General features: G+C 35.3%; 1 pseudogene; it reads right to left on the bottom strand.

The window, feature by feature from the left end:
- Window positions 1-40,887: 40,887 nt before the first annotated feature.
- Window positions 40,888-41,631, bottom strand: LOC117022620 (40S ribosomal protein S3a-like; annotated as a pseudogene).
- Window positions 41,632-144,179: the final 102,548 nt, after the last annotated feature.

Raw genomic sequence — 144,179 nt, 5'->3', positions numbered from 1 at the left:
CAAGTAAGTACCAATTATTGTTGGAGGTGCTCTTGGAGGAGAAAAGAAAATTAAAAAATAAGTCCTCTCAGAGAGTTTATACTTCAGTTGATCACATGTTATATGCACTTATTACAGGAGGAAATTTAAGAAAATGTACAAAACATTGTAGAGTTTCTGCCATGTTGAGTTTATGGTTTTATTGAGTCTTTAATGAGATATATCAACTATTGCATTCTACTTAGAATTTAAATATCTTCTATACTATATTTAAATATCTTCTGACTTAGTTTGTGTCCTAATGACTACTTACGTTTCTGTATGTTATAAGGTCTATTTAGTAGACTATTTAGTTAGTACGTATAGAATTATTACACTGTCTATACAGCAAAATCACCTGTGCAACTAGAAAGAACTACAAAAATACAGATTCCTTGACTGTATAGCTGGATATTTAGGTGTAAAAGCTTTCATATAGTAACTCAGCCGCTTGTATTTTTGAAAATCCTCCATAGAGAATTCTGATTCAAAAGACAAATTTGCCATTTAATTCACTCTTCGTATGTGTTTGGGCCTACTATGTATCTGTGGCAATAAACTCAAGCACCTATACACCAGAATTATTGTTCTCTTCTTCCTCAACAAACGGATTGCATTTCTCGGTCTCTTTACATTAGGTGCAGTCATGAGGCTGAGTTCTCTCGGGTGGTCAAGAGAGTCAGGGAGCTATAAAGAGATGAGGTATCTTTGGAATGGGGCCTAAAGAATTAATAGGACTTTGCCAGGTAGACAAGGCACTTTAGACAGTGTTCAGATATGGAGGACTTATAAGGACATGGTTGAAATGGACAAGCCTGAAACATAACAACAGGGTCTAATGGCTTGGAATGGATCAGATTGTGATCCACATACCAAGTAATGAAGTTTGGAATTTATTCTAAAAGTAATCAGTAGACACAAGTTTTGAAAGAAGTAACAGAATTAGCTCAGTTTTTGAGATACAGCACACTCGTGAAATCAGAGAGAATGGAGACAGAGAACATGATTAAGATTTCTGTCTTAAAAAAAAATGTTTTTAAAAATATTCTGGCAATAAGTGATGGAATTATGACATTAACCATAGGATTAAGAGAAGACAATGACAAGAGATCTTTGAAAGTAGAAGAGGAAGTATTTGATAAGGAACTGAATATCTGGGAAGTGAGGAATTTGGCAGAATTCCTTCAAGGTTGCAGCTTGGGCAAATGGGCAGGTATTGATGGTTTTCACTGAGAAAGGAAGTTAACAATACAAACAATACAAATAAAAATGGCTCTCTTTTGTCAGGTGCTTAACATGTACTGTGCTAAGTAATTTATATGTATTAAGCTATTGAGACATCATACCTACTTATGAGTTAGTCCTATTTTTCCTGCACTTTGAAGATATAGAAACTGAGGCATAGCAAGTTAAAAATTACTCAAGGTGGTAATAAGGTAGTAGCTGGTAGAACAGTATGGACAGAATATGTCTGCAGAATGAATCTTTTAATCTTTCACCACATTCTAATGCCTCCCAAAAGGAAAAAAAAAAGTCAGTTTTGGATATGTTGAATTGGAGATGCCTGTGAGTCATTCAGCTGAGAATTTGTTGACAGTTTAAATATAGCTATGTGTTTTGTGAAAGAAGAGCCTCAAGCATATCTGTGATAGTTGAATATGCAAAAGTAGATTAGATTTCACAGTGAGAAAATGTATAATGAGGAAAGAAGAGGGGTTGAGGATGGTATATTAGAGAATACAAATATTTATGGACATGACAAGGAAAACAAATCAGTCTAAATGATAAATATCAGCATACTAAGGATCAAGTAATTAAAAGGTGAATCAAAAAGGGTAGAATTTGGTGTCATGGACAGCTAGGAAAGAAGAGTTCCTAAAGAAAGAGATGATAAAAACGCCAGATGTAGCAAAGACTTCATGTAACATGAGACTAGAAAACAATCAGTGGTGACTATTACCAGGTTAACTTTATTACATAAGAATTTAAATGGAAAGAGTTGAAAATTCCTTTGGGGAGAGGTTAGAAAATGGAGGCAATAAAAATCTTCTAAGACTTTTGAGGAGATGAAAGTCTCCAGGGAAGGAATTCTAAGGATGAATACAACTCAATCTCCCGATGTCCTAAATAGCTCCCGAATTTTAACTCTAGGGGATAGCATGAATTGCTTATAAAATCTATTTTGTCATGCAACTCTTAGTGATAATTCTTCCTGTTATTTTACTTAAGTCTCTTGCTCTACAGTTTTACTCTTTTATCTTATATGAGAGAAAGATTGGCCCTAGTCATTTACCGAGTCTGGGAACATAGCTGATTTCTACTAATTTAAATCAACTTTCAGAGCTAAGAAAATGTTAACTGGAAAGAGTTTAAACCCAGTGGCCCATTGAAAGTTTAAATTTAAAAACAGAGACACTAAGGGATTAAAACAACTTAGAACAATGGGAAAAACAGGTAAATAGAAATTTAGGCTTAATGGATTAAAACAAATTCTTAAAAGACAAAGGTTTAGTCCTTTGTATAAAATTTCTCAGAAACAATTCGTACATTGGCAATGAAATAATAAAAACTTCTTTCCCTTAAACCGTTAAATTTTACCTCTGTGGTTTAATATATGATTAGACCGGGTATGTACAATTATATGAACATGAAAACTCTAGCAGTTTTGTACAAAGAAAAATCAGTACAAAAGATATCCTTGGAAGTTGACTTTTGTTTTTGATTTATGTATTTTGGTATGTGGAGTAATCAAGAAAGGAAATGGTGCACACAAAATTTCCAATATTATTTTCTTCATCACCAATGTATTTATTTATATAGTTATTAATAGTTATGCCACAGAAATATAAATGTAAAGCCTTTCTTGTCTTTAAAAAAATCATACAGTAATAGTACAAACAGGTAAAAAGAAAAAAAAAGAAACAGATTTAATATACACTGTGACACATGGTATAATGGAGGAAAGGATAGTGATAAACTAGTTCTGGAATAAACAGGTTGGCCCCCCAAAAATTCTGTTGTATTCCAAAACGACTAATTTAAAAGGAAAATAATAACTTCCATAGTTAGTTATGTTAGAACCTAAAAAAAGTGAGGGGTTGCGGCACTGAGACACACACACAAGAGAGATACTGTCCAATTTTATTTTCAAGCAAGAGGAACAAAGGATCTTAAGAATGATATTTGTGTGTTTGCACTAGCGCTTAAGCTATGTCTGAACATCTGAACCTCCAGGAACAGTAAGTATTAAGTAAACAGCAATTCCTGGGAAGTAAGGGAGCAATTAAGAGACCTCAGCATGAATTTAGGTGAGACATGATGGAAGCTGGGCTAGTGGTATAAGTTTAGATGAAGAAGAGGAAAACAAGAAATAAATAAAATAAACAAACAATCAAAAACCATGTATATATCCGTAGTACTAGGTTACAGATAAAAGTTACTTGTTGAGGAAGAGGGAACTCCCAAATTCCTGTGTTGGGTAATATTGAAGCAAAGGGAGACATGAGTTTGGAGGAGATAGATCGAGTTGGAGTTATCTGTGGGACACTTGTATGCTGACTGTCTTTGTCCATTTGGGCTGCTATAACAAAAATACCATATTCTGTGGCTTAAACAACAATTTATTTCTCACAGTTCTGCAGGCCGGGAATTCCAAAATCCAGGCACTGGCAGATTCAGTGCCTGGTGAGAGCCTGCTTCCTGGTTCAGAGACAGCTGTGATCTTGCTGTAACCTCACATGATGAATGGGTAGAGATTTTTAAAAAGGCACAGTTAGTCCTCATTTGTGGATTCTGTGTAAATTTGCCTAGTCACTAAAATTTATTTGTAACCCTGAAATTAATACTCATGGTTCTTTCATAGTCATTCAGAGACATGCACACGTGCAGAGCAGCAAACAACTTTAGCTGCCCAACGTGAACATTCCCAGCTGAGGTCAAACAAGGTGACGCTGCCTTTTAGTTCAGCTCTCATAGTGTAAAAAGTGTCCCTTTCGTGTCTATTTAATGTCATGATTTTCACATGTTTGTGCTTTTTTTGTTGTTGAGATTTTGCTGTTTGAAATACTTCTCAGGTAGAGTGTTGAAGTACTGTCTATTGTTTCTAAGTGGAGGAAAGCTATGATGTATCTTAAGAGAAAATACATGTGTTAGATAAGTAAGTTTCATTCAGGTATAAGTTACAATGCTACTGCTGTTAATTCAATGTTAGTAAATCAACTATATATTAGATAAGGTGTCTTTAAACTGAAACACACAAAAAACAAGGTTATGTATTGAGTGGGTAATGAAAATGTGATCTGAAGGCTCAGAGGAACCTAACTATGTATTTCCCTTAAGGGTAATCATTCAATATTCACTAATTCTGTATTTGCTGCAACTTTATAAAACAAATATACTGTAAATAACAAGAATGGTTTGCACTTGTGGATAGAAAGGATTAGCAATTTCTCAGAAGATGTACAGGAAGTGAAACAATGCTGATGAATCTCACAAACATAATGTTAGACAAAATAAGCCAGACACAAAAGAATGTATATAGAATGAACCAATTTATATAATGTTCAGAACCAGGTATCATGACTGTAGCAGTAGACATCCAGAGAGCGGTCACCCATTGTGGGGGACATGTGAGCACAGAGGGTACAAAGAAGAGCTTCTTGGATGTGGTAATGCTTGTCACATGCATGCTGTTTCTGTTTCTTACACATTCGTTGAGATGTACAATCATGATTTGTGTCCTTTTTATTGTGTATGTTATACATACATTTAAGAAGTCAAAAAAATTGAATAAGATGCAGAAATTAAAAGGAGTGAACTAGAGTTACATATATAAATGAATGTCACAAGCAAAATATTTAAGCCACTAAAGAAAATTGATTATAATGTTTGATAGCATTTATATAATTTCAAAAATAGTCAAAATGCAATATATTTTTTAAAGATAAATATGTATAAGTTAAAATTATGACAGAATGCATGCAAATGAGAAATAAAATTCAGGAGAGTACATAATTCTGGGAGGAGAAGAGAAAATTAAGCAAAAGGGACTTTCAATTATAATGTAATGCCTTCATAAGGTAGATGGGAGGTACATAAATTATCTACCCACATCTCATAACCATTTCATATTTCATATGAAATATTTCATTATATTAAAAAGGTACACATTAAAGTATCTCTTAGAGGAAATTCCTGATTATGCCATATGTTTGAGCTGCCTATACTCGGTACTCACCGAGCTCAAATATATGGAAGTGTATTATTTAAAAGCAAGTTTATATTTCTATATGAAAAAGGGAAAGTATTAAAATGAGGGGGTTATGTACGATTCCAAAAAAAAAACCCCAAAAAACATGTTTTAAAATTCAGCCTTGTCAAAAGAGTGAATGATGCCACCTTAATAAATTTTCAATCATACAACACATACAATGCCATGTAGTGGGCATTTAGTTATCTTACGACTATTAATAGAATCCCAAAATTATGTGATATAGCACCAATGAACCTGCCAGAGTATTATTATTTACATTAAGAGATTTTTCTGAGTCTGTTTCGGTTCCATTGTCTGCCTTTATAAAACTGTTATTGAAAACGCATTTATCACAGGAACAAGTATTGAGAATGAACTAACAAAGAGCAAACATACTAAAGTTTAAAACTGCCACATAAATTCTAAAGGTTAACTTAAATTATTTCTGAACTATAGGACTATCTATTTGTTCAACATCATAAAATTATACGATTTGATATAATATTAAGACAGACTGAGTTTGTTTGCTTTTGTGTTTTTTGCTATTGTTGCTCTCAGTAACAATGCCAGATAAAAAAAGAAATAGCTCTAGCTTCATGGTAGGAACAATGAATTCATCTTTCCTTTATACGGTTTTGATAGAATCCACTTTTTTTTATGGCAATAGTATTAATAAAAAAGGGTTAAGATTCCTCTCCCCTCCCCAATCCCTGTTAGAAAATTGACCACGACCGCAGGAAGGATGCTAGACTACAGGGATCATTAATATAATTTGGAATGGCAAATCCTTTCCTTTTATTCTCAGATAAACATGCATTCTTTGAAATATGACCTTTAGCCTGGTGGTCTTGGGAACATGCAGTAATCTGTGCACAAACTTGGGATAAAGAGAACTCTTATTCATGAAGTCATCTTGCCAGTTATCTCTTCCTTTGGTGGTTCAGCTAGTTATTTATCATGCAACTCTCTGCCCCTTCCAACAACTCAATACTACATGTAAAGTTTTGTAACATTAATGGTTGCCACCCAGAGCAAAAAATAAGAATGATATTTAATAAGGAATTAGTAAAGAAACTAAAAATGTTTTTGAAAGCTTTTCTTGGCCTAACATGCGTTATGTTCCCCAATTGCCTTCTTGCTATTAAAATGTTACACAAAACAGCAGACTAAATAAGACAGATTTCTAAGGAGCTGAGCTATAAATTTTTTGACATATTATTTGATGAAGGTAAATAGTGTCATTTTCTACGTTATTAACTTCATGTGATATGCACTCTGATCTTTAAAAAATTTATTGTATTTGGAAGAGAAAAGAGATAGCTTGTTCAAAATTTCTTTTACCCATAATTTATTGAGCTTTCTGTGACTGCCATGCATCTCCAACTCTGATGTGTTCATGTTATTTAGTATTTGGCTAATGGAATATATTTTGGTTTTTCTTTATCTAAAGATGTGACAAAACAGGACCAAGAGATGTCTTCTTGAAGGGCAGTGGAATTTATGAATCATCAAAGAGGCAAATCAGTATTTGTTTAATCTCTTTTGGGCCTGCCAATAATACATTCCTATTTAAAAGATCGTCATTATTCTAGTTCTGTCATAGTTTTTCATCTTATAACATCTGTCACTTCCAGGCAACATATGTGAATTTGACCTGGATATTGTAAGTCCTGGCGGTGCTTTGCCACAACTTCACCTTAATTTTCTTCCAGGCAGCCTCAGGAAGTAGATTGGGTGCACCCAGGCAACAGAATAATTTTCAACTTACATTTTCTTGAGCCTAAGCAGTGGATTTACCTCTTGAGTCCTTGGGAATTATTCATTAAGACACCCATTAATATTAGTATGTGTAGCATTTGTCCTTAATAAGGACACTGAGTGCATATTTTCTATAACATAATGAGAAATAACTTATCTAGAAATGTGGTCCTCACCATTTATTATGTTTCTCAGGGGTTAGTTTTATAGATGCTCTCATCACCAACGTACTTCCACTGGAAGACTTTGAATTCCCCATCCAAGTTCCCTCTTTCCCACTCATTCCTGAAGGCCCAACTAAATGACAAGGAGCTCCTATTCTAGGAACAAATGCAAACAACTTTATTTAAACATTTTCTTACAAAGTAAATTATCTGGGAAAAACAATGCTTTAACTGATACCGGTAACAAGTCAGTTAACATGCCTCTCTCTCACCACGTGGCACACCGGTATCTTGCTCATGGTTAAGAATTGCAGCGCTAGATGATATCTAAGACTGTAGACCTAAACTCAACACTGAAAACTCAGGGAATGGTAAAATGGCTCTCTTTCCATACCTCTTTTATAGACTATGCTCTTATGAAATTGGTGATGGAAGATGGGGAAAAGTCTAGTTCCGAGACTTCTTGGTGACACCAGTAAATTAATGAAAGCACACAATTTATTATGCTCTTTTTTTGTTTATCCCAAGACTTTCAACTCTCAAAATGAAAGAACTGAGGATTTTGTCAATCTGGAGGAGTCTAAGGATGGAAAGGGCTTGATTACTAAAAACCAACAAACACAAGCAGCAAAAAAGTAAGTTTCACCATTAAGATGAAATCCTGGTTACTGGAGGAATTATCTGCCTGAAATGATTTCGCAGGCACAGTATACTTTTAAGTATTTGCTGAATTACTAGGTTTTGTGTTGCATAAAAGTTCTTTGACATTCTCAACTATACCATTTAACAAGTTGGAAGGGAAAGCCATTTAAAGCAAATCTTTGCATTCTATTAGATACACAAAGCAAATGTGAGCCAGAGAGACAGCAAATCTAAAAAGGAGAGAAGGGATTCTTAATAACAGGCTTCAGTGATTTTATGAGCCCTGAAAATCAGTGTGCAAAATCATGGGTATATGTAAATTTTGGGTAAGAAAAGAGTCCATAACTTTTATTGGTTTCATAAACGGGTTCATAATCTATTTAAAAGCTAAGGACCAAACATCACTTTAGTATAAATGTTTCATAAGAAATAGAGAATAACAATTTTGGTAGATGGGAGAATGGAAAGGATATAGATTGCCAAGTGAGATAATTTTCTGGCCATTCTTTCTAAATTCTCTACAATAGTATTTCCTCTTTAGTTGAAGGAAGTTAGATTCATTATGCATAATTATAAAACTTTTCCCAAATCAAATACAAATAATTCTAGGGCTAATCATCTTGTATTTATTGTTCTGTTTCAGTTCTCCATTAAATTGAACCAAGGACTGGCGAACTATGGCCCATGGACCAAGTCTGGCTTATAGTCTGTTTTTATAATGTCTGCCAGCTAAGAAAGCTTTTACAGTTTTAAATAATTTGCAACAGAAACCACATGTGGCCAGTAAAGCTCATACGCTATATATAATAAATATATAGAGAGACAGTATATATATATATATATGATAGTATATATAAAAATATATACTATCTGACATTTCATAGAAAAAGTTTACCAAATTGCCAATCCGTGAATCAGACAATTCATTAAGTCTTTTGGACAGTACCTAATATTTATAGAGGGCTACTAACTGGCTTCTTATATCCTGGAACTGGTAATACAATAGTGAGCAAAAAAAAATCCAAATTACTTACTTTCATGAACCTCGTGCCTATTTAGAAGACTTAAAAATAAAAGTAGGAAAGGAACAAATTGAATAAGTTATATAGTATTTGGGGAAGTAATAAATACCGTGGAGAAAAATAAGCAGGGTATGGAAATTTGAGAGTGCCGAGGGGTGGGTGAGAAGTGCTCTCAAATAGGGTAGTTAGAGCTGACCTCACTGAGAATGAGGTATTGGTACAGACTTGAAGCAGGTGGAGTGAGGCCTGTGGCTCTTTGGAGAAAGGGTGAAACAAATAGCCAGTGCAAAGGCCCCGAGGCAGGATCCTATGTTCAAGGAAGATTGAGAAGAACAATTAACAACTGACTTTATATAGCCATAAGATATATTTTAATTCTCTCAGGAATACTTCACCTTAAACATGTTTACTTTAGGTTTGTTACATGTAAATCTAATTTTATGGATGAGAATTTTAAACTGCCATTAATTCTTGTGTTTAAGGTCGTACAATATGAAATGAAGAAATAAATGTAACTACTGTAGCATACCTATTTGCATATATATGGTTAAACACAAAAATATTTTGATAGTTGTTTTTGTTTTTTTGTTTTTTAAGAATCCTATCTGAATGAGTTGCTGAGAATTTGTATAGATGTCCTTTAACTCTGCGCTGTCTAATACAATACTAGCCACAGGTGGCCTTTTGCATTTAGATCAAAGTTAACTAAAATTCAGTCAAGCTAAACATTCAGTTCCTTAGTTGCACTAGCCATATTTCAAGTGCCCAATAGCCATGTGTTAACTAGTGGTTACTGCACTGGACAGTACAGATTATAGATCATTTCCATTGTCATGGAAAATTCTATTAGAGAGTACTGCTCTAGCAGAAATACTGAATATGAATACCCTTAATAAAACTTTACTGAAGAATTGGGATGGTGAACGGATAAGAATGAAGATGTCTCCAATGATAAATATTTCACCTAGGGGAGTAGTATATGGGAAGGGGGAAATCAGTCAACCATTTAGTATTAGATAATACTTTATATACTAAAAGCCTTCTATCAATTAATGAATGATGTCTAAATGAAGGACATGATTTTGTATCACAAAATTATTCTGATACCTTTCTTGATAGCTAGTCTAGCATTATCCTCTTTTCCCAGAAAAACAGCATATTCAGCTCAATAATTTCAAGTAAATTAAGTTTTGCTATTAGAACTGATTTGTGGACTCTGTCTTCCTTTGAACTCTACCCTCTGTCTTTCCAATTAGACAATTTCTAGATATTTACATCACTACTTACATATGAAGTATGTGGATATGACCTTTATTAGAAAATCTGGCCAGAACAGATATAAAAACAAAATATGTTATATTTTCCTGAAGATGGTTGCCCACCCCTTGAAATTTCATGTTCAGTCCTCCAACATAGCATTGTGATTCCCTTAATTAAGAGAAGATAATTTTCTAGCACCATACTCAAGGCCAGCACCAGAGCAGGAAGTCATTTTGGCTCTGGATTAAAGAAATATTAAATATTTGCCCCCTGGTAATTCAAAGGATAAGTGGTGGGGGGGGGGGGAGATTAACTTCAAAGCACTATCCCATAGATTGTGATTCTTTGAAGAACCTAGACACAGAATCGTGGCTTCATCCTAGACATTCCAAAGTTCTTCAGCTACTGCAAAATACAAGGTGAATCCGAAAAGGATGATGAGATTTTTTTTTTTTTTTAATGTAGCAATTAAATTTCAAAGCCCTAAGATTCGTATATTAGATAGGTTGTTACTGGTAGGAAGTTGTCATAGAGACCACAAAACTCAAGATGGAGAAAACATGTTAAAAAAAAAAAAAAGGAACATAACAAAGATAGACTGAAGAGCTCACACTTATAATTTTTCCTGATTTTCTTTTCTAGATTCATGAGAAAATAAAAATATATGAACAAATTTATGTATGAAAGGCTAGGGAATGAAATAATGCTTCTAAGGTACCTTAATACATGCCTGTAATAGCATTTATAAAGTAGGACCTAGCACACTACAGTTCACATTCAGACCTTTTATCAGTATACTGAGAAACATGACCATATACTGATTGACAGATGATTTGATGTGGGAAAAATATTATGTTTTCATATTAAAATGTGCATTTGGTAAATAGAAATGTTAACAGTAGGTTTGTAGGTAACCTGTCATATGTTTCACACAATGAGCATTTATTGATTTTATAAACAGAGAAGAATACAGACTGAAAATATTACAACTGAAAGCTGCAACTCATTTTCTATTTGTTTTTTTTCTTTTTAGCTCAATATGTGGAAAAATAACAAAGGGCATAGAACTTGAACATTCCTGTTAGGGTATACCGTAGTAGGAAATGGATGCTGTTATATCATTAGACATACATTTCAAGGTATATCTGAAATGTTTATATGTAGATATTATTCATATGTCCAAATGTTCCCAGATGAGGAGTAGTCTTTAAAACATAAACTACTAAATTGTTAGCAAAAGTTTAAAATATAGCAGTACATAAAATTGAAACAAAATATTTTAGGTAATAAATATTTTCTTCCCAAACTTTGCACCTCACCCTTTAGTTTGTTGGTAAAATGCTGCTAGCATAAAAGAAATTCCTGGTACTTTCACTGAAATGTGCTACATTTATGCCCTGGATCTAAAATGGCAGAGCAGGAGGACAAATAGACAGTCAGAAACAATTATGGGAAAACACAAAAGAAAAAAACAACTAATACCTAGGTAGCCTTGCTAGCCTTGCTATAGATTTAAGATGAAATTGTTACAAAATGCTTTTGTTGCATTACAGAAGATGGTGGGAGAAGACACAGTCAGTCTCAATTCAGATCGCATAATCATTTTCCATTAAATGTTTAGAAGTCCCGCTTTCTTCCACAGCACAATTACACAGCAGAGCATAATTATTTTACAGTCAATTGAATATGCCAAATGGGCATATTTATGAAACCTGATTTATACTTCACAGTCACAACACTACATGAAGCGTGGTTTTACCTCCCACCAAAACTGCAGCCAGTTAAACTGTCAGAAGGACTCTACTTCAGCCCCAAAGCAAAGTAATTTCAGCGTGGGCAATCCTTTTGAAATGTTGGTACTGCACTTAGCTTTTTCTTATCAAGGGTACTGCAAAAAAATAAGGCAAAGAAAGCTACACCGGTATCTGTGGAGAAACTCCATAAAAGTTTTATGTCTTAGTTCATGCCCTGATTCTTGCTGTGGTATGCAAGTACATTTTTTCATTAGCCCACCCAACAAAGCAATGAGATACTCTACACTTAAGTAATGGCATTATCCATATAAATTCACTCTTGTTTCCTTTGTACTTCCATAACCAATAATTATTTATGAAGGTTGCATAATTGTCCAAGATAGTACAGAAGTTTGGTCATATTATGACCTTCATAAGAACTCTGAACATGTTATTTCTGAGGTTTGGAAGAGATAGTCCACCTCTGTGTGTTTTTCTCACACTTTTGTACAGTTAGAAGGCTTCATCTATTCACAGTGAAGGCTTCGTAGTACCATCAGTGAATTTGACATGGCCTCTGTAAGACATGTAAATCAGGCATGTCTCTTTTTAGATGCAAAAAAATTCCAGGCTGATATTCTGAGCCTATTTCAGAAGAAGTCATATAATTAAATAATAGGTGATTTTGTTGAATTTGCTAAGTAACTACATGCAGTATGTGTGTTTTTCTCATTAATTGATTAATTTTAGCCAATTGAATAAGAATATAAAGGACTGACGAAGGGAACTGCTTACTTAGAATTAGTAAGAGTACTGTGTGGTCTCTGGTTTGTCTCTAATTCTTTATTTTCAGGGTCTGAGCAGAGCCTAATATGGGGACTATAAACAAGATTATTTTATCTACTGTTGACTTCCAAATGAAAAAAAGATTATTCACTCCTTTCCTAATGCCTGAGCCCAGAAGCTCATGTTGATGGCCTCCAAACACAGTAAAGCAACATATTAGGGTAAACACATGTTTTCTATATTAATACTATCAACTATCTGGCTGCTGGCCAAATCAAGTGTGGGGAGTAATTTCAACTGGCCTATCTCTTCTGTTAAATGTGAAAACTGACTGAATAGTCTCTCCTGCTAATCTTCCCAATCTACAGCTGATATTTCCTCCAGTGTATGATTCATGCAAGAACAGGAAGGAGAGAGATCATTTCAAAGATTTAATTAATTCTTAGTTGCAATTTTATTCAATTACCTGTTTAAAATATAAAATGTACAGCATTCAAGATGCTAAGATCTAAATGGAATATGATGAGGAGAATTTGGGAAAACCTAGAAATAAATTTTCTTAAACACTGGAATTGGCTCTGCTATATAATTTAATCTTTATTTAAAGAACCCTTTCCCTGGGAGACCATAATAGGTTATAGACTGCCTACTAATAAATAAAGGAACAAAAGTAACTTTTGCTAAAAATAGGTCAAATCATTTCCATATCACATTTTATTTTTTTAGTCATTAAATATTATTTTTCTCAGATGTAATTGCTTGAGTTCATTCTATTCTTTCCTTTAGTAGTGATTCTTGAATTATATGTATACGACATTAATATTGACTTTGTGCTCTTAATCTAGCCTAAATCATATTTTAAACAGTTATAATTCTGGACGTTATTATTTTCACAGATGTAAAATTCTCTAACAAGATTCAGTAAAAATTAGTTTCTTTAGTTTATTCTTGGGCATTTGTGATAAATACTCACCTTTGTCGAATTGCCTTTTGTTCTTATTTTTTAATCAATTCTTTGACTCCAAGTTATTCTATTTCTATTAGTATATTAGCTGTACCTAGTGGGAAATTGTAACCTACAATATATATCCTTATAAATAGTTGAATGATTCTTCTGGGATAGAAATTATTTAACTGATACTGACCTACAAAAATGACATCATCATGTGGCTAAACCTAATACAAATATTGCTTGTGTTTGAGAAATCACAAACTTGGGGACTGACTAAAAACTGTGTTTTAAGACTTCTATCTTCATAATAGTTTTCTGACAATCCCATAGGATTTCTTTTTTTAAAATTATTTTTTTCAGTTACAGTTCACATTCAATATTATTTTATATTAGTTTCAGGTATACAGCATAGTGGTTAGACGTTTATATAATTTATGCAATGATCCTCCCAATTACTCTAGTACCCACCTGGCACTATACATATGTAGTTGTTACAACATTACTGACTACATTCTCTGTGCTGCCCTTTACATCATAGTCCATAAGATTTCTTAAATGAATCAACTAACACAAAGATGCAGAGTAATGAGTACACCAACAAAGCATGTTTCACAGTGTGGCAAGAACCTGACATGAGTAGATATAGATGGAAATCCTGACCTAGGCACTTGCAAGTTATCCATTCATTGAACACATTCATAATCAAACGCCTTGAAAAAATTCATTAAAGTGCTTATTATGTGCCAGGTCCTGGGTTCAATCCTTGGTACACCATAATGAGAAAGACTGACATGACTCTTGACCTTACTGAGCATCTAGCCTAGTAGAGGAAACAGACATAAGCTGGCAAGTAATCAAATCAATATAACTAAACATCGAGATCCATGCTATGAAGAAGAATAAGGTGACGTGATAGAAATAGGGGTTGGTGTTAGTAGTTCAGTTGGTATTGGTGGATCACAGTGCTCTGAAGAAGGGTCATTTAAATTGAGACTGTGAAAGGTATTGGGGCAGCCATCTGGAAACTGGGAGGAACACTGATGGAGGCGATGGGAGTAGAACCTGTAAGCCCAGTGACAAGAAAGCACTGAGCAGCTTGGAAAATTGAATGAAGGAAAATATGTCGCCATTTAATAAGATTTTAAGCCTCCCAGAAACCACAGATGAGAATCTGTAAAAGTAGGTTTCGTATGATCTACCTCATATACTTGTTTGGGAATAATGATACCTAAGGTACCTTGAGAAGTCCTCTTTACCAAGGGCTATTTGAAGCACTTGCCCCGAAATTTACTCATTTAGATCTTATAATAAGATATGCTTCTCCTCCAAACCCCCCTTCTTATTTATTATTGTATTTGGATGAGGAAACTGAGATTTTTGGTAATTTGCATAGTAAGTGAATAACCTAGCTAAGTTTGAATCCAGCAATCTGAGCAAGAGATCATCTTAGCAAAAACACAGCATTCCTGGAATGGCATAATGTGGAAAAAATATCTAAGCACATCGTGTTTGCTCTTGTAAGTATAGAAATTGTTATTATCATTATCAGTACTCTACATGATATAGAAATATATCAGCTTGACCCAGCATTGAACCCTCCTACATGTTTAAGTTTATTTTTCCAGTTTATCTTTAAAACCAGAATAATTTTGAGAATGAAAGTGTTTAATTGAATGAGGATAACAGATATAAACTAACACTGTCCTGTTCAAACTGGGACAGAGGCCTGTCATACATAAAATGTTGTGAATCGGTCATAATTGTCCTGAGGTCATTCTTTTAGTGGGTATAGCAGCATTACTACTGCTTAATGAATTCCTTAAACTGGAAAGAAATTCAGAGGCCATCAATTTCAATTTCTTGTTTATAGATAATTTGTTGTTAAGGCCCAGAGAAATTAAACTACTCGCCCAAGAAAAGAACTGGTTAGTACCAGAGCTGGACTAAACACCCAGTTACTATTATTATTATTATTATTATTATTATTATTATTATTATTATCATTATTTTAATATTCACGACTGCTTTAAGGCAAATATGTATTTCTTTAGCTGTAACTAAATGGAATGGATAGAACCTTATTTATCCCATCATGCATTGGCAGGGAGTTTTTTCTTTTTTCTTTTTTAAACTAGTGATCTGTGTTATAAAACTGACTGGGACACACAGACAGTCCTAGAAACACTTTAGAGAGTAACCATGGGCTATGCGATCAGCATGTCCTAGACAAAGGTTGTCAGCTTTCCTTGTCATTGTTTAATAACCTTTGGTCAGTCAATTACTCTTCATAAGCCTTGATTTCCTCACATTGAGATAGAGAATGTGAAAAGAAAAAAAAAAAGAAAAAAAACCCCAAAAACCTCTAAAGCCATGTTTGGTTTAGATTTGATGAGAACACCTACTGAGTTTGGGGAAGGATAGTTGCTGAAGAGAGAAGCAAAGATACCACAGATTGATTTCAATTTTGCCAAGGGCTAGACCTGAGTCCCATGCCTGTGAAATCACGTAGTTCTGGAACTGGATTAGTGAGTAGGTAGATAGAGATATTGATTAGGACTCGAGTGATTATGCACTAAATTATGCATGACTGCGTTTAAGTAGACCAACAGGATACCTTTGGACTGTTTCCCACAAAAGGAACTAACACTGAGGAGGACTCATTTTCTGAGATCACGTGGGACTACTTAGGGCTTTACAGATGGGCATAACGGGTATTTTAGATCTTAAAGTAAAGGGTAACTAGGAGACTGGAAAATGAGTTCTCATATTATGGGGATTTTTTAAAAGTTATTAAAGTCTCAAGACATCAATTTATCTCTATATTTTATACTACATATTAGTGTGTATAATATTATTTTATAATATGTAATATGTATAATAACATTTAATATATATTATAGTATGGAAGCAATTGCTAAATGTGCTGTTGAATATTTGGTAATAATAGTATTATTAAATAAGTATTAATTATTAAATAGTATTAATAAATAACACATACAGATACATTTTTAGATACTCAGTTCTGAAGTCAAATAGATGGGTTTAAATAGTTTATTACTTGATTTAGAGAAGTGTGGTGAGAATTGAGTGGGATGTATATGGAGTGCACACCTATTCTCATTGTCTTCAGCTGCATTGGCTTTCTTTCCATTCTTTAATTGCCTTATCATCTCTTTAATCACAGAGATTGTGGAAAATATTGTAGATTATATTATTCAAACCCAGTTATCTCTCTTATAGAATACCTTCCTTTATACAAGAGGCTAAGAAGCAAAAGACTATATATCTTACATTTCGGTGCATCAGGATTCCAATGAGACTTTCTTCCACCAAATAGACACACATAAATAAGATTAGGAAGGCAAAAATAAACATTGGGAGACAAAGGCTAGTTGTTTCTTTTCATGAGCATAGGATGGGAGACCTTTTATTCCTATAACATCTGTTAAGAGGATCTGATGTTTGAATGTATGAACCTTTGATTTCCATGACTGTCCAACAGCAGGTGGTAGCATCAGCGCCATTTGGTAGCATTGATAAATCTTCTGGTTGGGTCATTTTGGCTGTTTAGCATCAGGTTTCGGTCCCTGGACTTCCCCCAAATTCTGAGTTACCAATAAGCTTTAATAAGGGCTCTTCTGCTTAAACCACCTAGAGTGGACTCTGTTATCTGTAACTAAGAATCCTTAAATAATACAGCAATTTTGAACATTGAAGGGAACCTCATTAAAGTTCCTTAAAGGAAGATAATCTTTATTCATATATACAAGGTCTGATACCATGTTTCCCTGAAAATAAGACCTAACTGGAAAATAAGCCCAAGCATGATTTTTCAGGATGCTCGTAATATAAAATAAGCCTTAATGCATCTTTTGGAGCAAAAATTAATATAAGACCCCGTATTATTTTGAGGGAAATATGGTAGAGATTATTTTATATTATGAGCATCATGAAAAATCATGCTAGGGCTTATTTTCTGGTTAGATCTTACTTTCGGGAAAACATGGTAATTATGTTTGCGAACTTGTTCCAATAATGTTGCTAACTTTTTTGATATCAGAAGGATTATTCTTTATGAATTCGTGCCAATTGAAAAAACAGTTAACCAAGTTTACTATTTGGAAGTACTGAAAAGGCTGTATGAAAAAATTAAATGAAAATGGCCTGAAATTTTCGCCAACAATTCATGGCTCTTGCATCACGACAATGCACCAGCTCATATGGCACTGTCTGTGAGGGAGATTTTAGCCAGTGCACAAATCACTGTATTGGAACACTCTCCCTACTCACCTAATCTGACCCCAATGACTCCTTTCTTTACCAAAAGATAAAGGAAATAATGAAAGGAACTCAGTTTGATGACATTCAGGACGTCAAGCGTAATATGACAACAGCTCTGACGGCCATTCCAGAAAAAGAGTTCAAAATTGGTATGAATGGTGGACTAGGCATTGGAATTGGTGCATAGCTTCCCAAAGGGAGTACTTCGAAGGTGACCATAGTGATATTCAGCAATGAGGTATGTAGCACTTTTTCTAGGATGAGTTCATGAACTTAATTGCCATATATCCATTCAAAATAATTATTGAACATAAGACACTGAATTAGATGCATCTCATAAACCGGTGTATTAAAATAAACATTAACCCTAGATATGGAAGTTAAAATATATCGGGGGAGACATAATTAAAAAGTGAATAAATAAATAAATATATGCTCAAATAATAATTACTGTGTTTCCCCGAAAATAAGACCTAGCTGGACCATCAGCTCTAATGCGTCTTTTGGAGCAAAAATTAGCATAAGACCCGGTCTTATTTTACTATAATGAAGGCCAGGTCTTATCTAACATAATATAATATAACACCGGGTCTTATATTAATTTTTGCTCCAAAAGATGCATTAGAGCTGATGGTCCATCTAGGTCTTATTTTAGGGGAAACACGGTAGTGCTATGAAGAAAATCACTGAGATGAAGTGATATAATAAAGAAGACTTGTTAGATCAGAAATGGTTCTCTGAAGGATGAAAAGAAGCTAGCTAGTAAAAGTATAGGAAGGGCATATTTGTAGATCAGAAGGTGAAAAATGTTTTTGGTGCATTAAGAAATTCTGGTGCATTTTAAAGTCACTTCTAAAATAACAGATACATAAAAGACTGGTTAAATAAGAAAAACCTATAGTTTGGCAGAAATTGCTGTTTAGTCAGTTAATGAAATGCAATTCTGTTGATATAAGAAAACCAGCAATAATGAGTTATTTGTGATAGCTGGATCCCTATGTAATTCTTATATCCAAATATCATGAAAAAACTGTTTTTTTGTGTGTGTGTGTTTTGTGTGTTTTCTTTAAAGAAAAAGAAGGGGATGGAGTATTTCTCAGACAACTAGTCTCCAATAAAACATTACTCAAGTGAATGTTTTACTTTTATTAGAAATTGCATGACATATCTATGCTGTGGAATTCCTATGATCTCATGTGATAGAAAAATAAGGTGAGGAACTAATATAATTATAAAGAGCAAAATGAGCAAGCTGAAGAGTGTAGAATGGTCAAGTGTTTGTACACTATCATTCAGCTGCTATCAAGAAGACTGTGATTACTGAGTTTTCTGTTCTTCTACAGCACTTTGAATTTTACATATTAACTTTTCTTTTATCATAAGTTTTTTTTACAAGTATTTACTGCTCTTAAAGTCTAAAGTGATGTGCTGAAGAGTCATCAGTTAGTTCCTGCAGTTTTAATGAAAGAGACCTGTAATTAACACATTGGGGAACAAAGTGGATGTCAAGCCTTTTGAAGGCTATTGCTTATACTGATCAAATGGTATGAAATGCTTTTAGTGTTCACTGTTCAGATGTGGTGTCTTTAAGGATCAGGCACTTTCTCTTACCCTAGTATGTCCATTTGCCTGTTAAACAAAATCTCTTTTTAACCTCTCTTTCTACCTTTGTCCAGCTAAACCTGGCAGATCATCTTGTGAATGGGCATGCTGCCATCATGGCAGATGGACCTGGGCAAGCCAGATCAAGTGCCATAATGTATGTCATATTTGACTAAGAAGGGCACATTGACACCAGTGTGTGTGGAAATAGCATGTGGTGTACAATTTTGCTCCCTGTGGCTGGGGGATATGACCTACCACTCTAGCCGAGCAATGAATTAACTTAAATATAAAACATTTAAGTCTAATCACTACAGAGTTATTCCTCAGGAAATTAAGGCTAGAATTCGGGGCTTGTGGGAGGAGAGAGAAATGTAAAACTTTGTCCCCAAGATGTTTTTAGAAGAAAATATCAGATATAGGTATTTCTTCCAACAATGTATCATTATCAAACACGAACATCATTAGATAATCTACTCTATTCATGCTTCTTTTAAGGTAGTACATCTAATAAACTCTCTTTCAGGGAAAGGATTTATGGTTTTTCCTCTTCACATAAGCACAAATGCATTATCTAAGCAATTTTATATTTTATATCTTTCATTTTTGTATAACCATTTCTTCAATTTCACTTTTTTTCCTCTAATTGCGTTCTAGTAATTTATATTCCAGGAATGAATCGGGAATGAATATTTTGAGAAACATGTCTTAAATCATTGTCCACCTCACCTCTGTCCTCTTAATCCTTCTACTCTTGTCATCTCTGCCAATAATGCTACAAATACTCTGGTTAAAAACAGGGTCATCTTTCACATTAATGTATCTTTTATTTTCATATCTAATTCTTCTTCAAAATGCCAATGATATCACCAATTTACCTTTTTAATCAATCCTCTCCTTTCCATGCATATTTCTGTTACTTTAATCCTTAGGCTCGTCATATCTTACCTGGACCATGAAACCACTCTTTCAAGTATTTTTACATAATGGCTTTGAAATCTAACACACCAGGCCATAAATCCTGGCACACCCATTTAACAGCTGTTGGATCCTGAAGAGTTTACTAAATGATACTTATCTCTAAGGAAGCTGAGAAGAAATAAAATGGCATTACATATATGAATATAAGTATATAGATATTACCTTAATAAAAAGTTACTATATGAAGTATAATACAACATAATTATCAGCTGTATTATAATTATGATTAATGTATTTTCTGACTGCCCAACACACTATGCTATATTTCATTATTCAGATGCCACATCTAGCCATATAATGACCAAACACTACCCCCACCCCACTTCAAATTTATCGAAGATATGCCTGTATTTTTACAAAATAAAACCTAAATATCTTAGCATGTACTACAAGAGATAATGGAATTTTGGTATCTAAAAGACTGGATATAAATCTAAACATGACTATTTATTCAAAAAATATGTATCGGTAACCTATTACATACCTGGCACTTTGTTGAAAGCTAAGTATAGACGAATCAACAAAACAGACACAACCACTCCCTATTATGGCTATTTGATCTTGATTTACTTAATTACCCTGAGCTCTAATTTCTTCATGTATAAGATAGGGATAATAGTAAGTATATTTGGGGCTTGTTTGAAAGGTATAATATGATAAATGATGTGATTATTATTATTTTGGAAAGGTATTCCCAGTGATAATTAAGAGTACTCAGATTGAAATCAGGAGCAAAATTTAAGATTCATAATGTTAAGAGACTATTCCAAATGAAAGAAAATATTCTGTTTATGCCAAAAGGTGTAAAAGAGGTCTTATTATTTCAATACATATACTATTATAATTTTCTGTTGGTTTGTTTACTTAAGGCAATTAAGCCGGCTTTCCTGTTAAGAAGGTGGAATAGGTACATGCTGAGCTCACCTCTTCCCACAACCACCTTAAAATTACAACTAAACTATAGAACTATCATCATGGAGAATTGCCTGAAGTCTAGCTAAATAGAAGTCCTATAACTAAGGACATACAGAAGAAGCTACCTTGAGACTAGTAGGCGGGGTGGAATGTGAAACAGACTGGTCCCACACACAAGTGTTGTGGTTAAAGATTGGGAGGGATATCTGGGATAGAGAGGTCCCCCCTGAGGAGCAAGAGGTCCCAAACCCACACCAGCATCCCAGCCTAGGATTCCAGTGCAAGGAAGACAAGTCCCCACAACTTTTGGCTGTTAGAACCAGCAGAGATTGTGGTTGAGTGAGACAGAGGGCAGCTAGAGTCCCAGGTGTTTCTCTTAAAGGGACCACACATGGACTCTGAGCTCCAGTGCTGGGGCAACAGTTCGAAAGGTATTAGGGACATATGGGGAGGAAATTAATTATCTGCCTTCAGAGCAAGGGCTGGAGGGGCAGCTTTCTCCCAGACAGAAGTGCTGGTAAAGACACTGTTTCTTTGTTGAGCCCTCCCTACAACCAGTGTTCAGATTCAGGTGGGCACCATTACTGTGTCTCCACCAAACTGGTTAACACCTTTTGCCCTGCCTTGGTGGTTCCCTGAGACCCCTCCTCACCCAACTTTCAGACCCACCCAAGACCCTTCCAGTGGCATTTCATACAAATGGCATGTCTTGGCTAATGCTGCAGACTTTCCTAAAATCTCTCAAAGGTTCATAATCCCCAAATAAGCAGCATCTGGTCTCAATATGCCCAGTACCTCTTGCTAAGCAGCCCCAGGCATAGCAGTAGCAGCAGCCAGCCTCAGTTCCCAATTTAGGTTTCCTAGGCACCTCCAAGCCCAACACAAATAGTTGCCATCCATAGATCACTTTGTAGTTCATACAAAGTGGCCCAGGCAGCACCTGAACTTGGTCTGCAACAGAGCCACTTACAAGAGGCACCAGAATCAACACATTCAGTGGCCAGCTTTAGACCAGACCAGAGCACCACCCAATCACCTTCACAAATGAAAACCTACAGAACAGACTGGACAGGCAACAGAGCCCTGCTAAAGTGGATCCAGCTTCTTAAGGTCAGTTTCTGCACAACAATTCCTCCACTGTAGTCACAGCCAGTCATCACAACAAATCAGCCTAAGGGTCCATTGATGTGCCAACAACAACCAAGTCTCAGCTACAACAGGAGGCACACACAAGAGACACAGGGACACACTTGGAGCACTCATCTCAGGTGACCAGGGAGACTGTGCCACTGGGCCCCACAGGACAACTACTACATAAGAAGACATAGTGTGGGGACAGAGCCCCAAAAAGCAGTTTCCAGGCTCTCGGCCTCACATAGAAAGGTGCTGGCTCAGGTAGTAAATGGCCATCGACTGTGATCAAATGGCCATCAGCTGTGGCTAGTTGGCCGTCAGCTGTAACCAGTGAGCCATTAGCCATGAATGTAACTGCCGTGGCTAGGCTAGCAAAAAAGGGGGGGAGCTAGCAAGAAGATGGTGGCTGAGTCTGCAAGCAGCACAGTGAGGGTTGAGAATTGTGTTGCTCCTGGTCCCTGTGTCTCCAACCCAGCCGCCAGTGAGAGTATAGTGGTATGACTCCCCTACCTATGGCTCCGTGGGTGTTCCATTTTGGCCTCACCATGTCCTGCGTTCTTATGTGGGGAGCGGGACCAGAGACCCTGCCTGACACCCTGCAGGCCGCCCCACGTGACAAATGGTGCAGCGAGCAGGGTACGGTGTCGGCCAAAGCTCCCCGGAGGGTGGTGGAGCAGTTTGTGCGTATGAACACTCAGTTGCAGGAAGACCAGGATGAGCAGCTGCCTGAGAGCTGGACCCCCGTGGAGGAGTGGGAAGACGTGGACGGTTCCCCAACCAGCAAAGGCCAGAGAAAGCGAAGGTCGTTGGGCCCCATGGGCTGGGAAGTGCTTGCTAAGGCAGCCCGGATGCAGGACTTATAGTCCCAGGAGGAAACACTTGCTGAGTCTTCCATGGGAGATGAGGGTGAGGTCAAGGTCATCCCTCACCCCCAGGACAGCCCGGGCAAATGACTACGGACTATGGGGAATTGCCTTCCATCCCTAATTTAATGGACAGCTTGACTATTTGTTTGGGAACATACCACCATGTAGTGGAACTGGCGGATGTTTGCTTTTGTGTCTTGACCGGCCACCATTGAGAATCTGTAAGCACCTTGACTGTGAGCCGCTGTTGTTCCAGCACAGTGCCATGAGAGGCCCAGAGAGAGTGGCAGTGCCCTGAGAGGCCCTGGCTGTGTCCAGGAAGTCTGGGTGTGTCCAGAGAGAGTAGCACTGCCCTGAGAAACCCTGGCTGTGTCCAGGAAGTCTGGCTGAGCCCAGAGAGAGTGGCAGTGCCCTGAGAGCCCTGGCTGAGTCCAGGAAGTCTGGCTGTGTCCAGAGAGAGTGGCAGTGCCCTGAGAGGCCCTCGTGTGCCCGGGGAGACTAGTGGTACCCTAAGAAGTCCAGGAAGTCTGGCTGTGCCCAGAAGTACTGGTGGTGCCCTGAGAAACCCTGGCTGTGCCCGGGGAGACTAGTGGTACCCTAAGAAGTCCAGGAAGTCTGGCTGTGCCCAGAAGTACTGGTGGTGCCCTGAGAAACCCTGGCTGTGACCAGAGAGCTTGGCTGTGGCCAGGAAATAGCATTCACCTCCAGGCTCCTCGCACACGGCCCCTCGCGGAAGACACTTGTTGCGTAGATTGTGAGGCGAGACCCTGTAGGGGTGGAGTGTGGGGACAGAGCCCCAAAAAGCAGTTTCCAGGCTCTCGGCCTCACATAGAAAGGTGCTGGCTCAGGTAGTAAATGGCCATCGACTGTGATCAAATGGCCATCAGTTGTGGCTAGTTGGCCGTCAGCTGTAACCAGTGAGCCATTAGCCATGAATGTAACTGCCGTGGCTAGGCTAGCAAAAAAGGGGGGGGAGCTAGCAAGAAGATGGTGGCTGAGTCTGCAAGCGGCACAATGAGGGTTGAGAATTGTGTTGCTCCTGGTTCCTGTGTCTCCAACCCAGCCGCCAGTGAGAGTATAGTGGTATGACTCCCCTACCTATGGCTCCGTGGGTGTTCCTTTTTGGCCTCACCATGTCCTGCGTTCTTATGTGGGGAGCGGGACGAGAGACCCTGCCTGACACCCCGCCGGACGCCCTGCACGACACATGGCGAAGTCAGCAGGATCCCTGCACTACACATAGCAATTCCACCTAATACACAGAAACAAAAACAGGAATACAGCCAAAATGGGGAGATAAAGAAACATATCCCAAATTAAAGAACAGAACAAAGCTCCAGGAAAAGAATTAAACAAAATGGAGGCAAGCAATCTACCAGATGTAGAGTTCAAAACTCTATATGGTTTGGTTATAAGGATGGTCAGTAATCTCAGAGAGACTTCAATGAAGAGATGGGAAATATAAAAATGAAAATAGAATACGTAAAAAGAAAACAAGTTAGAAATGAAGAATACAAAAAAATTAAAATGAAGAATACATTAGAGGAAACCCACAGTAGATTAGGTGAAGCAGAGGATCAAATTAGTGATTTAGAAGATAAGATAGCAGAACACACCCAATCTGAACAGAAAAAAGAAAAAAAAAAAGAATTCAAAAAATGAGGCTAGTTTAAGGGGACTTTGGGACAACATCAAACATACCAACACTTACATCAGAGAGGTACCAGAAGGAGAAGAGAGAAAGTAAGGGATTGAAAACCTATTTGAGGAAATCATGACTGAAAACTTCTCTAACCTGGTGAAGAAAATAGACATACAAGCCCAGGATGTATAGAGAATCCCAAACAAGAAGAGCCTAAAGAGGCCCACACCAAGACGCATTATAATTAATGCAAAAGTATAAAGACAAAGAATCTTAAAAACAGCAAAAGAGAAGCAGTTACCTAGAAGGGAGCTCCCATAAGACTGTCAGCTGATTTCTCAACAGAAACTTTTCAGGCCTGAAGAGATTGGCACAACATATTCAAAGTGATAAAAAGCAAGGACCCATAACCAAGTTTATTCTACCCAACAAAGGTATCATTTAGAATTGTATGACAGATAAAGACCTTCCCAGACAGAAAAATCTGAAGGAGGTTATCACCACCAATCCAGTATTACAAAAAATATTGAAGGGACTTCTTTAAGAAGAAAAAAGGAAGATGACAAATGAGTAATAAAATGGCAATTAGTGCGTATTTATAAACATTATTTTAAATGTTAATGGATTAAATGCTCCAATCAAAAGACATAGCGTGGCTGAATGGATAAGAAAATAAGACCCTTACATAAGACCCCTACAATAGACTCACTTCAGATTCAGACACAGGAAAAAGAGAGAGAGAGAGAGAGAGAGAGAAAAGATAGTTCATGAATATGAAAACAAACAAACAAAAAAGTTGGGATAGCAATACTTATACCAGATAAATTAGACTTTAAAACAAAGACTATAACATAACAAGAGACAACGAAGGACTCAGTTATCCCATTTCTGGGTATTTATCCGAAGAAACCCAAAACACTGCTTCAAAGGGTCATGTGCATCCATATGTTATTTGCAGCATTATTTGCAATAGCCAGGATATTTGGGCACCCTGGGTGTCCATCAATGGATGAAAAGAAGAGGTGGTACATACATATGATGGGATATTACTCAGCCATAAAAAGGAGTAAAATCTTACCATGTGCAACATCATTAATGGAGCTGGAGAGTGTTGTGCTGAATGGAGTAAGTTAGACAGAGAAAGACAACTGCCATATGATTTCACTTATATGTGGAATCTAAAGAACAAAATAAATTAACAAACAACATAGAAACAAAGTCATAGATACAGAGAACATTTTGATGGTTGCCAGATGGGAGGAGATTTGGAGGGAAGGGATTAAGCGGTATAAACTGATAGTTACAAAACACTCATGGGTATGTAATTTATAACAAAAGGAATATAGTCAATAGTATTGTAATAACTACGTATGGTGTCCAATGGGAATTAGATTTATTGGAGTGACCACGTCATAAGTTATACAAATATTTAATCATTGTGTTGTTCACTTTAAACTAATATAATATTGTACGAGTTCTGACAATTCGCAAACTTGTTGCAATGATGTTGCTAACCTTTTTTGTTATCAGAGGAATTATTCATTATGAATTTGTACCGAATGGACAAACAATTAACCAAGTTTACTATTTGGAAGTGCTGAAAAGGCTGTGTGAAAAAGTTAGACGACCTGAACTTTTCACCAACAATTCATGGATCTTGCATCACGCCAATACACCAGCTCACGTGGCACGGGCTGTGAGGGAGTTTTTAGCCAGTAAGAAATCACTGTATTGGAACACCCTCCCTACTCACCTGATCTGGTCCCCAATGACTTCTTTCTTTACCCAACGATAAAGGAAATATTGAAAGAAAGACATTTTGATGACATTCGGAACATCAAGGGTAATAGGGTGACAGCTCTGATGGCCATTGCAGAAAATTGCTTTAAAGGATGGACTAGGCTATGACGTCAATGCACAGCTTCCTAAGGGGAGTACTTTGAAGGCGAGCATAGTGATATTCCTCAATGAGGTATGTAGCACATGTTCTAGGATTAGTTTGCGAACTTAATTTTCTGACCTCGTATGTCAACAGTAATTGAAAAAAAAAATATTTTAAAAAGACAGTCATCCCTGATATATGTGTATTCATTTTGCACTTGTGCACTGTAATGTTTCATTCAATATTTTAGTATTAGTAAACTTACATATTTTTCTTATATATTTATATAAAACTAGAATATAAATATAATTACAATTTTTCTTTGTATAAATCAATGAACCATTCTTTCTGAGGGAGGACAATAGCCTAGAGCATACTGTCCTTTAAAGTAGAGAAAGCATTGGTTCCAGGAGATATCTGGATTATAAGATGCAATGAGGATAAAAGAGAAGAATTAAAGGGAGGAATGGGGTCATCAGGAAAGAGAGAGGGAGAGAGAGAGAGAGAGAGAGAGACAGAGAGAGAGAGAGAGAGGAAAGAGGAGTTCATGTAAGTAAAAAAGAGCAAAACACACACACACACACACACACACATATATTGCATAGTCTGAAAATAACTGTTTATTTAGGTTTTTCTTTTAAATTTCTAGGTATAACTTCAATATTTTATTTCATATTTTCTCATTGTGAAAATATTATCCTGCAATTTCTAGGAAAAAACAGGGAAAACAAAAGGTTAATTAATTCTCTCAAAGTCAAGGGGTCAATTAATTAGAAGACCTAGAGTAGAACTTTATATCTCTACCACTTGAACAAGTTTATTAGTTGTAGTAATCATCAGAGAAAAATGGGTTATACTATGCGGAAATTATAGCTACAATTCACTTGTATTCATGTGATTTGTTCATTAGCATGTGTCCTTTACTAGACTGTTAATGGGTAAAGCTGAGACATTTTGGAAACTATTAATATTCCTATTGTCGACGTAAGAAAAGTCCAAACATGTAGAGGCTTTTTGTAAGAGTTTATTTGAGCCAAACTGCCATGTATGCTGGGGAGCAAGATCTCAAATGTTCCAGAGAATAACAGTGTTGCAGCTTCTTTTACACATTTGAAATTAAAAGAGGGACAAAGGAGGATTATATGCAGGTGGGAGAAAGCAAGGTGAGGATTGGATTACAGGATAGTTAAGAAGATTACATGGTCTCTTGAGGGTGAATAAGGGTTTATTTCAAAGATATGTAAACCTATGCCCAGAAACAATTAGCAAGGCTTGCTTAAAACAAAGACAAACCTTTTACTAAATAAGTTATATGCCTGGGGCATGACTACCCACCATAATCTGCCCAGTTAGGAATTTATGATCAGATAACCCTATGGGGTTACTTTCCATAGAACCCCTTTTTCTCCATAGCTCCTGAAATGAAGTAGTTCATAGAATTAAAATGCAAATTCCTTGTCATGGCCTAGAAGACTAATATAATCTTACCTGGCAAAAACTTCAACCAAGTCTCGGGCTACTTCCTTCTCTCTATGAAACTGTAATCATACTCTCCTCCTTGCTATTCCTAGAGAGCACCAAGCACAGAGATGCCTTGTTGCTTTTGCATTTCTATTCTCTCTCCCTGGGATTCTCATCCTATACATATCTGAATGGCTTAACCCATTATTTGATTCAAGTCTCTGCACATATATCACCTATCTGGAGAGGCCTTCCCTGACCCTCCTATCTAAGATATCACTATCACTCTATCCATTTAACTGCTTTATATTTCTTCGTAGATTTTTATAATTATTCAATATATGTTTATTGAACACCTACTATGTATCAGATACTTACCTAAACACAGGATTATAGCATACAAAAACATGCAAAAATCCATGTCATTATAGAACATAAATGCTACCACAGAAACAGACAATATAAAAGGTTTAAATACAGTACATGCTATTTTTGTTAATGAGAAATGCCATGGAAAAGTAAATGAATAAGGGGGATAGGAAATTTGGGTGACCAGGGAAGACCTCTTTTAAAATGTGATATTTGAGTTCAGACTCAAAGAATGTGATGGAGCAAGCTGTGCAGTAATCTGCTAGAGGAGCTCTTGAGGAGGAGCTAATAGCAGATAAAAAGGTTCTCAGCTGGGAGTCGAACAAGCTTGACCCAAGATCACAGAGGAAGCCACAATAGCTAGTGCAGTGATTGAAGGAACAATATTAAGAAACCAAGTAGGAAGAGAAACGAGTTCAGGTCATGTAGGGCTTTGGAGATCATTGTAAGCCTGAATTATGTTACTCTGAGATGGTAGTTTTAAAGGGAAAGTTAATATGATTGAACTTGGGCTTTGATTAGATCTCTTAAATCACTTTGTCAAGAACAGAATGAAATGGGGCATGGCAATAGCATAAAGATCAGTTAGGAAGCTCTTGCAGTAATCCCGCAGGAAGTGACAGTGGTAACAGTGGAAGTAGTAAGAAATAGTGATATTCTGGATATACTTTGAAGGTAAAACCAATAGATTTGATGATAAATAGGAAGTGGAGTTTGAGAAAAATATGAGAAGGATAATTCCAAGTAACCAAAAGAAAGGAACTGTCATTTACTGAGATGGGTTTGACTGCTAAAAACAGATTGTGGAGGATGAGGTCGATACATAATAGGTGTTCCACATAATGGCAATATGATGATAAACAAAGTCAGTATGTAACATCATTCAATTTATGATTTACTGGGGAAAATAGAAAACAAAGAAATACCGTGTTTCCCCCAAAATAAGACCTAGCCGGACCATCAGCTCTAATGCGTCTTTTGGAGCAAAAATTAATATAAGACCCGGTCTTATTTTACTATAAGACCGGGTATTATCTAACATAATATAATATAATATCGGGTCGGTCTTATACTAATTTTTGCTCCAAAAGACCCAATAGAACTGATGGTCCAGCTAGATCTTGTTTTCAGGGAAACTCGGTATGTAGTATATTAGATGGAGATTAGGGGCTTTCTATTGTATATAAGATGGTATATCATTTGTAGTACACAATAAGTCTTGTAACAGATAAACACTGAAATCTCAGCGGTTTATCCATACAGAGGTTTCTTCCTCATATATAAGTGCAAATTACAATATTGATGGCGACAGTGAGGTGTTTTGCTCTTTGAAGTCATTCAGAGACCCAGGCTAATGGGGGCTCTATTATCTTCAAAGTGTGGTTCCTAATGTCACCTTGAGCATCAACACCTAGATGGCTGATAAGGAAAGAAAATGTAGAGATCTCACAGGAGATTTTATGGGGTAGACATAAACAGTGGTGGACCTCACTTTCCCCTTCCCTCATTCCACTGAGTATTCTGTAATTACATGATCCCTTTAGGTGCAAGGGGTGTTGGGAAATGTAGTCCATGTCTAGTCAGCTCTTGCCAGCAACAATTACATCACAGCATAGGAAAACAAGCTTTGGTAGAGAGCTAGCTATGAGTACATGGAAGCAAGATATTTTGGACTGAGAGGTTACATTTGAGGAGAGACTTGACAGAAATGATAGAGTAAACCATGAAGCTCTCTAAATGAAGAAATGGTATGCAGAGAGATAGGAAATGTAACAATCCTGAGGAGGCATCTTGGGGTGAGGAAGTTCATCTGGAACAATAGCAATGTCAGTGCAGTGGGGGTGCAGCCACCAAAGGGAGAGTTGGAGAAGTGAAAATCAGAGGTGACCTGGGCAGATCCTAGTGCCTTTTTAGCTATGGTCCGAATTTTGGGTTTTTGTTTGAATGAGTTAAGAAGCTATTGGAAGATTTTTAAGCATAGGAGCAAAGGGACATCATTTTGAAGAGAATTCCTCTGGCTGCAACTGAGACTAAATTATACAGGGACATGAGCAGAAGCAGGGAGAAGAATTACAAGGTCACTTCAGTAGCCCAAGCAAAAGGAAAAAGTTACTAAAATCAAGCAGCTGAGTTGGCTGGAAGTAATAAGTGGTTGGATTCTGGAAAATATGTTTTTAGAATCAGAATTATCCCCATACTTTGTATTCTAATATTTTTAACCTGCAGAACATTGAGATAATGGTAAAATAAATAACCATATATGAGGTGTGATCAAAAAATACAGTGAATGTTTAAATTAAAAAAATATTACAGTAGAAGACACATTGCCAGTAATTCCCCTCAAAATAACCCCCCTCACTTCAAACACACTTAGCCCATCATTCTTGCCACTTTCTGAAGCAGTTCTGGAAGTCTTTTGTGAGTGTCTTTAGTTTTGCTGTCATGGCTGCCTCAATGTCCTGAATCGGTTCAAAATTTTTACCTTTCGTGATCATTTTGACTTTGGGGAAGAGCCAGAAGTCGCATGGTGCCAGATCAAGTGAATAAGGTGGATAAAGACACACCCTGGGCCTGCCCGGTGGCTCAGGAGGTTAGAGCTCCATGCTCCTAACTCCGAAGGCTGCTGGTTCGATTCCCTCATGGGCCAGTGGGCTCTCAACCACAAGGTTGCCAGTTCAACTCCTTGAGTCCTGCAAGAGATGGTGGGCTCCGCCCCCTGCAACTAAGATTGAACACGGCACCTTGAGCTGAACTGCCACTGAGCTCCCAAATTGCTCAGTTGTTTGGAGTGCATCCTCTCAACCACAAGGTTGCCGGTTCAATTCCTTGAGTCCTGCAAGGGATGGTGGGCTGCTCCCCCTGCAACTAGCAATGGCAACGGGACCTGGAGCTGAGCTGCGCCCTCCTAAGACAACTAAGACTGAAAGGAAAACAACTTGAAGCTGAATGGCACCCTCCACAACTAAGATTGAAAGGACAGCAATTTGACTTGGAAAAAAAAGTCCTGGAAGTACACACTGTTCTCCAATAAAGTCCTGTTCCCCTTCCCCAATAAAATCTTAAAATAAAAAAAAAGACACACTGTAATATTTTTGTTTGACAGAAATTGTCTTATACCAGAAGCGATGTGTGACATGGAGCATTGTCATGATGGAAGATGAAACTGTTTGCCCATTTCATGATCCATGATTTATGGCACACTTTAAAACTCACCCTCTCTCAACCATAGCTCATTCTCAAACAAGTTCAAACTTGTCACACACTGTTACTAAGATTCGAGGCACTACTTCTGGTATTGAAGATCCCTGCCTTTCTGTTCGATGCCTTTCTGTTCGATGGCAGCAGCATTCATCCTATTTTGTGATCACACCTTGTGTCTTTCACTTAGGTTCAACATTGTTATTATTTTGCTATACTTTCTTTATATCCTTCTAACTATTTATGTATATTTGTAATATGTATGTATGTATATACATTCAGCTTGGGTTTTTTAGCTCAACTCATAGAAAAATTATAACATATTCCTAAATACTTCAGCATGCAGCTCTTAAGGGTAGCATACATAACAATAATATGGAAATATTTGAAGGCAGAACTGAAAGGATTTTCTGATGAATTGTTTGTGGGATGTAAGAGAAAGAATCAAAGATTTTGTTTCCAAAAATTTGGAAGGATCAACTGAAAATATGGAGATACCATTTACACTGATAAGGAAAATTGTAAGAGAATTTGGTTTGGATTCATTGAGATTAAATTTCTTGTCATTCTTGTCTAGAGATTGGTTGGGTCAGGACATATTCTAAAAGTTCGGTTGTGGAAATTTTCTTGAAGTCAAAGAAATCTTGTATAGGGCAGAATAAAATAGCAAAACTCAGATGCCAGACTATTTTAGTGCAATAATTTAACAGGAATCCCTAATGGAATCATTTCGTTTAGTATGTTTTGGCAGTCTGCAGCAGAATATCTCACTCAGATTGTTGTAAAGTTAAGAAAATGTGTAAGTTCCAATGTGAAGTAGTACAAAGTAGGGTAGTCTCGAGATTTGGTTGAGTTAATGACTAGGACTGTGTCAAAAAACCCGTTTTTCCTAGTTCTCTGTTCTGTTCTATCATTCTAGTTGTAGACTTCATTTTGATACTGTTCCCCATCAAATTCTTAAAATGACTGTTAGAAATACTTAAGATAAAGTTAATTTGTTTATGTCCAATGGAAGAGCAAGAGAGAAGGCTCTACATTAAGCATGGATCATAATTTCCTCTTTTAAGCATGTTTGGTCCATTTGAATTGCCATTTCAACAATTACAGTTACCAGGATCCGTACAATATGTAATCATTCAGGTATGGCTTCTTTGGTTCTGAAAAATGTCTGTTAGATTTATTTTTGTTATTGTTTGATCTGTGTCTTGATCCTTTTTATTGTTGAATAATACCAGGATGTAAGAATATACCATAGGGACATTGGGTTGTTTATGGTTTTTGGTGACTTTGGATAAAGCTACTATAATCATCATGAACAAGTGTTTAAGTACTACCATATTTTCATCTCTCTTGGGAAAGTACCTAGAAGTAGAATTACTGGGTAATAGGGTAAGTGCATGTTTTATTTTATAAAAAAAGTACCAAACCTTTCTTCAAAGTGGTTCTACATAACCAGTCTGGATATAACAGAGGCAGAAACAAGGTCTGCAGCTTTAGCATTTGTTGTTATGGATTTGTAATAAGATTTAAATTATTATAAACTAATTCTTTTTCTCTAAGTTATCATGTGTCGAGAGAGGGGAGAAACATAGGTCTTATATATTGAGAAGATACACAAATCCCTTTAAGGGTTGATGCATACAAAACTTCTGAAGCCCTGAAAAGAAAGTGTGCACGTATCTTTCTGATGGGATAAGTGCTTAATACTCTTAGAAATTCAGGAGCTGAAGTCTGCAGTAACAGTCACTAGAGCAAAGGGAAGGCCAGGACAAACGACTAGAGACAGTCATTATTAAATAACATGAATTGCCAAGAAAAGTTATGTGTTTTCCCTGAGTTAGGAAGGGCCTGGTCCCTGTGAAATTATAGACAATAATCAGTTTTATCTCCATGCTATGGGCAGTTACACTATCCTGGGTAGGTCAGCCTTTGACTCACTTGCATTTTCCTTCTGTAGAAAGTGACTGATAACATCCTATCTATCTATGTGTTACCATTTGTTATGGACTGAGTGTTTGTGTACTCCCAAAATTTATGTGTTGAAATCCTGACCCCCACGTGACTATGTTAGGAGGCAGGGCCTTTCGGAGGTGATTAATCAGGTCATGAGTTTGGGACCCTCATGAATGGGTTCAGAGCCCTTATAATAGAGACCCCAGGGGGCTCTCTTTCTCCTTCTGCCAAGTGAGGACACAGCAACAGACAACCTATGAAACAGGAAGCGGTCCCTTACTAGACACAAAATCTACTGGGGCCTTGATCTTGGACATCCCAGTCTCCAGAACTGTGAGACATAAATTTTTGTTGTTTAAGCCACCCAGTCTATGGTGTTTTTGTTATTGCAGCCCGAACAGACGAACGCACCATCAAGCTGGGGTGTGGGTGAAGTCTAAGCCATGATATTCAAAATACAAATACAGAGTTCAGGAAGTCTATTTGTTATGGTCTAGTAGTTTTCTTATTATCTTGGCTAAACCAATATGTAAAGCTAGGTTTTAATCTATACTAGTTTTCATGACCTTGGTAATATAGTACTGTGTACTTCTGCCTTCCTTTTATCTCCTAGATAAAAACTGTATGACACTATTTTTCTAATATACTAATATTTCCCATCATTAGCTCAAAAATACATTCTTTTTTCCCCAGTTTTACTGAGAAATAATTGACATACATCACAATGTAAGTTTAAGGTATACATAATGATGGTTTGATATACGTGTATTGTGCAATGATTACCACAATAGGTTCAGCTAACATCCATCTTCTCACATAGATACGACAAAAATGTATTCTTATTCCATTTGTGCATGTGCTCATGAGCGTTCTGATCTCTAAACGAAAGCGGATGCCCAGCCAGACTTTAAAAGTGTCAACTCTGTTTAAAATGTGTTTCTTTTCCTTCATTACATGATACTACTATTTGTCATTGGCAGACAAAACTAAACAATTACAGGTCTAATGCAATATTGTTTCCACTCTGTTTTGAATAAAATCATTGGATCGAGGTCATTGATTTTATTAGAAAAAAGATGACAATGTGAAAATCATATTTCTAGTTTGGGACCTGGGTCTCCGTTTTAGTGCAGGGACTACTGTGGGAATCCTCTGCTCTGCTAGTTGTAAGCATTCATTTGGGCTCTTTTTAGAGCTATTCATGGGGGGTGGAGAAAGGTGAGGGGTGGGCATCATCCTTTGTGGCCCTTCTGCTAAAGTAATTAAAATTCTCTGAAGAAATAAACTTTTTCCCTCTCTCTCTCTCCTTCTGTCTTTTTTTGGGGGTGCAGTAGGGGAATCTCTGGATGGATAGATAGATCAATCTAACTTTCTGGAGTCACATCTATATCACCAGCACTTTCAGGGGGCTTGCAATCCTCTTCTGAAAAGGACAGTGCAGCCAGCTTCACCATTTTAAGCTCATTGTCATCTGCACTCTAAATTCCTGCAACTACCATCATGCCCGACCCAGCCAGCTTGATCCTTCTCTTCATTTTCCTAAATCACCACTCACATAAGGTTATTGCATATTATGGACATTTAATGAAGGGTAGCAAAGGGTAATTAGAGCCCAAGGAAGAAAAAAATTCAAATTTAAATAGGAACCACTGTCCTAAAAATCTATCATTTCTTGCATGCCAAGGGGAATTTCTTGCTGACTGGATTGCTTCACTAGACCTCAGCTTATCATCATCTCTTTGGTCCTCTTTCCCTACCTGATACCCTTCGCTACTTGTGCTGGGCTCCTGAACTCCAATCCAATCTCCACAGTGCTATTACTTTCTCATGTAGGGCAATTTCATCTCCCGTGTCTGGCATCTCAGTCATGCTCGGAGAGACCTTGGGACTCTCAGCTTTCCTCAGCAAGTTTTTACAAAATGTTTAATATACTACAAACAATGACAACCATTTTCTTAAAAGCAATACTTGATCCTGCTACATCTCCAGTGATGCACCTACCATTTATTTCCCTATCTGTTGAGCTTCTGTAGGCATTTCCTCATTCCAATTATAATTTAAATCGGAGTTCTAAACTCAATGATTTAAATCACTTTTGAATAATCTCAGCGTAAAAAGCAGTGGACATGAACCACATTGCATTCAGATTAAATTTTCCTTCAGATAGCCCGAACTAGTTGCCTCTTCATATTTAAATATTAAACTGGGTATACAAGAAGGGATTGCCAAGTAGTATAAAACAATAACAAAATAGTAAATCATAGGGAATGCATATACCCATATTGTACTATTTTTCTTAGCTTTGTAAAAGGCATGGTTAACTGAGGGTAATGAGAATGTGAACCAAAGACACCGTTTCATACACCTACCCCATATTTTTGACTCTTCATTCCTAAAGTCCATCATGGAAAAATGGACTGACAACTACACTAGGTTCCACCCCTTTAACATGATTTGAATATCCAGGAAGGTTTTTTCCCTCGTCTGCTAAGACTTTGAAAACAGATGACTCCTCATGACCCCATTTATACAAAGCACTTAGAAAAGACCTAGAAAGTGTTTAAATAACATTAGCCATCGTTATTAATGGGAAGTAGCATAGTATAGTATAGTAGTTAAGAGACTAGTTTCTGGAGTGAGACTGCCTGGATTTGAATCCTGACACACTACTGCTTGCTGTGATTTTAGGCAGTTAATCTTTTTGGGACTCAATTTCCTCATTTAAGAAAAAAATGTCGTAAAAATGACAACTATACTAGGGGATTGTTCAGAGGATTAATTACTTAATATACATTAAATACTTAGAATGATACTGGAACATTGTTAAGTGCTTAACTAGAGGTCCCTTCATTTGTTTTTGCTTTTTCCAGAGGTGGCCTGGACTCATTGTCTCTATACTTCATGGCTTTGATCTTTCAAAGGTTGGTGAAAAATAGGGAATGGTGGTGAGAACTGTGTCTAAACAGTAGTAGTGGGAAACAGCTGGTGTTAAAAGCATTGCTGCTACTACAGATTAGGTGTAGATCTGTTCAGAAAACTTTAGAAAAGGGTCCCTCTGGGGAATCTGAAGTATATGCATGATGACACTAGTGGAGGTTTTGCAGTGTATATTCAAGATCCAAATTGAGAAGAGAAAAAAACATTCCCGGCCTGAATGAAATCAAATGTCTTTCATCTGGGGGTCTAAGGGTACTCATAGCTTTAAACAACTCATTATAGGAAGAAAAAAATGTAAATCTTGCCATGTAAACCGTTTCTCCTACTTTTTGCTTAGTCTCACATTTGGAAACTTTTTTAGTCTAAATGTGTATACTCCATCACACATTTAGGGTTTTCTGGTGTGGGAGACCTTTTTATTCTTCTACCAGTGGTTCCCCCAGACGCTGGCACTTGGTAGTGATGTCTATACCTGGAATAAGTCAGGTGAAACTTGGTAAGGTTTAGAACATCTTACTAGTTTTGGTTTTATTTAATTCTGGTTTTATTTCATTCTATGAGTCTCTCATTCTTTAATCTCTGGAATTTGGATCTGGAATTTGTGGGCTCTGTTTGGGAGTATGCAGGTTCTGATGTGTAATGAAGGGCTGGGAAAATACTCATACATCTGCTGGGAGGTAGGACCTGAGCCAGAGCAACTGCTTGAAAGCATTCGACTTTTGACAACATGAACCAGTCATCTTTGCTTCCACATATGGAACTCTGTGAACAGAGGCAGAAATGGAAGTAGTGAGTGGTATGTGGTCTCTCACTTACCAGAAGGGGACTCTGCAATTTACTGGCATCTCCAAAAATCTAGCTATGTGACTCTGTGGATGTATGCGTGGATGTGGGTAGAAAGCTGAACAAATGGGCAACAAAGAGCAAAAAATCAGCATCTTCCATATCTTGGCTGGAGTAAATGAAGAAGCCTCTATGTGAAGCAAAATAAAAAAATAAAAAAATAAATAAATGTATTTAGAAGAGGAGAAAAGCCAATGTCGTACAAATTCACAAAACTAAAACTGAATGTAAGATTTTTAAATTTTTTTAAATCACGCTGCTCTAACATTTAAAAGCAATAAGCATTATAGAAGTGCTGTTGGCAGGGTTTTATCTGGAGCAAATTTTCCCTTTACATTATCTTGTAATCAAGTGCATGTTTTCATTGAAGTCAGACTTTAGTGCTTAATGTATACAGATTTACATTCTTAAATGAAAATTTCAGGATCATTTTTTGATTGTGTCAGGCAAGGTACTACGTGAGTTATGAGTACTTGTTCATTTCGCTGATGATAAGGAATAGATTTACTGCAATCTAAAAAAAATAATGTAAATGTTGGAAATTTAAATGTTTAATGTTGGGAAGAGAAATGGCTTTAGAATCTATTCTTTTGTTTGTATTCAAGAAAGTGGGAACTGGTATACGTGGTTCAATTAATTTCACTATTCATTCAAAAACATCTATTCCGTGCCTTCTGAGTGCCAGGCATTTCACTAGCTCTAAAGTTACTGCTGCGTAAGGTTTGTTTCTTGGTTTGGAGAACATCATAAACTAACAAAAAACCAGCACAAAACAAGCAGTCATGATAAAACAGAATTATGTAGTCTCTGACAGAGGCAGCAAATATGTATGTAGACACTGTCAGATGGTTGGGGTTCAACTCCCACTTCCAATGCTTACAGATGCTTTGATCTTTGGTTAGTTATTCACCTTTCTGAGCCACAATTTCCTACCTCTCAAGAAAAGATAAAAATAGTACCTATCACATAGGGTTGTTGTGAATATCAAATACAGTCTTTGTGATATGTGTAACAATACTCAGCATATAGTAAGTCCTGAATGTATATTTTATTAGTATTAGCTTTGATAGTAACCACAGAAATTGGAAACATATTACAAACATCCTGATTTCTCATCATATCCTATACATAATAATCTTACCCATGTATTTATGTCATTGGTTTATTTAAGAAATGTGATAATAATGTCTGTGTGCATTCCAAATATTCATCCATCTCTTGCCTTTGAATATCTGTGTGTTATTCACATCTCCAGGCTATACCTATAACTTATATGTCCAATGTAAATGACCTCCACTCCTCTTATATCTAATTTAAATACTCAACATTTCACTTGAATGTTTTTTACTTACAATGACTTGGGCCACGTGCTGTTATAAAAACAAAACAAAAACAAAAACAAAAAGACCACAAAACCCACAAATAATAGTGCAAAAAAATATAGAATTTGTATTTCCTCAAGTAAAAGAAGTCTGGAGGTAGGATATCTAGGACTGGTTATGATCAGGGATTCAAGCCTTTTCTAACTTTCTTTTTTGCCTTTAAAGAGTAGGTCTCTTCTACCAGTCCAAGATGTCTGCTCAAACACCTGCCATCATGTCTGCATCTCAAGAATCAGGAAAGATAAAAAGATGGGAAAAAAGAGTCAAAGACATCTGGTGAGGAAGTTTCTCCTTTAGAGTCCTCTTCTTAAATTCTTCTTAAATTCTTCTTAAATCTCTTTAGCCATAACTTAGGCACATGGCCACAACTAGCCCCAAGAGAGGCTGGACAGTATTTTTCTTTTCTTATGAAGCATCTATGTGTCTAACTAAGGATGGGAGTCTGATATGAAGAAAGCAAAAGAAAAAGGATTTTGGAGGAACATACATTAATCAATTGGGCAGTTTGGATAGAGCTGAAGCAGAGGGAAAGATCATGAACTCCAAATTGTTCCCTACTGGTTAGGTGACTTTGGATCAGATGCTTCATTTCTCTCTGTTTTAATTCATTTATCAGGAACATGGGTATTGTTTCAGGAACACATGCGTTAGTGCATGTCAGCATCTAGAACAATGTTGTACACATGGGAAGTGCTTATTTCACTGTGTGAGAAGACACTGGAGAAGACTGAGTAGGAGAACTCTGTCATCTGACCAAAGCGTTAACACAATCACTCCAGTTGATACTGAGAAAACATATAGAACAAAAACAGTGTAGGTGTAGGGAAAAGAGTTAGAAGACCACTGTTACAGAAGCAGTGATAAGGGAACAGGAGGGTATCAATGGTATTGTGGAACCCAGTTACATTTAGGATACAGTCTGATGGTGAACAAATATAATTTACTGATATGGGCTGGGGGATGAGAGTTGAAATGGCCATTTATCTTTTTTTTATCACTATGCTGTAATAACGACCACTTCCCTCATTCACAGCAGATACTATCACAATGTCTTGTGCATGGTAAGGACTACACAAATGCTATAGTCAATTCAATTGGAAAGTTAGCAACCTCTAGTAATTTTGGGGCTCTCACATTCATTCTCAGACTTACTCATTTATGCAATCATCATAAAGTTATAATCACATAAATATAGTGAAAGGTGTTATTATTCATATGTAAAGAAATTGTCATTTAACTGAATTGAATTTTAAATAATTATATATAACTCCTACTAAGAGCATACACCACTGCCAGTTTTTCCTTCTGTACTAAGCTTTAAATACAAACACATTAAATATAGATAATATTCCTGTTAATTTAGAGTCAGTATGGTGGAGTGAAAAGAATAGGACTTTATAAGAAGGCTGACTGAGTTTAAAATATTTAACTTTTCCAAGGTTACACATTACTTGAGTCTTTATTCCAAAAGTATCTCCAATTCAGGTCTCCATGGCACATTTTTATTGTTGTTTTTATGCCATCCATTTAAGTTATAATTAAGCTGGGTATCAAACTATTGACTCAATATACTTTTCCTTTAACATTGTAGGAATATTATAGTGTCTTCCTGTGTCCAGTGACATCTGACATTCTTTGATCCTTGTACTTTTGTAGGTGACCTTCTTTTCTTCCTTCCTTCCTTCTTTCCTTCCTTCCTTCCTTCCTTCCTTCCTTCCTTCCTTCCTTCCTTCCTCCTTCCTTCCTTCCTTCCTTCCTTCCTTCCTTCCTTCCTTCTTTCTTTTAAATATCACAAACAGGTTTTATTTGTACCATGGAAAGCCTGAGTTTTACACAGATTCTTGGACTTGGGCTTCTATGCATCAGCTCTCTCAGCATTAGCACACGTCTCATCCACAGTAGCTTTTCCAGAACTGCTACCTTCACCATGAAGTTCTATGAGTTTTCCCAATTCACTATTTTGACTTTTCTAACAAAGACATCATGGAGCAGATAAATAATTTGGCAAGCCTTATCTATGTCTTTTCCAACGCTATCTGGAATCACTTTATTGTCTATTTCTTTCAAGTCATTTGTCTGCACCTCTTGGGTCATGATTTCGATTGTCTTCTTCTGGATGTAGCGGACCTGTAGATGCTGAACATAAGAAGTCTTCCAAATCGGATTGATGTATTTTTCAGTAATAGCAACACAGAATAGATGAAGCAAATAACCATCAGTAGTCTTGACATCAACATGAGCTTCAGTCATGGTCTGCCATTTTTTGACCATGGAGTACAATTTGTCACGGGTAAGATCCTTGCCATGGAAATTAGTCAGGCAGTTTTTGGCCTGAACATCCTCAGTAATTAGCTTGAATTTTCTAAATGCAGCTTCATTGTTCTGCAGATCATCTAGGTTCACCTCAAAAACAAAACTCTTGAGACCATCAGATATGATGTTGATTCCTTGAGTTCTTGTGACTAGCGTTTTAAATATTTCTTATATTGAACATAGTTTGTGCTTGCTTATCATACCAATCTTTGTTAGAAAATGAATCAACCACTTTCTTCCTGGCTTGCTTCTGGCCACCTTTTGTAAGGCACTTGTTCTTGCCAACAACCACAGTGCTGCTTGGAGCCAAAAGGTATAGGTGATCTCTTTCTATAGGATTATAGAATTTCTTTTGTCTTTGGTGTTTTCACATTTTATCTCATCTATTTTTTTGTCAATGTATAGATCACGTAAGGTTTTTTTTTATTGTCTGATATTGACACATCTATCTCTCTGTGTATATCCCCTAATACAGCTACACTGTCTGGATTGTGTGTTAGAAAGGGCTAAAGCCAGTCATTAGTCTGTGTTGTTCTCATGGAGTTTATGGGGAAGTGAGCACTGAGTCCCTGGGTGGATGACTATATAACAACAACATACCAAGCATTGTCTTAGGTATCACTATAAATCCTTAGAGAGAAGCGGCTTTGAGGGAGAAATTGTCTCCAGATTGTAATGTAACCATCCTGGGTATTTGAAAAGGAAGTAGTGGAGGTATGAATTCTCATGGTTTTCCAGTCAATGCTCTCCTGTTTCCTATAATTTCTCTTCGCAGTAGGGAGCAGGGCTTGTGCTTACCTGATAATTCTCCCATAGATTTCTGTACTTACATCGGGACAACTGCTGTTGATTGTTCTGGTGAAAGGGCCCAGCATGATTTTCTGAAGTCTGTGCTGGGAAGAGGCAAGAACAGATTGAAAACCTCTGTTTCCAGCTTCCTCCTGCCATCTACGTGAGTTTCTGTCTTTACTTCTGGTTGGGACACTGACCCTCATTCTTCTTGCATCTAGCACATTGAAGAAATGGTTTGTATCCCCGGGGGTTTGTCATTGCTATTGTTGCTGGGTTTCTTTTGTTAATTTTAATTCCTGGTTTAAGTCCAAATTCTTTTATGGCTTCCCCAGCTTCTCTGGATTGATTTCATAACAGGAAACAAGTAGTTTATGCCAGTTCATTATCTTGTGTGATCCTTTACTCAACATATAGGAATCCACAGCCCTTCAAAAGTCAGGGAATACATTCTAAATTGAAAATATCAATTCATGACAATGTCATCTTTCATTTTCACATATTTAGGCTTTGATTTTATTTTTAATGATTATTTAAACCCTTCCCCTAAAACATTTTATTTCACTTTTTTCTATCATTGGACAATACGTGTTCAATATTTGCTTGTAAACTGCCCATACTTATGTACCTTAAAAAATTGATTAACTTTCTAAATATAGGCTCTATTTCTGTTGTCATGCTTATGAGGCGATAAATTAGTAGACCTGCAAAATGATGCATTATAGTTATATTTTATGTGTCTTTACTGCCATGGACTTACAAAAACAAATGCCTCACCAACAAATAAAGTAGTCAAAATAGGCTTGGGTACAAAAATATTGCAAATATTCCAAATATTGGAGAGGCAACTATTGTGAAAAGAGATTGTTGTTTTTATTTCCAATCCATTTACTTTCCTTTCTTCTTGAGTTTGTTAAAATGGATTTCGTTTGATTATAAATTGGTACATATTTTGGGGACCAAGCACAAGGTACACCAGATCCTTAATGATTCATTTAATATTTCAATTTTTTGTTTGTTTCAGTAGTCTAAAGCCAATTATAAGTGTAATATATTCATTAACATTTTTATCTAGATGAAGCTAATGGATGTGATTCATTGGAATGTAAAGAAGCACATTAAATAATGGGATTTTCTTAATGATTATGAAACATCCTAGGCTCTATTAGAAAGAAGGAAGTTGAAGGGGAAAAAAACAAGTATGTGCCAGTTTTCTAGGCTAGTTCTTTACTATATAATTTGGAAGTTAACCTGGCACATTCTGCAGTTGTTTAAAACACATTTACTGAATGTTTTACAATTATGTGTTTTCCCTGTTTGCTTGGGTAGGTGACCTTTGGTTCAGCTTCTGTGTATGTACACAATTTAATTGAAGCTTTTAGAGAGTTCTAAGGAAATGGAATTAGTTTTCAAGATGTTGTCTCTTGGAGAAATCTAGCCAGGAGGCGTGAAGGTTCCAGGGTTAAATAGCTGCCTATGTAATGGTAGGACTATATCATTTATTTTCTCTGCTCCATTTTCTTTTCTTTTCTCTCTTGCCATATATTATATTTATCTCTTGTTGATGTGTTTGCATTGTGAGATATCTAGAAACCAGGACTAACAGAATTGATCAGACAGGATACAAATAACCTTAAACAAATCAGTTGCAGATTTTAAGTGAATTAGGGCAATGAGGTTCATTTTATATATTATAAATAATACAACCATGAGATGTGGTATGATCAAATGAGATTAGTTTCAAAAAGTCACACAGCAAAATATCTACTTAAGGATTATTTCCAAAGGCACTATTTTTTAAAAATCCTGTTCAGTGGAAAAATCTTTTTTTTATAATATGGGTTGTATTTTTTCTGCAAACATTATCACAACCAATCTAATAAATAATACGTTATATTATTGGTATTATCTTTATATGATTAATGAAAATAAAATGTAATTTAGACAAAAGAGAATAACTTTCGTAGACTCTAAACTGATTAAAATGTCAATTTCTGATAGAGAAGTTCCAGATGTGATCAAACACAAATGGCATCATTAAGATAATGTATAGACTTCAAAAGAGAGACCTCTTAGAGAGCACTCATTTGTATAAAGGTATTTAAGTCCCACTGTGCTTTTAAATATATCAGACTCATCCTTGTAGAATCACATTTTGTGCACATGTACTATAAAATGCAAAATACTCCTTATCCATTTCATATAGTGAGAGCAGAGATTTTAAAAAGAGAATGAAAGAAGAGAGACGTGTTAAGCCCTGTTTATATGCAATAAAACTCAGCTGAGAACTTTGAAGTGAAGAAACAATCTTCCAGAGAAGAATAATATATGACCCAAAGATTATACCTGATGCTCTCAATTTGCTGGTTGTCACATGACAAAACAGCAACAATAATAATAACATTGGTTATTTTGACTCACTGTGACTATGAGTTCTTTTTTATTAGAGTCCAGAAATATGGGGAAACTGAGTATAATTAGATACTAAGAGAAAAGGAAGCAGAAGAACGCAGTTTAATCTGTTCAAAATTTACACAATGCAGAATAACAGAACTTGGATATGAGTCCCTGACTATGGTCTGATACTAGGATGGCATTTTTTGGTAAAAGATTAGTAAGCACCATTCCCACATCCCAAATGCTTGCTATTAATATCTTACTTATCTTTTCCTTCTCTGATAAAAAAACCCAGCCTTTGGTACCAAGTAGCTAGAGAGGACATTTTTTTTTACCCTCCCTCCCTCCCTTTTTTTTTTTTTTTTTTTTTTTTGGTTTGCTCAGCATTTGAACTCCCTTTATATGCTAGGGGAATTTTCTACTCAATGGGTTGGAAAGGGCCTACTTGCAGTTATAGAACCTGAGAAAGGTCTTTTAAACTTATGGCTGCTGAGGCATAAATATGTGAATTGTTATCAGCAAACAGAGCTTAGTAATGGGTGCAGGGAAAGTTAAGCATTCAACCTGGTTGTGGAGGGGAAAGCCACATGTTCCCAGCTGCAGATGTGCTGTGGTGCCAGGGGCAGCATCCAGTGTGTCTGGTGGTAGGTAGTGTAAAACCCAATGTATGTATAGGAGATATAACGGTTGTTATCCCGAACTGTCAAGATTTTCATGTATTCATTTTTATATTTCTTGATATCTCACTGTGGCCCCAACACTGTTCTAAACACTGCATTGATTAAAATCATTTGTTCTTTATGAAAATTACCTGAGGTAGGCACTATTTTTATCCCTATTCCACAGATGAAGTAATAAGGAACAGAAAAAAAATAAGCAATTTGCCTAAAATCAGGCTGATATTAAGTGGCCAATGGTGAGATACAAATCCGGGTATCACAGCTTTGGTATCTGAGTGCTTAGTCTATTTGCCATCTAGCATCCCTTTGTTCCTGCCCATTTTTCAAGCCTGGTACTAGAGCCTTCCAGTAATTCTATGAGTTACCCAATATGCTTTTGATATACTATATTTATGCTTAAAATATACAGAGTCAGTTTCATTTCCTTACAGGTAAGGACACTGCTTGCTACCATAGTTATTTCACAAATGAATTAGCTTTATGATCACAAGCAGATCAATTAATATCTTGAGGTTCATGCATAAAAATTTGCATATTTGTAAATATTACTTATTACCCTATCCTTGCATTATAGGATTTAAATAGAATTGTGTTTGGAGAATTACCTTGTAAACCATTAAAATTAAATTAATTTAATTTCGCACCAACAAACATTCTTAACCTCTTGGAAGTAATCCCATTAAGGTAGATATAGAAAGGGTGCCAAAAAAAATGTATGCACATTTTAAGAAAGGAAAAAAAAAACTGTATTAAAATTGTAACACTCAATATACACTGAGAACAAAAGATGAATACAAGTCACGTTTAACTTCTTCAATTACAACAGGTGTTCAAAGTGGTTACGATCAGTGTCCAGACCCTTCTGATTACGGACATTGTTTGGTAGACTTCTGTGGCAAGCGTGTGTAAACTGTTCCAACACCACAGCAGAAGCAGCAGGACTTATTGCTGTGTGAGACCTTCCAGGTCTTCCCTCATGCACATCACACACAGTACCATGCATCTCAATCGTATCATAAATGCATGCAGTTGATAGGTGCGCTGGAGGTTCTGTTGCATACTCATGTCGTCGTACTTCCACAATGTTCTCGAATTTCAAATAACACTTCAAAATGGTCTTGTGCTCCTTGAACGATAACCATGCCCTGACATTTTCTTTGACTGTCCTGCCTGTCGCATGGTGATGCTAGCATTCTTTTGATTAACGTCATCTTTTGAGCGAACGTCATACACATTGCTACTCTAATTCGATTCAACTTCGAAAAGTAATACATAGATAACATCTCTTAAAATGTGCATCTTTTGGCACTCCTGGTAGATTCCATGATGGTAGATACCACCCACAAACTACCACAGTACATTTATCATTGTCCAGACAGGGAAACAGAAACAACTGTACATATTCAATCAGAGAAGAATTTGTAGCAAGGAATCGATGGTAAATGTGTTAGAAGGGTTTGAAAAGCAAAGGGGGGGAATGTGGTTTTACTTAGGTTTCAATAATTACAGGAAGCCCATACTGTGCCTGCTGCTGAAAGAATAAAAGCGAGAAGGAGGAATGAACCAGAGATCAGTGACTATAGAAATTATAGAAAGTCCATTTTCTCCCTGGCGCTGAAGGCGTGGTGTGGGGTTGACTACCAAAAGATAATATCTGACACTTTATGTTAAATTATAGAATAACTTTAATGTATACCCATTAAAATATAATAATTTCACTTAGCAAGTTTTTTTTTTAACAAGTTTGTTAAATTGTTGTTGGTTGCAAGCAAATTTTTATGTGGAATTCTGCTAAGGATGACTACCACACTCGGTCTCATTTCAGTGACAGGGTTCATTAGATTATTTAAAACATCTGTTGACATTTCATCAATTCCATATACTGGGTATGTCTTTTGGTCAAGCTTTATAGTCTTGGCTAAGGTGCAATTATTTTTTAAATCCAGTACTCTAATAATATCAAGATTCAGAGTTGGCAAGAAGTCTTTGAGACTTTATGTTTTAATTCAGCATTTAATTTAGCATGAGTGCTCCCATGTTCATCCTTTTAACTTATATCTTCAGGTCTTGACATGAGGACTAAAAGAAACAAAATTATTTCTCTATATCACAGTGTATAGAAAGGCATGGATCCCACTATACACTAATGACATGCTTTTTTATTAAGAACTAAATGTGGACTGAAAATGTAACTATAGAGGTCACCTTATTAGTACCAGGGAGAAAATTTTCATGTCAACTCTACTAAAAAAGTTTTTTGGGAAGTTATTCTTCAACACCTAAGTGAGCATCAGTGAAAAATACTCTACCTAAAATTTTAATTAAAAATATCATTTACGGGTGTATTTATAGTCAATTACCCTTATGGATACTTTAGGATAGAATGCCATCAAAATCAGTAGCTTAACATGTTATTTTATTGATAATAATACATTAATAAAACTCTCTCCCTCTCTTCATATAAAAATTCTAGTCATCTTATACGTTTGTTATTAATGTTGCTTGAGTGCATACTGGGCTAAGTGCATTCCTAGGTTTTTTACATATGCTACTGATTTTATTTACTAACAATTCTGTGGAGGGGGTAATAGTAGCTTTTTTTACATTAAGAAAATTAAGACTTGGAGGTTAGTCTAGGAAGTGGAAGAGCTGAGATCAGAATCCACAGTTCTCTGATTCCAAAGCAAATATAAATTTCAACACAACACACTACTGAGAAATTCCTTGGAGAAAAAAAAAATCTGTTATTATCTGCAGATAATAGGTTCCTATAATTTGGTTCCTATGTTTCCAAAACAGAGGGAATTTTACTATATCTGAAGCATATTTTATGGATAAGAAATGGTGGGGTTAGGAGAGAAATCCTTATTCTATCACATATTGTAATCTCAGCATGGTTGAAGTTCCTGTTATCTGTAGAGCAGCAGGGCAGACCATCCTGGGACCAGAATTCAGATTTATGTACATACAGGGAGTGGAGAAGAGGCCATAGAAACAGTACCACGTGTAAAGAACTGAAATGTGGTAGAAAGAACCTAGTTCTAGGTAATATAACAATACCATGTTTCCCCGAAAATATGACCTAGCGGGACAATAAGCTCTAATGCATCTTTTGGAGCAAAATTTAATATGAGACCGGGTCTTATATTTTATTATATAAGACCCCATCATTATATTATATTATATTATATTATAGTATAGTATAGTATAGTATAGTATAGTATATTACATTACACTATATTATATTATAGTAAAGTAAGACTGGGTCTTATGTTAATTTTTGCCCAAAAGACACATCAGAGCTGATTTTTCTGCTTGATTTTATTTTCGGTGAGACATGGTAGACAAAATTCCAGGCCATCTCTCATTATGGGAGGTTCTCAGGGGCTGGGTTGAACTGGAGAGAGCTGAGTTGCCAGGTGTCAGAGTCCTTGATTAAGGCAAAATGAAAGTAACAGTCACATGTTTCATCACTTAGTGTGATAGTCTAAGCAAGAGGCTGAAGGGAGAGGGCTGGCTTCCCCTTAAAAGGCCTCAGCAGAGGCACGTGGGGGAGGCCCCGGCGGAAGGACCCTATAAAGGGCCTCTGAATGAAACACTGGGTGACGAATGCATTCGTGCAGGAGAGCGTGGTGGCCAAGTGCCTGAGACCTTGACTGCAGCACCAGAGACTGCAATGCACGGGCTGCACGCAAGTCTCCCACGTGGAGGGCAGCTCCCCACATAAGGACTGCCAGTTAACGCCTTTGTAATTGTCGTCACGCCTGAAAACATCCTGCACAGGATCTTGCCTTGGAGCCAGGCTTCTCAGAGGTAAGAGGGGCACAGTCTTTCTGCCTGAGGCAGGGAAAACCGTATGATATGGCAGGTTTTTGGGAATCACCGCCATTTTTAAATGGAGGCGCAGCACCCACAGGCATCAGGGAAATCTGTCCACAGATGGTGGGACGCTCAGCCCTGGGCTGTCAGACTTTGAAGGACCAGAATTATGAGACCAAATAATTTTTCGAGGCATCATAGTATATGTTTTCCCTTTTCATTTATTTAGAAGATGAATGGGGGAAGAGGTAAAAATAGCAGTTTTTGTGGCTTTTTTTCTTCTTTTTTCTCAAAAAATTAAACCTCCAAATGGGAAGACAATTTACCAAGTGTGATGAGAAGAAAGTGATATGTTTCTTGTCTAGAAATAAATTACTCTGCGCAGTGGAAAAATAGAAGGGAGAGCACCTGGAAATATGTTGGTCCTGAAATAGAGAGATAGCCAAAAGCCCAAGAGGCATGTTGGCAGAGGGCATCACAGTTGAGAGTCTGGGGCTGCCGTATCCATGATTTCCCTGCCGCAAGTGTAACACAGAAGAGCAGTTAATAGAGCTGACTGATGACAGAGGACCTTATGTTCCCAGTCCCCTCCCTTAACCAAGAGCTTGCCACTAGATATGGCTCCAGGCCTGCAGCACGACCTGGTATAGGAGTGAAAACCGAGGTTACCTGGTGTGAGCCATGTGAACAGAACAGATTTGGCACAGGTAATAAAGCTGAGTTGGAGAAAATTAAGTTCTAATGAGAGCTAAGATTCACATGTGCTGCTGTGGCACTGACAGGGCCTAATATTAATACTGTAATAAGCATTTAGTTTTAATGAGCACTTATTGTGTGACTGATGTTTTAAATATTTTAGATCTGATGTTCCTGAAAATCCTTAGAGATAGATATTATTAATATGCACTTTTTACAGTTGAGGTAATTGATTCTCGGTATATAAAGTAATATTTGCACACTTCAGAAAGTTGGTAAAAGTGGCTGACTTCAGACTTCAATATAAGAATCTTACTGCTAGAGATTTTGCTGTTTACATTCACAACATTGTGAAGAAATTAGGTGAAAAACGGGATTGGTCCTTACCAATATAAAAGAGATATTTACTCGATCTTGGATAAAAGTTAGAGACAAACTTTCAGTAAATATTCCTTGGTGCTAGATAATCTGATTGCTCTGTAGAAGTTTGTGTGTGGCCTAGAGATGAAGGTTGTCCTGGGGCTTGCAGATGGAATTCAGATAACCTGGTTGAGGAAAGAGAGATTTTTGTGGAAGGCCCAGTTTAGAGACCACATCTGTCTTATTATCACTTATCAGTGTATGCTCACTACAAACACAGTGCCTAGAAAGAAAACAAAACAAAACAAAACAAAACAAAAAAGCCAGAAAATAGATAATGTTCATTGAACAAATAAACTGATCTTGGACAATCCACTTTTCTATAAAGGCCTCAGTTTCCTATCTGTAAAATGCAAAATAAAAATATCTGTAATTCAAGGTGGGTTTATTTGATATGATGAGATGATAAAAAAAAGTGTTTTGCAAAATTTAATGAGCTATAAAAATATAATCATTGTATAGCATAAAATTCTATATAACTGGAAAGTAAAAATGTGATTCTTATATAATGCAGCACTTGCCAAAAATCTCTGTGCAAACATCTAATATCTGAAAGAGGGAATCTAAGGAACAGGTCCCCTGTGTCCTCCTATTTAGAAAGTAGTGTTTTTTAAACACACCCCTTGTGTTAATTTAGAGCAAAACAAATTAAAATATCTAGATGGTATTATTTTAGTTGCTTATACAAAAGCCTTCTTGTGTTATCACTTAGGTCCATGTTCCAGATTTTATGTACCAAGACTTATTAAACAACATGGTCTTTTAGAACGATACTGTATCTTTTACAAAATCATATCTGAAAACATGGTTCATTAACTACGCTTATCATAAATCTCATATTGGGAAGTACAGTGTGGGTGCTGCCCAAACTTTAGTGCAAATAATGTTTGCTCTCAAAATGCACTTGGATGTTTCCATTTATCCAACAATGAAATCTATATTTACCCTATTTTTATTGTTACCTTTGCTGCTAGGAAAAACAGGAGTTAAATCCAGAGTTTACTTGCAATAAGAAGTTTATCACACGTCCCTGATTTAGTTTTGTACTGTTTTTATCATTCACAAAGTTTCTAATATATTTCAGGCACTTGCTGTTAAACAAAAACCATTATTAATTATTGTTCATAAATGTTCTTATTTTCCATATGAATTTTCCATACTCTTTAAGTTATTCTTACAAAATAAATATTTAACTCAAGGCCTGGCAGACAGTAAACTTTAGAGCAAAGACTTATACATTCCCTCCCAATCTGGTTCTCGCAGGTCTCAGGTCTTCTGTCTTATTTTATTTTTCACTTTATTAAGTTTAGGAGAAGGATTGTGGTAACCTATTTGTCATATGATATTGGGAGAAGATAATTTTATAAATTACAACACTCTAAAGCACCACAGGGCTTCAATTCTAGGAGCAATATAAATAATGTATTACAGTCCCAGTTAATTTCCATAGACACAGAAAATAGTGAGTATATGTAAGAGTTGTAAATTATTATTTTGAGAGGAGAGGATTAAAAACGTATAATACTACATCTGGGTATATTTCACAAAAAGATCATGCTATTAATATGCTTGCCTTGGATGTAGTCATGTCATGTAAACATGCTAGGAAGCACAAAGCCCAACTGATTGAAGATATTACAAAGTAACTATAAAGTAGCATATGAGGATACATTTTGCAAGGTGAGGATAGTGGGTCCAAGTTAGAAGACTCTTTAGAATGACTATTTATACTTGGCTGAAATTCTCTTTCATTTTCATTTACCACCAGAGCAAACAGTCAGATCAACATTCAAGTGTGGGAGCAGCTCTGCTTCCTGCCTTCTTCCTCCTGAGGGCACACTCCAAGTTCAGTGGTCAGGGAAGCTCTTACAGAGTCAAGAATCTGTCATGTTAAAGGAGACCATGACAGCAGGCTTAAGTTTTTTTGTGTGTGCCTGTTTTTTTTTTTTTTTTACCATTAGCCTGGGGTCAGGTCAAATTATCTTAATGCTGTTATCTGGCCTAAGGCAGTCTGGCTCATCATCTACCACAAATATGTTTGAATGGAAGAAGAAACAAAACAAAGAAAACCCTTTTGGATAGAGGTATAAATATACTAGTATCTGGTTATTTTCTGGGGTTTCTCCACCCAGAACTGAAACAAAGATATATAAGTAATGCAATTCACTGGTATAGGTGAATAATTTTCTCTAAAAAAAATTATTTTTATTTGCAAAAATTGAAGTTTATAAGGATATAATTTTGACTCTTTGAGATTCACTGTAGGACTTCAGAAAACTTGATTTTTTTTTTTTAAGAGACCCCCACCTTTTGATACAAGATAGTTAGCATGTCCCTAGGTAGACAGGGCGGTTCCTGGTGGAATAAACAGACAGCCACATCCTAAAACTCCAGGTTTTGAAATCACTCCTTTGCTCCAGGACATAATGTAACAAGGCCTTGAGGTTAATCATAAAATTCATTTTGGCCTGATAAATAGAGCGATCTGATGGATAAAGAGTGGTTACTCTGCTAATTCCTTTAGGATGGGCAAGCAGAACAAACCTGTTAGACGAATTTCATTAGAAGGCTCCAGTTCCCTTCTTCAAACAAGTTCCCTTCTTCAAACAGCTCCCTTTCCCCAAGCAGGCAAGGGAAGGTGTAAAAGTAAGAGCTTTTGCCTCAGTCATGGGGCACCCCCGATTCGGGAACCTGTACCACTCGGGAGCTGCAACCTCTTCTCCTGCCTCTAAGAAACTATCCTCTTTTTAAAACTTTTTGCCTCTTCCTGGTCCGTGTTTCCATTCTTTGACTTCACGAGACATTATCCCAGCCCACACTCAGAAACTGCTAGCAGATCCAACATCATCTACATCATTTGGGGGCTCGTCCGGGATTGAAGGAGAGGTAAATATTGTCTGTGCCTTTCTACTTGCCCACACTATGGGCCTTCATCATTTTTTTGTCTTCTTTATTCTACCATGCAAATAGTAGGCCTCCATCAGCCATTTAAATATGAAAAGTGCGGCTGCTACTCTCAGGACTTGGAGGGCAGGTCTTACAGGAGGGCTCTGGTTGATCCTCTCAGGCACTGAGCCAGAGGAATGTCGGCCACAGTCTAACTGCCTTCTCTCTTGCTTTTTCTCTCTGGTGGAGTGAAGCCCAAAGACGGCATAATGTTGAAGTGAATGGCCCTTGGCATCATTTGCGGGACTCTGACACTCTACGGAGTGTCCCAAAGGCTCCATGAGTCTTCCCTCAGCCCGACCGCCCGTAAGGGTTCCAGCAAGATGACTCCTTTGTCTTTGCTGTTCTTTCATCCTGTCACTGTCTCTCCTTAACTTTTGAGATGCTGGTCTAGGGTGTCTTCCCTGCGGGACCTTCTCAACACTCCCTGCCGACCTCAAGACATCTTAAAGTAAGAACATGAACCTCTGCCTCTATAGGACATCTCTTGTCACCCAGGATAAGATATACTGACATTTTAACATTCCCTCTCAAATCATCCCCTGTTCTTCCGTGATCTCACTGTACTCTGGGGACCCCAGGCAACATCTCTGCTGCCTGGCTCCGCCCCCAGCTCAGCAGGGCTGCAGCAACAGCCCAGAGGGGGAAAGGCCACAAAAGCTCAGCTCCTCCAGAGCACCACCTGCCAGGCCACCTCAGCCACCGCCAGGCAACGTTTTTAAGGAGGACCAACATATTCCAGACTCATTTTACCTTAAGGAGGAAACTTTATCTGAAGCCTTTTAGGGCTTCTGTTTTTTTTTGCACTCTCTTACACATTAGAAATCAAAACGTGCCCCCTTGCCTTTCTGCACAGGCTACATGCCTTCCCTGCAAGCGTTGAGTATATACTCTCTCCTTAAATATCTTTATTTAGAAGGCCACTATTATATTAATCATGCAATCAATTTCTGTGATGCCCAGAGTCGCGGGACACACCCCGCTACTTTAAGACATCTCATTATAGGCCACAGCCTTTATCGGCCTGTGAGCCAACGCAGAACATTCAGGCGCGGCCAGGAGGCCCACCCCAAGGTATGGGCTGGACCGTGCATGTAAGCGTGAATAATCCTGGTGCACCGTGTCTCCCCACCTGCCTCGGAACCAGTCGCCCGGTGTCCGTGGCCCACGCATCTGGGGGACGCCCCAGAGCAGATTGTGGGAGATGAATTGCGAAGGGACACCTTTCTCTTCTTCCTCCCTTTCAGATGGGCAATCAGCACGCGTGCCTACACCCCCCTGAACTGCGTCTTGAAATATTGGGACAAATTTGACCCTCAGACTTTGAAGAAACAGTGCCTGATTTTCTTTTGTTCAGAGGTTTGGCCTAAATACTTGTTGGAAGATGGAGAGACTTGGCCTTCTGAGGGAGGTTTTAATTATACTACTATCATGCGTCTAGACCTGTTTTGCAGAAAGGAGGGCAAATAGTCAGAAGTTCCATATGTTCAGGTGTTTTTTTTTTTTTTGCCCTGAGAGACAACCCAAATCTCTGTAAGAAATGTAAAGTTAACCCAGATCTTTTGGCTGTGATCTCTTACGTCTCTTCCCCTAATGAGTCCCTTTTTAAGGGGACTCCTCCTAAGTAGACTCCTTCTAAGAGGACTCCTTTTAAGGAGACTCTCCCTAGGGAGACCCCTCCTGAAGAGACTCCTCCAAGAGAACGCCCGCGGGATCCTCCTCTCCTTTGGAGGACCCTTCAACAAACACCCATCTCCTAATCCACCTAGAAACAGAAATGCCTAACTAAGCCTGAGGTAACTAAAGGAAAAAAGTGGCACTTTAAAAAAAACCAAATGGCTAATTCTCAATCCAGTGCCCTTACTCAGTTACTCTAAGTCCTACAGCGACCACCCACAGTGAGATTCATTATAAGGGAAATAGCCTTTAAATTGGAGTCCCAGAATACTACAGTCATGATATCTCTGTCACAGAATTTGTCAAAAAAAAAAAAAAAAAGCTTAAATTAAATATATAGGTATTTCAAAATAACAAAATACTGAGGTGTTAATTATTAGGTACATCATAAGTTCATCTATTTCTAACTTGTCACATGAATGTTAAGAGAAATTAAGATCTGTTAATAAATATATCTTACATTTTATTACTAAAGCCTATGCTTTTAAAGGTTGCCAAATATATTTCTGGATTTGCCAGTGGAAGTGCTAATTGCTTGCTTTTGGTTGTCAGTATATATATCACCAGAATAATTTTCTGTGTTTTATATTTTCTCAATCAGATCCTTGGTTACTCAAAAATTAAATCTAAAAGCTAAGTTTTGCTAATAGTTAAGTAAACTTTTATATTGTAAAACTGCTCAAGTTCATGTGCTTTCCTCAGTATCAGCTATAGGCCAATATAAGGAAACTTAGCCTAATGTTTTTCCCCAACTGGCCGGGAATTCTAATGGTTCTGACCCACTGTTACATCCCTGATTAAGAGGCTCAGATCCTTAAAAAGGCCGGGAATTTGCTTAAATGTTTGTAACAACCAAGACAGAAGAACGAGGAATAAAGGAACAGTGAGACCAGAGCATAAGACCAGAGACAGGCCAGACTTTTGGCCACAGTTATAGACAACCCAAGGCTGAAGCCACCTCAGGACACCCCAAATGCCCCAGAGAGAAAGCTCCAGATAAAAGAGTCTCCTCTGGATATACTAGCCCAGATCACTGGATTCCTAATCCTCCAAAACAGCTGTGCCCCGTGTACAGACTAAAGGGCACTAGAGGAGAAAGTACTCCTTGTTCTGAAGGGAGCAAGGACCGACTCCCTCCCCGTAAATGGCTGTCATCACTGTTGGGCCTGAAGTTCCCAGTGGCTCACAAGCTGTTCTCATCACAGGGGGTAAAACTGTGGGTGACCCTGATGTGGTAAGCCTATTAATTTCCTAATTGATATCGAAGCCATTTATTCTGTCTCAACTGCTCACTCTGGACCTTTTTCCTCTGAAAACTGCTTTGGTTTTAAAGATAAAGACAGCCCCCAGATTTGGGCTCATTTTACTCAGCCTGTTTCTTATCACTGACGTAGAGGAAAAACTGAGGGTTGCTAGATGAGAGGGGGTTGGGGATAAAGGGGACGGTGAGGGGGTTAGAAAGCAGACAGTAAGCACAAGATGGCCACAGGATTACGAAAGTTAATTTGGGGAATATAATCAATAATGTTGTAAAGATTTTGTATAGGGTATCCGATGGACACTTGTCTCGTTAGGGAGACCAGGGATGATGTAGATGCCTGATCACTGCACTGTACACCTGAAGCTGAAGCTGAACAATAATGAATGTCAACTACAAGTTTATATATATATATATATGTATATATATATATATATATATGTATATATATATATACACACACATATACATATATATATACATACAGTTATATATATATACATATATATATATATATACACACATATATATATACACATACAGTTTTAATACAAGCCTATACTGCTAAAACAGATGTACAAAAAATATACCCCTAGACAGCCCAGATTGAGCGCTCTTCACTGATGAGAGTTCTTTTATAGAGAGGGGCATACAAAAGGCTAGATAGTCAAATAGCTTACTCAATGACAAAAACCCTGAACGCCACCTCACAGGCTATCCATGCCATAAGACAAAACTTAGGACAAGACAGAATAACAGTTCTCAAACAAAGCTGCCATAGATTATCTACTTCTCAAACACAATAAAAAATATAAAAAGTTAAAGGAATATGCTGCTTCAGTCTCTCTGATAATTCAAAGTTAATTAAAATTTCCAATATTAAACTGAAAACAGGATTCTTTAGATTTATCCTTCCTTACTTCCTGGCTTCCTAGCTTAACAGGACTTAAAGAAACCTTTCTCATATTTCTGTTATTCACTATTATAGGAATTATCTCTTGCTGCTGCCTATGATGTATCTCTGCTTGTGGACCATTCACTAGCTGGCTATGACGGCCTCCAAAGCAACAAAACCTTCGGCTTCACGAGACAGGATTCCGGCCCACACTCATGATGTAGGTGATGTTGGATCTGCTGCAAGTTTCTGAGTGTGGGCTGGATCGTGTCTCGTGAAGCTGAAGAATGGAAACACAGACCAGGGAGAGGCAAAAAGTTTTAAAAAGAGGATAGTTTATTAGAGACAGAAGAAGAGGTTGCAGCTCCCGAGTGGGAGGGGATCCCAAATGGGGGGTGACCCATGACAGAGGCAAAAGCTCTTTTATACCTTCTCTTGCCTACTTGGGGAAGGGCAGCTGTTTGAAGAAGGGAACTTGTGTGAAGAAGGGAACTGGCGCCTTCTAATAAAATCCGTCTACCAGGTTTGTTCTGCTTGCCCATCCTAAAGGAATTAGCAAAGTACCCTGCTCTTTATCTATCAGATTGGCTCCATTTGTCAGGTCAAAATGAATTTTATGATTAACCTCAAGGCCTTGTTACCTTATGTCTTGGAGCAAAGGAGTGATTTCAAAACCTGAACTTTTAAGATATGGCTGTCTTTGTTTATTCCACCAGGAACCTCCCTGTCTACCCAAGGACATGCTAACTGTCCTGTATCACTTTGATACTGGTGACTGTAAAAAATTATAATAAAAAAGTATGTATTATGTATATGGTTCACAGAATTGTTTGATATTATTTATTAACCAGATCTAAGACTTAGAGGTTAATTAAACGTTACCTGGCACAAGAAAGTATAATCAAATGAACAATGATTTAGCTATTTGTCTTAAATTAGTTAAATTACGGACTCATAATTTTCCGTATTTATCTGACTACCAAAACTAAAATTGTTTTATTACAAGCTCTGCGAATGTAACTTTTTATATTGCTAAATTCTATTATAACAAACTTTTTAAAATGGCTAGTGCCTTTTTTTAATGGATATCATTTAAAAATAATATGATTTTATAAACCACATTTGCTTTCTGAGTTTCTAGAAATATATGCAGGTATTATGATTAGATTTAGTAGTGGATCAATGAAAATGACAGCAATAAAAATGTGCACATATCAACCCTCTTTTCTAGTTTTGGAACTTTCCTTTTGCATCCATCTGTGGGCTTTCTTGGGTGGTTTGGGATTTTGGATAGTATGTTTTTTGGTGGTTGAGACAAAAACAGAAACAAAATGGAAAAGTAAAGGAAGCTAAAGGATACTTGCTTCTTAACAAGATATGCATTATTAATTTGTAGTTATACTTTGTATCACTGTGTTTTTCTACCTGTCTATAATACAAAGAGCAAATTGTTATCTACTTTACCAATCTATTGTTGCATAGTAAACTAGCCCAAAACTTAAAGTGACCACCACTTCATTTGTTCACAGTTCTCTGGGTCAGCTTCTAGGTGATTCCTCTGGTCTGGGTTATCATGGTTGATCTCTATGGTGCCGTGACTGGGGCTGCAGAGTCTAGGGTGTTTTTGACTTTCATGTGGGCAGTTGACAGGTCTAGGGAGAGTAAACTGTATGGCTTGTTTCTGCTTCATATGGTTCCCTGTGTTCCATTAAGCTAGTCTGGGCTTCTTCAAGAACTGCTGGGAACATGGACATCACCAAGAGGAGCAAGCCACAATGTAAATGTGATTTTCAAGCCTCTTCTTATATCCCATTAGTTAAAGTAAGTCACAAGTCCCAATGCAGATGCATCAGGTAAAAGACAGCTTACATCCTGATGGCAGTCATTGCAAAGACGCATGCGTACTGGGATGGAGGAATTTGTGGCCCTTTTTGTCTGTTTGCATTCTGCTACTATATGGTTAGACACAATGGAAATCTCTTCTTTTATAAAATTGTTTATAAAATTCTTCAAAAACTCATCATTATATTGTTTCTATGGATAATTAGCTGGGATCTGAATATAACTTTATTATACAGGGCATTTGTTTGTAATTGTAGGCATTCCGATGCAATTTTTCCTTTGTTTTAATCTATACTGTGCAAGAGAAAGCATAAGAGTGAAATATGATATGAAAAGCTAGATAAAAATTTAGCCTTTGTGTGAATTGAAAATGAGATTGCTCAGTAGTAAATTTTGATTACATTAAGAAAGAAACACCTATAATGTGGTGTCCATAGGAAGAAAGAGGACAGAAGTTTAATGAAGTTAACTGCTTTTCTGTCTAAATACTCATCACATAAAACCAACAAATGAGACCTGACGGAAACAAATCAAAGATTATTGGCAGAAAATATACTGGCAGCCATGAAATATCTAAGCAAACTGTGAATTAACAATACAAAAGATAGGGTTTTAGTATGTAGTAGTGGGAAAAACAAACAAAACTAAATAGCATAGTATAAAGAAATAAATAGATGTGCTATTTTAGATGAGGAGAACAGAATAATTGGACTTTCTAGCACTTTGAGGCAAATGTGAGTGCCCAAGATGATTGCGATATTCTGAATCATAATTTGTCTTGTAGCTCTGTTCATGCTGTTTTTCACATCACAGAAGCCAGGTGGTTATTATTATTTATTGTTTCAAACAGGAAATGTACGTGGTGGACCAATATTAGACAAATAACAAATTACTGCCCCAGAGAGTTTGCATTTAAGAGACAGGAGCAGGTATGATAATATAGCACAAACAAGGCAAGAATACTGACTGCTGCAATTGAAATACTTAATGAGACAGGGAAACTTTTTGGAAATTAGTCAAAGAAAAGAGACAAGACTCTTGGAAAAGAATATGATAGGGATTATTAACCCTTGCTCAATATCTAAGACTTACAGTGCTGCATGGAATGCTGAGGTGTCATGTTATCTTGGCCAAAAGGGCTGTATGTCTAGGAATGTCAAAATTAAAGGGAAAAAAGGGTGAGAAAAAATATGAAAAATTTATGAGTGATATAAATAGTTATAATAGTGAATCTGCTGATAATGTTAGCATAATGAAAAAATTACACTACATTTTAAGTATGTAACTCATGATACCTTATATTTTATATATAGTAATAGCTCATATTTTATAGCAAAATTTGGGGGTATTTTAAATTCTTTTGGGGGCTATATAGATTCTTTGTAAAGCTGGATGTTCTTAATCCAAAAAATTATTAGGAGAACTACCTTAAAGTAGAGTCTAAAATGTATCCTAAAATGCGTTCCAATGATATTAAATAATTTAAGAAAGGGTAAAATTAATCAAATTTGCATTCTAGGAAGATCACTGTGGTAACAATAGATGGAACTCAGTGGAATTATAAGGATATGACAGTAATCCAGTTAATAAGTGTTGAGTGCCTAGAGAATGGCAGGGGAAAAGGCAGAGGTAAAATTATTTCAAGGGATTTAGAAACGGAGAATCTATAGATCTTAGTAATTAATGAAAGGAATCAGTAATTGAGAAGGGAGAAATCTAGGGCTATCAAAAGTTAGTGACATCAGTTGTGGTGGTGCCATTCACTGATATAAAGAACATGAAAAAGGGACATATTTTGAAATCTTGTGTTGAGGTGTCTGTGAGACATTCAGGTGAAAATGTTCAAGAGGTATTGTATGTATAGATTTGGAGATCAACAGAGAATTCTAAACTGAGTACACAGGTGATGGAAGGAGCATGTACTTGTGTGGTCCAGTGGTACTTGTCAAATGTGTGCAGTGTGCCCCAGGTACTGAGCTAGGTGCTGATGAGACAGTGGTAAACTGGACACTTCTCCACAAAGAGCTTATGATCTGCTGGGCAGTGAGAATAACTGTTTAGAGTTACAGTTGGATAGTAACACACATGGCACATGTACTTGAATATACTGGGTGAAAACAAACAACCTCAGTTATCTGTTTTGCAGAAATTGGTAATTAGGGGTCTCATAGGATTATGTCAAAACTAAGTGTTATTATTTCCTTTTAATATTTTGTGTTTTTTTCCAGTGCAAAAAGAATGCATACCCATAATGCAAGATAGAGATAAGCAAAGTAAAATAATTCACAAAAATTTGCAGCGTGCCTCATTCATGTTGAATTCTGTGGTGTATCCTGACAATGAGTTTCTGGTTCTCTGTTCCAAAGAGAAGTGTGCTTGCTCCTACTAGTCTAGAGGTTTGTACATGTCATAGCCTCTTTATTCTTCTTCATTTTCACCTTGTTTACTCCTATTTGTCTTTCTAGTTACCGTCTTATGTGCTTTGTACTATAGGATGCCTACTCTGAACCATAGTGGCTCCCAGGTAGATCAGGTCATGTGCTTCCATGGCATCTTACACTTATCCAGCTCTTGGTGTAATTTCCAACATGTTGTAATTGCATTTACTGGCACATGGTAATTTGGCTAAACATGATTTGGTCAAAAGCGTATTGGTCAACTTGACAGTATGTCTGTCAAAAATGACAATTTGAAAACCACTGCTAGTCACAGGATTTTGTTTTTAACATTAATGGTTTTAACACACATAAAGGCCATTTGCAACTCCTCATGAATTATCTTACATTTTGACTATTCTTTACTAATTATTTACTGAGTTTTTCTCCTTTTGAATCAGTTTTCACCCTCGTTTTTTAGCCAATCTTTCTGCTGTACAATTGTAAAATGTTGACATACTTTATGGGATTATTTCAAGCAAATCAATTGATCAATCATAGTGATTGAGATGAAAAACTAGAAAACTTAGCAGGTCTTCTAAGCCATCTGAGACAGACATTTCAGCAGCTGATCTGAAGATCAACTTCGAGTACTTGACTTCCACTCTTAGTAGCTTTATTTCAGTAACAATTGCTCTCTGATTCTAACTCACTGTCACAAACCTGGTAACATAAAAAATAGAATAGCAGACTCAATAAAATATATTATTAGTCTAGATTATATGCATAGTCAACATCAGGAAACATTTAGGACCTGACTCATTTAAAATACAGCTATGACTTGATGGTCTGTCTTTTGAATTCATATGGCCTGGGAATACAGGATCCTTTTGCCAGAGAACCAAAAACAAACAAACAAACAAACAAACAAAAACCATGAAGCCAGTGTTCAAAAGGGTCTTATCCTCAACTTAAGGTCACAGTCCCAGGCACATAGAATGGTTATCACCAGGAAAATAAGTTCAGCTTTGTTGCCTGTTTATAGTGTGGCTCTTTCTAGACGCTATATGAGGTTCCCAAGAGATTTTATCTAAGTATGTTTTATTTCCCTATTGCACTTAACTGTCTTCCAATTGCTGTGCTAGAAAATTATGAGTCAATATGGCCTTTTAAGTCTAGAGTTCCTCAATTATATCTGGCAGCAAACGTGTGAATCATGGATCATGCATCAAGCCAGAGCGATATGATTTTCTGCCTTCCTGCAATTAGCTCCACACTGAGTTTTATCACCAGCTCCAGAGTCTTGATCTGTGGCCTAGAGATAGAGACCCAATGCTCAGATCTTTCCAATAACCAGGATGCATTTCTTTTAGTTATAAGTATATTCTGCAACATCTGGACTATCTTTGCCTATTTTAAGCAAAGGACCTTGGATACAATTAGAATTTTTTCTTCAGTTAAAGCATCAATTAGAAAGATAGATACTTAAGTTCTACATTGCATGTTCAGAGGAAGACAAAAACCAAGATTTTTCACAGCATTTTAGGGCCTCATCCAGACATAGAGTACTTTGGTGGCAGAACTGGTGATTTACTCTGTATCATGGGGGATAGAACATTGCCTGGCACTTCGGAAATGTAATTATCAACTTCCTCCTCTGTCATCCTCTAACAACACATTCATACCGCCGTGTATTTATTAAATCAACAAATATTGGGCCTCTAGAATATGCCAAGCACTGTTCAAGGTGGTGAGGATACAGTAGTTACCAAAACAAAGTTTCTGTCCTCGTGGAGTTTATAGTTTTGTTTTATTTAGAAATAACAGTTATGTATCATGTTTTAATGCTTTACTATGGCATGACTTTTATTCAACTGTGATTACTTAAAAGATAGAGACATCACAAACTGCCACATTTCCCTTTATGGACTCTACAACAAACATGTGGTCAAATGTAATTTGACCTCCGGGTATCAACTCTTTGAGAGTTTTAGTTTAGACTGTGCATAGGACCTCGTGAGCTGTCAGGACTTAGTCCATCCTTGCCATTCTCTTAGCTGATATCACCATGTGTGTGACAGAAATGGGCTAGAATCAGGGATCATTTGTCATTGAAGTAAAGATTCTAATATTGATGGTTAAGTGCTAGAAGGTGATTCTCAGGTCATCTGCTGACATGCATGTTTCAAAGTCACTGATGACAGAATGATAGACGATTGACAGGTTCTCACTTATATCATTAGATCCCTATTCAGCACAGTGGTGTGCAGTGATGTTACTGTGAAAAGACCTTATGTTTTCTTCATCCTTTAGATTATACTGTGGAAGCATTTTAAAATCGCTTTTAGTAATTTTCCATAAGTTGATCATTTTTATTGTTTGTAGTGATGGTAAGGATGATAGAGTAAGCCACAGTCTGCTGCAGGAGCTATTTGATCTTGTGATTTTATTTTTCCTGTATATCCAACCACTCCAAATAGTCAAAACTCTAGGTTATCACTCTGTAAAAAGTACAACAAAACCTGTATTTGCTCTGATGTGAGGCTCATTTTTATCTTTTGGTTCCTTATGATGACCCAGTGCCTCCTATGTCCTCAGTGATTGAACTAAACTAGAGAAATAATGTCAGATTTTGAATCCACTCTAGAGCGGCTGGATCCCCAGACATGATGGGGAAAGAAAAGATGGACGATAGCTCAGATTACAAAGGATGTCTGGGACCAGAGTCATAAGGCAACATTATCCAAGGGATGGAGATTTTATATATATATATATATATATATATATATATATATATATATATATATATATATATTTATATATATATATATATTTATATATATATATATGTGTGACAGACTATTCTAAGGTTTTGAGGCTGGTGATTCTATTGAGCTGGGATGGCACAAAGGTGATAAGGCTGCTGACAGGGACAGAGGGATTGCCAAGTAGAAAAGCAGCACAGATGTGCAGGTTGGTAAGTCCTATTATTCCTATTGTTCCACTACAATCATCAGTTGTAATTCTGGTCATCAGGGTTGATCAGAAAAAGGAAAAGGCCACTAATTAATTCTAAACATGAGAATGACATCATCAGAATTACACTTTAAAAGTGTCAGGCGTGCTTCCTAGTGGACACCTGTTTGTGTGCTAGTAAGTTGACTGAACTGTTTGTTAATTTCTATAATACAAATACTTGCTCCATGGCCAGTTTCAAACTCCCAGTGGTTTGACAATTCACTCAAAAAATTCCTGACTATTTAACCATTGGTTCCAATTAACCAGTAGGTGCTATCTCTAACACACCACTGGCCAGAAAGTGGTATTTTAGTTGTGGCTGTTTGTTTATTCATTTTAATACCTCTTCTCAAGGTAGAACATCCTGGTAGGAGGCTGTTGCAGGCATTTCAACATGAGAACATGGATGATGGTAGACGAACTAGTGTTACTTTAGGGAGACTGGGGAAGAATGGATCTAAAGCAAAAAGATAACTTGGATTTTGATTTCTCTTTTTTAATGTGAGGAAGTAGGGAGTAGAAAGATTTCAGGATGACTGCAAGGTCAAATTTGTACCTGGATAGATGGTGGTACCATTCACTGAGATAAGAAAGTGAGGGAGAGAAATGGCTTACTCAAATTAATAATCAAATTCAGTTTTGGGCATGCCAGCTTCAGGTATTTATAGACCCCCAAGGAGGTTTGTTCTAGTAGAGAGTTGATGATTGTTAGAGCAGGGTCCCTAATAAGATGAGTGATGATTAAATAGAACACAACTGGTGAATATTCTCTCATTAAAGGAGGAGGAAAGAAAGAAAGGGAAAGCATCGATCCTAATAGCTTTTTTGTTGGCCTGGAAGGAAGTTGAAAAAGTTGTCGGCTGATGTCCTCGACTTACTCAAAGTAGGCTGAGGCATACGTAATATAGAGTATTGAAGACCCAAATGAAATTAAATTTAAAGTGGTTATGACTCAATGCTTTAAATAATTACATGCCTTTTTAGTAATCAGAGATATGATATGATATATGATATGATATATTATTTGAAAATATTCTCTAATTCAAACTTTCCGCTCATTTTAATGTAGTCTCACACTAAGAACAAATCACTGTATATTTCAAAAGCAGACATTTTTCATAGTGCTTGCCTTCTAAGAGTTTTGTGTATTATTCATTCATTTAATTCCCATGGCAATCATAGGAGACAAGTACTATTATTTTTCTCATTTTGCAGATGAAGAAATCTCGTTATAGAGGATTAGTAACTTGTCCAAGGTAATATGACAGCTGAGATTACAATCATTTCCACTGGCTCCACTTCCACTGTCATCACTTTGCTTGCCTCTCAATGTAGAATATCTATTCAGTATATGCATAAACATCAGTTATTTTATTTTACTGTATTTTATCAAATGCAAACCAAAGGTAATAAAACAAGGCAATGTGAAAAACAAAAACAAAAACAACAACCCAAAACAATAAGGCAATAAGTGAGCACCTTTATCAGTTTTAGTTTATAGTTCAACACAGGATATAATCAGGTGGCATAACCTTTAATAATGGAAGAAACATCTTCTAGGACACTCTGGGTGGAAGTAGTTTTACTCTCATCAAAAGTTGATAGAATCTATACATTCCCTTTGATCCCAGCATAGAAGGCTTTCCCAGGCAATCATATAGAAGCATGGTATTTAAAGGAATCTCTGAAGGATTAATAGTATCATAAAAATGTTAGAGTTATATAAGGACAAATGATGAAGTCTTGTCATTTTAAGGACTGGGTATTCTGTAATTATATAGATTGAAATGTCTGAAATTAGCATGTCAGTTCTATTATAAGGATATAATTAATACAAGTTAAGCAAGATGGCAAGAGAAAAATTTGACAGTTCCCTGATGGCTCATGCATGTAAGCTTTACTAACACCTTGGAACAACGGAATTTATAGCTTGTATATTTTGGGATCTCTATGCTGGTATACTAACACTAATATTAATTATATAGACAATTGAGTAATAATGATTTTATTAATTTCTATTCACATATTAAAAAACTAGCTTAAATATATTTTAAAAGAAACAAACCAACCAAACTGACTTGTAAAGCTAAAATTCTAGTGGCCAGAGTGACTTGATCAATTAGGTTGTATTCCTCAAAGGATTTTTTCTAAGTCTGGCTGAAAAGTCTTTAAAACATTTCAAAAGTCTTTAAAACATTGCCACACCCCAAGTCATATTTTAAGTTATTTATATTATATTACATTATAATTTAAAGAATTATGTATGCCTTGGATTTAGTGTATTATTATCTATACAATAGATTTTGCTGTCTCTATTTAGCTGTGATTCCACTAAGTTTGCTGAGAGCACGTAAGCTTTAGTCTCACCATTATTTAAAAGCATCAATCCAAAGAACATCATGCTTTCAAAAATGGCCCATGGCATCCCAAACTCATTTATATTGTATTAGCTACTAATTCAGTAATGTGCTGCTTTTGTTGATCTAATAACACGAACAATGTGTTTGAAAAAACCGTATGGTGTTTATTTAAGGATGAGAATTAGGTGCATTTCTAACGTTTCCCTGCTTCTGTTTTTCCCAACAGATTCATCCATACCACACATTGATTTAGTTCAATAAACATTATTAAGTTTGTACTATGTGCCAGCCAATGTGCTAAATGCTGGTGATGACACAAGGCTGGGTGAGACATCATAAGAGCAGTCCATGACTGTGCTGTAATAAAGATAGATGCAGAGTGTGGAGCAATCTATAGAAGTATATTCGTTAAAGACGCAGTTACTGGGTACCTATTATGTAACAGACTCATATGTAGTGCAGTCTCTAAATAATGAAATATTTAATCTTGAGAAAGTTAGGTGACTTTTCTTGAAGAAGATGACATTCAAGCTACGTAGTATTGCAATTGAAGTAGCGGTGTATATAAAGGTATATAGATGTGGAATAGCAAAAGTTGAGATATTCAAGTAGTTTGATACTGCTGAATTATGGAATACAAAACAGAAAAAGGGATCAAGAGTTACATCTTGAAGGGCTATAAAATCTTCTTTGATTATAGCTATAATCACCATAGTACCTTTAGGTGTTTTCAATTTCATATCAAATCAATCTTGAATGTTTATACATGGAAATAAATTTTTGTTTTGTTTTGTTTTAATTCTGATACTAAGGTACCTTTGCATCCTGAGAAACTCATTCTTTCATTACAGGAAAATGTAGTCTTTGCTGTGACCCTAAAATATTGGGCATCGTCTCACCTTGTCTCTTTGTTCATGCTGTTCCCTGTCCCTAAGAAGTTACATGTATTTGTCATGATTTCATACTTCCTTGAAGCCATACTTCAAAAGGCACAATTGCATAAAACATTCAAAGATTTCATAACCAAGAGTTATGCCTTGTCTTCCTGGAAACCCCTGAGTTTCTATAATTTAAGACATTTTTTTTTTCTCTTAGAAACTTCATAACATCAAAATTTTAATTTGTGTGATTTTTTTGTTTCTCTGTAAATTTAAAAGTCTCTTTAACCAAACAGTGTGCTTTACTGATCTTTTTCTTTCTTGTCATCTATATTAATTAGCAGAGTATAGGCTATAGTAAAAAAATACCTCATAAAGTAATGGTTCTACTCAATAAATTTATTTCATGCTTATAGTCCTAGGCAAGTGTATACAGGTTAACTGAGGCTCTCCTCTACACGTTTCAGGCTGTTTTATTTTACTATATTATATTAGTTTACTATATTTACTTACATTATTTTACTATAAGACCTGTTCTATGATATGATATAATATAATATAATACCGGTTCTTATATTAATTTTTGCTCCAAAAGACGCATTAGAGCTGATTGTCTGGGTAGGTCTTATTTTCAGGGAAACAACGGTAATATCTGGTAAAGCAAAGGTTTCATCCCAGAGTCCATATGCCATACTGTCTTTAGGAGAGCAAACCACTATGCATAATGCTTTCACGAGAGTAAATTCTCAATAGATGTTCATTGAATGACTACAATGAAGGTATTTCAAGTAACTAATCATCTCTAGGACTCAAGGTTGAAACATTAACATACACATTTCAGTTTCCATATATACAGTATGGGGAAAAGAATTATTTGAGCTATTCTTAAGAAAAGTTTTAGGATTCTACCTGCAAAATGTTTACGAAACACTTTTTAAAGATAATATGGAATGGTTTATAGTATCATAGTCTCTTCATCAACATATTATATAGCAATATTAGACAATGGGCAATTTTTCATATTCCATTATTTAGTGTAATCCTTAATCAATAGATGAAAGTCTATAATAAATGTAAAACTAGTTTACCTACCCTTAATTTAAAACGCTGCCTGGAGGTGATTGGTGTGCCAGACATCCTGGAGACACTGTATTGATAGCTGAGACTCTGAGTAAATCAATGTATTTGCACCTTGAAACCAGTTCAAAAAACATTTTCACCAATCCATTGAAGAATACCGAAGGTGAAATTATAATGGAAAGGCCTTCAGTGAGTGGGGTCATCCATTCTTGTAGTTTGTTCTTATTTTTTAATACAAAAATAACCAATATGTCTTAACAGGTCATCACTTTTTTAGTTTGCTTTAAATTTATGCTCTGTGCTGAGTAATCCCCTCTACCAAGAAAAACATTTATTGATTTCACTTTGAGTAGCCAACTCTGTAAACTTGGAGTTTCTTGGCTCAATCAACCAAACCCAAAGCATTTGCAAAGTAATAATTCTGAATAATTTTATGGAATGTTTCTTAGGTCTTCCTTTTATTAATTGAGGGAAGTATATTTAGTGCTTCAAAGGCAACTAATTTAAATATTAGGATTGGGTTTATATATTGATTATTAACACAGGTATACCGTAGTCACTGCTATCTTTTGAGTTCCTAACAACTGTACCACGTTCTTTTGGTAATAATAGTCTATGTTTTATCTGGACCATGACACATTACTCCATCCTTTTTTGAGAGGTCAGCTGTCTTTCAGGGTTGGCCTCTGCCCATGCCTGGACAGAGGAGAACATCATGTTGTTCCAAGGAACCACAGTTTGGGCTAAGGAAACTCATGGTACTGGGATTGGGGCTAATAATATATGTGAACAAACTTTTTCTGCTGAACTGAAGCTAGGAGGATGGCAAGCTAGAATTACTATGGCTATCTCTCTTTCATTAATCCATTAACTTACTTATTCACTGAGCAAACATTTATGCAACACCTACCATGTGCCTAAGACAGGCACTTGGGATACAGAAATGAACAGAATAGACAAAAATTCTGGACAATTAGATGTAAGTGTCACCCTGAGAATGGAGGTAACACAGAAGAAATAGAGATGAGAAATTAGAGATTGGGGTTTTGTTGACATCGTTAGTGCCCCAGGATGAAGCCTTTTGAAGAAGTTCACACTGGCATGAAAAATTCTATTTCATAAGCAAATACATCCCCTTCTTTAGCGAGTATAGGTTAAATCTGTTTCTTGTATTCAAAGGCATTCAATAAATCCTCAGACTAAACTAGTCTACACTATAAAAATTAGTGGGGTATTTAATAGGACTTGGACAATTTGTCTTGTTATTGTAAATTCCTTAATATTCTTTTTGGTACCGTTGCCTTGCATTTTAGTCTATTTTAAATCTTATGGAAAGATGGGGGTTGCATTATAATCTTCATTTAATAGTTGGAAAAAGTGATATAGGGTACCAGAAAATATAAATGTCATTTTGTGTTCTCAGTGCATGGGACTTGGAATAAAAATCAGGAAAGAGAAGTAGCACTGGTAGATATAGTCTCTTTTGACTAGCAATGCATCTACTTTATGTTGATTATAGGGTATAATTTATAATTTACCATGATATTTTTGTCTTAAGTATTAATTGCAATATGCACTCTGTCAGACTTTAAATGTTTTAATAATTTTTATTACCACACTAGTCATATTATTTGAGCAAGAAGTATGATGCCGTTTACAAGTAGGTGAAGTACTTGTACACTGAAAATATAATAGTGTAATGTTTTACTAATATTGCTTGTAACACCGCCCAACACTAGCATTTAAGCTATTTATTTTTAAATTGTGATATTGTATTTGCTCCCAACTTGGAAAATAAGAATATCTAACCTACAGATTAAAATATTGTATTTTTTTGAATTATGCCATTAATACTATATGCTGTTACAGCAAATATAGAAAAGTATAAAGGAATTAAAAATCACCCATAATGCTGATATTCTGGTGCATTTATTTCCAGGAAGTATTTAAATGGATAGCTAGCTAGATAGTTATTAGATAAAAATATTTTTAGATGACTAATTTTTTACTCAAAGTATTAGATGCTTATTTTAATTACCTACACCTAGGTTTTGAGCATTTTCTCTATTAAATAAAAGACAATGATTTTAATAGCCCCCATCATTCTATCATATAGATATAGCATACTTCAAAGTTCCATTAGTGTGAAAATTTAGATTGTTCCTAATTTTCATCACTTTAAACAATATTATAATGTTCTTTCTTACACCCTAGTATTTATCTGCATCTCTTATTATTTAGTAATAAAAATTCTAAGAAGCTTATTTTTAAAATGTGAAGAATATTTTGTCTTAATTTCTTAGTTTATTACTGATGTAAATAAATTGTCTTTTGAGGTTCTTTTTTCACTTTGCTTTTTCTCTTTGCAGTAGTGTATACCTAAATTAACCCTTTGTCTCTCATATTCACTGTCAATATTTTTCTCATTTTTTGTTTGTTTTTAATCTGACATAAGAGGCTATTGTCATAAAAAGAGTTATGTTTACATGCTGACAAACTTTTCATTAGTTTTCTTTGTGATTTATTGCAATGCCTTTTTTAAAATGTCCATGCTCATCCTTAAATTATTTACATAATGTTTAAATAGAATTTCAGTTAATCTTTTAGTATATGATATAGATTTCTAAGTTTAGTTTGTTAGTCAGTCTGGAACTAATTTTGAATTATGGTGTGAGGCAAACTTTTTTTTTTTTTTAATTAAAGTTTATCGGGGTGACAACTGTTAGTAAAGTTACATAGATTTCAGGTGTACAATTCTGTAATACATCATCTATATATCACATTTGTGTTCATCACCCAGAATCAGTTCTCCTTCTATCACCAAATATTTGATCCCCTTTACCCTCGTCTACCACGCCCCTGCTCCCTTACCCTGAGGTAGCCACTAAATTATTGTCTTGTCTATGAATTTTTGTTTCTTCATTTGTTTGTCTTGTTCTTTTCTTGTCTTCAGTTTTATATACCATTAATCAGTGAAATCATATGGTTCTCTACTTTTTCTGTCTGACTTGTTTCGCTTAACATAATAATCTCAAGATCCATCTATGTTGTCACAAATGGTACTATTTCCTCTTATGGCAGAATAGTACTCCATTGTGTATTAAATATTTTCCCTCAATCATTTGTTGCTTAATTAATATTTTATTCACTGATTGTGATAATTTAGTTATTGTGTAATTATTTAGGTATAATAAACATTTTCTCTGCCATTCTAAGTTTTTTGGATGTATTTACAGGTTCTTCTCCACTATTATACTGTGTTAATGTCTATAGCTTTGTCTTAATATCTAGTACAATATTTATATCACTTTTCTTTTTTGACTATTTCCTATCCTTAACTATTTATGTATACAGGTAAACTTTAGAATCATGTTTTAAAAGTTCCATTAAAATTACCTTAGTACTCTGATTGAGATTTCTTTAATCCTATGTATTAAAATTTTTCATACCTTTCCAGAAACCTTATGTGTATCTTCATTTACTTTAGGTTTCTTCATTAATATCCGATATATTTTTCTTTCCTGTCAGTCAGTATAGAGTGCAGGAACAATATGGCCCCTTAGATGTTTCATATAGTAAATTCCTTATAGAGCATGATTGGTAGGGCTGGAGGAGTGAGAATCAGGGGCCACCTCACTTTAAGAACACTCCCACGTCTGCAATCCAGATATCAGGAAACTGCTGCTGCTTTGTCTACAGCTGTCTCTGCTCCCTGTGAAACTTTAATTGGCCATGAGATGCAGAGTATGACCACTAAAACTGTCTCAGTACTCATGTGGCTATGATATTGCTGTCAATCAGAAGAACATCTGGAAGAGGGCTTCTGCTTAATCTCTGTCTTCTCAAACTGGCAGGAATCCAGTTAATTTGAAACCTGTTTTGCATCCAAACCGTAGCTTCAAAGTAGTCTACGACATGCAGATTTTAGGTTGTGAGTCTCTACAGAAATGGAAGTGAGTCAATTCATAAAATCAAATCTAATGATCTTTCCATGATCTCTTTGAAAAGTTATTGCTGATACATAGTAAATCTAACCTTCACTATTTCTTATATTTGCTCTAATTTGTTTAATGCAACACTAGTTACAAAAACAATGTAAATAATTTATAATTATAAAAAGAAGAGTATTTGTACATGAAATCTGACAAATTTAGATTAATTTATACTTCGGATTATAAATTTATAATTTAAATCAGGCATGGCAAATTATATAATCAGAAATGTCAGAGTGAAGTCAAAATGGAATTTGTGATTGGTACTTATGAGGGAGAATGAGATCTTTTAAAAATTTCTTTTCCTCTTGACCTAAAAAACAGTTGTTTATATTCTTGACTGTCTACTATATAGGGGACTATTTTTTTTTTTTTAATCATTAGTTGTTTACTTATCTGATTTATTTTACTGTGAATGTTGAAAGACATCAATACTGAATTTGATAACATTTTCCCTACACATTGATTTACTACTATCCCAGAAACCAAATTATCTTTTATTGTCAATATAATAAATATTATAAATGTGATCAGGTTACATAAATTCTGCTTCAGAAAATAATGTGAATTGGCTTGTAGACGATTTACTCAACTAAGTGTTAAAATGTTTTTAAATTCATACTTTGTTAATTTCAAAATAAGAAATAGAGTTTTAGCATATCTGATGTTTGAGAATGCTTTTATTTTTCCAAACTAACATATAATAGAAAAGTTAGGAATAAATATTGGTAGAGCACTGCTCCTTTCACTTTCATACTTCTATATTTAAAAAATACTCATTTTAAAAATAGTGTTACAAAAGAAGCATTCTTTCCCAGTATTTATTATTGACCATTCTTTATAGTGGTTGCTGTTGTGAAGGGAGAGGGAATTTACAACCTGCAATTACTAATAATTCCCCTGGTTCTCTGTTATACACCTGCTTTTAGTACACATTATAATCAACAACAAAAAAGCAATGATGGCACCAGCTATCAACTTAAGAGAAATTCCTTTTATGAAAATGCCTCTCTTTAGTCTTCGTGTGTCGTTTTATTTTGTAATATTTATGTGAGTAATGAGAATTATATTTGGATACTGTTCAGCATTCTCCATAATTTCAGTATAATTCAATTCAACATCCTTATAGTAATATTTGATGAGGTTTGATGATTTAGTATTTATAATTTTACTATCAGATGGAAAAGCTTGCCAGTGAAAGGCTTTATTTCTAATTTATTAATGATGTGCTTCGGAAGGTATTATCTTTACTGTATGTGATGCCTGGATATTTTTATGTATAGTTGTTGTGTGAATCCACAATTATAATCCTTTACCCCAGGCATTGCCTTATTTATTACCATGCCTAGTCTTTTATTGCTAACCAGCAGTCCTCTGTTTATTTTAGTCTTTTCTGAGTCAAACCCCTAGCAACTTCAAGTGACAATACCACAAAAACAGGGTGCGTAGAGTTCAAGAGTAAACTAAACTGAAAGTTTATAAATCAAATCTCCACCCACACTATATCCTCACAACTGTTTTGTTTTCCCCTTATTCCCTTTTGTTTGCACCTTTTGAATTTGAAGAACTGTACACATGTTGATTTGTGACTATGAATGTTAGAACTTTCTGTAGACATAGTAGCTAAAGTTCACTCAGTGGCATTATGTTTGTGGTAGAGAGAAAACTGAACTGGGAATCAGGAAATTGGATTTCTAGCTTCCTCTGATATGTTGCACTGAAAGCAGTGTTTTCTTTTCTACCTCTTGTGCTGAAAAGGCAGTTAGAGCTGGAGGGAGAATACTGTTGAGATTAATGCTGTGATTGAATATGACAATAATGTACAAGTTGAAGACAAAGAGGTTTTCTAAAGAGGAAAAAAAATTGTAGAGTCGGCTTCATGATGGGAAATATAAATGGAGCCCTAGAGGTTCTCTATGTGGATAGAAAACAATTAAAGAATACACTTACCACAAACCTGTTCCATCTCCTGGATAATCAATTGATTTTAACAAAAGTCAACTATTTAAAGGACTAAAGCTTTTAGATGGATTTCTACATTTAAATCCTAGCTTAATATATACCTCTGTTATATGTAGTTTAATATATGAAGTTTAATATAATTATGGTTTTTATATTAATTCAATACTCACTGAAAATCCGGTCTAGGAGCTGGGAATACACTATTGAAGAAAACAGGAAAAAGTGACTATTGCTGGTCTTGTAGAATTTATATTTTAGTGGATTTCAAGTACCATTATTAAGATTGCCAGGATTAAAAACAATGAGATTCTACATGTTGAAAATCCAGTAGACAAATGAACAAAAACTTGGATATTCAGCTCACAATAAATGTTTTACAAATGGCCAATAAACACATGAAAATATGTTCATCTTCATTAGTCATCATGGATATATACATTTAATGTAATACTACTCCTCCACACCCACCACACTACCCAAAGTGAAAAGAATGGAAAAATACCAAGTGTTTGCCAAGAATTCGAGGGTCCAAACTCTTGCATTACTAGTGGGAGTCAAAATGGCTATAATCACACTGGAAAACTATCTGACAATATCTTTCAAAGATGAACATATTCATACTCCAAGAACCAAAAATTTATTGTTAGGCATATACACAATATGAATGTGTATTTTCAACAGAACACATGCATTGTACTGTTCATATCAGAACTATTTGTAACCAAACAAATGGAAAACTAGCAAAATATCCATAAACAGTAGAATGGAAAAATATAAATTGTGGTATCACAATGGAATGAATTTAAATAAAGTTGAGCAAAAAATGCAGAATAAATTTAGACAACGTTGAGCAAAAAAATGCCAGGTGCAAAAGAGTACACACTTCATGGTTTCAGTGGTATGATATACAAAACCAGGCAAAACACCTGTGTTGTTGTAAGTCAGAATAGCAGTAAGTATCCTTAGGAATAGCAGTATTATGACTGGAAAGTAACATGTGGGGCACTTTTTGGGTGCAGGTAATATTAGGGTGTTTTACTTGTAGTTTGATTACACAGTGCTATATAGTTTGTGAAAATTTGTTGAGTTGTGCACATATGAAACATCTATTTTTCTATTTGCATATTATATTTCCATAAAAAATGAAAAATCTATTTCTTAATTATACCTACTTAATTCAGTCCAATTAATCAGTTACAATCATTTTTTGCCCCATTAAAAATGGAGATTATTCAAGAGCCAGCATGGTCTTATAACAGATTTATGTCTTTGTTTCATGAAAATTGACAATCATGCTTCTAAACATAATGTCAGGACTACAAAACTCTTAAAGGAAACACTTCCTTTTAAATATTAACCATGTAGGAATACTACTAATAATAATGAAAAAAAAATGTAACTTCCAAGAAATTAAAGTTCACTCTCCTTTTAAGACGGTGATAGAAATAATTTCCTATGTAATATTATATGAAAATAATGAAAATGTACATGAATATCTGAATATTTTGGAAGGAAGTTCTTACATAGAAGGGCTTTGAAACTGCACAGACCTGGTTCTAACCTGGCTGTGCCACCAGACAGTCCTGTAGTCCTTGGCAAATTATTACATGATCTGAAACTTTGTTTCCTGTAAACTATGTATTAGAATGACTAGATAATGACAGAGGCAAAATGGACAATCTTTTAGATCTATGAGAGCTATACTGCACTTACGCACGTCTGCATTTCTTGAGACTAGTTTTTTGTGTAGTAAATAGCAGTCCTACCGAATTAATATTTGGGAAATAAGTGAAAATTGTATATAAGTATTCAATAAATGGTTTATTACATATAATTTATATCATGTTTTAGAATTTATAAATCATATTTAATCCTCACTGTCTATTCTCTGAAGAATCTGTTAACACTTTCAGATGTAATAATTAAATTTCTCCAAATTAGTATGCAGAGTCAGTACTCCAGTTAAAACCATCTCATACCAAGTCTAGTGCTTTTCTGACTCTGGAGCACCAAAATAGATGGTTGTTGTACATATGTGGAAAGACACATAGTTTTGTGGACTTTTAGGGCTACAAATGGTCTTTATGAATATTTATTCAAGTCTCTGACTCTCGAGTATCTGTGTCAAACATATCTTGAATGCATCCAGTACCAGGGGGTCTCCTTCACCAGTGGGTACTCACTCCAGAAATCCATAGCGATAGCTGATAAATATTCCCTATATTGATTTTAAACTGGCTTCCAAAATAAATAATACCCTCTGGAGCAACAAAGAGTAAGTCATATTCACTTCTATATGATAATCCTTCTACAATTTACATGCAACTATAAATAGTAAAAAATTTAGATTGTTCACTGTACTGTTTGCCTACCCTTGGTTTTTGTATGATATTTCACAGAAAAGTGGTCCCCAGTTTAAGTGATTATCAAAAAATACAATAAGACTACTAAAATATACTCTGATACCAGCACAGTCTTATTTTTATTCATCATACAATTTTGTTCATATTCTTAGAATATCCACATAACGATACAGATCTATATTATCTACATTATAAAATTTATCTTTCCTGAACCTTGTTAAGAGGCATTTCACATAGGTTCTACAAGGATCATACGTTTACAATAATCTTTAAGGAAAAAAATGAAAAAAAGTAAATTAAAAATTTTTATACTACCTTCACACGTTTTTATTCACTCATCCATTGGTAGACACTTAAGTGTTTTCCATGTCTTGGCTATTGTAAATAATGCGGCAGTGAACATGTGGTGCATGTATCTTTTGGAGTCTTTTTTTTTTTTCATATAAATTCCAGAAGTGAGACTTTTGGATCCTATGGTAGTTCTCTTTTGTAATTCCTTGAAGACCTTCCAGATTGTTTTCCATAATGGCTGCACCAGTTTATATTCATTCCTACCCACAATGCACAAGATTTTTCTTCTCTCTGTATCCTTGTCAACACTTATTGCTTATCTACTATTTGATAATAGCCATTGTAACAGATCTGAGATTAGTTTTGCATTGTAGGTATCTCATTGTGGTTTAGATTTGTGTTTCATTAATGGTTAGTAAGGTTGACCACCTTTTCATGTACCTATTGGTCATTTGTGTGTCTTCTTTGGAGAAATGTCTATTCAGATGGAAAAAAATGATAATTTTCAAGTGCATACTTTTTGTGAAAGTCTTCAGTGGTTGCATTCACTTATTAAACAAGTATTATTTTTGTTTTCAATTGTTGGGTTGCCATTGGTTAATAAAACTATTTTGGTCTGAACTGTACAATTCTATAATACATCATCTGTACTCATCTGTACTATATGAATATTTTGGAAGGAAGTTCTTACATAGAAGGGCTTTGAAACTGCACAGACCTGGTTCTAACCTGGCTGTGCCATCAAACATTGTGTTTTGCATTGTGTTTTCACCACCCAAAGTCAAATCTTCCATCACCATATATTTGACTCCTTTTCCACCTCCCACTCTCCCTCTGGTAACTATTAAACAGTTGTCTGTGTCTATGAGTTTTTGCTGATTTGTTCCTTAGTTGCTTTCAGTTTTATATACCACATATGAGTGAAATCATATAGTTCTAGACTTTTTCTGTCTGACTTATTTCGCTTAGCATGACAATCTCAAGACCCATCCATGTTGTCACAGATGGCAGTATTTCATCTTATGGCTGAGTAATATTCTATTTTATATATGTACTACATCTTCTTTGTCCATCATCTATTGAAAGACACTTCGGTTGCTTCCATGTCTTGGCCACCAAGAATAGCACTGCAATGAACATAGGGGTACATATATCTTTATAGATGTTTTCAAATTTTTCAGGTAGATACCCAGAAGGGGTAGTACTGGGGCATGCAGTAGCTCTATTCTTAATGTTTTGAGGAATCTCCATACTGTTTTCCAGAGGAGTGGCTGTACCAGTTTACACTACCACCAGCAGTGTATGAGGGTTCCTTTTTTCTCCACAGCCTCTCCAACACTTGTTATTATTTATATTGTTGATAATAGCCATTCTAATAGGTGTGAGGTGTTATCTCATTGTGGTTTTGATCTGCACTTCCCTAATAGCTATTGAAGTTGGGCACCTTTTTCATTTATCTGTTGGCTGTTTGTATGTTTCCTTGGGAAAAGTGTCTGTCCAGATCCTCTGCCTCTTTTTTAATCGAATCGTTTGTATTTTTGTGGTTGAGTTGTGTGAGTTCTTTATATATTTTGGATATTAGCCCCTTATCAGAGGTACTGTTTGCAAATATCTTCTCCCATTTGGTTGGTTGCCTTTTTGCTTTGTTGATGCTTTCTTTTGCTGTGCAGAGATTTTTAGTTGGATATGTTCCCATTCCTTTATTGTTACTTTTACTTCTCTTGCTTTTGGGGTCAAATTTTTTAGGTCCCCTACTATAATTGTGATTTTGTTCATTTCTCCCTTTAGTTCTGTTAGTAGTTGCTTTATATATTTTGGTGCTCTCTGATTGGGGGCATATATGTTGATAATTGCTATGTCTTCTTGATGTATTGTCCCCTTCATCATTATTAAATGTCCATCTTTGTCTCTTGTTACCTTTCTTGTCTCGAAATCTATTTTCTCAGGTAAAAGTACGACTAATCTGCTTTTCACTGGATGTCATTTGAGTGGGGTATTGATTTTCACCCTTTCCCTTTGAGTCTGTATTTATCCTTGCAGCTAAGATGTGTCTCTTGAAGGCAGCATATGTTTGGGGTTGTTTTTTGATCCAGTCTTCTACTCTGTGCCTTTTTATTGGTGAGCTTAGTCCATTTACATTTAGGGTGATTATTGATGTATGAGGATTTCCTATAGCCATTTTATCTTTTGTGTTCTGGTAGCTGAGTGTTTCCATTGTTTTTTTGACCTCATGTTTCTATCTGTCTATCTGACCTCATGTTTTAGTTTGGTGGTATTCTGTGATTTTTTTTTCCCTGTGTTTTTCTTTTTTATGTCATGTGTCTCAGTTCTGGATTGTGTGTGTGTGTGTGTGTGTGGGGGGGGGGATTACCATTAAGTGTATGCAAAAGAAAGTGTCATATGTAAAGTAGTCCTCTTTTTTGTTGCATGCATCTTATCTCCATTCCCCTTTGCAAAGTAAGATCTTTACCCTTCTTTTATGTTTTTGTTTTCACAAATTATCCCTATTTATGCTGAGTTCATTTTCAAATTGCAGTAGTTATTGTCTTCTTTTCTTTTTTTAAATGTTTTTACCTCCTTTAATCTTCATGCTATATTTAAGTGTATAATATACCACTCTGAATAAGGGTTGCAATTTTCTGCTTCTCTCTCTATTAAGCATCTTACTCATCGTTTTTATCCTTTTGTCTTTCTGTTTCAGGTAGAATAACTCTCTTCAGTATTTCCTGCAATGCAGGTCTTGTGCTTACAAACTACTCAGCTTCTGTGTGTCTGGAAAAGTCTTTATTTTTCCTTCACATCTAAAGGATAACTTTGCTTGATATATTACTCTTGGCTGCTAATTACTTTCTTTCAATTGTGTGAATATTTGATTCCTCCCCCTCCTACCTTGTAGAGTTTCTGCTGAAAAATCTGGTGATCATCTAATGGGATTTTCTTTACAGGTTGCCTTCTTTTCCTGGCTTCCTTGATAATTCTTTGTCATTAATTTTTGAAACTTTTAATGTGCCTTCGAGAAGGCCTTTTTATATTGAGATAATTAGGTGTTCTCTTTGCTTCTTGGATTTGAGGATCCAGTTGTTTCCATAGGTTTGGAAAGTTCTCATCGACTATATTTGAATAAGCTTTCTGTGCCCTTCTCCCTCTCTTCTCCTTCTGGTATACCCATCATTCTTATATTGCTCTTTCTGATGGAATCAGGTATTTCTTGTACAATTCTTTCTGTTTTTCTTTTTTTCTTCTCAAGCCTCTCTCTTCTTCCATCTATGTCATTTCCAGATTTCTGTCTTTGATATCACTAATTATTTCCTCCATGTTATCAGCTCTGTTTCCTAAGTTCACTGTTTCATTCTTCATCGCTTTATTGAGTTTTTCAGATCCATAATTTCTTTTCTTTTTTTTTTTAAGTTTCAATCTGTTTGGTAAAGTATTCCTTTGGTTTGTTGATTTTATTTCTGAGTTCATTAAACTGCCTATCTGAGTTTTGAGTTTTCTTGAATCTTTTGGAGTTTTTCAGAACTGTAATCTTAAATTATCTTCATTTAAATCATACATTTCCACATCTTTAAGTTTATTTTCTAGAGATTTTTCATTTTCTTTATGAGCTGCCTTGTACACATTTGATGGATTATTTCTTTGCCTAGACATTTATGGGAATGAACTATGTTTTTTTGTTGTTATTGTTTGTTTGTTTATTTGTTTGTTTTTCCCTTTTAAAGAATGATGTCTCTTTAGCAGGCTTCAGGTGGTGGTGGAGCACAAGTGATTTATTTTTCTCTTGCGCTGCTCCTGCTTCTGGGATCTATGAAGGGTATTGGAAATGCCCTGTATTCCCTGAGGAGGTGGGCTTCTCCTCTGTGACCAGGTTGCCTTGGTCTCAGGGCACCATCCCCGTGGGAGAATGTGATGGGCGATAGGTAGGGTTCCAAGCCCATGAAATCCTGGCTCTGTCTCTGCAGCCAGACACTGTGCTATGCTGCCTGAGCTGCTCCAGGTGCCCCTGCTGGGATGATCCATGTTGAGTGGGCTGGGAGAGGCCAGTGGTTTATTTGTGGCTTTGTTCTGCTCCCACTAATGGTGACTGCCATACCTCAGCTGCCTTGACTCTGTGTCTCCACTGGTCACTGGGATTAGCCGCAGTGTGTGTCTGTGGCTCAGGAACTGTCTCTCCAGTTCTCAGGGCTGTAGATACTCTGCTCTGTAATCCAACACTCACCGCTATAGTTTCTTCTGGGGCCTGCTGCTAGCTCTGGGAGGGTATGTTTTCTTCCTGGCAATGGCAGCTACTAGATACTGCCACACTTCTGTATTCCATCCTTGGCCCTGTCACTGGGTTCAGCCACAGTGTGTGCTCACCACTTAGGCAGACATGCTTGGGGCTAACAGAGCACACACTACAGCCTAAATCCTCCCCTCTCCTGAGATCCACAGTGAGCTCCAGGCTGCATCGGTGGCACCCGTCTCTGTTCTTCTCCTTTCCCTCCTCCCCTGTTTGCTCAGATTCTCCCCGCTTCAGATGTTTAGATGCACAGATCTCTCACACATATTTGTGTATTGAACAGGGAATCCTTTCTTAAATTATAGTTGTTCAACTTGTTGTAATTTCAAGAGGAGAGATCAGGAGTGCCTCTCATGCCGTCATACTTCTGATGTCACCTCTAAACAGTGCTTTTCTAGAGCTGGGGATATAGTGGTGAATAAAACAAAGTTCTTTGCCACCAAAAACTTATGTCCTAGTTCATGAAAGCATCAGCCAAGACATGAAATGGTGAACTGTCACCTACTTTTTCAGAACTGTACATTTTTTTATGAATCATGTTAGTGTTCCAAATCCCAATTATTGGCTATTACACTTAATGAAATAATGCTCTGATATTTACCTAAGATTATTAAGAATCATACCTTCAGTGAACAGCGTCCAATGAGTTAATAGCTTTCTATTGTCCCTAGTCAAATGAACTTTTTATGTAATTTCATTATTCTTTGGGAAGAGCTGTAATTAAAACTCCAATTTATAAACCCTCCAAATGATGTTTATCCTAGATTGGGTGGAAATGCTTCCTGAAATCCATTGCCTAAAGTTAAATGGGAAATTACTTCAATGACTTACTGAATTAAGTCAAAATGAGGGGTAGATATTTAATGTTTTTAATGGGAATAAGGATAGGCACTATACCTCCAAACATCATTATTTGAATTTGTTCCCAAGCAAAGCTATTACATGTTAATTTAGTATAAATTTACAATACTGGCTATTATTCTGGTTAGAGTGTAACTTATCATAAATGAGAAATGTGAGTAAAGTGCATCATGATGGTGGTATTGGGACTATGTTTACTTTATATACTACCTAAATAGCATTTCAACACTGTATTAATCCAGACCAAGATATCAGGAGGAAGAGGAAGCTTATCCGAATGTATAGGTATATGGAAATATTCCCTACTTTGCAGAAATTGTTAAATCACAAGTGAGGTAATTATTTGATCCCCACATAAGTAGATTACAAAAGTTAATGAAGATTAGTCCACTCTATTACTCATGCCAGTCACTACTATATTCTTAAGCAATATATTAAATACAACCCTCTAGCACTATGGAAATGCCAAAAACACACCACAAATATTGCACTGTAGGTGAGTTCCAGTTCCAGTTGCTGCTTAAGCACATTTTTTTTTTTCTCTGAATACTAATCTTGTTTGTTGTTCAAAATCATTCCCCCAGCATTAGGCACAGCATTCTATTTTTATTTCAGTTGTGCATCAAATAGCATATCCATTAATATCCTCAGAGTATATTTACATTTAATTCGATCTCTAAATTTACTTTGGCATCTGTTTCCAAACTCATTGTACTTAAGTTGATATCACTGTTAATGATTGTGTATTACTCTACTCGGGCTGCCATAACAAACCATCACCGGCTGTGTGGCTTAAACAACAGGTATTTATTTTCTCACAGTTTTGGAGGCTAGAAGACCCAGATTAAAGGGCTGTAAGATCCATTTTTTGGTGACACGTCTCTTCCTGGCTTGTAGATGGCTGCCTTCTTGCCATGTCCTCACAGAGCCTTTATTCTGTGTACATATGAAGAGAGAGAGAGAGAGAGAGAGAGAGAGAGAGAGAGAGAGAGAGAGAGATAACTCTCTGGTAGATATTCCTCTTCTTATAAGGATACTAGTCCTGTTGGATGAGGGCCTAACCCTATGACTTCTTTTAATTTACTTACCTCCAAGACTCTATCTCCAAATACACTGGGGATTGGGAACTTCAACATATGGATTTGCTGGGTGGGGCGGGGGCGGGGTTTATATACTCAATCCATAATAGATTAATTAGATTGTTTAATATTTAATTTTTAAAAAATTTTAAAATAGTTTTATGTTTATAGGAGAAATGTGAAGATAGTCTAGAGCATTCCCGTATGCCCCTCACTTAGTTCCCCTCTTATTAACATTGTGCATGAGTATGGTACATGTGTTACAATTAATGAATCAGTGCTCACACGTTGTTAACTTATATCCATACTTTACTCATATTTCTTTAGTTTTTACCTACTCTTTCTTTTCCTTCTCCTCCTCCTTCTGTCTCTCTTTCCTTTTCATCACTCCTTCCTTCATTCCCTCCCTTCCTCCCTCCCTTCTACCTTCCCTCCCTCCCTTTCTCCCTTCCTTCCTTCCTTTTTTGTCCCAGGGTCCCAATGCCCCATTCAGGATATCACATTACTTTTAGTAGTCATTTCTCATGATGCTCCTTTTGGCCTTGACAATTTCTCAGACTTTCCTTGTTTTTGATGACTTTTACACTTTTGAGAAATACTAGTTATATATATTTTGTAAAATTAATTGAAGTTTGTCTGATGTTTCTTCTCATGATTGGACCAGGGTTATGCATTTTGGGGAGGAAGAACACAGAGGTCAAGTGCTGTTTTCATCACATCATAGCCCGAGTACATATTATCAATATGATATCATGATATCTCTGTTGGCATTAACTTTGATACCAAGCTGAAGAAGTGCTTATCAGATTTCTCCTGTGAAGTTACTCTTTTTGCCACTACCCCCATCCCCACCCCCTGAGACTGCTTTTTTGATTGTTTTCTTTAATCTCCAAATATTTGGGCATTTTCTGGGTATCTTTTTGTTACTGATTCTAGTTTAATTCCGTTATGATCTGAGAACATATCTTGTATGATTTCTATTCTTTTTTACATTTTCTGTTTGTTTGTTTTAATGGTCCAGAGTATGGTCTATCTTGGTGAATGTAACATTTTGTTGAAAGCTGGACATTTTGTACCAAGGAATTAAAACTGAGGTAAGTAGGCCTATAGTGCATGATTTATCTGGCTAGGAGTTGGACTGTGTTTAATGTTTACTATAGGGGTGGGTGCCAGAGGCTTCATATTTCCTGTTTTAGTCTCTGCTCTTGACTTTGGGCTTTCTTAAGTATTACTCTTCAGAGAGGGGCTACAACTTGCAGCTCAATCAGTGGTACTTGTCTGTTATTATAACATAACCTTTTTGGTGTTGTGGTGTGATTTTGGGAGGGAAAATGTTTTGTAATCTCCTGATTAAAACTCAGTCGTTTAATGGGCCTGTGTCTCTAGGCTGTGACCATCGTAATTGTCTCTCCAGTGTATAGCTCACCCCTTAGATGAGACAGGAATACTTACAGGAAGTGGAGGAGAACAGTTCTTTTTCCTCTTCTAGGATTTGGCTCTGGTCAAGTCTTTCCTCTGGAGAGTAGGTCTATTTTATGAAAAGTGCCTTGGGCATGTTCCCTAATTACTCTTTTCCTCCTTCTACCAGAGTCACAAGGGGACCTTTCTTGGTTCTTCACCATGAGATCCTAGTACAGAACCTGAGGGCAAAACCTATGAAAGTGTGAGGAACTCCGTAAGACTGCAGCTTCCAGGAGTTTCTCACTCTCATGCTCATTATCCAGCAGTTCACCAAATTACCACTTAATGGTTCCTACCAATTTGTGGCTCCAGCAGCTTCTGTTCTAGTTAAGCAGATGTCAACTATGACTCTCTATATTTTTCTGTTCAACTTTTGGGGTGACAGTTTGCCCTGAGACCTCAGTTCTCTGATGGGCTGAAAAACAAAAAAAACAAAAAAGAACACTGATTTTTAGCTTATTCAGATTTTTCTTATTATAAGAATGAAAGTGACAACTTCCAATCTATTTACATGTCAGAGCTGAAATCTGCATTCTCATGTTTTTCTTTTAAAGATTTATGTGGCCAGATGTTTACCCAGACTCTCAATATAAACATCTGTAGCTATTTGGACAATTCAAGAAAATGCTAATAATTCTATCTATGTACTCAGAACAAGTAGCCATCTTTGGTTGCTGTAGTTGATTCAATTGTATGTGGTCACTATAGGTGGCAACTTCTGAGTTCACTTTAAAAACATTTTTGTTCATAGTCTTTGAACAAAGACTATGTAGTTTAACGGCTCTCATAAACATCCAAGTTAAAATTTTAAAATATTCAGATGGCAATTATGGTAGGCAGTATCTGAAATTATCTCCCATGCTTTCCACCAGGCTGGTATACATACCCTATATAACATAGTCTAAATTCATCCTTACCACGTTCTTGCTTAAAATAAAGAATCTACTAATTTAACTTTTTTCTCTTTCTGCACCTGTAGTGACTCTTTTTCTGCCTCTTTTTCACTCTCCATCTCTGGGATTCCAGGTGTCATGGCCACCTTTAGATTCTGGGGGAATTCTTTCAGTTTCACTTGCTTTATTCTTTCTCACTCACTTAACTCTTACGTGATTATCCTGTGAGTAATCAAGGATTCATGATATCCAATATGAAAAAAATCTGTTTGGCTCATGCTGTTTTTATGTTTTACTGTTTCATCCATTCTCTTTGAACCATTCTCTTTGGTCCCTTCTCTTGTCCAGTGGATGCACTTTAAGATTGGCAGTTATAATATTTTCTATAATAACAAGTTGAATTTTTTACTTTACGTGATTTCTGTTGTTTTATATGACTGCTATGTTCCTATCTAATTCTATCATAAATAACATTTTAAAAGCCATGAACTTATTGCTAAATATGAATGAGAAAATAGGTCTTCATGCACCTAAAAAAATAAATAAATAAAATAAGAAAAGAAAAAAATTTCTGACTCTTCATCTGAAATAATTTAGTTCAGTTAAAATATTCACTCCATTTTTTAATGGAGAAAATCCAATTAGCAAAAATACTAATATCTCTTTGATGCCTTTTAAAGTAAGAGAGATCCTTTGTACATCTGTAAATATTCATTTTTTAATATAGAATAAGTACCTTTTCTTCTGCTAAAATCTGCTTTGGGTTTTTATCTAAATTCTTACTGCAGTGACTCTTACTTAAACTGCTTTTTCATTTCATGGTCCTTTCTTTTATACACAAATTGATTTATAATAAAATAATTGGATTAACTTTGTGACTAGGGAAATCAGTATTCTTTTCCATTTGTTGTCAGGTAATATAAAAAGCAAATAAGTTTATAGAGGAATCTTATATTGAAAATCTTCTATTTACAACCTTTGAATTTCCATTACTACTATTTTGATTGTGCTCAAGTATCTGGTTTAGAAAACAGTTGTCAGCATCTTAAGGAATTTCCTTTTTTCAAAGGTATGGCATTAAGTGACTTTTCTGAGATGGATATGCCAACAAATATAATCTGTATAATAAAAGTTAAATCGACTTTATTATTTTTTTCCAAAATAAAACATCCAATGTGAAATATAATAAACATGTTATTTTTAAAGTCAGAATTCTGAGAAGGAATTGGAGGTGGCAAACTAGAGAGGAATTATTTGTATGCATCATTATTATATTGATGCTAATATAGTCTTCAGATACTTAATTTAATATTAAAGCTTTGTTCAGATGTATTTAAAGTTGATAAAAAATAAATATGCCAATTGTATTGTTTTGTTATATTGTTACATTGAAAATGAACACCTGTGTTTTACCTACTTAACGGTTATGATATTTTGCAAATATTTTCACTTGGTAATCTATCCTCTAAATTCTAATATGATATCAGTAGGGGGCATGTTATCATCTATTTTACTAAACTACCATGAACATACAAGGATTATTTAAATCACAAGCATAAGTGAAATGAATCTAATCATCAAGAAATTTTTCTTACCGACAATTGTAACTGCTGGAACAAAGTGTCTAGATGATCAATATGGAATACTTGTACATGTATGATTGTTATATGTACTTCAAAGAATAAAAGAACCAGCAGAGTTGTAGACTGAAAAGTCCAAAGGACAATAATGTAATGAAGTATAGTAGTCACAGTGTAATAGTACTGTTTTACAATAACAGTAAGAGTAATAACAGCTAACTACTTCTTGAATATTTATAGTGTATATTATTGAGTACTTACAATTTTCCAGGGATGGTTCTGATCATTTTCTAAGTATCCACTCATTTATTTCTCACAATGATGCTATGCATTAGTTATTATGTTTCCACTTTAATATTTGAAGAAAATGAAGCAGAGAAAAATCAAGTAACTTATGCAAGGACGCTCTTGATACTGTAAGACCTGAAATGGTCCAGATTGGCCTCTCCTTTCTCCCATACAGTAGAGGGCCTAGGAGGACATGATGTCACAGTTTTTTGTTTTGTGAGAGAATTTCTACATGTATTGGACTTGCTGAAGGTGTCCAATGACGATCCATGTCAACAATATAAGCTGCTGACTGGACAAGGCAAATCAAATTCCAGTTATATGCCCATTTTGATGTTCTTTTGTCTCTGGCTAATATTTGGCCAAGGGACCATGTAATCTGTATAACTGTTGAGGACTAGATTGATCAGGCAGCAAATAAGATCATACATATAAAACCAATAACAGCTAGCATTATGATAAATAATAATGATCAAAATAATAAGATCATATGTAAAGACATAGTAACTGATGAGTATAGTGTTTATTTATGAAGTAGTTCCCGAATTCATTATTTGCTTTAACTATTAAAGCCATATTATTTAGTATATTACTGTCCTAATTTTAAAGACAAGGAGCTAAAATGTCAAAGGCTGATTCACATAGCCAGAACTTGGTAGAACTAGGTCTTTTATTTCCAAATTCTCAGTAAAGAAAGTCTCCCCAAGATTTACTGGCTTAAAGCAACATGGCTGATTTTTCAGGTGTGCAATTTGGATGGGATTCAGCTGGGTAGTTATTCTGTTGGTCATGACCACTTACTCAAGCATCGCCAGTCAAGTGCTGGTCAGCTAGGTGCCACAGCGCTAAAGGTTGGCTGGCTGTCAGCTGAGGTGAAGGGAAAGATTGGGCCATAGTCTTCTCATTCAGCAAGGTTCAAAATCAGTAGTAGAAGGAAAACCCTAATGCTCAATCACTTGGTGGGTTTTTGCTTGTGTCTCATTGCTGCTGCTTCACTGGTCAAAGAAAGTGACATGGCCAAGTCCAGTGTCAGTGTGTGAGGGGAGTACCGAAGGGCGTTGGTACAGAGAGGTCTGAACAAATTTGAGATCACAGTTACTTTAAAGAGAAAGTCCCTCCATTTTAATAGCTTCATTAGTGCTTTTTGAGGGCACGTTGATTCAAAAAGAAAGGAAAGAACAAAACTTTTTGAAGGTTAAGGAGAGAGTGTGACGTACATAGGAATTGTCTACAAAGCCTTGAACAATAAATCTCAAAGATGTTCTGTAGAACGTTGGTCTTGAGATGTGTTCTTTAAAAGGATAAAATTTGTCATCAAAAATATTTAGAAAATACTCATTTTCCTGCCCCACTTCAGTTCTAAGATTGACATATTAACACGTATGATAGTTATTTTATTTTTTTGTCAACTTAACTGGGCCATATAATGCTCAGACATTTGGCCAAACATTATTCTGGGTTTATCTTTGAGGGTCTTTCTGGATGAGACTTACATTGGAATCCGTAGACTGAATAAAGCAAAGTGCCCTCCCTAATGTAATTGGGCCTTATCCAGTCAATTGAAGACTTGAATAGAACAAAATACTGCCTGACTGAGATGGAATTTTTTTTGTTTTTTCCAGCCTTTCTACTCAACCTGAAAAATTGTCTCTTTCAGTGATTTACACCTGCTGGCTTTTTGACTAGAACTTAAAACATGGGCTCACCTAGTTCTCAGGCCTTTGATATCATGCTAGAATTGTACCATTGGCTCTCCTGGGTCCCCAGCTTGCCAACTGTAGATCTTGGTGTTCTCAGCCTCCATAAGAATGTGAACCAATTCCTTATTAAAAAGCAAAAAAAAAAATAAAAATAAAAATCTGTCTATCTATCTACCTACCTACCTACCTACCTACCTACCTACCTATCTATCTAGATATATCTATGTCTAGATAGATGGACAAACAGTCAGACAGACAGATACATAGATAGTGTATATTCTCCTGGTTCCGTTTGTCTGTAGAACCCTGACTATAGCATGTTACACATTAACATGTAAACATATTAATGGCTATAAGATTGTATGGCGTAAAAAGTAAGAACTTTTTATCTTTTTAATGTGAAAGAAATATCAAAATTAATATAAAAGCCTTGATTTAGGTCTTGGTTCTGCTATTAACATTGTGACTTTCAACATTTACTTAAAGGCTCTAAATAAATTTTTGATTCTTACCTATAAAATGGGAAGACTGAGAAAATAGTTCTAAAGCTATTCTCACGCTAAATTTTTCTAGAAACTACTGAATGAATTATAGCCATCAAAGTTATTACTATACTTATATGGCTACTTGAATATATACTTTTCTGAACCATAGACCTCCTTATTATGCAATATCTGTTAATATCCTAAGGAATTATTGTTCCAGTGGACACATTTTATAAAATGTCTTTAGAGAGGTAAAAAGACCAGAAAAACGGTAATTTAAAACTTTTGTTGGTATGCTGAAACTTTGACCTGCTAACCTTATCACAAATAATTTGGCCTTGTGTGTATGTGAGAGAGAAACATTTCGGGACAAAATGAAATGTCAGGATGGGCTTATTTTAGACACAGAAGTTTCTAAGCAAAACGGACAAAGCAGAGCTTTTGACGAGAGAATTCTTTTGAGCTACATCTTTTTTGAGGAAGGATGAAGCTGGATTATCTTGGGGAAAACTCTGTATGTATAGTAGGAAGCTAATATAAAAATAATGGTATGACAAGACCATACTGTTCTCAATCACCATTCAGTTTCAGAGTACTTTCATAACTGTTTCCTCATTTTAAAAATGATTCATGGGCAAAGAATCAGTACGTTTGATCTAGCCCCATAGTTTCAGACTGCTGAAAAGCTTTGGACGGTAAACTACAAAGGAAGCAGAAAGAGATTTTCTCATTTTGCTCAAAAGTAGTGATCACCTTGTCCTTCCACAGTAAAAACACAGGCTGGCAAACAAACTAACATTGACAAAACAGATTATACTAGAAAATAAAAAGTAAACTTACAGTTTCTACCTGAATATATATATTTTTTTCTGTCACCACTACTAATCGGAGATTACATGTTTAAAATATTCCCCCACTCCAACAAATCTCAAACAATGAAATCTGGATCATTCCGGTGTCTTAGTGAAAGTGTTTCTCACAGTGGACATATCTATTCCCTTGAATGCCTCTCCCCATATTTAATCAGCAACCATTTCTCTTATATATCAAAATATGATGACTCTAATACTCATTCTTATGCTCCTTCCCCAGTTTGCTTATACCTAACATAGGCTTCTGTCCTTTTGCTCATTCTTACCTCTCTGTGACCTATGGGGAGGCAACAAGAAAACTTTAGCCATTGTTTTAAGAATTGTAAAAAGTTACTCTAATTTCCCTAACTGAAAATATAAAATATATTACTTTTTAAATTATATGTTCTTAAAAGTAAAAAGATGTGCAACAATATGGGCATTTTTGCATACTATTTAATAGTGAGTATTAAAAATCTGCCTGGTACAAATGATGCTCATTTTGTATCTTTATAGTTACATTGTCTATCCCTTGATTAAAGGCTAGACCTATTTTAGAATGATTATTTTCTAAGTTCTTATTTTATTTTTCTTACAGGCCCAGGCAAAAGTTAAAAGATGAATCCCTATGAACTCAAAATCTCTACTGAGACAATAAATTAAATTAAATACCATATTGAGAGGGAGGATATGAGAGTTTTATTTATTAAAAAACAACAAAGATTGTCGTTAGAATTCTCGAATCTGAAGCTTGCTCTCTTCAGATTTGAGAAATACGTCTAGTCCTCTCTTTTCTAGATGTATTTCCGTAATTCTCCCTGCCATTCCTTTCCTCATCATAGATCCCAAGAGCCAGTTCAAATCCTACTTCCTTTGCAAAACTTTTCCCGAATAGTTCATCTCGAGGGTAATCTTGTGTTCTTCATCTTCCACATTAATATTTTCTACCCTGCCTGTGTGCCCTCTTTTAACATGTGAGTAATGTCCTATTTATGAGCATGGGCCATGGATCTGAAGAGTCGAGGTTCAAGTACTAGCTCTCTATCTGTCACGGCAGGTTTTTGGGGTCCTCAAACCTCTCTCATTTGATCATCCATGGGGTAGAAAATGTTTATATGCCTTTTCAGGTTGTTACAAAACAATCAGGATAAAACTTGGTGCGTTGTCTGCATAGACTGATTTTTCAGAGATCATATGTATTATTGTAATCATCATCATTCTTCACATTCTCAACATTATTCCTCGAACTGCAGTTTAGGTCCGAGAAGATGAGCACAAGTTTTACATTTTTTTTTTTTAACCTCAACATTGCCCAGCACTATGTCTTACTCATAGTAGGTGCACAAAAAATACTTGTTGGTTAATAGCTGTCTGACACTGGTGAAGAATAAGAAAGATTAAAGATAAAAGTTAAGATGACTTTATATGGACAGTGGTAATGTTAACATTAATATTCTGGAGTCAATATTTAGCTTCTATATTAAATCAACAGAGTAAATGTTAAAGGTTTTGACAAAGATTCTTTTAGTGTATGCTCAAGGAAGCTGTGATTCTATTATGAGTAAAATATTTTTTACAGTACTAGAGAGCCAATGAAGAAATGATTTGTCATCTTATGAATGTGTAAAATAGGAGGATTATTTGAATTAACAGATAACCATATACAATTTTGTATGCACTTTGGTCTATAGAGGGGATAAAATGACTAGGTCATTACCCTAAAGCAGCTCAAGATCAAGAGGGCAGATGACTAAGGAATAAATTATGGGAGGTGTTTATGTCCTACATAAATGTTTATGCAGGGTCCTAAGGAGACTGAGAAGGGCACACAAGAAATCCAGGGGGAAACGACTAGGAAGCATTTAGGAAAAGAATATATTTGAACAAAATCTTGAAGGCTCAGGGAAATAGGGAGAGAGGCTGTTATGATTGCCTAGAAGTATAACCAGGGCCTTGAAAAATATAAGCTAAAATGTAAAATTAGAAAAGGCGTGTACCAGAAACATAATATAGCAAAACTCTGTGATAGATCATCCTGAGTTAATCCAAGTTTGGAAATAACGGAATTAGGGATGAGCTCAGATTCTGTGCCTTACCTGTGTTCTTGAATGGGAATAGTCTTTAAATCTTTTCCTTCTGGAGGGAAGATGAGGCCAAGTAGAGAAAACAGCAGATAAGTGCTTCTTGAGAAGGTAGCTTCTCATATCTTCATTATTTTCCTGGCCCAGTCTTTCCAGATTGGGTCAACAAAACGGGTCCATTCCTAGTCAGATTCCTGGAATCACTGCTTCTGTCCCAGAAGTTCTATCCTGTAATAGGCCCCAGAGTCATCCCCACTTATTATTTAAGTGGGAGTAGACAACTGCCACCAGGTGGCCCCAAACTGCAGGCAGGATTTGGACGGATTTGGACCTCACAGGCTCAGAGCCTCTGACCTCCCAGCTGCATGGAAGTACCCCAGTCATTTTATGACCCTCACGACAACAGGACCTAGCATTTTATGTGATTGGATATTTAACCTCTAAATCTCACATTATGTAGGGCTTTTAGTGCATTTTCAAGTAAGAGAAGTACATGTACAGCCTAGAGAAGGAAGACAGATGTAAGATTATTTGAATCTGCTGACTCACCAGTACGTGAAGTGGTTTGCTGGTGAACAGGGAAGGAGATCCTGTTCATAGAAGGAAGGATGGAATCCTTGCCGTCAGCATTTTAACTTTGGAGAACAGGCATTCACAAAGGAGTGAGAAGCAGAAAAGGAGTAAGCAAAACCATTTGACTGACAGAAACCCACCCTACTGGTTTATTTTATTAGCAAGGCACGAAGACTAGAGAAATGGTAGCATCATCCATAGGAAAAACAGGAGCTTTTGATGTTCTTGTTATTTTGTTTGGGATTGTTGATCACTTTCAGGAACAGTGTGATCAGTTCTGAAATGTTTAAAATAATTTTTACTTGATTCTCTCTCAGACAGTGGCCTTTGAATTATCCCTGCCCTCTGATAATAGACATTTGCAATATTGGCAGCCCAGAGAACAGTTTAAGATGCCTAATTTTCTTTTCCCCCCGAATCTCCATGCCTCTGTCTTCTCAGCACAGCTTTGAGGGTGAGCTCTACCTAGTGACATAGCTTTTCCACTGTCTCATGATCAGGCATTTTCTGTGCTCTGCCCATTGCCTAATCTTATTGTCTCTTGCTACAGAATGGCTTATTCCTGTGAAACTTGCCTCCCAGGGAAACTTTGCCCCAGTCTCTGTAATTGTTACTGCTATTGAATCATCCCCAAAAGATTCCTAACTTGAAGGAACACTTAATCCATCCAAAAATGTTCTGCCAGAGGCCTGGCAGCAAACAATAGCTTTGCCATACATGTCTCAAAATATTGTCTCTTCTGAGGTTTGGATAAGGTTGACCTTGGGTAGGATTCCAGTCTCTGTCATTAAGTAGTAGTAGAGTCTGTCTCAGGAGCAGTGGCTCTGAACTCTGACTGCACTTGGAAAGCACTAGGGAACATCTTTAAAAAAACCTCATCCCCACTACCAAGTTTTTAATTCAATGGATCTGAGTAAGAAAAAGAACCTTAATTAATTTTTTTTTTAAAGTACACCAGATGCATGAGTATGTGCAGACAATATTGAGAAGCTCTTCCCTATTTCTTTAGGGCTTAAATCCATTTTTTTTTTACTTCTTTTTTAAATTAAATTTATTGGAGTGACTTTGGTTAGTAAAATTATATAGGTTTCAAGTGTACGATTCTATAATACATCATCTATATATGGCATTCTGTGTTCAACACCCAAAGTCAATTCTCCTTCCATCACCCTATATTTGACCCCCTTTACCCTCTTCTACCACCCTCCCACCCTCCTTTATCCTCTGGTAGCCACTAAACTGCTGTCAATTTCTATGAGTTTTTATATATTTGTCCACTTGTTGCTTTCAATTTTATATCCTACGTATGAGTAAAATCATATGGTTCTTGACTTTTTTCTGACTTATTTCATTTAACAAGATATTCTCAAGATCCATGTTGTCACAAATGGCAATGTTTCATCTTTTCTTATGGCCCAGTAATATTCCATTGCATATATGTACCACATCTTATTTATCCAATCATCTATTGAAGGAAACTTTGGTGGTTTCCATGTATTGGTCATGTGAATAATGTTGCAATGACAATAGGGGTACATATATCTTTATGGATAAATGTTTTCAGATTTTTTTGATAGATACCCAGAAGAGAGAATGCTGGGTCATATGGTAATTCTATTCTTAATTTTTTGAGGAGTCTCCATACTGTTTTTCATATGGTTATGCCAATTTACATTTCCACCAACAGTGTATGAGGGTTTCTTTGTCCCCACAGTTTCTCCAGCACTTGTTTTTATTTGTCTTGTTAATAATAGTTATTCTAACAGGTGTAAGGTGGTATCTCATTGTGGTTTTGATTTGCATTTCCCTAATAGCTGAAGAAGTTCAGCATCTTTTCAAATGTCTTTTGGCAGTTTGTATGTGTTCTTGGGAGAAGTGTCTGTTGAGGTCCTTTTTTTGTTGTTGAATTGGTGTTTTTTTGTCGAGTTGTATGAGTTCTTTGTGTATTTTGGATGTTAGTCCCTTATCAGAGGTGTTGTTTGCAAATATCTTCTCCCATTCAGGCAATTGCCTTTTTGTTTTGTTGTTGGTTTCTTTTGCTGTGCAGAAGCTTCTTAGTTTGAAATAGTCCCATTCTTCTTAACATGTTAATCTGCGTCTTTGGTTGATCCTTTTCCTTTATTAACACATGCAGGGATATTGTTTGCTGGAATTGAGTGCCTACTTTTATTTTATAATTTCTACATTTACTGTATTATATGTTGATTTGTTTTAACTTTTTTTTTAGATTTTTTTAAGGGGTGGTGTCTTCCTTAATGAGAAATATAGGCCTGCCAAATGTATCCATTGTTCAAAATACCTTGTCCCTCTGCCTCACCCTGAATTGGATAATTCCACCTACAAGCTATTTCATCATCAAACTAACACCTGTTTCAAGCTTGGACTCCATATACTATAATACTTCCTAGCTTCCTTTTGATATGGTAAATTTTAGAGCTGTTATGTTTCACTTTTACTTGGTAAACTACAAAAGGAGGCATTCAACCTGCATTCCTATTGTAGCGCTCTGTGCCCTTACATGGCACTGTTTCTGCCCAAAGCGCATAACAACTTAGTTTAATTTGCACAATTTTGCCTTATGGGAGTAGTTGTGGAACTGCTTAGTTTTCTCAACCTTTTCATTGGAATCCTAAATCAATACACTTTTCAGACATGTGTATCCAGGAAACAGGTAATCCTGTACTCTACACACTAGTAAAGGAATCAACTCAAAAATTCTTTTAGTATTTTACAGTGATGTTTCTGGTCTTCTCTGAAATCTTTTCAACTTTTCTGTAACCACTTTATATGTCTATAGCAATCCTTAGATACAGATTTTTGATTACTCATATCTTAGGCACTCCAACTGTATATATAAAGGGCAATTGTCAATATTTCACTGGATCCTAAATCTTGCCTGGGAAGTCATTTTCGTCTTTTTGTGATCTTGATATTATAAAGTATTACAAAGTAATACTGACTGACTGACTGGTTCCAACTAGAACATAATTTTCTTTCCCCAAACTCTATATAAGAGCAGTTGCATCCAGATCTACCTCATTTTCCCTTTATCCTGGGCTTACAGATCATTTTCCAATTATATCTGTCTAATATCTTACTATGATTCAACTTTTCCCTTGAAGAAATTTCTGTTTTCCCAGAATAATCAGCAATTTTTGTTGCTTTAATTATTTTGCTCTTCCTTATCTGAAAGAATTGAACCATAGTTTTCCAGTCATTCTAGTTTCTCTTTGATTCTCTGAGAAAGTACTTTTCTTAAAGCCAGGCATTTCAAGCACAGGTTTTTGTAAGAACCTACTCAGCCTTTGGGTTTCATATTATTTTGCTGAGTTGTTTATCTGCTTAAAAACAGATAGGATATGCTTATACATATCTTTATTATGTGTTTATTAGAAAAAATATCTGTGCTAATTTGTAAATGAAGGTATATTTTGCTACTGGAAAACTAAAGCCATAGTCAGAGCTTGTATATTTAATCAGATTCAATGATCAACTTGAGACCAAGGACAGAGGGTAGGGCTTCTGCCACAAGGCAGATCCCAGAAATGGAAAAGCTGGATATAATGGGTCCTTCTCATTTTGCTAAGCCTCATAATCAGATAGGTCAAGTATTTTCTGAGGGAAAAATGAGTAAGAGGTTGACAGGCTCTAAGGGAGTTTCTCTAATGAAAGACTATTTTATGTGGAAAGAAACTTTAGGAAAGAAACAGATGTGTTCTTTCCTACTGCTCAGTACTAGGTCCAATGTAACGGTTTCCTGTAAATGAATAGGATGTGGAGTGCAGGGGGAGGGCAGTGCACCGTAATATTAAGTGTCTCAAAGTGATCCTGAATGTGATCTAGAAAGATTGTTTTACCAAAGATTCATGACAGGAGGGATTGTAGTACATGACTGTTGGTTAGTTGGATTTTTCTTCAATCCTACAGTTGAGAGTTCTCTCAATTGTAGTAATAAGTAAGACTGATAGCAGAATTCAAGTATATGTAGAATATGGTAACATTTACAAATATTTTAGAACACACATTCTTTTATACTTTATTTCAAATTACAAAATAATAGGTTTCCTATAGAAAAATGTTTAACAATATTACAAAGCAGAAAAATGTCTAACCCTATCAATTAGAAATAACCCAGTTCTATGGTTGCCATGTGCAGGGTTTACTTACAAAAACTGATTGTGTTTCCCTATTGTAACAATAACCGATGACAAATTATAATAAATAATGAGACACCACTAATACAGGCATTCATAAAATTAATAGTGAAATTAACTAAAAATATCTAACTTCTATAGAAAAATGTGCAAAATCAACAGAAAGACCTAGAGATTTAAATAGATGGGGCAAAATCAAATTTTTGTAAATTTAAATTAATTACAAAAATTAATTTGTAAATATGTAATTTCAAAATTCTGGTTGTTTTCGTTTGAGAAATTTAAAGAACATATTTTACATTTTTATGGGAGAATAGAAATCAAAACTGAGTGAGTTAACTCTGAAAAAATGTGGTAGGATATAGGGCTATAGGAAACCTTGTGCAGCTGATGGGAAAATAGGGTCTACATAAAGCAAAATGGCTAGATATTCAAAGCATATTGATGTAGGTGATGTTGGATCTGCTAAAAGTTTCTGAGTGTGGGCCGGGATTGTGTCTCGTGAAGCTGAAGAATGGAAACACAGACCAGGGAGAGGCAAAAAGTTTTAAAAAGAGGGTAGTTTATTAGAGGCAGGAGAAGAGGTTGCAGCTCCCCAGTGGGAGGGGGTCCTGTATGGGGGGTGACCCATGACAGAGGCAAAAGCTCTTTTATACCTTCTCTTGCCTGCTTGGGGAAGGAGAGCTGTTTGAAGAAGGGGACTTGTTTGAAGAAGGGAACTGGTGCCTTCTAATGAAATCCGTCTACCAGGTTTGTTCTGCTTGCCCATCCTAAAGTAATTAGCAAAGCAACCACTCTTTATCCATCAGATCGCTGTATTTATCAGGCCAAAATGAATTTTATGATTAACCTCAAGGCCTTGTTACATTATGTCCTGGAGCAAGGGAGTGATTTCAAAGCCTGAAGTTTTAGGATATGACTTTATGATATTTATTCCACCAGGGACCTCCCTGTCTACCTAGGGACATGCTAACTATCCTCTATCAATATTGCTGAGTGAAACATGTAAAGATTGATTTATTTCTATAGCATAGCACTGTGCATACACATGAAACATACCTGAAATAAGAGAATATATTTAAGAATATTTATAGTTGCCAGAATAAAATGATACAAATAGATAAATAAACCAAGAGACAATTCTTGAACTCACAATAGAGGTTTGTGAACAAAGGTGTATAATTAATGCAGTTTCCTTTACAAAGTCCCAAATAAATAAAGAAAACATATTTTAACCACATATTTCCTTTTTTTTTTTTTAATTTATTTTTAATTTATTGAGGTGACAATTGTTAGTATAATTACATAGATTTCAGGTGTGCAATTCTGTATCACATCATCCATAAGTCACACTGTGTGTTCACCACCCAGAGTCAGCTCCCCTTCCATCACCATACATTTGATCCCCCTCACCTTCATCCTCCCCCCCCAACCCCCTTACGCTCTGGTAACCACCAAATTACGTTCCCCAGATTAATTTTCAAACCCCGTGGCCATCCTGTGGTCACCGACTGCCCTCCAATCCCCTCACCCTCCCCCCAACCCCCCACCCCTCCTGCCCATCTAGCAACCCTCAGTTTTTCCTCATTGTCTCCCAAACTGTTTCTGGTTAGTTCATTCACTTATTCTTTTCTTTAGAATCCGCAAATAAGTGAGATCATATGGTACTTATCTTTCTCTGTCTGACTTATTTCACTTAACATAATGTTCTCTAGATCCATCCATGTTGTTGCAAATGGTAAGATTTCTTTCTTCTTTATGGCTGCATAATACTCCATTGTATAAATGTCTGATTGTAAAAGTAGTGAGTGCTTTTAATTGAAAATGAACAGAAGTATTGAGAATCAGAACACAAAAAGTCTAACCAATCTACTCATCCTTGCAAAAGGAAACATTATTTACATGTTGATATATTTTCCATTCAGGCTTTCTTACAGATGTTATTCTATGTTTTCCTCAAAATATTTCATTAAAAACTATCCCACATTAAAAAAAAAATCTCTAGAAACATATATTTCAATGACTGTAAAGTATCATAGTCTCAATGACTGGGCCAAACCAACCTCCACATAGGTCAAATGGAAGTTACTTGTTAAGTTTTCTAATAAGCTGGTGATTCATAATTTGGAGTTGTAGACTCCGTATGATTGATTATATATCTGTGGCAGAAGAGAATGGAATTTTATAATGTAAAGTACATTTACCTATAGAGAAGCCTTATATACAGTTAAAGTAGAAATGAAATTTTCTTCTTGTTTTCAGTATGTGAGAATCACTGGAGCCTCACAGTTCTGAATCCCACCCACCACTCCCCACCCCCAACCAGAAATGCCCACTTCTTGTGAACCAGAGGAAAAATTTATAGGAACTCAGTCAGGCATAGATTGTCTGTTGAGATATTAATTTTAATCCTGAATGCACTGTTAAGCTAGTGACTGGGGTATACCAAATATCTAAAATAGTGGGAAAATTACTCTCTACTGACAGGAATGTGATTACTTGGAAAGGAATTCAGTTTGTATGGATGAGAAATGAAAGGAGGAAGTTGAGAGAGATTTTTTTTTTAAAGATGAATTGTGAATTATCTACTTGGTGGTAACCACTGAGAAGATAGAATCAATGACTCATAGAGAGAGTCCTGAGAATCAATGACTCATAGAGTCCTGAGAAAGAAGAGATATTAGACAGTGGTTAACAGCTTTGATAAGAAATAGATGCTCTTCTAGTTAAATTTCAGAATGAGGAAAGAAAAGGAAGCATTAAAAAAAATCTAACCCCTGGAGGAGATATAGTAAATTTAGCAGCATAAAAGCAAAGAGGGTGTTTTTAAGGCTGTCAGACGTCAAGGAGAAATCAAAGAGAAGGAGAACTTAAAAAATGCCTTCTGCATATTAAGATCAAATTTGGAAATGCATACAATCTGACACTAAACCTTGTAGAATAGAGGGAAATGCATTATATTAGGAATTAGAACCTAAATTTCACGTCTGATACTCTCAGATTTCTGAGACTTGAGGGAAAAAAGTCTCATGCTATATATCTCAGCTTTTCCATTTTTGAAATGAAGAGTTTAATTTATTGATTTCCAAGACTCTTTTTAGTTATAAAATATTAGAATTCTGAGTGTGACAAAATGCAAGAAAAATAATTTTCTGCAGTAATGTAAATGAAACAATTTTGATTTGCCATGCACATTAGATTGAGAAACACACAGAATGTGATTTTAATAATAATTATCCATTTTTGTATATAAATATTGAGCTATAAATATTCTATAAAATTGTATATTTTTTATATCTATGTATCTTCTACCTATAATAAAAGAATATCTTAGAACTTACACCAAACAAAAAGGAAGAGAAAAATGAGACTTTGAGTCGTGCCAGCTTTACACTTTGCCCATTGGGAAGTAGCCAAGGCCTGGACTAGGGACATAGTTCTGGGGCAAAGCCAGAAGACTTGAGGACAAAGGGCCCTGAGCCTTTCCAGTGGCCAGACGTGTGCATAGGGCACCTCCTCCCTCCATACACTTGGCTCCAACCATAGGGAGGATCCAGGGATAGAGGCAGATGCCTGAGATATCTGTGCTACAGAGCAATTATTTTTAGTAACACTGATTATTATCTAAATGGAATGTTTAAATCATGGATTTGGATTCAAATTGTTTAAACCATTAAGTAGACTCTTTAAATTATTGAATTAGATTTAGTTTTAAATAAAAAGTATCCAAAGTGAAAGTTTTTTCTCTATCAAGTGAATGGAAACTTGAGGAGTAATCGTCATTGGTTATAGGCCAACTAAATTAGTCATATTTCTCTCAATATATGTGAATATTGTGAATTAAATTTTGACACCCACATATACCACTTTATAAATCAGAAATCTCAGGATGTCTTTTGTTCCTGTTGTGTTCAGGTATATTGTTGCCTTCTAGAGTACAGCGTTTTATGAACAGGAATAGCTTCTCAGAATCGTCCAAGGCTGTGAAGCTCAAGGCAAGGGACCTCAGTGAGGTTAATCAAAGATTCATTAATTGAAATTCACAAATAAGCAACTTGAACAACATGGCAGTGTACTCCAACAGCGTATATAGAGCCTTCATTTTATGCTGAGGAAATGTTTTCTTAATTTTTTTCCTTAATTTATTCTTGATAGGATGACCTCCATTTTCTAGGAACAGCCCTACTAATAAAGGACAGGAATCCAAGGAGGTGAAGGTAGAACAGACAACAAGAGGTAAGTAGGTCATGTTGACCATTTATTTATTTATTAAATAACCGTTGTTACCTCCCATGTGTCAGTGCACTGTGTAGTGGGGATAGAAGGATTAACAAGACACACATGCAGCTTATATTGCAATGAGGAGAAACAGAAACAATAAAACAATAAGATAATTTCAGATTGCAATAAGTGCTAAAAAGAAAATGAATTCATATGACCAAGAATCTGTGGTGCACGGGAATTTCTTTGGGATATAGGGGAAGGACTCTGAAAAGAAACCATTTTAACTCAGAGTCATACAGTGGGATCTGACATATGACAAGGGGGTCAGATAGTTCAGGCAAAGGGAGTAAAGCCACAAGGATCACCCTGGGTTGGTTAAAGCAAGAGAATATATGTTAGTTTGGTTATGATGAGGGTGTAGGTGGGAGATTGATATAAGATGAGGTTTCAGAAATAGTCAGGGCTAAATCTCACAAAACCATGGTAAGCAGTTTAGATTCTTTACTAAGTGAAATTAATGTAATGGATAATATTGGTGCCCGAATTCCCTGAGATCCATATGACCATTTTTGTTCATATGTCAGCTTCAGTGTACTTTCCTTCCAAGAGCTAGCACCTGTGACTTTTTTTTTAGAGGGCTATCCTTAAGCGGATTGCGCCTGTCTTGTTCACACTGCAGAGAAGTATCTCAAAATGTATGTCTATTTCTCCCCAACTGATAATTAAATAATTCATGGGTGCAGCCTCTAGTTGAGAAAACACTGAGGGTCAATTGTCTCTCTGGAGTTCTTTGGGATCAAGCTGAAATGACCCTCTCTGGGACTTTGTCTGTGATCACACCCTTGCCTGGATCTCTTCCTTTCTCTGTGTCGCTCTCCCAGTTCCCCCAGGAACAGTTCCTTACCAGTTTCCCTGGAAACATTTCCATATAAAAACACTTGCATACCAAACCTCATCTCAGTCTACATCTGGGAAACTCAAGCTCTGACAGTTGGAACATTTTAGAAGAATCTAGAGACAGGGACAAAAACTGACTAATGTTTTAAAAATATCAGTGTGACTGCTATGTAAAGAATAATAGTGGGGGCTGGGGGAGGCCAGGGGATATGTGACAAAGGTAAGCAGGCTATTTCAATAAACTGGACTAGATAGGAAGCTATACATTACCTGAAGTTCTCTAAGAGGTATGTGCATTGGAGGGACTGTCATAAATAATGCATTGAGATATAAAAAAATAATAAACTATATATATATTTCTTTTTATCAGTGTAGAAATCAGGAAATAAATTGTGCTTCACTACTGTTTACTTTGTCAGTTGATGGAGGTATACACACGTATGCTCCGAAAAATGTTTATGTATTGGGGGATGTGCTTAAGATTTTATACTGAGGAGATAGGCCATTGAAAATGTTTGAAAAAAACTGGTTTTAGACACCAACCAGCTTTATGCTCTCTATTAACATTCAGTCTATTCCTGGTAATCTTATGAAATGTTTTTCTTGCGTGTATGCCTCTAGTTAAATGTGTTTGTTTTGAATCCTTCATTTTGAGGGAGGAGATTTAATTATTAGAGTGCTCCTATAGGTTGGCTATTTTGAAAAATGAGACTATTTAATTTCTTCCAAAGAAATGCATAAGTAGTTGTAGGGGCAAGTCTGATAATTCTCTTATTTTCTGAGGATAAGAAAATTGAAAGTGTTCCAGACGCTTTAAGTGTAATTTTCCATCTACCATAAATTTACTTCAAAATGTTTTCCTCAAACAAGGTCAGGGCATTAGTGCTCATTAAGGACTATATACATGCACAGCTTGAGAATTCATCAGAAAACCAATCAGTTGTTTGAACTCAAAGGAAGTCTGAAAAAAAAAAAAGTGAGCTGATTTTTTCCCCCCTCACTCAGCAATCTACGGCCACCTTTCCCATTATATATAATTACTTTGAAATGAAGATTTTATCATTCAGCTATAGCCAGGCCAACAGATCAAAGACAATTGCTATTGAAGAGATAATTTGTTAGAATCCCCAAGAGGAGGGACATGCCATGTAATGCAAGGCCACATGGGGAAGCACCAGGGTCAGTGGGAGGCAGGAGTGGGAAGATGTGGCAAGAACCCTGAGTGTGGTTTTTCTCAGAGAGGCAAGGCAAGGCAGGATTATGAGGTTAAGAATTGGCAAATGTGAATAATTTCAACCAGTCCTGGGGTATAGGGGCTGTCTCGGTTTGTCTGCTACCTGGCCCTGAGGTGATTAGGACAGGGAAATATTGGCCTGAGAACCAGACAGAGGAGGAGATGGTTAGGGTATAAATTTTGATTTATTTGCATGTAATAGGCATACTCGCAGGTGAGTCCATTCCTAGTTCATGACTACCCTGGGAATTTCAGTCTCTTTTGTATCAGCAAGGCACCAAGATGTCAAAGAATCAGAAAATACAAAAAATAAAAAGCATGATTCATACAGTCACAGAGAAAGAAAATACGTTTCTATGATAGAAGGAAAGAAAGAAGAAATTAAGAAGGGAGAGAAACAAAGGGGGAGTGAATAAATAAGAAAGGAAAAAGGTAATGAGAAGAAATGGGAAAAAAAGGAAGGAGGAAGAATGGAGAAAATGAAGAAAAATTGTTTACCTTGGACTCATTCTTAAGTTGGAATGCATCTAATATAATATCCTAATAACAATTTTAAGTTATTTTAGTGACTCTATTTTAAGTTATTTTAATTACTTTTATCTTTTATTCTTAACCGTAGAAAATGTAGGTAATTTGATTTAAGACAACTGAATACATTTTATAAAAGTGACTCTATGTTGAAAATACATTGACTATATTTCAACTTAAGCATTTGCATAATTTATTTTTGTAAATTGTATATGCCTGAATGATTTTTTTTCCCCAGATAAATAATGGGGATTTTTAGAAGTCAAGAATTGAGAATTTGACAGGTGTTTAAGAGAGAAGCTAAAACCTTTGTTTCTGGTAAAATGTGGAGAAATTATTATTATTATTTTCTTTTCAATTGCAATTTTTTTTTATTAAAGTTTATTGAAGTCACAATTGTTAGTAAAGTTACAGAGGTTTCAGGTAAACAATTCTACAATACATCATCTATATATCACATTGTTTGTTCTTAAGCAAAATAAGTCAGACAGAAAAAGTCAAGCATCAAAGAACTTAACTCATATGTGGGATATAAAACTGAAAGCAACAAAGGAACAAAACAAACTAAGAAACAGAATCTCATGGACACAATAGTTTAGTGGTTACCAGAGGGTAAGGGGGGACGGAGGTAGGTGGTAGATGAGGGTAAACGGGATCAAATATATGGTGATGGAAGGAGAAATTATTATTTTTTTTAAAGTTCCTGCTGATTTTATTCTCTCCTTTTTTTTTCTTATTAGACCAAGACTATATACATTGGTTTGAGTAAGCAGAATTTAAATATTGTGAAAGTCTAGGTTTTACAGATTTCCTATTGTAAACCTTTGCTACTCCGTGAAAAACTTCCAATGTACTTACTTTCCCTCATTTATTCCTAATCTGAAATATAAACATTTCCCATGTGCTTGAGAGAACGGACATACAATGGAACATATGTAACAGTTGAAGATGGACCTATAATCTCTGCAGCTAACAACCCAAGTGAAACCACAACCTCTGAAGCACCCAGCAGAGAATGGTCCCGACTTGGTCAATGATTGCCAGCTTCCTTAATTTTTATGCATCAGGATGAACCAGAGAAAGCCCAGTATGTTCCCCAAACTAGGATGCCCCCTATCTACATAGCCACATCCAGTTTTCTCCATGCCAACAACCCCCAATCAGACTCTTTTCTTCCATTATAAAGCTTTCCCACTCCCCTCTGAACTGAGTCTCTGCCAAAGGCAAGTGATGGTGACTGACTCCTTTGAAGAGGAAGCTCTGAATAGTCTCTAGTTGTTGTCACTTGGGCAGTCTTCATTTATTTCCACATGCTTTCCACTTCTTTTCCTGAGACTGATTTCTTTTCCTCTCACTAGTCTTCACAGTTCTTGCTTATGGTAGGGTGAGTGATGTACTTCTTCAGTACTAGGGGTTTCTTGAAAAATGAGATATTTTCAGTAGGCAAGAAGAAGCACAGGTAAACAGTATGACTTGATGTAGGTGATTTTGTTTTCCAGACTCACAGACCTTTTATAACTATCTGTCCTTACCTAACTTCTGACATATACTTTCTTTTACTTGATGATAAAAATTTCCTTCTTACTTCTAGTACCAAAATATGTTTCCTGAACTCTTTTTGGGTATTAGGAATAAAGAATTATTACATATCAAAGGCCCTGAATTCAAACTTAAATTTTGCCATTTACAAATCTATTTAACCTCAGGCATTTCATTTAACTGCTCTGTGTTTCAGTATTTTCATCTGTTAATGAGACTAGTATTTCCTTCTTGGTAGAGATTAAAATTTAAACATAATGCAGAGAAGCGTTTTGTAAACAGTTAAGTGACTCACAAGTACTCCCTCTGCCTTGTTGTTTTGACTAAAAATATTTTTAATTATAGTAAAATACACATAACAGAAAATTTACCCACTTAACCATTACGTGATATTAAGTATATTCACAACCAATCTCCAGAACACCCTTCATCTTGCAAAACTAAAATTCTATACCCATTAAGCCACAACTCATATCATTTCTAAGGATATTTGTAAATTATAATAAGGGCTTTAACTACCAAGGATGCTATTTTTGACTATAGATTCAGGATTAATTCTGTAGGAAGATTTTGATTGGCATGGAACAACTTTATCCTGGTGCCTAACATGGCCCCATTCAAGCTTCATTTACTGTTCATTTTAACTATTCTTGTCTCATATCTATTCTTGTCCTATTCCACATCAGCCAAAATGATATTTCTAAAACTAAAACAGAAAAAGTTTTCATGTGTCTCCCAGCTTTAAATCATTCTTTGGTGGCCTCCTGGTGTTCTGAAAATAAGACCAACATTTTTAATATGCCCTATTAGATCTTGCAAGCCACGGTTTTAGCTTATTTCTTCAGTTCCATCTTATAATTATTTCTGTCATAAGCTGGTTCAGCCTCATGAACTTCTGGTTCCTGGAGAAGGGATCAAGTGCTCTTCACAGATCCTTCTTTGTACATATACGCGCTGTGCATCTTTTGCCAGCCCCCTTTACTTAGGGTCATTTTCAGGATGCCTGAGAAAAGGGTTAGAACATTTCATGAGGTCAACTTGAGATCATCTTGTAACAATACCACTATTTCACATTACATTGCTAGTTGAGTCCGGAAAAGCTAATAAAACTTTCATGGAATGAGGTGTTAATGGAGTACAGAGAAACAACTTATTACAATGTTTACAATACCAAATGGCAACAAAAATGAAAATAACACCTAAAACATGAAATAACTTTATATCTGAACATAGACCAAGAACTGAAACTCTATTAGAATTGCAGTCATCTGCAAGAGGCAGTACTGTTCTACATGGTACTACATGATATGCGGAGTTAGCTGAGGAAAACTTTTTTGAGTATAACATAACAATGACCAATTGTTTTAACTTCTTCCCTTGTTTAGAGACTTGACTTTTATACGTATGCTAATAAATATCCCTGAAGCGATTCATTTTTGAAAGGCGGATAACACCATTCATTTTGTAAGTGTGGATGACAGCCAATCAAACCAAAGCAATGACTAAAGTATTTTCTTAAAATGTAACCTGTCGTGGGAATTAAGGTTTGCTATTATACCAACCTATGACATGAATGACTTCAGTTCCTTTGCACAGTGAAAGAAATGGTGTTACAGTGTATTAATACCAAGAGAATGGTAATTTATTTCTTTATACTCAGGAAAACCATCTGTGCTGAGGCTCAGCGACAATCTTAAACAGAATGGAATGTGTGAAAATCTGGTCATTGAGGTCACCTATTTTTATTTCTTTACTATGATTTCCTCATAGAAGAGGTATCCACTCCAAAACAATTATGTGCTACTTGTCAGAACAATTTAAAGTCAATGAGATACAGAGGCAAATAAAAGAAAGTCAAGAATATTTTCTTCAGACAACTAGCTGTAACTTTTTGATTTATATTAACACATTAGTTGCCAGTTACCATGGTGGTTAAACCACATCCAAAATTTTGACAGATTCCTCAAAAGTAAAAACAGATTATTTCTAATTAAACATCCGAAGATGAAATTGGTAGACTTTTAAGCTATAATTCATACAATAATTCACAGTAATTAATTATTGACCTTTGAAATACTTAAGAAACGAACAAGAGGTGATTTGTCTTCAGTAAGTGATTTTTTTCAATCCATGGATTAAAAAAAATGAAGATTAAATTGGTCAGGGAATGACACTATTTGCTATAGTTATGATTCATTTTTGTCAGTTCTGAAATGATATTTTTGTGTAAAGTATATACTTACTTTTAAAGAAGTAGCTCATTTGTTATTTCCAATAGTCTGTCAAGAAATTAGTCATTTCAAGGATTTTGACATAAAAATCCACCATTAAAGATTTTGATTTTGAGAGAATATCTGGTTCAAAGTTCAAAGCCATTTTGCTAAATATGGCAGACAGATATCTCCCAGAAGCCCCAGCCCATGTCTGCCAAACATTGCCATGTTTCTCACATCTTTATAACCCAGAAAAAATTAAGTTCTGGTCATTTTTAACCTATACCTATACTCCTTGAATCCAAATTTCTGTTTATATTCTCACTTGTTTTTGAGTTTCCCCATTTTTATTGCCATCTCATCACATCGCTGAAAATAAATTGAGATTGAAAATAGTATCAGCAAAGTAAATGAGAAAACTTGTAAAATACAATAAAGGTTTTGTAACTCTGCACAATAGCAAGAACATGGAGTAAAATCAAAAGAAAATGAAAATCAACTTATGCTTTGTGTGATGCACAAAAATGGAAATTATCTGAAATCTCTTTCTTTAGTTGCAAAACGGGTACAATGTCACTGAACTTGATGCGCTATTTTAAGATTAAATGAGGAAAGTATGTATATCCATTCCATTATTTGGTATATTACAAAATTAGAGTTATCCTGGATTTATCACCCTTTTTTTTTTTTCCAACCCTATATCTTATCCATCAGCAAAGCAAGTTGATTCTGGTTTCAAAGTATGAGATCTGACAATTAAGTTTGCAAACTTGTTACAACGATATTGCTTACTTTTTTGATATCAGAAGGATTATTCATTATGAATTTGTATCAACTAGACAGTTAACCAAGTGTACTATTTGGAAGTGCTGAAAAGGCTGCGTGAAAAAGTTAGACGACCTGAACTTTTCACCAACAGTTCATGACTCTTGCTTCATGACAATGCACCAGCTCACATGGCATTGTCTGTGAGGGAATTTTTAGCCAGTAAACAAATAACTGTATTGGAACACCCTCCCTACTCACCTGACCTGGCCCTCAATGAGTTCTTTCTTTACCTGAAGATATAGGAAATATTGACAGGAAGATATTTTGATGACATTCAGGACATCAAAGGTAATAGGATGACAGATCTGATGCCTATTCCAGAAAAGGAGTTCCAAAATTTGTTTGAAGGGAGGATTAGGCACTGGCATCAGTGCATAGTTTCCAAGGAGAGTACTTTGAAGGTGACCATAGTGATATTCAGCAGTGAGGTATATAGCACTTTTTGTAGGATGAGTTCGGGAACTTAATTGTCCAACCTTGTATATTTTTGGAATTATCATTTCTCAACATTTTCACTAATATCACTCAACACAAATGAATGACAAATGCAAGTGACTCCTAATCATAAACTTTGCATTCCTCTTGCCCTCTATACCGTGTTTCCTGAAAATAAGACCTACCTGGACAATCAGCTCTAATGCGTCTTTTGGAGCAAAAATTAATATAAGACCTGATCTTATTTTACTATTATATAGGAATGGATCTTATATAATGTAATATAATATAAGACTGGGTCTTGTATTAATTTTTGCTCCAAAAGACATATGAGAGCTGATGGTCTGGCTAGGTCTTATTTTCGGGGAAACAGAGTACCCACTCCCAGTAATTTTTTTTTTTAAGTTGGTTTACGACATTCCACCTTTTAAATACCTGCAATGATTTCTTTCTATCCTTAAAATGAAAAGCAGTCTACATTATACCTTGCAAGACTACATTATTAAGGACCCTGGATTACTACCTAATCAAACAAACAAACAAACAAACAAAAAAATCTCCTTGAATCAAAACAAAACAAAAATAAGCAAACAAAAAAACAACAGAAACAACACCTACCTCAGGGCTTTTTCATTGTTACCTCTGAATGGAATATTCTATGCAGATATTCCAGTGGCTTATTTCTTCGTTTTATTGAGATCTTTAACAAGTATTACCTCCTCAAGAATACTTTATCTAAACTGAGTATACCATCTCACTTTTTAATTTTATTCCATTATTTAATCTTCTACATGACACTTAATGTTACATGCTGGTATAGTATCAATATATTTACAGTTTTTTTCCCATCTGCGGGCTCTAGAAAGGCATTTAAGCTTATTTTTGTTTTGTAATCACCAACATCTGTCATATAGTAAGTGCTCAATAAATGATATTGAATTAATGGAAAAACTGATGAATTAATGAATAAACTATAACTAAGAAGAAGCTAGTAGAGTAGCAAAAAAAATTATATACATAACTACGTATACGAATGCTCCCCCAAACAATGTTACCAAACAAGGATCCACTGTACTATGTGCATAGAAGCCTAGGCTATGACACTGGCTTTTGTGAAAAAGAGCAAGCCTTTTATTCTTGCGTCCACCCATGGAGAGACAGGAAACACCATTCAAATTTGTCTCTCCAGTTTGTTGTCTAGACATGTTTTAAAAGTTAGGGAGAACAGGGCGGCATGAGGTAATGTTCATGGGGCAAATTTTGATTGTAGGGTTTGGAAGTTGGCCATTTATGGTATAGGGTCGAGGGGCAAGAGAAAGCACAAAGGAATTTCAATCTGACAGAGTTTGATTGGTTAGTTCTACATTTGTCCATATTTGGTCTAGGCACCCATATTCTTATTGAAGGATCTGTTGCTTATAAAGGCGTCTAGGTGGCCTTCTTTCTGTTAAAGTTTGTTAGACTAAAAATTCTTGGTTCTAGGGTCATCTTGAGGACATGTGCAGTACTGTCTTTGTAAAATCACTCAAAGATTGCATTAATCACCAATCTGTTTTAAGGGAGCATACCCAATTTTAGTCTGATCCATGTGATTTGTGTGCTTTTTCAACAATACATTGAGGTGGGCATTTATTATATTCTAGATTTTATAGATAAAAACTGACCAAGAATCTTTAAATTACTTGCTCAATATCTGGTATCAAGTAGCTTTCCCAGACCTAGGTGTTTTTGTTTGTTTGTTTGTTTGTTTGTTTGTTTGTTTGTTTTGAATCAGGGATGCCACTTTCCTACAGAGAAATGAAGATAGAGAATGAGCTGATCAGTGATTCTGAAACCAGGTTTCATAGTAGAATTACCTAGGGAACTTAAAACAAAAATTACTGAGGGTGAGACACTGTTTCAGGACACATGAATCAGAATATCTGAGAGTAGGTCCTGGGCATTTATATCATTCTGATAACATATGTTTATTAAATGTAAGCTTCTATTTTTAATGTCAGTTCTATTTGATAGAGTTTATCTTCTCCTTATCTTTCTCCTTTATCTTCATATCACTGAAAAAAATATTGGGACAAATATTAAGTAAATTCATAAAAGACAAAAAAATAGTTTGCATGTCATATTGACAAAGGTAAAAAAAAACAAAAAACAAAGATTTTGAGAATTGGTAATTCAAAATAAGACTTCAGTGTGATACTCCCATGCACACTCCCAAAGGATAGTGAAAGGCCAATTTGAAACTATGTATCAAAAGCCTTAAATGTGTACTCCTCATTACCCACAATTTCTAGAAATTAATCCTATAGAATTGCTCACAAATATGCAAAATTAACACTTAATATTTTTCTTTAGCATTTTTATAATCGGCAAAATCAATATGAACAAAATTAAATAGAGAATAAAAGAACAGTGTCTGGAATAGAGAAGATAATTAGGACAAAAAATTTCATCAACTTCTTGTCTGTGACACGCACACTCACAAAACACCCATAGAAACAAAAAAATATTCAAAAAGAAGTTTAAATATTACAGTTATGGTTGGCCACCTTCACTGGACAAATGATATCAGAGCAGAGCTCTGTCTTGTTCGGAAGTGCCATTTAATTTTTTTTTAATTAAAATATATTTGACATATAACATTGTATAAATTTATGGTGTATAGCATGTTGATTTGATACATTTATATGTTGTAATAGGATTGTAGTGATAATTAGCACCTATATCATGACACATATTTATTTTGAGAGGTTTGAATAATTAAGGTTTAGTGACTTAACAATTTTGATGATTATAAATACAATATTGTCATCTATATTCATTATATTGCGCTTTAGATCCATCGAACTTATTTACTACTTGTTGCAAGTTTGTAACCTTAAATAACATCCTGCCTATCCCTCCACCCCTACCCCCTGGTTACTGCCATTTTACCCTGTTTTTACAAGTTTAACTTTTTTAGATTATACATATGCGTGATATCATACAGTATTTGTCTTTGACTCATCTCGTCATCATGTCCTCAAGGTCCATCTGTCTTATTGCACATGGCAGGAAGTCCTTCTTTCCCTTGGCTACATAATATTCCATTACACACACATACAACCCCCACAATTCTTTATCAATTCATCCATTGATGGGTCCTTAGGTTGCTTCCGTATTTTGGCTATTGTGAATATTGCTGCAATTGTGAATATTGCTGCAATAAATAAGGGAGTGCATATATCTCTTTGAGATCCTGTTTTTATTTACTTGGTGTATGTACCCAGAAGTGGAATTTCTGGATCACGTGGTAATTCTTTTATTAATGTTTTGAGGAACTTCCATATTGTTTTCCATAGTGGCTGAACCAATTTATATTCCCACCGAAAGTGTACATGGGTTTCCCTTTCTACACATACTCGTCAAAATTTACCTCTTTTCTTCTTGAGGATTGCCATTCTAACATATGTGAAGTAATATTTTATTGTGGTTTTGATATTCATTTCCCTGATCATTAGTGATGAAGAACATCTTTTCATGGACCTACTGGATCTCTGGATGTCCTCTTTGGAAAAATGTCTGTTTAGTTCTGCCTTCCATGGTTTTGACTTGTATTTTTGTGGTTGTTGTTATTGATTTGCAAGGGTTATTTATATATTTTGGATATTAACCCCTTATCTGATATATGGTTTGCAAAAATTTTCTTCCATTCTGTAGGTTGCCTTTTTATTTTGTTGACTGCTATTTTGCTGTGCAGGGCTTTTAAGCTTGATGTAGTCCTGTTTGTTGATTTTTGCTTTCGTTGTTTGTGCTTCAGTGTCGTGTCAAAAAATTATTTCAAGACCGATGTCAAGGAGCTCCATCCCTGTGTTTCCTTCTAGGAGTTTTATTGTATCAGGTATTATGTTTATGTCTTTTACCCATTTTGAGTTAATTTTTGTGATAGCTGTAAGAGAGGAATTCAATTTCATTTTTTTCTGCGTGTGACTTTCCAATTTTTCCAGCAACATTTGTTGAAGAATCTATCTTTTCTCCATTAGGTATTCTGTTCTCCTTTGCTGAATATTAGTTTGACTGTATATGCCGAGGTTTAATTCTGGGTTCTCTATTCTGTTCCACTAGTCTATGTGCTTATTTTTATGCCAGTACCATACTCTTTTAATTAGTGTAGCTTTGTTAGTCCAGTTTGAAATCAGGAAGTATGATTCCTCCAAGGTTGTTGTTTCTCAGGATTGCTTTGGCAATTTGGGACATTTTGTAATTCCATACAGATTTGATTTTTTTTCCTATTCCTGTGAACAATGCCATTGGAATTTTGATAGGGATTGCATTAAATCTATAGATGACTTTGGGTAATATGGACATTTTAACAATATTAATTTTTCTGATCCATGAACATGGGATGTCTTTCCATCTTTTTGTGTCTTCTTTGATTTCTTTTAAAATTCTTGTAGTTTTTTTGTATAGATATTTCACTTTATTTGTTACATTTATTCTTAGGTATTTTATTGTTTTGATAATATTGTGAATGGTATACTATTCTTTATTTTTGAGGTGTTTCGTTATCACATAAAAATACAACTGAAATATACATGTTGGCTTTATGTACTGCAGCTTTACTAAATTTGTACATTAGATACACCATTTATTTATTTATTTTTGGTGGGATGTTTGGAATTTTCTCTATAAAAATCACATTATCTACAAATAATGAGAAGTTTACTTCTTCCTCTTTGATTTGGATGCCTTTTATTTCTTTGCTTAACCTAATTGAGCTAGCTATGACTTCCAGTACTATATTGAATATGAGTGATAAGAGTTAGAATCCTTTTCTTCTTCCTGATCTTAGAGGAAAAGCTTTCAATTTTTACCATTGAGTATAATGTTAGCTGTAGGTTTGTCTTATATGGTATTTATTATGTTAAGGGATGTTACTTTTATACCCAATCTGTTGATGGTTTTTATCATGAAAAGATGTTGTATTTTTGTCAAAGGATTTTTGTGCATGCATTGGGATGGTCATGTGATTTTTATCTTTCATTATATTAATATAATGTACTACATTTATTGATATGTATATGTGAACCCTCCTTACATTCCAGGGATAAATCCCACTTGGTCATGATGTATAATCCTTTTAATGTTTTTTAAATTTGGTTTGCCAATATTTTGTTATGAATTTTTGCATACATATCAACAGGGATATTGATCTATATTTTTCATTTCTTGTAGTCTCCTTATCTATTTTGGTATCAGGCTAATGCTGGCCTTGTATAATGAATTTGGAAGTGTTTCCTCATCTTCAATTTTTTGGAAGAATTTGAGAAGAACTGGTGTTAATTCTTCTTTAAATGTTTAGTAGAATCACCTGTGAATTTGTCTGGTCCTGTGTTTTTCTATTTAGAAAGATTTTAATTAGTGATTCAGTCTCTTTACTTACTATTGGTCTGTTTAGATTTTCTATTTCTTCCTGATTCAGTCTTGGTACATTGTATATTTCTAGGAATTTATCTATTTATTATATGTTATCTAATTCGTTGGGATATTATCGTTCATAGTAGACTCTCATTATTCTATGTAGTTCTGCAAAAACAGTTATAGTGTCTCCTCTTTCATTTCTAATTTTATTTACTTGACTCTTTTCTCTTTTTTTCTTAGTTTACCTAAAGGTTTGTCAATTTTGTTTATCTTTTAGAAAAAGCAGCTTTTAGTTTCATTGATCCTTTCTATTGTTTTTCTGGTCTCTGTATTTTTATTTTCACTCTGCTCTTTATTATCCCCTTCCTTCTGCTAAGTTTGGGATAAATTTGTTCTTTTTGTAGTTCCTTGAGGTGTAAAGTGAGGTTATTCATTTGAGAGCTCTCAAATTTCTTAATTTCTTAATGTATGCATTCATAGCTTAAACATTTCTCTCAGAATTACTTTTGCAGAATCTCATAAGTTGTGGTGTGTTGTGTTTCTGTTTGCATTTGTTTTGAGATACTTTTTATTTCACTTTTAATTTCTTCTCTGACCCATTGACTATTGAGAACTATGTTGTTCTGTTTCCACATATTTGGAGATTTTCTAGCTTTCGTCTTGTTCATTTCTAATTTCATATCTTTGCTGTCAGAAAGTACAGTTGTAATGATTTTAATATACTTAGTTTTGCTAAGATTTGTTTTGTGTCCTATCATATTATGTATCCTCGGGAATGTTTCATGTACATTTGAGAAGAATATGTATTCTGCTTTTATTTCATGGAATCTTCTGGCAATGTCTGTTAAATCCATTTGATCTAAAGTAGGGTTCAACTTCAGTGTTTCCTTATTAATTTTCTATCTGGATGATCTATTTATTGATGAATGTGGTTATTGAAGTCCCCTATTATTATTGTATTGTTGTGTATTTCTCCTTTCAGATCTGTTAGTATTTGCTTAATATACTTAAGGGTTGAATTTTGGGTGTATATACTTACGGTTGTTATATACTCTTCATATATTGTCTCCTTTATCATTATATAATAACTTTCTTTTTACCTTATTACCATTTTTGGCTTAACCCCTGTTTTATCTGATATAAGTATGGCTACACATGCTTTCTTTTGATTTACACTTGTGTGTAATGTCTTCTTTCATCCTCTTACCTGGACCATATGTGTGTCTTAAAACTAAGATGTGTCTCTTGTATACAGCATATAGTTGGGTCTAGTGTTTTTATTTGTTTTGTTTTGTATTTTAATCTATTCAGCCACCATATACCTTTTGATTAGTGAAGTCAATCAATTTACATTAGAGTAATTATTGATATGTAAGTACATCCTAATGCCATTTTATTAATTACTTTCTGATTGCTCTGACTTTCCATTGTTTCTTTACCCCTTTGTCTCTGCCTACTTTCATAAATTGGTTATTTTCCATGGTAGCATGCTCTGTTTCCACTTTATCTTTTGTGGACCCACTCTTGGATTTTGCTTTATGGTTACTTTGTGGATTACATAAAACATCTTATAGATAAAACAGTCCATTTTAGGTTGATGCAACTTATCTTTGAACACCTATACAGGCTGCCTTTTTACTCTGCCCTTTTATTTTATTGATGTTGCAATCTACATCTTTTTATGTCACGTATTCATTAAAGACTTGTAATAGCTATAGTAGTTTCTACTACTCTTTTCCTTCAACTTTTATACTATACCTGAGTGATTAACATACCACCCTAATAACAGTTACAGTTTTCTAATTTTATTTTTCACTTTCTCCAGTGTGTTGTACACTTTTATGTTTTCATATCACTGATTAGTATCTTTTCATTTCAGCTTAGAGAACTTCTCTCAGCATTTCTTATAAGGCAGGCCTAATGGTGGTAAAATCCCTCAGCTTTTATTTCTCTAGGAAAACCTTTATTTTTCCTTCAGATCTGAAGGATACCTTTGCCAGATAAAGTATTCTTGGCTGTCAATTTTTTCTCCAGCATTTTGAATATGTCACCCAAGACTTTTCTGGCCTATATAGTTTTTACAGAGAAATCCACTAATAGCTTAATGGGGGTTCCTTTATAGATTAGTTTTATGTTTTCTTTTGGCCGTCTTTAAGATTCTTTATTGTTGATTTTTGATAGTTTCATTAGAATGTTTCATGGAAAAGATCTTTTGGCATTGAGATAATACGCTGGTGTTCTATTAGATTTGTGGGCTTGTATGTCTAAGTCCTTCCCTTAGTTTGGGAAATTCTCAGCTATTATTTTTTTAAATAAACTCTCTGCCTCCTTTCTCCCGCTCTTTCCCTTTTGCAATTTCAATTATTCAAATATTTTCCTTTATTATTGAATCCAATAGTTCTCATAGGTTTGCATCACTATTTTAAAATGTCAGTTCCCTCTCCTTGCTGAATTGTTTCTATATTCCTATCCTTCAAGTCATTTACTCTTTCTTCCATCTGGTCTGTCTGATATAGATAATCTCTATTGCATCCTCATCTCACTCATTGAATTTATCAGCTCAAAAATTTCTATTTGGTTCTTTTTTATAATTTTAATCTCTTTGGTAAAAAGTCCTTCTGTTCATTAATTTAATTCCTGATTTCATTGAATTTTCTGAGTTTTCTGGTAGCTTGTTGCATTTCTTCATAACAGCTATTTTGAATTCTTTATCAGTTAGTTTGCAATATTCCATGCCTTTGGGTTTAGTTGGTGGAGAATTATGATTTGATTTTGTGGTAATATTCTTGATTTTGTTGTTGTCACTGTGTGCTTCTGCTTTTGCATTTGAAGTAGTAAATCTTAACTGAGCTTCTTATGTCTTTGTTTTCTTACAATTCACCAGGTTGGCTATTAGAATCCTTTCTTTTGAATTTCAGAAGGTGGCGCTATAGCTCAAGTTTGTGGTTTCTCCCTTGCCCACTAATCTTGGCCTGTTTCCTGAGCAAGCTTCCTGTCTGCCTGAGCTCTTGTGGCAACATTCGGTAGCATGCACAAGGAGAGGGCAAGAGAGTAGAGGGAGGTGTGGGTTTAGCAACTGGAGCTTTAGGGGTGCCCACACCTGGTGGGAAGAACCTCGAGTGGGGTACTCCCAGAGGATTGTGGGTAGACTTTCTGCTGAAGTCCTGAAACAGACAGGAGGAACTGCTTTCCTTTAATGCCCTTTAATATCCTTAGCTGCTTCCTTCTCGTTCTCCTTCCTCCCCTGAGTAATACTGGTTGCTTGTCAGGTGTCAGGGTGCTTCTGGAGAGGAATGGGTTTCTCTAGCCGCAAATTGCACAACTGGGGTAGCCAGGCTGTCACTCACAACTTTCGCTTTCCACCTCCTCCGTGGGAAGGTGTCCACTTTCTGTGTCCTTTGAGAGAGAGAGAGCGCTGCTGCAGCTGCCAGTCCAAAACTGCTTAGACCCTTGAAGTGTCACCCTGGGGAGGCAGGCAGCTCTGGTGAGTTCTCCCTTTCATTTGCATCCAAACTCTTCTCTATCCTACTCCCACAGTGTGCAGGCTGGACTTTACAATTTCTGGGCTGGACTTTACAAACCGCCCAGGTTTGCACTCTCCAGGTTTCTTCTCTAGTCAGGGAGAGTGAGGGTGGGACAGATTCACCCACTTTCTTGGATCTGCAGCCCTTACCGAGGTCTTGTTTATATTTTGATGCACACGTGACCCAAGAATACTCCTGAGTCCTTAGGTATAAGGTACTAGGGCATTTTTATTCAGTTATGAATGACCCATTGTTAAAAAAAAAAAATTGGGGGAGAGGAAATGATTACCACTTAGGCTTTGATGATGCTGACATCACTCTCCCTGAGGTGCCATATTTAACAGTCTCACTTTGGTTATATCAGCACCCGCACTTCTGGATTACGAATAGTGCTGAGGCAACCCTGAAAGCACTATAAGGAAAAATACAGAATTTCAAGCCACAGAATAGGGATTAAAAAAAAAAAAGATTATAAGTACAGAGAGGATAAAAAGATATGTGATCTCTAGTTAAAAGATGAGGTATAAAAATCTTTCTGAGATCTGACTTCAGGGTAATGTTTTGTTTGCTTCTTTGTGGATAGGCTAGTAGATGTTTAAAGTGACAGTGGTTTGTGTTAAAAATGAGAGACACATAAAAAAAATTAACAAAGAAAGTTGAAAAGAACAAAACCAATAAAAAGGCAAACATTCATGTCCCAAACAGTACAATCTACATTAGTATGTGATTATTTATTTGAGAACGAAAGAAATATGCAGTGTAGAGAGGGTTATTTTACAGTAACAAATGAACCAGTCCATACTGAAGATATTACACTGTGTTCAGTGTAGTAAATTATATATCATAATATATAAAGTAAAAATATAGAACAGAAATGATAGAAATGACAGATATGCAATAACACTAAGGGCTTGATCATCACCATGCCTGCAACAGAAAACAAGTAGACAAAAAATAAATAAAAGATCATAGTTTAAAAAAATAATTAGCATGTTTGTCAAGTGTGACATATTCCAGATGTGAATTATATAGATGGTGGGAAAATCAGTTACCAAAATATCAATAGAAAAATATTTACTAGAGCCTCAATATAGCAGGTTTTCATTAACTTGAAGACATTTGCACATTTTTGTACCTGAATTTAATCAGTATTTATATAAAGAGTGATTGGTACCAGTGATCAAACCTGAGAAAATTGAAATGACTGATGGGAATGTTAACATTTGGGACATGGTGATGATTAATATACTTTTGCAATACTTAAGGGAATTAAAAAGAGTGAAGAATATGAGTAATTGAGGTCATTTCTCATAGAAATATGGAAGTCTGCAGAGCTCACTTAAGTGGAGAGATTCCTTTGAGTTTGCTGTTGCAAGCCAAGAAATAGCCCTACCAATTATTAGAAATAAGGGAGACTGTGAGGAGATAATATATTGATTTATGAGGTTTTTGTATAATTTGGTAGAAACATGACCCAAAGGCAGAAACACTTATTCACATGCATTAGACAAATGAGATTTGTTCATTTTTGATACTGAGGAGTAAATGCATAAACTTCAACAGACTCCTGAGAAAGTATTTGATGTCTGAAATTTATCCCTGAACTATCCTGTGACAAAGAAAAAAGTTTGTAATTTTAATGGAGGAATACAATTTTTTTTATTTCAATAAATTCTGTCTAGTAAATTAAATCTTTAAATATGTGCTTATAAATGGCAGCAAATAGTTCTTTAATCAATACAAACATTAAGTACTTCATTCCTTCTTTTCTTTCCTTCTATTACTCACCATATCGAGCATTTATGGGATGGCAAGCATTGTGATGCTGTTTTAAACTGCACCTATAACTATCACACCTCAGGTAGTTTGGTGTGGATGAGAAATTTTATGTTCAAAGATGTTATTAGGTTGGTGCAAAAGTAATTGCGGTTTTTGCAATTATTTTTAACCTTTTAAACCACAATTACTTTTGCACTAATGTAGTAGTTAAATTGCCCAAATCACAGTGCTAGCAAATGGAAAGAAATATATCTTTCTGAATGCAAATACAATACTTTTTATTATATCAAGCTGTATCATTTTAAACATATATTTTTTCAATCAACAAATGTTCGCTGAGTGCCTAGTATTTGTCATGCTGTATTTGTGACACTAAAAGAGAGAAATAAAATGATGTCCATTGTCTTATGATTCACATAGTTGAGTGGAGAGAGTATTCATATAAACACGTATTTTGGGCAGCATGGAAACTTGGCTTTGGCCTTAGTATTCCTTTTCAGGAATTCTTTAAAAGTTCAGAAAATGAATTATAAGGAGGATGCCACAGCAAAATTCATGACGGAGAAAAACTCCAAAATATCTAGGATAAATCTCTGCAGTTCTGATGACAAAAAAAAATAGTAGGAAAAACTTAAAAGTTAGAGAAAAATGACATACTAAAAAACATTTTTTTTTGTTTTCATTTATCAAACTTCAAAAAACAGTTTCCACAAATGATTTATGAATAGATTTTCTGATGATTTTTACGTCTATAGAGGCAAAAATTTTGAGCAGTCTTATTGAAATGACTGCAATAGAATGCCGAGCATTTTCTGTGGATGGATAGCAAAGATTTTTAATTTAACCCAAGGTATAAATTCTAAGTGACAAAATATTCATAAGGCATATTACTGAAATACTATTCTTGACTTATATTCTGCTATGCAGACCAATAAAAGTTAGAATTTTACTGAATCAGTGTTTTTCTTATTTACATAATCACACATTTAGACAAAAATACAACCATAGTTTTTTGTTTATTTGTTTTAATACGCCAACAAATAAATTAGTACTATTACAGAGTCAGTATTTTTCTTATTTTTATAATCACACATTTAGACATAGAGATACAACCATGTATGTTTTTTAAGTTTTGCTACTCTGAGTTAATGGAGAATTTAATTACTCTGCTTTACTTGTTGAGAAATTTCTAGGTCTCACATAGCTAACAACTGAGTTGATATTATTGATGAACTATTTATGGAATGGCAAATCAGTGAAACAAATATCATATAATGGTGACAATGAAACAAATGTGATGAATGCTAGGAGTGACATGTAAATAAGCAGATGATGGATATTTTTTCACACCCTTCAGTTGTATGTTAGAAAAATAATTATAACACAGAACATGTAACAGAATTACTGCCCTTAAGCAGGAAAATTGTGAGTTAAATTTATCACTCTACTTAATCCAAAAAATATCTACATTACGTAAAAGAGATGATGGAACTGCTTTGTCATATATGAGATGTTTAAGCAAAATGGAATAGAAACATTTTTAAAAGGTTGAATTAAAAAGGATTTACCATAGTATTCTGCCAATAACAATGGCAACTCTCAAGACAGGTTGCTTGTAGAGAACATAGTTTATTTGTTAGAACCTGCTAAAGAAATAACCAAAATGATGTGACTTGAGAGCAGAAATATTTCTTACTTTGTACTTACTATAAAGAGTCTCCCAACATTTTGCTTCACAGGACTTGCTGAAATTAGTGTGTATGGAATGCAATCTGAGATGCAGGTCTGAATTTTGAGATTTGTTATACTGACACCAATTAAATTTCTTCATTGCTGTATTTCTAAACCCAAGATTAAGATAAATGAATATACTTTTAAAGTCCTCTGAAAATGTGCAGAGTCTTCTATGAGCAATGCACGTAACTTCAATTTGAGGGTTTGGTTTGATAAAATTACAGGAATTCAATATCTGATTCTAAATAATAGAAAATATCTGATTCTAAATAATAGAAAACCTTCAAACTTAGTGGCAACATTACCATCAACAGTTGCCTAAATTGGCAGAATTACCCCAAAACATTTACACACCCTTGAACCACACTTACAAAATGAGTGGAAAAATTGTCTTTCTTAATTGAAAAGGCAAACTGTTAAAATTGACTTTTAACATTTTTAGTAGTGAAACTGTAATCATAATTAACTTTTTGGGAATTTTTTCAGATTTTTTCTCAAGTTCCATGAGTTCATTCTATAATAATATTAGTTAGCTTCTCCCAAACACTGATTTTAGCAGTCAACTATTTGACATTCAACCAAAAAGTGTATTAAGGGCACATCTCTAATTATAATGTGATAATTTTAGTAATAGAGACATTAACACAAGGTTAACAGGTAGTAGATAGAGTAGGTAGTGGATTCTGTGGTAGGGCATCAAGAAAAGCTCTACACAGTGTTTTGAGTAACAGTTGGCCAAATTACAGTCACTTTTATGATAGTATTATAAAGAAAGCAAAGAACAAATAATGATAACCAATTTGACAGAAAGTTAAAAGAGTTAATATAATTGTAAAAACAACTATAATACAATTACATTGTTTTCCAACAGGTATCATTATGTTGTCTGTACAACCAATCAAATGTATATTATAAAAATAAAATTTGCCTATTTAGTATAAAATATGTAACATATTGCATCTGAATATTTACATGAATGTTTGGTCTTACCATAGGACGGTTCTATTTGTGCCAATTGTGAATGGGCAAATATTATACATTTACTTACTTATTCCTGTAAATACTAATTATTTTCTCATTTTGTCATTTATTTTATTTAGACTCAAAAAATTGTTTTTCCTATGATCTTGGAATGTACAGGAATTATCTACAAATTAAAACTAGATAAACTGGTACAATTATATTTCTCTTCATTAAGTTAACGGAGAACTTTCTATTTGCTTTCCTCCGTAGGGAGCAGTAAACATTAAAATAAGGGGAGAAAGAGAGAGAGATGACTATGATTTTTACCAGTTGAGTTCCAGTTGCAATCCCATAGCCCTCTCCTATGTGACAACAGGCAGGAGAAGCTGGAGGCCGCAGCCTTCCTCCTCTACCCCATTCCAAGGAAGCCCACTGAGCTTCTCTGTGCCGGCCCAGGGTTCTCTTCAGGCACTCATGGTGAAACAACGTATAGATCAATTATGTGATGTGCTGCTTCAAGTAACTTTACAATGCTCAGTAGGAGAAACAACTTCCATGGATCTAACCCAATTCTTCCAAAGGGATTTACATTATTATTTTATGTATAATCCAATTTGTTTTCCTCTTGACCTTAGCTTTCGAATACATTATAATTATCTTCCAAATCCTTCCAGACTTCATCCAAAGTGGAGCCAACTGGCCCACTAGAGTGAAGTTTGTTTCTAACTCCTCTTTACTAATTTGCATATGATTATTCTTTAGCAAAGAAAGGACACTGTAATTAGGACTTCTGGGAGTACATGTTCTATCCAGTATTTGGTCAAATTCCCACCATGTTCTTAATTTTCCTCACTTCTATGGTCATACTAATGTAATCATTTTACAATCTCGTCCCTTTTTGTTTTGTCCATTTTTCTCTAAGGTCTCGTGACCTCTACATGTTTTAGAATGCACTGACTCCACACTTTATATTTGTACTAACCAAAAGCTGATAGCTTGCCCTCCTCCCAAAAAGGTGTGTCACTGCTACTTTTTCTATACTAAGCTAAAAAATATTTCCAGAATTTCTCTGCATATCGATAAGATCCGTATACACCTCTAATAAAACAGGTTTCATTAGAACACGTCTTTATCTATTTTGTGCATGCTGTTAAGAAACAACAAAATTATTATTATTATTTTTGTGGTCAATTAAAACAGATAACAAATAGCTTGAATAAATAACTTACTCTCTGACTTCCCATGGTTTATGATAATTTTTTCTTTCCTCATTTCTAAAGCTCTCCCTCCACACTTATAATGTGCTATACTTTACAAGCCTCTTTTCAAGCACGTTAAGATACCATGAAGCAAATTGATGTTATTGATATTGAGCTCACAAAGGTCTTCATTGTTTAGTACTGATTTTTGAAAAAGAAATGATGGTGCATTAGTTCAAATGCAAAAGTTTTATCATAAAAAAATGTGATATTTAATTTAAGAAATACACACTATTCCAAAAGGCCTCTACAGCATGAATGCTTTTCTCTAAATCACTGTGCTATTATTTCCCACACAGCCTGGCCTGAGGTAATTAGTTTTGCTTCCTTTTGTGAAATCCATTGAGAGCAGGTCAGTGGATAATGAATGTGAATCAGAAAATCTTCAGCACATTCATTTTTAAACAATTCTTCACAAAGGCTAGTTGTTTCTGGCATGGTCCCCACTGAATGAAAGCAGCACAGGTGGCCCGGAGGCCTGACCCAGGCTCCCCAGCAAAAGATGATGTTAATCAGGTTTCAGCATCTCCTTTTAATATTTCAGCCTTTTCTCTAGTTAGGCATGAAATATAATTTCAGTCAGTACAGTCAAGTAACTAGTTAATAACTTGTTTTTTGTGGTTACTTAATGGGAAATTCATTTTAAATAAGTAGAAGTAAATAGTACAAGTAAGAAATAATTAACTGTATGATTCTAGAAAGTCATAAGGAACCTTAAATACTCTTATTTACTACGCCTCTTTGTTTATTTTTTAGAATCTTTGAATGGCTATGCATTTTTTTCTTTTTCTCTTTTTTTTTCTTCCAAATAACATTTCTCACACTCTTTCCAGCCTCCATCGTCACTCAGTGTTGTGGCAGTGGAAGGCATTTCATGGCCGAGGCCAAGATAGTTAGCAGGGGTACTTCTATTAGTCCACTACTTGAGGTTGGATCTAGTGAGGGAAGCTTGATGTTTACGCCAGTTACCAATTTCAGGAGACCACTTGGTGGATTGGCATGCTTATATTTGCTTTCAGGTGAAGATGTAATTTCTCTGCCTAGGAAGCTCTTACCCTTAATAGATACATCCAAGAACTTGATCATGGACAAAGAGTGATAATAGCATCTATGGTCCCAGGTTCTCATTGGAGGTAGATTAGTCAGCCAATTGGACAATACTGAAGAGAGTGTAAAGGGCATAGGCCCGTAGGTAGACTTTAGGAAAACTCGAGTGTGCCTAAGAATCAGCTAAGGTGTTTGTTACAGGGTAATTTCCCTCACACCCTTTCTAGAAATTATGATTTAGCAGATATAGCTTACACCCTAGGGAAATGCATTTTTTAAAATATACTTTAAATTGTAGAACAGTTTTGGATTTATGGAAAACTTGGGAAGATAATTCAGAGAGTTCCTGCATACACTACATCCAGGGAACTGTGTTTTTACCAAGTATTAGTGACTCTGATGCATGTGTTTCAAAACTCTCATATTGAGAAGTGTTAGGTTACACTGTGGAGGAAATAGAGTGGGGAGGGTTTGGATTTCGGGAACAACTTGCTCTTTCTGAGTACAGCATAACCTGACTGCTGGAACAACAGTCCATGGGGGTAGCAGGCTGCAGTGGAGGGAATTGTAAATTAGCTGATAGTCGTTGCCTGTGAAACACCAGGACTGCAAATGTGACTAAATTTCAGCCCTACAAGATTGTGAGACTGAGACTGCTGATATATTTTTCTCTTCAAACAGAAACAGTCCTAGTGAACCTGCAGGTGGGAGATTTCTGTAAATCCAAGTAAAAGTAACCAGGAGAAACCAAAGGAGAAAGCCTTCCTTTCAGTGTATTGGACTGGTTAATGCCGTGTTTCCCCCAAAATAAGACCTAGCCAGACAATTAGCTCTAATACATCTTTTGGAGCAAAAATTAATGTAAGATCCAGTATTATCTTATCTTATCTTATCTTATATTATATTATAGACCCAGTCTTATAGTAAAATGAGACCAGGTCTTATATTAATTTTTGCTGCAAAAGACGCATTAGAGCTGATTGTCCTGCTAGGGGAAACATGGTACATGTCTTACTAGAAGACCTCCTTTATAGGGTTCTCTGATGTAATGATATTACTTGTTTATAGGGTCCTTTAGTCAGGAAGCTTCTATTGTACAATGGCATGAACTCTTTGTGTGAATTATGTTCCAATTTGCCTGCCTTCAGAGTAATATTTGTTCATCATTCTGTATACCTTGTTTTGGATTAGAGGTAAAATACCCTTTAAAAAGTGAGAGTTGGGGATCAATATAACCCAAAAAGGAGCTAAGAAATGTAATCTACAACCATGTCTTTAATAATTTTTAAAGGAATATTGAATGGATACTTGTAAACATGAAATTATTTATCGAATAATCTCATAGCTTAATTTATGGACTAGTCTAATACTTTAATGAATGCATCATAGAAATGAATGAAAATTCATCATAATGAAAGAATTGATAGAGTTCTGACAGTGCTATGACAGATGAATTGATGTATGAAGTGTCAGTATTAATGACAAACATTAATAAATACTGCATATAATTGAATTAACAACGATGTAAAACAATCTTTTGCTTCATGCAAAAACCTATTTAACCAGGCAGAGATATATTTTTTCATGCTTAGTGTGAACTTTTAATTTTCAAGTAGAGCACCTCTTACAAGTTTCTCCGAGATTCCATTGATGTTGCCTAAGCTAACGTTCATAAGAGCTAATTTTTTTTCTGTGACTTATTCAGAAATCACAGCTTTGGTACTAAAGGGTCATATTTATACATTATTACTTTTGCAAATAAAGTGAGTGCCCATAAAGTGTTGAAAATGTATATAATCTATAACACCTACTAGTCCTTGACTTTCTTTAATAAGTAGTAGGATACTAGTAACCTCCACTCTGCCAGCAAAGTCTACATTTCAGTAAGGGGTTGCATTTTATATTAGTTTTTGAGTTGTTTCAAAGCAAAAGTACTTTGGGTTATACCAGTATTATTTCTTGTGATGAATGAAAAGAGGGTGATGTTAAAAATAATAAGGCATACCTGCCATTCCCTTTAAACCTTTAGCGAATTATGTAGCATCAAAAGTGGATGATGTAACTGAAAACTTGTTTAACTCAGGATAGCTGAATCTTGCCCATGAGTGGAAGAAGTGAACTCCATCTAATTTTGAAAGATGGGAAGAATCATGTGGTAATAGTTTATCCTTTCTTTTATTATTGGAAGATAGATATATCTAAAAAGGCAAAATTATGACTGGAAGCCAATGCTGTACAGGACTTCTGATTATCAGTGTTTATAGATTTTTACCATATTTTGGACTCCAGCCTCTGCTGCAGTATATATACATTTTCTTAAAATGAGTAAAGCCATTGCTTTCAATTCAGTGTTGAATATTTCTGATCTTATTGTCTTCCCCTCCCCAGCCCCCCGCCCCAGGATTCCAGAGCTATGCTTCATGACTTACAGTAACTATTATAAAACATATTTAGGAAAATCATGATATTGTTATATGCAATGGAAAATAATTTCATGCATATATAAACTTGAAGCAAATATGTACACAAGGGAGTTTAGTGTCATCCAAAATCTGTTGGAAAAAAATGAAATCTTACAAACTAAGTTTATCTCCTCTACTGGAATCTAAATAACATTTTTCTTAGATATGAAATGACTTTATGTGTATTTTTTGTTTGTTTTTAGCATTCTAAAGCTCATCAAAATTTATCCTAAAAGAGGCTTTATTTTTATTATGGATATTTTAAAACATACCCAAAGTGAAAAAGAATAGAATTATAACTATAACCGTGCCTGGGCGTTAGTAAGAAAAGATTAATGGATCATTCAGTTTCAGGCTGAACAGGTATATACTGAATATCTAATAATGCGTGATAGTTATATTGTAGCATCTATATGTCCTTTTGAACTTATCTTCTCCAAATCTTATAAAGTAGATATTACTATGTTCTGTTTCTAATGGGGAGCATCAAAGTAAGTAAATAGAAGTTAACCACTAACAAACACATGCTGGATCCATCAGAATCTGGCACCTGACCCTCTAATTTCAGGTTTAATTCTCTTTCCACTTCTCCAGAGAAAGAGAGTGAGATCTTCATTTGAGATTAAGAGATGGAACAGAAGGTAGAGGACAGAGATTATGGTGATGCTAGAAGACCATGCATGAAAAGGAATAAGACTGTCTGGCCAGTCTAGATCTCCTTTCCTGTGAAGAAGATAGTGAGTTTGGTGGGTTTGAATATTCTTGGGATCCAGGATTCTAAGCTATCTCCCCTAACAGTGACTTGGGTAGGATGGTGACTGAGGTGAATGACTTTTATGAGACTTTGCTATTTATCTGATTGGGAAAACAGAGCAAGGTGATCTTCTTCATAGACATAGATGCATCTTTAATGTGTCTGTACTATAAAGTATCTTACATATTACTAAAATAGATATCTATTTGTAGTTAACAGTGGCAGATTTCAGTGAGTCAGATTTCATTGTTTTAAAGACTTTGTGTTTATACACTAATTTTTAATGGGGAAATGATTTTCTATTAAATTGGAAAATTCCACATAACGTAGTAGTCCTCAATAAATCACAGACCAAGTGAATTGTGGAAAAATACTTTTCATGCTCTTCAATGGGACCTTTTTTTTTAAACTTTGTGTTTTTTTTGTGTGTGTTTTTTTTATGAGGTTAAAAGGTCAGATACTTGACTTTTTGGATGCTTAGCTTGTCTTCTAATTTTAGAAACATTAAATTTTATTAAGTCGTATCAAACAGATCTTGAAATTAAAAAGTTGATGTTTTTTTATTGCCCTCTGTTGATCTGGATATGATGGATTTTATTGTGGGAAATGACTGCAAAAGAATTGTTTTTTCCTGACAATTTCTGGTAAGTTTTTATTAAGCCAGATGAACCTCTCCAATGATGGGGACTTACGTAATGGAGTTAGTACAGTTTGCTGGTTAAAAGTAAAGACTCTGAGTGAGATTTTTGGGTTTTGAATCCCAGTTCGGCCACTTACTGTATCTCATAGAATTATTGTTATGATAATGAGTTAATGCACCAAAATTATTCAGAATTGGCTACCACATGGCACATGTCATATATGAGTATTACGGTACTATTACATTATATGGCCACTCATTTCATTGATACACTTTTATTTTTTTGACGGAAAAGATCAAGATTAATTATGTTTACAGAATGCAAACAGTTCTTGCCCAAATAAGCTGTGCTTGCACAGAGCTTCATATTCCAGATACAAGCCCTGTATGAGTTGTCTTTGCTGCATAAAAGGAGATCACAAACATAGTGACTTACTACAAGACAGTTACTATCTTATAGTTTCTGTGGGCCTAGTAGTCCAGTTACAACTTAGCTGGGTTTTCTGTTCAGATTCTCACCACACTGCAGTCAAGACATCAGCAGAATTGTTCTCATCTGGAGTATCGACTGGGAAGAATCTGCTAGAGCTCGTTCAGCTGAGCTTCAGTTGTTGGCAGAACTGAGCCTCATTCGTTTTTTTGGCAGAATTTATTTCTTTGTCTTTTTATGACTGAGGTCCTTGGCTTGCTGCGGGCTGTTGGTTGAGAAACACCTTCAGATCCTGGAAGTTACTTGCGCTTCTTAAATTCCACTTGCAGTTCCTTACCACATGGGCTCATCCAACAAATTCACTACTTCATCAAGGCTTCCAGGAGAGTCAGTCTCTCTCTAGTTGGCCTAGATGCAGATGGAGTCTTAGATAATGTAATAATCAAGACTGCAATCTTTTGATTTATAGCAATCTAATTACAGGAGTGACATCCCATCAACTTTGGCTTATTTTATTAGTTGGAAGCCATAGCTCCTCCTTATAGGCAGGGAGGGAAGTTTAGCAATAGTATTTCAATAGCAAAGCTTTGAATGTACAAATACGTAACTTTAACTTTCTGTAATTTAACTTAACTCCCTTCTTGTTCCTTCAATATCCACTGATGATTGGATCTGTACCTTGCCAATTTAATGAGTCAATTCTCTCTTTTTTTCCATAAAAATTGTGCATGCCCACTTTTTTCAGTTAAACAAAAGGAGGTTTAGAGAATGTGAAACTATGCTTGAAACTATAATATTGTATGGACATATTTGCAAAACCACGAAGAACATGACCTACTATTTTTCAAAATTCCAGGGATAGTGGGTTTTAAACTGGGTTGTAAGTTGGAATCGCTTGGGAATTTTTTTGTTGTTGTTGATATAGAATTGACATATAACATGTAAGTTTAAGGTGTATAATGTGTTAATTTGACACATTTATATATTGCACTCTTATTTCCACCAAACTTCAGCTAACACCTCTATCACATAATTGTCTCTTTTGTGTTGAGAACATTTAAGATCTAGTCTCTTAGCAAATTTGAAGTATGTAATACAGTATTATTGACTATAATCACTAAGCTGTGCATTGCAACAATATTAATTCTTCCCATCAGTGAACATGTGATATTTTCCCTTTTGTTTGGGTCTCCTTTAGTTTCTTTCATTGAAGTCTGATAGTTTCAGTATACAGGTCTTTCCTTAGTTAAATTAATTCTAGGTATTTTATTGCTTTTGATGATATTATGAATGGGATAGTTTTCTTCATTTATTTTTCAGACATTTCATTATTAGTGTATAGAAACACAAGTGATTTACGCATGTTGATTTTCTATTCTGCAACTTTAGTTTCAAGAGTGTTTGGGCTGAGTCTTTAGGATTTTCTATATATAAGATTATATCATATGCAAATAATGAAAATTTTACTTCTTCCTTTCTGATTTGGATGTCTTTTCTTTATTTATCTTGCCTAATTACTCTAGCTTAGGCTTTCACTACTGTGTTGAATAAGAGTCTGATCTTTATTTTCTTCCTTATGCTAACTTTGACCTTAGTTTATTCCGTTTCCCCTCCCCCCCTAGTTTCTTGAGCTATAAGTTAGGTTGTTTATTTAAAAGCTTTCTGTATTTTTAATATATGACTTTATTTCTATAACCTTCCCTTTCAGAGCTACTTTTGCAGCATCCCATAGGTTTTGGTGTGTTGTGTTTCTATATTCATTTGTTTTCAGATTTTTTTTTCTCTCTTTTACTTCTTTAACCAATTGGTTGTTCAGGGGTAAATTTAGTTCCCACATGTTTGTAAATTTTCCAGCTTTCTTCTTGTAATTGATTTCTATTGTATACCATTGTGATCAGAAAAATATATTTGGTATGATTTGAGTCTTCTTAAATTTGCTAAGACTTGTAATAGGCAGTGTCTTCTTAGTCACTTTCCACTTGAGGACTCTTTCTCGTTCCTCTTCTTTCTCCCAAGGGACTCTCTGTTGTCAAATATAAGTTAACTTCTTAAAGCAGCATTTAATAACATTGGAAGTGGCTTTTCTTCAGTCCACTTCTCAATTGTAGATGATCTATTACTTGATTTTAGGCATTGGCTACTGTTGTACAGGATTCTCCATGATCTTAGGTTCATGTGGCCTCAGGTACCTCCCGGGAAAATGTCCTTCTTTTTCAAACCTGAGAGTTCTTCTATTCTACTGCCCTTTCAGGCACTCATACACTCCTCTTGAGCGGCAGAGCACGATAACTCTCAGCAAGGAAGGCCAGGATTCTATAAATTGCTCTCAAGGATAGTCAGCTAAACAACTCTCCTGCAGGCATTACTGCTGCATTAATATGGTACATGAACAGGAGAATTAACTGTCAGTCTGTCTTTTTTATTCAAATATTTGAAGGCACATTATTTATAAAAAAAATATTATTGCAGATTATAGAGCTAATGACAGTGTATGGTACCTTATCTGCCTTCAATATCTAAGCCTCTGCTGCACAGCTTTCTTTCTGATAGTCAAGCATGACTAACTTTTTGCTATATGGAGCCTTAATTCTACCTGTTCATCAGTCTTACATGCTCTCCTATGAGACAATCTCCTATTTATTATTCAAATCTCAGCTCAAATGTCACTTCTAAAAACCCTTCCCTAAACACTTCTTCTCAGAAGTCCCCTAGTCACCTCCTACCACTTCACCTTGCGTTTTTCTTTTTTTCCTCAAAGCAGAGATCTGATGATTTATTGATCATGTTGTCTTCTCCCCTTAATCGTGAGATTAGGAACTTTGACCATGTCGTATTTGTCTCCCAAATACAGACCAAAGACTGGCACATATTGATAAATGGTTGCTTAATGAATGAATGACATAATGAATAAACATGTGGTTCTTATCTCTTATTTAGTTGTTACACAGGCATGAGAAAGACAGAAACTTCTGAAGGTACTTCATAATTACTGCTACTAAACTGTTTATGATACTTTATATTATTAGAAATTTTGGATAACAAATGGAGCTAAATCTACTATACGACATAGGTTATTAAATTTATGATTGTGGAAGCCTGATTGCAAATTTTAAAATAAGTTTATACCAGAAATTACTTTGTTTCACTATAGTAGAACTTTACTTTTAAGTTCAAGGGACTTTTAAGGACCCCTGATGATGCTGATGCTCGTGGTCCACACGTTCAGGGTGAAGGGTTTAGACAGCTACCTGGTTTTCTAGGATGGGAATGTAAACGTGGTCAGTCTCCACCCAAAACCTTTCTCCTTTATTTCTCTGTGTGCTATCAAACTCTCCATCTTTATCTTTGAACACTTAGCCTGAACAGAAGTCATCAGAATATTGTCCTTCAGATTATATTAAATGAATAAGAACTGAGCATAGAAAAGAAAGTTTGAGATCATTTGATCTAATTGTATTTTAAAGATAGTTATCTTCAATTAGAGAATATTGAGGGAATTGAGATTTTTATAATGTGTAACAAAGTTAAGAATTTCAATCTAGATAATTAGAAAGATATATTATAAAAATATACTATAATAAGAGGAGATTAAAGTATAATTCCTTTATTTAAAAAAAAGAGTTATCAAAAAGCTGCTATAAAAGTAAAAGGGAATAGATATTCTGAAAATGAAACGGAGAGATAAAAAGAAACAATTTAAAGAGTTACTTAGATTTTAAGAAAATACATTGAAGTAGAAAGCCAAATATAGAATGAGTTTATTATTCACAAATGGCTTTTAAGATTATAATGAAAAGCATTTACAAAGATATCATACTCAGGAGAAATAGTCTAACAGAGAAATCCTCCAAAAAGTAAGAACATTAATGATGATGTTAAAATGGAACAGTGCTGTCATGTTATTTGTCAATTTTCTCATTAAATTGTAGACAAGTGAGAAATAAATACCTTGAAAAATTGTCAGTTGACAAAAAGCAGATAAAAGAATAGTAATTTAAAAAATTACCATATGCAAATCAGTGGGCCCTGTGGACCTTATTTTCTATAATTTTCAAAGGATTGTTTTACGCACATACTATTTTCAAAAAGTCCTCAAGGTGTTAGGTTGTATTGGCCTGTGCATTCAGTTTTGAAAATTTCCTGGAAGTCTATAAACAGCCACAGTGAAACTAATTAGAAGGATGAGTCTAATGGCATACCAGAGATTTGATAATACATTGTCACGCTTAAGATCTTTAGCAATTTGGAAAAAGCAAACTATTCTAATGATCTTTGTAAACAAGAATAAAGAGGCAGGTACTACAAAATCTGGTGGAATTAGAAATATTATAAACAATTTTCAGCTATCAGTTCAATTTCTCAAATTTTGGTACGCTAAGTAGTAACAAATCTAAATCTCATAAAGATTTCTGAATCTTCCATTTGACTTTAACTGAAGATTGAATGTGTTCTTATAATTTATGTTTTTTCTCCATGATCCTCATTGGAAGATAAAAGACAGTTGAAAGAGGAGAGATGAGTAAAATGGTAATATAAATGAAATTCGACCAAAGAGGGTGATAGGATATTACGTGTCACGTAAGGAGCAGGTACTGCTTTATTGCTCAATTTTCTAAGACTTGTAATAGTCAGTGTCCTCTTGTTTCTGCTGGATACAGTCACAGGAGGGATGGCCGGGGACATTCTACAGCACCCTGAATGTTGGCCAGAGAACCTGGTTAGAGTTCCTACTTGCTATCTATGTGCAGGGGGAAATATAAACAATGTCACTCACTGGTTCCTGCAGTCGTGGGTTCCCATAGCTCCTGGAGAACCCTTGTGGTTCCCTAGCCTCCTCTATGTGGTCTCTCTCTCTTCCTTGTTGTGCAGAAGCTGTTCAGTTGGTTCACAGTTGTCTTTCAGGAAGAATTGCTCTAAATATAGGTGTGTATTCAATGTGTTCTTGGAAGGGGGCAAGATCAGTGTTTATCTACACTGCCATCTTGGACTTTGCTTTAGTTTCTTTTAGAGAACTCTGACTGATACAGGGATCAATGCTTTCCTAGAAACTGGGACATACCAATATCTGTCAGTAAAATTTTCTCCTTACTATCTACTGGAGGGACTCTTTTTTCATTTAAGCAGTGTTTCAAAAGCTTGAAGCCCAGAAACAGAAAATAAAATACTGGATTTCATTTCTTTTGTTTGTAACATAAAAATGGACATAAACGTAATGCTATAACTGTATAAATACAAGATTGTTATTAATAATGCTAATGATGGAGTCTCTAGGAATGAAATTTCACGACCTCTTCATAGATTTATTCTCTTTTTTTCTATAGAAATAATCATCTTTAGAAATTATATCATCTATACCTATGAACTCATTAGAAATTATTGACATTTTTGGTTATTCTTTCTAATTAACATTTTTCGTGAATTAGTAGTTGTTAGAATATACTACTCTCCTCAACTTTGACATATTTACTTAAACTGTCAATACAAAAAAGTATTTCAGATATTTTGAAACAGTTGGCTAAGAAGAATCAAAGGATCCATGTCATAATTTTCTCTATCAGTAATAGGATAATATGCTAGAATAGTGTATATTATTGAACACTTTAAACACTACAGTTTACCCCTGAACAGATGTGGGTTTGAACTATGGAGGTTCACTTATAAACAGAAATCCACATATAAGTGGAGTGGCACAAAACCTTGTCCTCTGTAGTCATAGCCAGCCCTCACAGCCAGGCAGGCTGAGTGTCAATTCAACCACTGCTGTAAATATAGCTTGGTATATATAAAGCACATGGTAACTAAAACCCAAAAACCTACAAGAGATATACAAGAAATAAGGACAAAGTAACACAGAGAGAACACTACAAGAAGTCATCAATATGCAAGAGAAGAGAGCAAGAGAATAAGAATGGAACAGAGAACTACAAAACAATGAGACAACAATTAATAAAATGGCAAAACCTGTCAATAATTATTTTAAATGTAAGTGGACTAACGGCTCTAATCAAAAGACCTAGGGTGGCTGAATGAATAAGAAAATAATATGCTGCCTATACATATGCTGCCTAAAAAGACTCATGCTGTCTACAAGAGACCGCTTCAAATGAAAAGACACACACAGACTGAAAGTAAAAGGATGGAAAAAGATATTTCATGCAAATGGAAATGAAAAAAAAAGCTAGAGTAGCAATACTTAGACAAGGGCAGTAATGAGATAAAGAAGGACATTTCATAATGACAAAAATATCAAGAGAATTCTTATAACTCTAAGAATTTTTTGAGGAACCTCCATACTATTTCTAATTCTTATGTTTACAACTCTTATAAACATCTACACAACTAAATATATAAAACAAATCTTGACAATCATAAAGGGAAATATCAACAGTAATACAGTCACAATAGAGGACATTAACATCTATTGACATCAATGGATAGATCTTCCAGACAGAAAATCAAGGAAACAGTGGTCTTAGATGACACATTAGACCAAACTTACTTAATTGATATTTTTAGGACATTTCATTCAAAAGCAGCAGAATATATATTCTTTTCAATTGCACTTGGAACATTTTCCAGGATACATCACGTTAGGCCATATAACAAGTCTCAATAAATTTAGGAAGGTTGAAGTCATATAAATCTTCTCTGATCACAATGATATGAATCTAGTAATCGACTACAAGAAAATTCACTGAAAAACACCCAAACTGTTGCAGGCAAAATATACTATAAAGTTATAATAATCAAAACAATATGGTATTGACAAAAAAATAGACACACAGACCAATGGAACAGAATTGAGAGCCCAGAAATAAACCCATACAAATATGAACAACTAATTTTTGACAGAAGAGCCAAAAACATACAATGGAGAAAGAAAAGTCTGATAAATGTTTATGGGAATATTGGAAAGCCACATGGAAAAGGTTAAACTAGACTGCTATTTGACACCACACACAAAAATTAACTCAAAATGGATCAAAGATTTAAATATGAGACCTAAAACAATAAAATACATAGAAGAAAAGATAGGTACTAATGGACCATGGTCTCACAGAGGTTTTTGTTATTTAAACCCAAAGACAAGGGAAGTAAAAACCAAAATAAATGAATAGTACTAAATCACAATAAAAACTCCTGCACAGCAAAAGAAACCATCAACAAAACAAATGACAGCCAACTGAATGGAAGAAGATATTTGCAAACAATACCTCCTGTACCAGACTAATAGCCAAAATATATTAAGAACTTATACAGCTCAACAACAACAAAAAACAATCCACTTAAAAAAAATGGGCAGAGGACTTGAACAGATACTTCTCCCAAGAAGACATACAACGGCCAACAGATATATGAAAATGTGCTCAACTTCACTAGCTATTAGGAAAATGCAAATCAAAACCACAATGAGATACCACCTCATGCTTGTTAGGATGGCTATTATCAATAAGACAAGCAATATCAAGTGTTGCAGAGGAACACTTGGAGAAAAGATAACTCTCTTACACAACTGGTGGGAATTTAAATTGGCACAGCCACTATGGAAATAGTATGGAGGTTCCTCAAAAAACTAAGAATAGAGCTACCATATGCCCCAGCACTGCCTCTTCTGGTATCTATCTTAAAGATCTGAAAACCTTTATTTGTAAAGATATATGTACCTATATGTTCATTGCAGCATTATTCACAGTAGCCAAAACACGGAAACAACTGAAGTGCCCTTTTTGATGGATGATTGAATAAAGATGATGTGGTGCATATATACAAGGGAATATTACTTAGCTATGAGAAAATGTGAAATACTGCCATTTGTGACAATATGCATGGATCTTAATAATATCATTTTATGCGAAATAAGTTATAACAGAAAAAGTCAAGAGTCAGATTTCACTCATGTGTGGGATATAAAACTGAAAGCAACAACAACAAAAAACAACAAATAAAAACTCATAGACTCAGACTACAGTATGGTGGTTACCAGAGGGAAAAGTGTGCCGGGGGAGTTAGACACGGGGTAAAGGAGGTCAAATATATGGTGAAAGAAGGAGATTTGACTTTAGGTGGTGAACACACAATGCAATGTACCAATAATGTATTATAGAACTGTATTCCTGAATATAATATGATTTTATTAACCAATTTTGCTCCAATAAGTTAAATTTTAAAAAAAGAAAGATAAGTAACAACAGACACTACAGAAATGCAAAGAATTATCAGGAAATACTACGAACAATTAATGTGCCAACAAATTATACAACCTGGAAGAAATGGGTACATTGCTAGAAACATACAATCCTCCAAGACTGAATATGGAAGAAACTGAAAATCTGAACAGACCAATAACAACTAACAGAATGAAATCAATATTTAAAAAAATGCCCAACAAACAAAAGTCCTAGACCTAATGGCTTCAAACGTGAATTTCACCAAACATTGAAAGAAGAATTGATACCTACTTTTCACAAACTATTCCAAAAAATGGAAAAGAAGGGAATGCTCCCAAATGTATACCACAAGACCAAAATTACCCTGATTACAAAACAGGTGACATTGCAAAAAAAAAAAAAAAAAAAAAAAAAGAAAATAAAATTATAGGCCAATATCCTTGATGAAAATAGATGCAAAAATCTCAACAAAATATTATTAGCAAACCAAATTCAGCAATACATTAAAAAGGTCATAAACCATGAACAAGTGTAATTTATTCCTTGGATGCAATCCTGGTTCAGTGTGCAAGCAATTAACGTGATACACCACATAAACAAAATGAAGGGTAAAAATTATGTGATCATATTAATAGATGTAAGAAAACATTGACAAGACACAACATCCATTTATGATAAAAACTTTCAGCAAAGTGGGGATAGAAGGAATAAACTTGAAAATAATAAAGGCCATATATGACAGACACACAGTTAACATCATACTTAAAGAAAGTATGAAACCTGAAAGCTTTTTCTTTAAGATCAGGAGCAAAACAAGGATGTTCACTTTTCACAGTTTTTATTCAGCATAGTATTGGAAGTCCTGAACACAGCAATCAGACTGGAAAAAGGAATAAAAGACATCTGAATTGGAATGGAAGAAATAAAACTTTCTTTATTTGCAGATGGCGTATTATATAAAGAGAACTCTAAAGAACCTGGCAAAAAACTGTGAGAACTAATAAATGAATGCAGTCAAGTAGCAGTTGCATCAAAAAGAATAAAATACCTAGGAATAAATTTAAGCAAAGAGGTAAAGAAACCCAAAACAGTAATTCAAAAAGATGTATGCATTATTATCTTCATTGTAGCATTTTTTACAATAGCCAAGATATGGAAGCAACCTAAGTGTCCATCAATAGACGAATGGATAAAGAAGAGGTGGTACAATTATACAATGGAATATTACTCGGAAATAAAAAAGGATGAATTCTTACCATTTCCAACAACATGGAGGGAACTGAAGGGTATTATGCAAAGTAAAATAAGTCAGACAGAGACAAATACCATATGATTTCACTTATATATGGAATCTAAAAACACAAAATAAACAAAACAGAAACAAACTTATAGATACAAAGAACACATTGATGCTGTTGCCAGATTGGAGGGGGTTTTAGCGGGTGGATGAAAAAGGTGAAGAAGGGATTAAGAAGTATAAATTGCCAGTTATAAAAATGGTCACAGGGATATAAAGTACAGCAAAAAGAACATAATCAATAATATTGTAATCAGTATGTATAGTCAGATGGGTATAAGACTTATCAGGGTGATTACTTCATAAGTCATATGAATGTGTAAGCATTATATTATATACCTGCAACTAATATAATATCGTATGTCAACTGTCATTGTAAAGTAATATATATGCCAAAAAATATATATATGCCAAAAAAATGTGTACATATTTTAAGAAAGGAAAAAACTGTATTAAAATTGTAACACTCAATATATACTGATAACAAAATGTGAATACAAGTCATGTGTATACATTTTTTTGGCACTCCCAGTATATATACATGTGTATATACATACATATGTATGTGTATATGTATATATACACACACATATACACGTGTATATATATATATGTATGTGTATATGTGTGTGTGTATATATATATATATATATAAAATTACACAAAATTACACAAAAACATCAAGCACAGAAAATGTGCTAAGAAGGTTATATATTTCCATATTCCTTTCCTTATGTGAGTTTCTCCTTGTGGGAAATGATCATATTAATTTCAGCAGAAAGCTGTAAAGATCATTATTTGTAATGGCAATGGGGAAATATTAGGGTCACGTAGTACACACACTTAATCAGTCCTTCATTTTTGGAAACGTTTTTTAATTTAGCACCGTCATAGAGTATTTATTATGCATTTTGAGCTATTTCCTGTAATAGAAGCCATTGTTTTTAAGCTTGACTATTTTGAATGAATAGACATTGTTTAAATGAGGCTTCTATCTATTTTCATATCAAGACCACCATCCACCTATTCATAATCTTTAACAGACTATAGCTTGTTTTCCCAAGGTAAATTGTAAGCTACAAGGACAGAGCTTTGGGCTGTCAACATTGTCTCATAAACAGCATGTTCATTATGCAGCTGTCTTCATGCCTTCTTTGTGTTTCTGTTCACAGGTTTAATTCTGGTCTTCACCATAGTCAACTTTTGCAATTTTTTTTTTTAATTGTCAAAGTTAGGATATGAGTCTACTTTAGTAGGCTTTGATGCATGTTAGTACACTAAAACTTTTATACGTCAACTTGTGTCGCATCACTTCAAATTGAAATAATTTAATAAAGAATTAAAGAACAATGTAAATTTCCATCTTTGTCTAGGGAGGCTATATATTCTGGATAATTCAGGGAGGATAATTTCAGTTTTGTACCCCTAGGAGATCTGCAATATGTCACAGATTGTCTGAGGATGGCAAGGCCTACCACCTTCTATTATTAGTTTCCAAAATTTTTATTATTTATAGCATCGGGAAAATTCCTACAGCTATTATCATCTTGTTCTCCTCTCTCACTCTTAGGTTTACCACAAGTACAATGCCTCATAACATTTTTCAAACACATCCTTAGGGATCGTATAGATGAATCCCAGAAAAAATTTGCAAATTTTTTTATGTACTTGCATAGTTGCATTTTCTTGGAAAGCCTTATTAGATTTTAAAAAGGCTGTATGATATCCCTGCTCCCACTAGGAATTACCTTTTTATAGAATACAATAAGGTTGTATTATTATAGCCATATTAACTAATTAGATGCATTATACTGTTTTAATATGCTAATAATTATTTTTTGAAAATACCATGGCAGAAACTTGAGGGTGCAGGTAAGGATTATACAGTAATCTCTTCCTCTTAAATTTATATCTGTTTAGATGGAGAAGACAGATGTTTGGGCATCCACGTTATGTTTTTCAATGCTTTTAATTCGGCAAAACAATATTGTCTAATAAAAACTATACTTGACTCATACATTTTCTATATACATATATATTCATCTTTATGATCAACTTCTACACTAAAAAAGAACAAATAGTTATATAGTAGATATTTAATATATGACTGCTTACTTGTATATTTGATGAGTCACTTCAAGATGGTGTCAGAGGAGGATCTTCCAATGGACAGACTGAATCTTGAGCTACATATAGAATGATTTCCTCTGGAAAGAACTCACATAGAAGAGGGTAGGAGAGTTTGAGACACAATCTCGCCACAACCCCACCCCTCTAGCATGTTTACACAAATCTGGAGGAAACTCAAAAACGTGAACATCTCCCTGAGCACTTAGTGTTTGAATCCCACATCTGGCACCCATCCTTTTTTCTTTTTTTTTTTTTTTTTTAATAATTGTTCATCTGTTTATTCATTTAGTCACTCATTCAATACATATATCATGTACATGCTGTTTATCAAGACCTATGTAGGCACTGTGTGATGATGGACGTTAGTTTCATTGTGGCATTTATTTCACAATGTATACAAATATCAAATCACTATATTGTACCCCTGAAACTAATATATAATATCACATGTCAATATATATCAATTAAAAAATATTGTTAATGCAAATTTCTTCACATGTGGCACAACAAGCTTCTCTACTTAAGGGAACTCTCTGTTTAAAGTGGAATTGAAATTCTTTCATTAAATAATTGTTTAAAAGTTATGATTTAGTCTAGAACACATACTCTATTTCAGTGCACAAAAGTACTACAATAGAATAATTTTTCAGATATTGACATATGATTTAGCGCTTAATATGGAAAAAAATATTGCTGAGAGGAAGCATCTACAAGAACAGATTGGGCTATAAATTTTCAAAGTTGGACCAACATTTTTGACTTGGGAAATGTTATGTTTGAGGATTTATAATCTAGAAGCATGATGCTTTTGCAAATAATCAATTTGTCAGAATATTCTATTCAAAGAGCCACATCTGTGAAAAAAAATGCTGCAATATGGATGTATAGTTGAATATTTTGATAAATGTATACATACTACTTCTAAATATGTGAATGATTTCTGGGTTTAGTGTTTTGTTTGAGGGTCTAATAACGCACTTTTGTCATACAATGCATTTCTTACAGAGCACTTATATTTCAGTCATAGTCAAAACACTTTTTTTTTTTTTACTTTGAAATTGATAGTTTTTATAATGATGCATTATTTAGGAAAAATACAGATGCTCCGGTAAAGATACTATGTGTAATGTTTGTTTTTTTGTATGCATTTGCAGTAATAGTTTAAACATACAATTGTTGGTGTACATCTTTTTATAATGAAGAAATAATTTTATTCCATCATAATGAAAACAAGAACAGAATTTTTCCAAAGCTTTCTCAACCGTACTCAAGTATGGCACACATATGGATGGAGGAATAAACCACAACAAAACTGATGAATGCTCTCAGGAAATTTACCAGAGTAATTTTCCTTCATAACATTTCCATTGTAGACAGGGCTTAAACAACAGTATCATTAAAGTCTTATAATCAATGCAAATGGAATACCCCTTCACATTTAGAAATTGACTAGTTTTTCACTTTCAGGTCTTTGGAAGCCAAATGAAATAGGCTGTTAGTTCTCGTGTACAGTAAAAAAAATATATTTTAAAGGTGCTTTCTAACTGGAATTCCCCTCTGAAACAAAGTGAAACACTTAACCATTTCTGTTTATTGTAATATCACCCAACTGTTAACTCCTCTCTTGCAAAGTTCGCGTGAATTAAATGTATCTCTGTCTTACACTATAAAATTTAAAACTATAAAATTTCAAATTGATGTGAAAGTTTTCCTCCTGGGTATGATAAGATTGTTGGAGAGGAGGATAGGGAATTAGAAGGTAAGGAATGATGTTAATGATAGAGAAGTAGCAGATCTATTTTGCAGGGGATGCTCCAGAATTTTTAGGAGCTATTTGTAAACAAGAGACTTGTTTTGAAGCTACTTGCATTTTTGACATATAGATGTTTATTTTCTGGTCTGTGGGAGATTAATGGTGATTTGGGGGAGTGCCTAATGCGTGTATCTACCCGTTAGAATCTTGCAATGCATTGTTAGGAGAGAAAAGGAATCTGAATCTTGGAAGTACAAGTGATGTAGAAATTTGCTGGGGATTTGAAAGGGTGATATTGGCTCAAGGCAGAGTCTGCTGCGACGCTATGTGAGTTCCGAAATGACAGCATGATCAGAGCAGAAGCCATATAAATCTACTTACTGGGAACGGAATTCGAATATTTCTCCTCATTGTTTTTCACTAACTAAAAGTTGTCACAAAATAGTCATTTTTTAATTTTTTTTTTTCTTTTGGGCACCTAGGAGATTAGTCAGTAACTAAATAACTCCTAGCCATACAATTTCAAAAGTCATGTTTAATGTCAAAATGGAAACTCGGCACATTTGCTTAGCTTCAGTTTTTCCTCTAGTTTTACTTTTAAAAAAAAAAGTTAAACATTATAAAAATGAATCAAACAATTTCCAAAAGAGAAGGGGAAATTTGGTAGGGAATTCTACAGTGGGTGAGACGTTTCAATATAGTTCTGTGAGAAATAAAAACAGGATGTTTGAGGTAATGCAGAAAAGAAATACATGGTAACAGATGGATGGTGGAGGAGGTAGATAAAAGCATGACATTGGAACTTTTAAGATATTCTTTGCTTTGTGGAGTGTAGAAGAGGAAAGTAGGCAAAAAGGGAGATACTCACCAGAAGATTAAAACAAATTGGAGAAAGGTAAAACTTTTAATGTGTATGTTGGTGCTCTAGATTATAGAAAAAACAATAAACAATTCAGAAAGGAAACTGTACAAGGAGAAACATGTTTTAAGGGACTACATAGATTAAAAACTAAATCAAACCAACAATAAAAGTTTGGTGTGAGTTTGGAGGAATGGGTATATAGCTTAAAGGAAGCTTATTCTAAAATAATGCTTATGAGCTGGCATGCTTTGTCTGCCTTTCACTACGATGATATTAAAGACAGTGATTCCTATACACCCATCAGGAAACTAATCTTTTATAATGGAAACTTGAGGATCCCCAAAAGCATATAAAAACGAAAATATAAAAGAGGATGGCAAAAAGCAAATAAAACAAACTCCAGAAGAAACCATTTAAGGAATTGAAAAAGATAGTTATTTCTAACAGAGTTAAATTAATATGTTTCAAGAAAGTCAAGCAGAATTATGTTCATAGGTATAGGTACAAACTGCTGTATACATATTTTTAAAGATCAGTTCAAGAAAGAGATAAAAGCTTTTCCAAATTGAAAAGAAGATTGCCAAGTTGAAAAACAGATTAAAATAGGAATGTGAAGTATGTTTTAGAAATAGCCAGGAACATAGAACAAAAATCAAAACACCCAGATAAATAATGGGAGAGGGTAAAAGATTGGTGGCCCAATCCAAGGGGGCC

This window comes from Rhinolophus ferrumequinum, chromosome 5, assembly GCF_004115265.2.
Source record: "Rhinolophus ferrumequinum isolate MPI-CBG mRhiFer1 chromosome 5, mRhiFer1_v1.p, whole genome shotgun sequence".
NCBI lineage: Eukaryota > Metazoa > Chordata > Mammalia > Chiroptera > Rhinolophidae > Rhinolophus > Rhinolophus ferrumequinum.
The sequence above is the reverse complement of the archived record's forward strand: the minus strand, read 5'-3'. Positions and strand labels throughout refer to the sequence as shown.